We start from the raw sequence: 140,299 nt of genomic DNA, 5'->3' as shown, positions 1-140,299 counted from the left end.
AGGCTGTGGCCAATAGGAAACCAGAAGGCCTATTCGACGAAGGGAGGGACGAAGGGATGTGGCGAAAGAACAACTGACGTGACAGATGGCCAATCAGCGATCATGCAGCCTCCTCAGGAAACCCCGTACGGGAGAGGCTTAGAGAGCATGGAACGAAGTCGTGATTGACGTGCAATTTGACCAATCGTCCATTAGGCGGGCTTCTAAGACGCTAGCTATGTAGGGAAGGCGGGACTAAAATTTAATTGACGCGAGACAACACCAATGAGCTATCAATAATGTGAAAGACCAGGGAAGGTGGGATTAGAGTCTGACATGTAGAGCGGCCAATCAGCGATCGGGCGGGATGCCAGGAAAGGGATCAGAACCAATGAGGAAGGCTAGCAGACCGAAATCGACCTATGGGAACTGCGTGCGGGCGGCTGTAAAGGGTTCGGTTGAACCCCTGGAGGGAGGGTTGGGTTGGCCGGCGCTGGGGAATGTGACTGAAAAGCCGCCATTTTATGTTGAGCTCCGAGCGCCTGTCCCCGCCCCCATTTAGTAGAGGAGCCGCCTTCTCGTCCGCACGTTTGCACAGCCACACAGCCCGCCCCGGCCCCGCTCACAACAGCACGTGCCCCACAGACCCTGTCCCCACAACACCCCGCCGAGCCCCGGAGACGTGTTATCAGCGCGTCCCCCAGCCCAGTCACGACAGCACATGCCTCCGAGCCCGGCGCAACAGACTCGTGCCCTGGCAGCAGCCTCTTCCCCTCCGGCTCCGTCACGATAGCACGTCCCGCCCCCTCCCTCCGGAGGCCCTGTCGTGTCAGCACGTTCCTCCGCTGGGACCCCATCAGAGCAACACGTGTCACCCCGAGATCCTGTCATGTCAGCGCCTCCCCCACCACAGCCTGTCACGTGTCCCCACGAGTCCCTGTCATGATAACAGCCTTCTTGACCCTGTCGTGACAGCGTGTTCCCCTAGTGGGACCCCATCAGAACAACATGTGTCACCCCCAGATTCTTGTCATGTCAGCACCTCCCGCGTAACACTCAACAACACGTCTCCCTGAGTTCCTGGCCTGACAGCACGTGCTTCCATCACGTCAGTATATCCATCCCCAGGATACAGAGACATCACCCCAGAACACAGTCTTGTCACAGTCTGTCCCGCAGAGACACAGCCTTGTCACCCGCAAATATCACAGCATCCCATGAGTGGGTACCCCTCCATATCCCACTGGGACTACTACACACGTCTCCTCAGGACTTACACATGTCATCCCAAGACATTATTACTGGACATTGTAGTTAGGGTGACCAGATAGCAAGGGTGAAAAATGAGGACGGGGGTGGGGGGTAATAGGCACCCAGGGCCGGCGCAACCCATTAGGTGACCTAGGCGGTCGCCTAGGGTGCTACAATTTGGGGGGTGGCGACCGCGGTGGTATTTCAGCAGCAGGACCGTCCGCCGCCTCTGTGGGGGGCGGCATTTTGGGGCGGGACCTTCCGCCGCCTAGGGCGGCAGAAAAGCTGGCAGCACTCCTGTAGGCACCTATATAAGAAAAAGCTCCAAATATCGGGACTGTCCCTATAAAATCGGGACATCTGGTCACCCTAATTGTAGTGTCCTTGAGAGCCCTTCCATGTCTCCCCAGGACGTAGACATGTTATTCTTAGATGTCACATCGCACGCCTCCCATCAAGATATTGACACAACACGCTGAGACCCTGTCATGTCAGCATGAACGTCTGAGACACAGACGTCCCCCCAAGACATCCGCTCCATGTTCTCTCAAGATGCTAATGTAGGGTTACCATATTTTGTGCCTCCTAATGGAGGACACTCCCGGGGGCCCCGACCCCGCCCCCAGCCCCGCCCACGCCCCCGCCCCAACTCCGCCCCCTCCCAAAGTCTCCGCCCCCTCCCCTGCTTAAAGCCTGAAGCAGGTAAGGGGGGGGAGGCGCGGCCCAGGCTGGCCCCCGGCGGCTCCAGCCTGGGTCAGCTCGGGCCCTGGCCGACCACCCCCGGCGCACCCCCCGGCTCCCAGCCCCGCGGGCCCGGCTCCCCGACCCCGGCCCGGCCCGGCTCCCAGCCCCGCGGGCCGGCTCCCCAACCCCGACCCCGGCCCGGCTCCCAGCCCCGCGGGCCCGGCTCCCCGGCCCGGCCCGGCTCCCAGCCCCGCGGGCCCGGCTCCCCGACCCCGACCCCGGCCCGGCTCCCAGCCCCGCGGGCCCGGCTCCCCGACCCCGGCCCGGCCCGGCTCCCAGCCCCGCGGGCCCGGCTCCCCGACCCTGACCCCGGCCCGGCTCCCAGCCCCGCGGGCCCGGCTCCCCGACCCCGGCCCGGCCCGGCTCCCCGACCCCGGCCCGGCTCCCCGACCCCGGCTCCGGCCCGGCTCCCAGCCCCGCGGGCCCGGCCCGGCTCCCAGCCGTATTGGCCGTATTGGCGAACCGGGAAGTGGGCGGGCTCCCAGCCCCGCGGGCCCGGTTCGGCTCCCGGCTCCCCGACCCGGGCCCGGCCCCGCGGGCCCGGCTCCCCGGCCCCGCGGGCCCGGACCGGCCCGGCACTGCGACCCTGGCCCGGCCTGGCCCCCGGCCCGGCTCCCGGCCGGGCACCATGCCCCCGGCCCCGCACAAAGAGGCCCCAGCCGAGCCTCCCGATTTTCCCGGACATGCCCGGCTTTGGGGGATTTCCCCCCGGACAGGGATTTGAGCCCCCAAAAGCCGGACATGTCCGGGAAAATCCGGACGTATGGTAACCCTATGCTAATGTGTTTACCCTAGATGCCTGCACATCCCCGTAAAATTCTCCCCGCACCACTCCCTGCCGCCCCAAAACACCGTGGTGTTTCCTGAGTTGTTTTCACATCTCCTGTGTCCCCTAAAACGCTGCCACCAAGAGTTCTCTGAGGGTCTGAGCCCACCTTAGTGTGGACAATGTTCTCCCTGCCAGGCCTCACTGGAAGGCCAGGCCCAGCGCTATGCGAGAATGGAAGCCATGTTCTTTCCCACCAACCTGCCCATGAGCCATTCAAAAATCATGACACAGGCTCCCCAAAATCATGAGATGGCTTCAAAATAATAAAAGTCGTCTGCTTTTTCTTTGCCTTTGTCGCTCATTCCCAGCTTCTGGCAAACAGAGGCTAGGGACACCATTCCTGCCCATCCTGGCTAATAGTCATTGATGGATCTATCCTCCATGAACTTATCTAGTTCTTTTTTGAACCCTGTTATGGTCTTGGACTTCACAACATCCTCTGGCAAGGAGTTCCATAGGTTGATTGTGCGTTGCGTGAAGAAATACTTTCTTTTATTTGTTTTAAACCTGCTGCCTATTAATTTCATTTGGTGACCCGTAGTTCTTGTGTTCTGAGAAGTAGCAAACAACACTTCCTTATCTACTTTCTCTACACCAGTCATGATTTTGTAGACCTCAATCATATCTCCCCTTAGCCGTCTCTTTTCCAAGCTGAAAAGTCCCAGTCTTATTAATCTCTCCTCATACAGATGCCATTCCATATCCCTAATCATTTTTGTTGCCCTTTTCTGAACCTTTTCCAATTCCAATATATCTTTTTTGAGATGGGGCGACCACATCTGCACACAGTATTCAAGATGTGAGCATACCATGGATTTATATAGAGGCAACATGATACTTTCTGTGCTATTACCTATCCCTTTCTTAATTATTCCCAGCATTCTGTTCGCTTTTTTGACTGCCGCTGCACATTGAGTGGATGTTTTCAGAGAACTCTCCACAATGACTCCAAGATCTCTTTCTTGAATGGTAACAGCTAATTTAGACCCCCATCATTTTATATGTGTAGTTGGGATTATGCTTTGCAATGTGCATTACTTTGCACTTATCAAATTTAATTTCATCTGCCATTTTGTTGCCCAGTCACCCAGTTTTGAGACATCCTTTTGTAGCTCTTCGCAGTCTGCCTAGGTCTTAACTATCTTTAGTAATTTTGCCACCTCACTGTTTACCCTTTTTCCAGATCATTTATCAATATGTTGAATAGTACTGGTCCCAGAACAGACCCCTGGGGGACATCACTATATACCTCTCTCCATTCTGAAAACTGATAATTTATACCTACCCTTTCATGGTGTCAAGTATCAGGGGGTAGCCGTGTTAGTCTGTATCTACAAAAACAACAAGGAGTCTGGAGGCACCTTAAAGACTAACAGATTTATTTGGGCATAAGCTTTCGTGGGTAAAAACCTCACTTCTTCAGATGCATAGAGTGAAAGTTACAGATGCAGGCATTATATATTGGCACATGGAGAGCAGGGAGTTACTTCGCAAGTGGAGAACCAGTGTTGACAGGGTCAATTCAATCAGGGTGGATGTAGTCCACTCACAATAATAGCTGTGAGTGGACTACAATGAGGAGGTGTCAATTCCAGAAGAGGAAAAGCTGCTTCTGTAATGAGCCAGCCACTCCCAGTCCCTATTCAAGCCCAGATTAATGGTGTTAAATTTGCAAATGAATTTTAGTTCTGCTGTTTCTCTTTGAAGTCTGTTTCTGAAGTTTTTTTGTTCAATGATAGTGACTTTTAAATCTGTAATAGAATGACCAGGGAGATTGAAGTGTTCACTTACTGTATGTTACCATTCCTGATGTCCGATTTGTGTCCATTTATTCTTTTGCGGAGGGACTGTCCGGTTTGACCAATGTACATGGCAGAGGGGCATTGCTGGCACATGATGGCATATATAACATGCTTATGCCCAAATAAATCTGTTAGTCTTTAAGGTGCCACCAGACTCCTTGTTGTTTTTGTACCTACCCTTTGTTTCCTATTTTTTAACCAGTTACCAATCCATGAGAGCACCTTCCCTCTTATCCCATGGCAGCTACTTTGCATAAGAGCCTTTGTTTAGGGACCTTGTCAAAGGCTTTCTGAAAATCTAAGTACACTATATCCACTGGATCCCCTTGGTCCATATGCTTGTTGACCTCCTCAAATAATTCTAGTAGATTGGTGAGGCATGATTTCCCTTTACTAAAACCATGTTGACGCTTTCTCAACAAATTATGTTCATCTGTATGTCTGACAATATTGTTCTTTATTATAGTTTCAACCAGTTTGCCCGGTACTGAAGTCAGGTTTACTGGCCTGTAATTGCCAGGATCATTTCTGGAGCCCTTTTTAAAAATTGGCATCTCATTAGCTATCCTCCAGTCATCTGGCACAGAAGCTGATTTAAATGATAGGTTACAGACTAGTTAGTGGTTCTGCAATTTCACATTTGAGTTCCTTCAAAACTCTTAGGTGAATACCATCTGGTCCTGGTAACTTATTGCTGTTTAATTTATCAATTTGTTCCAAAACCTCCTCTAATGATACCTACATCTGGGACAGTTCCTCAGATTTGTCACCTAAAAAGAATGGCTCAGGTTTGGGAATCTCCCTCACATCCAACAATGAAGCTGGAGTTCCACCAGGGATGAATTACTGCACTGCCTTCCCGATTGTATGTTGTTTCTTGATTTATCCTAATATTGTGGCAATCAATGGGGTCAACTAAGGTGAAATTGACACCTTTTTGAAGGAATGAGGAGCTGAATGGGTAGAGTTCACACCTAGCTGAGATGAATGGGCCTGAGGTAGGGGCATAAAGACACTTTTGCTTGGCTGGCAGCAGTTTTCTGCAGTTGTTCTCAATGCTTTCACAATTCTTCTTATTTTGTACTGCCTACAGAGACCAATCATAAATCAGAAAGCTGCTGCACTTGTGTATAGTGGAAATGCAATACACCAACATAAAAAGTGGAGGTGACTGAAAATGGCAAGGTTTGCAGACAATTTGATGTCTTTTATTGTTTGTGCCATGATGACAAATACAAACAAATCTGGTGCACTCGGTCAGTGGCCACAGCGTGAGTACAATCCCTTTAAGTGAGCAGAACAGTTCTGCAGCAGTTCATGATAGGCTTTCCTGACGCTGATGAGATGAAGTGAAACATTCACTTCTTGTTGATTTTGGAGGTTTCATTGAGACCAAAGGGTCAGAGGTCAAAATCCTGGTCTGATCCCTCTCAGTGTTCCTCGACTGACTCTCTTAAGAGCGACTGCTGTTTGCCTTTTTTTTCTTTCTCTCAGCAGCTGGAAAATTCTGCTGTCACTAAATATGACCTCACTCTACCTCCAACAGAACTGTTTTTTGTTTTTTTCACTCCCGGAGATCAGAGAGCAGCAAAAGACCAATAACAGTGTGTCCCAGCCAACAGATTGCAACAGCTTTAGTGATTAAAATAAGGCCGACGGGTTTTTAAAGCACAAGGATCCAGTGTAAGCAAAAAGTCAAACTGGTTCTTATTATTTGTATTACTGGGGTGGCAAGAGGCCCCAGTCAGGGATCAGGCCTCTGTTGTGCTAGGCACTGTACATACCCCTAACAAAAACATGGTGCCTGCCCCAAAGAGCTTACAATATAAGATGAGAGACAACAGGTGGATCCAACAAACAGGTGGGAAGTGCTCAATGCAACTGAAAGGATGATGGTAATTTTAATAAGCAGTGGTCAGAGCACACCGGACATCTAGCTGTTGTGTTCTGGAGGGTTCACAATAGAGGGAAGTTTTAAGGAAAGATTTGAACGTATTAAGGGAGACTGCCAGGCTGGAGAAGACGCTTAAGGAAATGGAGGCTCAGGTGATCTTCAGTGGGATTCCTCCTGTCCCTACAAGACAAGAACAAAGGGAAGACAAGATTATGATGATCAACAGATACCCCAGGCAATGGTCCTCTAAGGAGGGCTTTGGCGGGATGTTGGATCACTGGGAGGCATTCATGAACAGAGGACTGTTCTCATGAGATGGACTCCACTTGAAGGAAATAGGCTTCTGGGATTGAAGCCGGCACAACTTATTAAAAGAGCTTTAAACTAGAAATTCTGGGAAGATGGTTGGGAGATGCTCAGGTAATCTCTACACTGGATTTTAACATTGAGAAGGAGGAAAATCTAGTAAGAAAGGAAACAGCAATGCCAAAAGAAACAGCAGTGGTCAATGCAAATGGACATTAAGAGGAAGGATAGTGCTGATACCAGTCAGATAGGCAGTAGAATGACTGTACCCAATTAGGCGAGGAATGTGGGTGAAGCCAAGCAGCAACAATTAAGATGTTTTTACACCAATGCAAGGAGCCTGGGTAACAAAATGGAGGAACTAGAACGACTGGTGCAGGAAGTGAAACCAGATATTATAGGGATAACAGAAACCTGGTGGAATAATAGTCATGACTGTAGTACAGGTATTGAAGGGTCTGACCCGTTCAGGAAAGACAGAAATAAAGGCAAAGGTGATGGAGTAGCATTGTATATTAATGATGAGGAAGACTGTAAAGAAATTAGAAGTGATGGAATGGATAAGACAGAGTCGGTTTGGGCCAAAATCACTTTGGGGGAAGAAAGCTACGAGAGCCTCCCCTGGGGTAGTGCTTGGGGTGTGCTACAGACCGCCAGCAGGATCCGATCTGGATATGGATAGAAACCTCTTTAACATTGTTAATTAAATAAATACTACTGGGAATTGTGTGATTATGGGAGACTTTAATTTCACAGCTATAGATTGGAGGACAAGTGCTACTAATAATAGTAGGGCCCAGATTTTCCTGGATATGATATCTGACAGATTTCTTCATCAAATAGTTGCTGAATCAACAAGAGATGATGCCATTTTAGATTTCGTAGTGGTGAGTAGGGAGGACCTCATAGAAGAGCTGGTTGTACAGGACAACCTTGGTTTGAGTGTTCATGAGCTAATTTAGTTTAAACTACATGGAAAATTCAGCACATGGATAATGAAGGTTGGCATCATTGGCAGAGCAAGGCCATGGGTCAATGGCTCTATAACAGATGATAGGGAAGGAAGGCCATGCTGGGCTTTCAACTTAGAATGGTGCATTTCATGTTCCCTTTGCCCATTAAGGCTGAAATCGAGAAAGCTGCAGGACAGGGTGAAATTGCAGAAAGGTCAGGCGCACATTTTTCTAAAATCTGTTTTCACCTGTTTTACTTCCCATATTGCTTGAAGTTTGACTGCAAAAGTTAATGTGTGTTTCGTTAAACCCATTTTGCTTGAGCATGGCTTCCCTTTTCAAGCAAACATTGTGAAAACAAGACAGATTTCACAATGCCAAAACAATCCAATTTTGAGTGTTGTAAATTCTGCTTTGGATATTACACACACACACACACACATACACGCCAGGCCTTAATACATATCTAATTCTCCATAGCCTCCACATTAGCAAGAGAGAGAAAATAAGCAATAAAACGTGGGATGGGGCTTCCCCTTCTAGGCATCTGGTTCAAATCTTCAGCTGCAGAGCCTGCTAGTGGCTATCATCTTTTTAGAGAATCTGGATTAGTAGATTAGGAGAAGCTCTCCTGCCGACATAGTGCTGTGCACATGACCGCTTATGTCGGTGTAATTTATGTTGCTCGGGGGCAGGGGGGCCTACTCTGTCCACTTTTTGCTGGGGAGGACCCTTCCCCCTTCCCTCCCCCCAAGACCTTACCCCATGGCCAGGCCAGTGTGAAGCCAGGGGGGGAAGCCAGCCCCCAGCTCCCCACTTTTGGGAAGGCTCCGATGCCCTTGTCAGCGGGGTTGTTTTTTTCTCAACCCTGAGCAACATATTATGCCGACATAGGCTGTAGTGTAGACATAGCCTCAGTCCTTCTAACCACTAGACAATATTGCCTTCCAAACAAAAGCCCGAGGCTCTGACATCGCTGCATGGCCTCAACCCACCAGGCTTTTATTTAGTAGCCAAACACAATGGCCTATAGCACCAGAGAGGCCCAGATTTAGAGTCTGGATTCCTACCTTGGATTGCCTCGAAGCAGTTTTATTTTCCCAGTCTGCAGCCCAGGAGCCATTGAGATGACTAGCTATTTATTACAACGCAGCTTCGTTCTGCAGAGCATCTGTCGTACCAATCATATCCCAAGAGGGCTTGCAGAGTTAACTGGGAGTCAGGAAACCCACATCCTCTCCGCAGCTCCACCATTGACTTGCTGGGTAAGTCTATGCCTCAGTTTCCCCCCTCTGTAGAACAGAGAGACAATTTGCTGCCAGGCAGCAAGGGCTAGGTGGCTTTATTTATTAAGACTGAGATTTTCAAAGCTGCCTGCGGTCCTACTGCTATAGCTATACCAGCAGACTCTCCTGATGGAGAGACAGTTTATACCAGCAAAAAGGGCTTTTGCCAGTATAGCGTATACTGGTTCAGTGAGCAAAATAAGCTATGCCAGCAAAAGCACTTTTATGCAGGAATAACCACGTCTACACTAGGGCTCTTGCCAGTATGGCAATGTAGCAAAAAACCCATACCCCTAACCAACATGGTTATACTGGCAAAAGTTTCTAGTGTAGCCCTGGCCTAAGGGATTTGGGCACTCTTTTCACATGGCCTCACATTTTTAAAGTACATTGGAGTGTCTTGGTGAAAGCTACTGATGTGTTTGTGGATGTGCGTACATCTTACATACAACACCTCCGTGAAAACTTGAAGAAGAACTCTATGAAGCTTGTCTCTTTTAGCAACAGATGTTGGTCCAATAAAAGATATTACCTCACCCACCTTGTCTCATACAACAACAACAACAACAAACTTGTTCAAAAACATTATTAAGTTTGCAAAGTGAAACACTCAATAATTAGCAAATGCCAAAATTAAGGTTGTCCCTCCAACCTTAACTCTGCCCCCTTTGTGCATATGAATTAGAAGACAGCCTTCTGTCTGATCACTTTTTTTTCCCCCCAGGGAGGTTTGGTAGATTGTTTTGGTGCGGCTAAGTGGGTGAGTTTTGATTCACCATATTAGAGGCATAGGTTCTACTCCCAGCTCTTCTATGGTGGACAAATATGGCCACTTAATTTAAGTGCCTAAACAGGAGCTGAGATCTTTTGAAAATATGGTCCCTAATCTCTCTGGGCCTAAATTCCCCAATTGTGAAATAGGGATAATAATACGTCTTTGAAGAATGCAACCAAAAGAAGCTAATGGAGATTCAGGAGACCTGGGTTCTTTTCCTAGCTGTACCACTGACCTGCTGTATGACCCCTCTCTGTGCCTTAATTCCTCCCTCCCCCGCCCCCTCCTCCCCCCGCTCTTTGGCCCTGTACACATACAAAAGTTGTACCACTTGAACGAGATCAGCCTCTGGTTGAACAAAGAACTGAATGCAAGTCTCCTGAATCCCAGCCCAGTCTCCCATCCTGCCATCCTTCTGCATCCAGTAGAAGGCATCCCTGCAGACATGCTAGCCAACATAGTATGGGAGGCAGTGTTTACTAATGGATAGCACACTTGACTGGGAATCAGAAAACCTGGATTTTGCTACTGGCCTGCTGGCTCACTTTGCCGCTCTCTGCCTCAGTTTCCCCTCCTGTAAAATGGGAATAATAATACCACCCTCCTTTGTAAAGCACTTTGAGAACAGAAGAAAAGCAATAGACAAAAGCTAGGTGTTATTGTATATTATATTACAGTTATATGAGTACAAGCCATGCTTTCAATCAAGATTGGATTTTTTTTTTTTTTAAAGATCTGCCTTAAGAATTTTCTGGGGAGGTTCTATGGCCTGTGTTATACAGGTCAGACTAGATGACCACAATGGAACCTTCCAAACTTGGAATCTATGAGGAATCTATGTTCCTAACAACCATGACCCAGGGAGCTGAACTGTAGCAATCCTTCACTGTGGTTTGAAAAGACGGCCTGTCTCTTTAAAACCCGGTTCAATGGGTTGATCCTACTAAAGCCACAAAAGAAAGACAACAAAGCCATGTGAAGCTGCCAGTTCTCATCCTCTTTCCCCTCCCTGTGGGGCCTGGGCCAGCCCTTGGGGCCGGGCTGGCAAGCAGGGGGATGGCCCAGTGTTGGATTCAATGCCCGAAACCTCAGCCAGCCGGGGTGTGACGTCTAGCCTGAGCTGCTCTGACTTGCCCTCAGAGACTCTGCACAGACAGACACCCAGCTGCTGGGTGGCCCCAGCTATTCTGAGCAGCTGCTAGTTAATAGTCTTTTTTCCGCAAGAAGTGGTGGGGTTTTTTGCAACCCCTCCTGCTGCTCCCACCGCCACCACCAAAATCCAGACAGGGAATGTTCTTGGGCAGCAAACCACAGTGGCTGGCCTTGTGTTTTGCTGAGTTGAGCCCCGGCCATTCGCAGGTCTGATCTCCAGCCTCACAGAAAACAGGCTCCATGATAATTCTGCTCTAGTGACTCTCATCTGAGGGTACTCTGAGCACATGACAGCCAAGATTTTGTCAAGCATCACACTCGCCTTTTAAGTATTATTTGCCCTGAGGGGAAACTGAGGCACACAGCAGGGTCACAATTTCCCACTCCAACCATTAGCCACCTCTTCCCTCCCACAGATGGGCTCAGAATCCAGGAGTTTTGATTCCCAGTCCCCTCTTATAATCATTAGCCCAGCCCCCACTCCCTTCCCTGAGCCGCCTCACCACACCCACACACACTGTGTGCAGTGGATGGTGACTCACCCAGCTAGTCATCTGGATTAGCACACAGCAGGGAGGGGTTAGACAGAAGCACCAGCCCTCCACACAGCCTTATCTCCTCCCCGCAGGGAGTGGGTGTGGGGGATGGTATCTCCCCAGCCTCTAACTGAGCATTCCTCCCATTGCCTTAGACAGGGTAGGGGGCGGATCAGAGAGCAACATCCCCCCACCCACTCAGGTCACCCTCTTTCCAAGCTGGCTTTGCCACTCGGGAAGCAGTGAGCTTTGCTAAATCCGTTTGTCCCATTCTCCGCAGGCTTCCAGATAGCAACTGTGAAAAAACTGCACGGGAGTGGGGGGTAATAGGTGCCTATATAAGAAAAAGTCCCCCAAAACAGGACATCTGGTCACCCTACTCCTTTCTCCCCCACCCCAACTGTCCCTCTCTCCCTTTGCCCACCTTGAAAGAAAGGCGCACCTCCCCCCGCCCAGCCTTTGTGCCCTGAGTCAGCAACAGGAGGGCAGATCCGGTGCCGTGTCTCTTAGGAGGCACAGCACGGGAGTGGGGCCAAAGGTAGCTCTCAGCAAGGCAGCGGCAGAGCCAGGAATCAAACCCAGGAGTCCTGATGCCTTGTCCCAGCTAGTACTAGATCTCAGTCCCCATTCCAGAACTGGGAATAGAATCCAAGAATCCTGATGTCCATCCACCTTCCTCTAACCAGTCAGTGTAGCCTAGCGGAGGATAGAGCACTAGTCTGGGGCTCGGGAACTGTGGGTTCTGTTTGTTGCTCTGTGGGGTCACCATAAGCAAGTCACTTCTAGGCCTCAACAACGAGGAGTCCTTGTGGCACCTTAGAGATTAACACATTTATTTGGGCATAAGCTTTCGTGGGCTAGAACCCACTTCATCAGATGCATAGAGTGGAAAATACAGGCGCAGGTATAAATACAGGAAAGGATGGGAGTTGCCTTACCAAGTGTGAGGTCAGTCTAACGAGACAATTCAATTAACAGTAGGATACCAAGGGAGGAAATACAATTTTTGTAGTGGTAATGAGAGTGGCCCATTTCAAACAGTTGACAAGAAGGTGTGAGTAACAGAAGGGGGAAATTAGTATGGGGGAAATTAGGTTTAGGTTTTGTAATGACTCAACCACTCCCAGTCTTTATTCAGGCCTAATGTGATGGTGTCCAGTTTGCAAATTAATTCCAGTTCTGCAGTGTCACGTTGGAGTCTGTTTTTGAAGTTTTGTTGTTGTTGTTGTTGAATTGCCACTCAGTTGGCCTCGGTTTCCTGGTTTCTGTAAAATGGGGCAAATGTGGTAACGTGCTTTTATTTTTTTAGCTCTGTGGATGAAAAGTGGTATATAAGAGCTAGGTATCATTAAACACTCGACCCATTTTCCCTCCCACAATTGGGACTGGAACCCAAGAGTCCTGATCTGCAGCCACCTCACCAAACACTAGATCCCACTCCCCAGGAACAGAACCCAGGCGTCCTGCTGCTTACAGCCCCCTCTAGACAATAGACCCCATTTGAGAACTGGGAATAGAGCCAAGAAGTCTGCCCGGCCACTCCCCTGCTCTAAGCATCAGGCAATACTTTCACACTAACATCTATTTCTTTGCCTGTATTTTTAAGTGCACGTCACACTTGTGAAAAGTGCTGGTTTGACATCATTGGAGTCATCGCTCCAGCCACACTGCAGGTTCAGTCTGGGCGCTGCAAGTTCCCCACCTCCGACAGCCCTCCCCCCACAACCACAGGTGATCCCCTCTAGACATGGGGAGAGAGTCTCTCTGGGCCTTGGCTTCTCTGCTGACTGTGATGCAGATACCCGGCCTGGGGAGCTGGACCGAGCCCCGAGCCACCAGACTCCTGTCAGCTGGTACAAGTCATTTTAAACCAGGGCTGGGTTCAAATGAGCAACTTAAGCATGAGGCACCCTAGATCATGCGGCCACCAGGGGCTTTTCTTGGGGCCAGAGCCTCCTGGGCTCTGATTTTGGGGGAGGGGAGCAGAGGAGCAAAGCAACGACTCCTCCCCGTCCCTGGTGCTCCTGGATGCACCACCTTGGTGTTGGTTGCTGAGGCTGCCAGCAGGGGTTGGATCCTGCCCACCACTGGAGATACCAGGGGCACAACGCTGGAGGAGCAGGCAGCCACTGCGTTCCCGCCTTCCCGTGGGCAATGGGGCTTTGGACTTCAGCCCTGGGGCGGCGGGGCGGCAGGCTCTGGCCGCGGGGCTTCAGGCTCCAGCCCCGGGCTCCGGCTGCGCGGAGCTGGGACCTGGGCTCCAGCCGCATGGCTTCGGCTCTGTCCTCCAGCCACAGGGCTTCAGGCTCCAGCCTCCTACTGCCTCCCCCGGCCACTCACCCACATCACCTTTGGCCCCCGCCGGCTCCCCCGACCCCGCCATCCAGGGCTTAACTTGTCCCCAGACTTGCCAGGGCTGAGTAATTCTGCTGTGAAAAATATCACTTTTCACAACAGACTTACTAACGCAAATAATAAATGACAATGATTTGGACATGTGTATGTGCATATTCATTTGTTTTTCCTAAAGCTAGTTCAATATTTTAGGGGAAAGCGTGAGAGCAGCCACCAGCAAGAGTTGGTGGCCGCACTTGAGGCCACCAAATAATTCGACTTGAGAACCCCTGCCCTAGACCACTTTGCAGCCACTGAGCCATTCAGCACCTCAGAAAGGGGCTTCTATGAACGTTATAGTCCCGCGCCTCCCTTTTGGTGCCTTTAAAATGCAGGCACAGATCATTGCAGGCGCTTCTGCACTTAGGCTGTTTGGACATCTAAGCATCTAGCTGCATCCACAGCTGCAGCAACTAGACACTGAAATGGACTCAACGGAGCCTGTGATGCTGTGAATTAAACAGCTGAGAGGCAGTGTACTCGGGAGGAGTGCGCCCTTGGCTGGGGAATCAGGAAATCTTGGTGCTCTTCCTTGCTTATTTCCCCTCCTCCTCCCACCCTTTATTTGTCTTACCTCCAAGGTCTTTGGGGGCAGGGAGTATCACTGGGCAGCCCCCCGCACAATGGGGTGCCTACTGTGTTGGGGGATGCTAGAGGGGACCATAATCAAAATCCTAACAGTAGCTTGTGGGGGCAGAAAAAGGAGGCCAATTTCTGGCGAGGGTGTGAACGAGAAGCGCAATCTGCTCAGGAGAGTTTGTCTCTGAAGCTTTTCAGTTCCACTCCTAAAATCCTGTGTCTATTCTGAGTGGATTTGAATATGGTTTTGCATTGCCCCTTTAAACCAGAGACAACATCCCCTTGGGCCTTCCTTGAGCCTCTCTCCGGATTTTAGGCTGCTATCTCTCCATCCTTTGATCTCTAGAGATGTCTATTTCATCTCCCTCTTGCCCCAGCCCCCTTTGGCCTTATCTTAGGATCAGACAGTGCACTTCAAAGCTGGAGCATCCCGGAGCTCCCATCTGACACTCCCTAGAGGTGGAATCGATGGTGGCGCCTGGCCTCTGCTAGATAGATACAGACACTCGTGTGTCACGGCTGAAACAGAGATTCTTAATTTATAGTTCACATGCTGAGAATACAATGGCGCCAAGGGCCGGATCCTCCTCCAGACCAGGACTTCATGCCAATATTTAACAAGGGGAGGGGGAACCCCAATCTGCCTTATGTTTTTAAAATGAATTTAGCACTGGTGCAACGTGCCAGATGGGAGAGCAAAAGGCATCTGATTCCGCCAGTGTGGGCAGATGTCCCACAAACTTCCTTCCCACCACCAGACACACGCCTCCTCCTGTCTGTAAACTTTGTCCCTGACCTAACGGAGTCCAGTCTCCATGATCCATTCAGTTCTTGGCCTGGCTGCTGAGATCATTCAACAGAGGGTTACGTAGCGATCACTGGGCTAGTGGCTAATGCAATATGGATATCAGTGCCTCTAGCAAATGAGAATCCCCCTGCTATACACACACAAATTTCTTTCTCATAAGCTATCTGACAGTCTTCAGATGGCAACAACCTTCAGTCATTCTAGACCTGAGCTAGATGTCAATGAACAGCCTAGCGATGGAACCCAGTGATTTGAGGGGCCCAACATGAGTCTCCTAAAAGAGGCCTGACTTTCGGAGGGCGGGTGCCCAGCACTTCCTGAGAATCATCCCCTTCAAGTTGGGCCCCGCTGAAAACCAGCCCGTCTCCCGCAATTCCAAAAAAACAGCCCCTCTCCCGCAATTACCAGAAGATTTATCCCATTTCCAACCCCCTAAACCATCCAATTCTTATCTGCATCCTTAAGCAACCCCTTGTGCTATTGTTGAACAGAATGGTCTTCAGTAATAATTTCTGTAGACCTTAGACCAGGCCAAGAGAGCTGGGGGCAGGGCGGGGCGGAGACAAACAATATGGGAACAATCTGCACAGGTTGCAAGATTTTTGGAACAAGGTTCATAGATTCATAAATTCCAAGCCCAGAAGGGACCATTGCGATCACCTAGTCTGACCTCCTGTATAACCCAGGCCAGAGACCTGCCCCAAAATAATTCCTAGAGCAGATCTTTTAGAAAAACATCCAATCTTGATTTTAAAATTGCCAGTGCTGGAGGATCTACAACCCTTGGTAAATTATTCCATGGGTTAATTACCGTCATTGTTAAAAACGTGTGTCTTATTTCAATATGAATTTGTCTCGCTCCAACTTCCAGCCACTGGATCTTGTTAGACCTTTGTCTCATAGATTGCGGACTCCATTATCAAATATTTGTTACTCATGTAAGTATCCCTTAATCTTCTCTCTGTTAAACTAAATAAACGGAGCTCTTTGAGTCTATCACTATAAGGCAGGTTTTCTAATCCTTTAGTCATTCCAGTGGCTATTCTCTGAACCCCCTCCAATATATCAACATCCTTCTTGAATAGTGGACACAGGATTTCAGCAGTGGCTGCACAAGTCCCAAATACTGAGGTAAAATAACCTTTCTACTCCTTCCTGTTCAAGATGCCCCTATTTATGCATCCCAGGATTGCATTAGCCCTTTTGGCCAACAGTATCACGCTGAGAACACATGTTCATCACCTTAGCCACCATGACCTCCAAATCTCTTTCAATCACCGCTTCCCAGGATAGAGTCCCCATCCTCTAAGCAAGGACTACATTCTTTGATCCGAGATGGATAACTTTACAATTAGCTGTATTAAAACGAATATTGTTTGCTTGTGTCCAGCTTACCAAATGATCCAGTTGGCTCTGTATCAGTGACCTGTCCTCTTCGTTATTTATCCCTCCCCCAGTTTTTGTGGCAGCTGCGAACTTTATCAGCGATGATTTTATGTTTTCTTCCAGGTCATTGTTAAAAATGTTTAAATAGCACAGGGTCCAAAAGCAATCCCCACGGGACCCCACTAGAAACACAACCACTCAATGAAAATTCCCTCTTTATGATTACATGTTGAGACCTGTCTGTTAGCCACTTTGGAATCCATTTAATGTGTGCCGTGTTAATTTTGTAGTGGTAATGTTTGGTACCCAGTCAAATGCCTTACAGAAAACTAGGTGATTATGGAAGTTATAGGATGAAGTGATCAAAGGTCTAACCTCCATAAGCCCAACCCATGCGCTCGTCTATATGGGAAGTTAGAGCAGTTTGTATTGGTATACTGGTATAGTTAAACCACTATAGTTATACTGGTATAACTTCCCATGTGGACACCCTTATTCCAAAATAATGCAACATAAACTAACCAAGACAATGGCCCTCTTTGGCCTGGTGTATTCTACATGGTTAGGTTGACGTAAGCTGCCTTGCATCAACCTAGCTGTGGAAGTGCCTTCACTTAAATTTGTCTCCAGCTGACGTAAGTGCCTCTCTATGCTGATTTAGTAACACCACCTCCCTGATTGGTATAGAGTCACAGTCGATGTAATTAGGTCGACGCAGTGTCAGTGTCAACACTGTGTTGCTAACATCGACTGTTCCTGGCTTTCAGGAGCTGTCCCACAATGCCCCGTACTGACAATACCATCAATACAAGCGCTCCTGATGAGGATGCGCACAGCCGACACCAGGAGCCCAGTGTGCATACACACGCGATTTAATAACTGTGCTGGCTGGATGCCGGCATAAGTTAGGATGACATAATTTTGTAGTGTAGACATGACCTTATACTGAAATAAGAGTGTCCATAAGGGGAGTTATATCAGTATAATGATAGTACTTAAAATTCACACCCTACCTTATAGTTGGATAACTTTCTGTGTAGACAAGCCCTTTAAGGCCATGTCTTTACCAAGGGGGAAAAAAGGTGTGATCTTAATGTAAACCACACAGTTCTGGGTGTGGTGTTCTGTCCCATCTAGTGGCACCAAGACCACTTAGAGAGAGTTAAAGTCTTCTCTACAGCCTTAGCTAACAGCTAACAGGCTTTTAGCTCATGTGATAGAGGCTCATGCACTAAGCTCCAGAGGTCCCACGTTCGATCCTGCTCATGTTACATTAACTCAAGGTAAAACCCTAGTGACGACACGGCAGTTTGTAGTTGTCACAAGTTAGCAGGCTAAGGTAAAGATTAGGCTCCCCCATAATCTTTAACTTGTGTGATTGATAGATAGAGGAGGTGTTAGATAGATAGATAGTGAATCAGGGCCATCAGGTATTGTAATAACACTTTAGATTATTGCCACTCAAAGAATAGCTGCACTTCACCTATTCTGAGAGAGCAAAACAGGCTAGTCAGTTTCATTTCCTCCAGCATTTCAAGTCAGTTTCACTTCCTCTTTCTCAGGCCTGGTACCAGACTATGGCTATGGTGTTCGAAGTGACCACTCATGGCAGCATGAAACTTGGGCGGAGAGTAACTAGGGAGGAGCCGGGGTGGAACTCAACCAGCAAGGCATAAAACTGCATCTACACAAGGGCCTGGTCTACACCTAAAACGTAGCTCGACCAAGTTACATCGCTCAGAGGTGTGAAAAGTTCACGCCCCTGAGGGTATGTCTACACTTACAGGTGCTGTAGTGGCTGTAGTGCCATAGAGTATTGTAGACACTTGCTACAATGATAGAAAGTTTTCTTTCACACCCTAGGGTAATATAGCTAAGTCAACCTAAGTTTTAGGTGTAGACGAGGCCAGACAGACATAGTTAAGCCCATATAAGCCCCGATACAGACACCATCATGTTGATGGAAGAATTCTTCCATCAACCTAGTTACTACCTCTTGAGGATGCAGCTTTATTACAGCGATGAAAACATCCCTTCCATCGCTGTAGCAAGTGTCTGCATTCAGTGGCATAGCCCCAGCGCTGCAGCTGTGCGCTTTATGCTTGTAGCAGACACTGCCTAAGGTTGGTATAACTATGTCGCTCAGGGGTGTGAAAGAGCCACACCTCTGAGCAAAGCAGTTCAACCGACCTAAGCCCTGGTGTAGACAGCGCTAGGTTGGCAGGAGAATCTCCTGTTGACCTAGCTACCGCCTCTCCGGGAGGTGGATTATCTACACAGACAGGAGAACCCCTCCTGTTGGCATAGGTCGTGTCTACATTGAAGCACTACAGCGGGGCAGCTGCGCCGCTGCAGCATTTTGGTGTAGACAAGCCTGAAGTGGTAAGTGGTATTGCAGACAGAATTAGCTAACAGGGAGCAACTAACAGGATTAGAACAAAAACAACGAGGAGTCCTTGTGGCACCTTAGAGACTAACACATTTATTTGGGCATAAGCTTTCGTGGGCTAGAACCCACTTCATCAGATGCATGAAGTGAAAAATACAGGAGCAGGTATAAATACAGGAAAGGATGGGGGTTGTTTTACCAAGTGTGAACAGTGAACAGTGTCTTTGAAAAGGCCTTGGTGAATTCAGTGGTCAGAGGGCTCAGCACCTTTAAGGTGATATCTAGGGCTTGTCTACACTACCCGCTGGATTGGCGGGCAGCGATCGATCCAGCAGGGGTTGATTTATCACGTCTAGTACAGATGTGATAAATCGACCGCTGAGCGCTCTCCTGTCGACTCCGGTACGCCACCAGACCGAGAAGTGGAAGTGGAGTCAACGGGAGAGCGTCAGCTGTCGACTTACTGGAGTGAAGACACCGTGGTAAGTAGATCTAAGTACATCGACTTCAGCTACGCTATTCATGTAGCTGAAGTTGCGTATCTTAGATCAACCCCGCGCAGTGATGTAGACAAGCCCCTAGACTATGGTAAACAGTGTGTTTTTAAAATATTAGTGTGGGTGGAGCAAGACAGTGCTGCCAATTCACATGATTTTATTATGAGACTTGGAATATTTGGTATTTCTTTTAAAGGGAAACAGCATGGCCTAGTGGTGGGAGCAGTGCCCTGGGCCTAAAAAGACCCAAAAAGTTCTGATCCCAGCTCTGCTGCTCCTTAGGGAAATCACTTCTCTGTGCCCTGGTTTTCCTATCTGTAAAATGGGAATGATGATACTGTTACCCCTTTTTGACCTGAGCGGGTAGCCAATCCTGCCCATTGTTTCCATGAGGAAGAGAAATGGATGATGGTGCCCGGTGTCTTTTGATGCTTTACAGAGAACGTACAACGTCAGTTTCCCTGAACCACAGAGGAGGAATCAAACAACAAGAGACAGTTTCTGTGTTCACAATTCCGAGCCCCTTTCAGCCAGCACCTAGCCCAAAAGGCTCTCTCTCTAGGCTTTTCTCAGGCCACACTCCCAGTGTTTGCTCATGCTGTGGACTTGGCTTCCTGCTCCTTCTCTGTGGCTGCGGTGTTTTCTTGCTGCTTCTCTTTTACACACACCCCTGTACGAAAATGATACTCAGCGAAACCCCTCCAGCCACATCTGCCTTACATGTGCCTGTGATTTGGGTGGAGGCTGCTCTTGTTTCAGCTTTCTGGTTCCATAAAGGAGCTTAATTGTTTCTTACATGTTTCCCTAATAAAGGGCAGCTGTTACACCCACCGGTTTAATGGCATTTAACCCAACCCATAACAATACTGGCCTCCTTAGTAAAGGACTTAGAGAGCCATGGATAGAAGGTGCTTATATAAGAGCTAGATGATGAGGATTAAAGCCCCAGCTTCTGGAGTCATGTGATTACATAAGACTTTCAGCTTTCATTAAAAACTATATAACAAGTTAGTTTCTAGCCCTCTTGGCTGTGTAGCAAAGCTTGAAAACATAACACCCCCGCCCCCCCCGGCTCAAAATCCAGAAGACCAACAGAAAGAACCCCAAATATATTTGTATTTAAACTATCACTCTTTTTAAGACAATCTCATAATTTTTGGGGGGCCTGACTCACGTTTTTTGAATACCTGGGGTCGGCCAAGCTGCTAACCCATGTTAAACTACCACTTGCCATGCCTGCCCTGAGATTTTCAAACATCTGTATTTTAAAGCCACACTTTTTATCCCCATCTAGGCATTCTCCAAAAGAATTAGGCCCCGACTCACCCTCGTGCCGATCATTGGTGCTAGTGCGAAAGTGGCTGTTGAATGCTATCGAATCAGGTTAGTAGCGGTTTCACCCCGGTGTAACAGACACACAGGGTGCAGGGCCTTGTACTCCGGAGTGTTGAATTTCGGACGTAGAACAAACCTTAGTGCTCAGAGCTAAGAGTCACCGGAACCTGCCAACTTTGCATGGTGCAAAATGGGATACGTAGGAGAGAGAGCGTTCTTGGGAGACTGTGGAATGAACTCCCTGAGGAACTAAAGAGCATCCCAAACCTCCCCACCTTCCACCCCGTCCGTCTATGCTGCAAGCGAGCATGTGTGATTGTAGCACAGGTTAGTATGCCTGGACTAGCTTTAATCTAGCTCACGTTGGTAATGGTAGTAGTGTAGACATGATGGTTTGGGCTTCAGCATGTGCTGGCCACCTAGGGTGACCAGATGACCCGGTTTTATAGGGACAGTCCCGATTTTTGGCTCTTTTTCTTATATAGGCTCCTATTACCCCCGTCCCGATTTTTCACACTTGCTGCCTAGTCACCCTATCGCCACCTGAGTACAAACCTGCCAGGGATGCTGCGTTTGTATCCAGGTCACTACCTGTGCTGGAGCCAATACACATATATTCTCTGCTCTTGTTACCTGTGCCGGTTAGATTAAAGGGAACAAACACATGACAGCTGTCAATCCTGTTGCTTAATGCAGCACTGGAAGGTGCTCAGATACTCCGACGATGAGCGCGGTATAAACATCTGTAGAGAATAGACTAGTGTTCTCTGGAATCTGTTAGCCAGAGAACCAAGGGCCAGGCCCAGCCATGAACATAAACCCTCCGAGCTCCCCAGAAATACAGGCCTGGGCTTGATCGAAACCTGCAGGGCCTCAGGAGCGCTTGAAATGCAGGCCAAATTTGCTGGAAAGTTGGTTAATTGCAGCATGCTCCCGAAATAGCTCTGGGCCAAGCCCAGAATGTAGGTGAGTTTGGAGTGCCGGATCACTGCAATGGGACATCTTCAAGATCCTGTTTGCATTCATGGATTTAAAAAAGGGAGAACATTTTTCCTGACGCTGCAGTCTGCAGGGGCCTCTCTGCCTTAATAATAGGACAGGAAAAGAGCTTCCACATGCACGCTGTGGAGGAACGACACCTGCAGGTGGAGAGAGCTGAACAGCATTTGGAGATTGGCCTAGATCTGGGGTTGCTGCGTCCCGGTGGCGCATAGTTACCAAAGCCCTCAATCTTTTCTATGTGACTTAGGTGACGGAGAAGGAAATTACAGCGAAAAAGGCTTCCCCTGGTGCAGGGGCTGGCAGAAAACGGGCCATTGCTGCCATCCTGTGGACGACGTCTGCAAAACCATGTTCTTTACCCATCTAACCACGCTTACTGCTGCAAATCCATTTGCTCCATCTAATCACAAGGTCCGGGACATTAATAAGTAATAATACTCTGTCCTTCAGCGGCACCTTTGTTCACAATATCTAGGGCAGTTTCATTATGGGGAAACCGAGGCACGGGGAGGGGCTGTAACTCAGCCAAAGTCACGCAGTGAGTCAGGGACAGAATAGAACCCAGGTGTCCTGACTTCCTGTCCTGTCCTCTAATGATCACCAAAACTTAGCTACAACAATGATAGGTGTCTTAGAAATACCAGATAGACAGATCATTTCTGTGTTGAACCATTAGTGCATCTTTTCTGTTCCCCCATGTCCCAGCTGGAGGTTTCCGAACCCTGAAGCCGCCACAAGAGCAAGAACCGGGTCCAAAGAGATGTCGGGGGCCAGATCCTGAAATCCAATAATGCACTTTGCACAGCGTCTTCTCCCATGTGGCAGCAGGGTGCAGGGGGGCTGGAACAATTTGTACAGTGGAGGGGCTGAGAGCCATTGAACCAAACTGTAAACCCTGTGTATAATGGAAACCACTTCAAGCCAGGGGGTGTGGCAGCACCCCCAGTTCCATCACCTAGGGCAGGGTGAAGACAAGCTATGGCAGAGGGAGACATGGAGATGTCTGCTGGGCTGGAGAGCTGAGGGGGCAGAGGGATTTGGAGAGGTGGCTCCAAAGAGGGAGAGCAGCAGAGGGGAAGGATCTCACCCCTGGGGCAGGGAGGGGGCCAGTGGGAGGGAAGAGGGAAGTAGAGCGTGATCCAGGGAGGCTGTGCCGGATGGCAGGAACTGCTCTGGCGGCTGCATTGGGCTGTTTCATGGGTCAGGCCTCAAAGCCCTCAATCTGAAGCCTTTGGCAAAGCCCAGATGTGGACGTGGACAGGCCCAGCTGGTGAGAGGACACAGGAGTTTGCCCTCCAAGCTTTAGCGAGCTGTTACGACACAACACTCATTGCTCATTCCCACACAAGCTGTAGCTCGTGCCCTCCAAGCTGTAGCGAGCTGTTACGACACAACACTCATTGGCTGGTCCCAAGTGGTGTGAGGCTCCAGACTGTGCTGGTAGAGGGCAGGGGCTGAGGTTTGCTGAGGAAGCAGAGAAGACCTAAAGAAAACCACCAGCACCGTGGGGCTGTGTCACTGCGGAAAAATGGCAGAAATGCCTGTCCTGAGCCAGGGCCCAGGCTGGGGGAGTTGGGGGGAAGCCGCTGGCCAAGAAAAGACCCGACCGAGCAGCAGCCGGTCGGCAAAGAACTGCCCTCAGAGCGGAAAATGTGACTCCAAAGGAGGAATATGAGTGATACCGTGATACCGTCCCTGGGCCCAGCAGAGAGAGAGAGAGAGAGAGAGAGAGAGAGAGAGAGAGAGAGAGAGTGTGTGTGTGTGTGTGTGTGTGTGTGTGTGTGTGTGTGTGTGTGTACAGCCCCTAGTCCAGTGGGGCCCAGAGGGTTTGGGGCCTCTGGGTGCTACCACAATAATAAAATATTATTATGCCCCTTTGGCCAGATCAGCTGCTTAACAGACCCCAGGCCCCAGCAGCATAAGACAGGACGTGAAGAAGGATGCGTCCAGCTGAAAGCCCCAGGAGGATTTAGGGAGGCAGAAATTAGCCATGTATGAATTACGCTAGGACTTCTGGCCACGCACCCGGATTTTTGCCGGCAGAGTTGTGGGATCTTTAATGGCCAGGACCTTGGTGTGAGATCTCATCTGAAAGACAGAGCCCTCTAGTGCCAGGCTGGGGCATTAGGTCTGCACTCCGCAGAGAGGAGAGCACCCCCTAGTGAATCACCCACCCCACTCCCTATTATAGCGCCCTCTAGCACCAGCCTGGAGTATTAGCTCAGCACCCGACTGATTCACCCACTGGTCCCTACAACACAGCGCCCCCTAGCATCCCACTGGGGCATTAGCACGGGACTGACTCAGAGGAGACAGGATCCCCCCACTGATCCATGCTGCAGCACTTGGCTGCTCTCTTGCAGTCTCCCATCGAAGAATAGAACAAGGCCTCCTGCTGCTTAGACGTCCCCAAGGTTGCAGCCCAGTACGTGCCCCACCCCGAGGATGGGGGAGTCTCAGAGACCTCGCCACAGGGCTGCTGCCCTCTACATCTCGGGCTGAGAGTGTTTTGCTGGAGATCAGGCAGCCCGAGCAATCACAGGCTGAGGTCTGAGCGGCCTGCAGACCACCCACAGCAGCCAGCTGCCAGGCCAGCATGGGCTGCGAAAACTGCTGATAGACACAGGTTTGCTTGGCACAGCCTCCACCCAACGGGAGCCTGTCTGATTCCTTCGCCTAGTGCCATGGCCACACCCAGCACTGCAGGGTATGTCCCAGGGAGCAGTCCCTGCAGTACCCTCTAGCACAGCCCCATCCCCTCGTGGGGAGTAGCACTGTGGTGAGCTAGTCTGCTGCCCGGGGCCTCTCTGAGACCATCAGGGTCTGCACCATTTTCTCAGAAACTGCACCAGGGCAGCCCCAGGAAGCAATGCAAATTCAGAAATGACCTGCAGCCTCAGGTCCCTGGCAGGTGGGTGTCATCACCCACTTTCTGCATGTGACTTGCTCAAGGCAACGTAGCAAATCACTGACAAAGGCAAGGATATAGCCCAGGAATCCCGACTCCCATTTGACTTGGACCACTAGATCCATCCCCCCTGACTGTGCTGGGAAGAGAACCCAGGAGTCCTGACTCCCAGTCTTTCCTGCTTTAACCCAATAGACCTCCCCATCCTTTCCCAGAGCTGAGAACAGAACCCAGGAGTCTTGACTCCCAACCCACCCCTGCTCTAACCACTAGTCCCTTCTCCCCTCCCAGAATTGAGAACAGAACCCAGTAGTCTTGATTCCAGTTCCCCTGCTCTAACCACTAGAATCAGAGCTGTGCAATTGTGTGTCATAGGCTCTATACTGCTAACTCCTAATGGGGATTCTCCACTGGCCCAGGAGGAAGAAGCCCATGAAGCGGAACGGTTGATATCTGAGTTGTAGCCCTACTGTTGCAGTGAAGCTCCACATGGCCAATGGTTGCAGCACAGAAACACTGAGAAGTCCCATGTGGACATGAATCAAACGGGCCTATTGCCATAGGAACAGCCATCTAGGATGCCTCCTGGCACCAGCCATTCACATTACTGGGAAGCACAGAACGAGGCAAAAGGCATGAATTCCTGGGGGTACAACAAATCTCACCGAGGAGCTGGAGGGCCTGGTCTGGGGGGCGGGATTCTCTCTTTCCTCTGTTTCAGATTGGCCTGGGTTAGTGCATGGGAAGAGGAAAGTGAAAGTGACTGTGTGTGTGTCTGTCTGTGTCTGTCTCTGGATTCACACCAGGCTGGCTCCAGCGAAGTCTGTGGGAGTTTTGCCGTGACTTCAACGGAGGGGAGCCAAGGATCGGCACCTTAGTTTATACTGTGTAAGAGCAGAAGCAGGACCCAGGAGTGAAACTGACTAGGCTGGTTTGTTTCACCATCTCCCCTCTCCCTCCCCACCCAGAACCTCCTCCTGCCCCAGTAAGAGGCAAAACCTAGAACAAATTGTGTCCACAGCAAGAGACGCCAATGATGGGCCAGATCCTCCATGTGTCGGATCATTGTCCATGTGCACCACCACGTGTGAATGTGCGCGACAGACTCTGTGTGTGTGTGTTTGCTAGAAGAGGGGAAACGTATCTCTCTTTGTGTGTATGTGGCTGGATATGAGCATGTGGGAGTGTCTGCACATGGGTTTCTCTGTTTGTATGTGTGAGTGTGTGTGTGTGCATGTGAACGCCTGTGATGTAGGGGAGGGGGGGTATATGTGTGCATGCCTCTGGGAGTGGGGTGAGTGGGTGTGTAGTTCCCTCCTCCCCGCCCCGGTCCCCATCTGGGTTTGATCACACTCTCGCTCCCTTTGGCGACGGGGTCCCTCTCCTGTGGTTTCGGATACAGGAGAACGTTCCAGGAAGTGGCCACTCTTGGTGGATTTACTCAAGCAACCCAATCGGAAATTGTTCCAGGAGCGAGGGGCGCGGCCGGGGCCCGGCCTGCTCTGGAGCCCCGAGCACCACACGCTGCCGTCAGCCTGCGGCCTGGGAACCCTGGCCTTCCCCGCTCGCTGGGGGACCGCAGTGCTGGAAAAAGCCGAGCCTCCGGCGTCAGCACAAGAGCAGCGACAACCAAAAGAGGAGGAGGCCGGGCGAGGGTTTGGCTGATGTTCCCAAGCCAAGCACGGGACGGATGAGCCGGGGAGCCGGCAGCCCGCACGGAGCCAAGCTCTGGGCGTTTCAGAACTTCCTTGGCCTTGTGCTGACTCTGAGCCCGCCCAGAACTGACATCGTGGGTCGTCTTTGTCTCTCTACCCCGCAATCAGGAGGTGGGATGGCAGCACATGTAGCCCATAACGCTAACCTGGGACCTTGGGTGCAGACTCGAGCAGGCACCAACTGGGCTGCAGCTTCACCGCTATTGTTACAGGAGGCGGCTTGGATCAAAGCTAGCTGGGGTACATCTCCGCACAGGCTGCAATCATGCCGCTGATCACACTGTACCTCGAGGGAGACCCCTGGACGTCAGTCAGGCTGCAGGATGCAAACAGCAGCAGCATCTGCATTGCTAAATGGCAGGGCGGGGTGTCCCCAAGGGGAGGATGTTGAGCACCACATCTCCTTCTTGGGAGAAAGAGAAGTGGAGACACACCCCAGCTAGCTACTGTCCCCTGACCCCTCTTGACTCTGACTGACTTTCATTCATAGAATATCAAGGTTAGAAGGGACCTCAGGAGGTCATCTAGTCTAACCCCCTGCTCAAAGCAGGACCAATCGCCGACTAAATCCCCCAATGGCCCCCTCAAGGATTGAGCTCATAACCCTGGGTTTAGCAGGCCAATACTCAAAGCACTGAGCTATCCCTCCCCCACACCCTGGTATCACTGTGAACTGGCCTTAGCACAGTAGTGGGGAGATCTTACAACCTCACCAGCTAGGGTGACCAGAAAGCAAGTGTAAAAAATCAGGACGGGGTTATAGGAAAAAGCCCCCAAAACCGGGACTGTCTCTATAAAATCGGGACATCTGGTCACCCTACCACCAGCTGAAGACCCAGCGTCAGAGCGGAGCAATATCCTACTGTAAGGGAGACTTTGGGCCGCTATTTATTTAGCATTTGCAATAGCGACCTTAGTGGCCAAGTGTTGCTGTAGGAGCCCACCGCTGAATTTGGTTAGTGGTGTGGGCCCATCTCGACAACATGGATCATTGTTGGATCAGCGCCGCAGCTGCTTGGACTGTCTGGTTTTAAGATTAAGTTAGATAAGTTTATGGAGGGAATGGTTTAATGGTAAAACATATTAGCTGAGGAATACCGAGCAATGGCAGGTAAATAGTATAATGGCTAACAAGGGTCAGGCTGGAGACTCTTGCCTACATGCTCGGGGTCTTACTGATCGCCATATTTGGGGTCGGGAAGGAATTTTCCTCCAGGGTAGATTGGCTGAGGCCCTGGAGGTTTTTTGCCTTCCTCCGCAGCATGGGGCAGGGATCGCTAGCAGGAGGATTCTCTGCCAATTGAAGTCACTAGAACACAGGATTTGGGGACTTCATCAGCAGAGTCAAGGAAGGGTAGGGACGGTTTTGTGGCCTGCAGCATGCAGGGGGTCAGGCCAGATGATCATAATGGTCCCTTCTGACCTTAAAGTCTATGAGTCTATGACTGTCTCGAAGACCCCGATACTGCAGGTTGGCCACACAGAGACCTGGCCCACTCCGGAATCGGTTAAGAAGAGCCCACTGATGACAAGGCAGGTCGAAGCCGGGCGGGCGGGAGGGTCTGTGACGAGGAACTGGTTGGTGGTTGGGGTTAAGCCCCAGATTTCCCGCCACAGGGACTCCACGGCCACGTCCTGGAATGGCAGCCCCAGTGAGAGTGGGTGTCATGATGAAAGACATGTGGCTGGTGGGCTAAAAACCAGGTGGTTGAACCAGGGGAAGCCTGGGTTGGCACGTCCCTCCGCAAGCGGCTTGCCAGCTGCCATCGGCGTCCTGCGGGAAGGGGGAGCAATGTGGCTCAGAACTGGAAGGCCTGGCAGACGAGTCGGGTCGATCAGGCCTCTATACACAGATGTCAGACAGCCACAACAGGGCCGGCTGATCCCCAGAGGCAGCGGGCACGGCCGGAGCGCCAGCACCACTCTGCCCCCAGGCAGGCTCCTGAAGATCCGGCCCGTCTCCAGCAGGACTCGGTGCGCCGGTCTCCGGTCTCACACTGGAGCTGACTGGGAGGAACTCCGTTATAGGAATCACATGGCGTAAAGGCAGCGGGAGGGAGCCCCGAGTCGCACTCCCACAGAGCCCCCTTCATTGCTGGGGGTCCCCTATGCCAGGCCCAGAGCCAGCTCCCGGCCCCAGATGGCTACATCTAGGGCCTGTTTGGGGGCCCCAGGGGCGGCTGGTGGAGTGTATGGGGTGGGAGGGGCGAGACACCTCTCTCAGGCCGCCGGATCCCAAACCATTCAGGGGGGTTTACAGAGGAATCAGCGCCAGAGAGTCATAGCCATTGGGGGAGCAGCCGACGCCAAGGAAATAGGAGAGAGACATGGACAGACTGATAGCCCCAGCCCTGCCTAGAGGGCACAAAGCCATGGTGACAGGCTGCTCCCAAGCCTAGAGAAGCACAAACCCATCCCCCAACCCTGGCACTGGCCCCGACCATACCAGCCCAAACCTCTCTCCCAGACTTCCTCTCTCTCCTCCCTTCCCTCCCTGCCCCTCCACACAATCCCCCTGCTCCCACCTCAGCACAGGGGTCGTCTCCTCTGCAGCCTGCCCGAATCTCTCCAATCTCTGTCCTCCTTTTGCCCTTTAACTTCCCTTCCCTTCTCCTGCTGCTCATCACCTGATGTGCAGTCAGGGTCTCTAAAGGCTCCTTCGATATCTCAGCAGGGCGCCAGCAGCAGAGTTTATCCCCGGGCTCCCCGGGTGCCCAGCCTCAGGGGCCAAGCCGGCAGTGCTCACAACCCTGATGAACCAGGGGGCAAAGGGCCAGCACTGGGGGCAGAGTCTCCAGGGAGATCTAGGAGAGGGGAGCAGCGTCCAGTGGCAGAACTGGACGGGGACTCAGGGGATCTGATTCTACTTTGGGATCTGCCCCAGGGCAAGTCACGTCTCCTCCCACCCGGTGCCGGCTCAGGCTGTGACCTCTCTGGGGCAGGGCCGGTCTGGGTCTGTGCAGCGCCTGGCACACTTGGGGCCCCGCACTCAGCTGGGGCCGCTAGGTGACAATGTGACCGAGTCCCTACGTGGCAGGGAGGAGTGTACAGGCCTGAGCGCCCTAAGGGCCAGGAAGGGAAGGAGCTTTTATCTCCAAAGTGAGTCAGTTGCCAGCCGGGCGGACGAGGGGAGAGCCGGTACAAATTACCGGGGCCCAGCGGTCCGGAAGGGAGCCTGGGGCCCGGCTTCCCCCTCTTCTTGTTGGCCCTGTTTAGCCAGTCCGCCCTTGCTGGGGGGCCCGAAAATTTTTTTTCACTGGTTGCCAGGGCTGATGGCCAGCAAAGCAGGGGCAGTGAGGGACCATTAGTCTCAGGGCTCATTCAGCCCTCGGCTTCTCTGCTGAGGCTGCCAGCCGGGGCAGTGGCGGGGGGTTGCTAGGAGGTGGATGTCCGGACATGCCCTCCACTCCACAAGTCATCGCATACACACCCCCTCCCCCCCCGGCCCACCAGCACCATGGAATCTGGTCTGTGTGTACTGCCTCCCCACTCTCTGCCTCAGTTTCCTCCTCCATCTCCCCCACCCCACTCTTTTCCTTTAACCGCTTCTCACACATGGACTGGCCCTGTCTAACTGCTTGGGAGCAGACTGGGCTCCCCGGTGTGTGTGTGTGTTGGAGACCTGCTTCTTATGGGGTGAATCTGCAGGCAGGAAGTGGGGAGCTAGGGGCCTACATGCACCCCAAAGCTAAGATCTTAGGCTCATCAGGGTCAGGGCGGCGAGGGGAGGGCTGCTGCTTGGCTGGGAATCTCCCAAAAAACAGGAAGGTGCTGCAGGGAGCTCAGTAGGGGGCGCTCTCCCCTCTGTCAGTGCCAGCTTCAGGGCAACACTAGGGGGTGCTGTGGGGAGGGGAGGCAGCAGGGGGTGCTCTCCTCTCTGAGTCCGGACTATGCCCAAGGCACAATGTGGAGGTTCAGGCCAGTGGGCACCTTCTGCAAGGACAGGGCAGGAGATCCGGGGCCCAGACCCAGTGCCAGCCTGGGCAATGCCTTCCTGCTCCATAGTAGAGAGCGGGCCTAAGTCACTGTTGCCCTAGAGAAAGGATGGTGGGGCCGGGGGGACCTGTGCCCCTGCAAAGCATCCCGGGGGCTGCTCTCCCAGGTGGGGCCCCACCAGCCCCTGAGTACCAGTCTGAACGGCTTCCCAGTCGCCCCACCGCACAGGGAGGACTCGGCCCCTGGAGTCTTCGTCACCTCCTGCCCAAAGCTCTTGCGTATGTCGGTGTGAAACAGCTGCTGTGCCCCATCCCAGAGGTGGTGGCATGTCAGTGGTGGGGGCAGTCCAGTGGCCCCGTATGTGCGGTCTGGAAAGCAGCTCAGAGTCGGCCGGGACCCTGCCAGGCGGGGGTTTTATCTCCACCCCCTCCCAGCTCCCTGCTTCCCATTTGCTGCTCATCTTGGGCCCCTGTGCTCCCTTCTGCCACTCTGCCAGAGCAGGCACTGCCAACCCCTACCGGATCCCATAATGCAGGGCCACTGCCCACCTGGGACCTCAGTGCTGTGAGCTTCCCACCAGCAGTGCCCTGTTACTCCTCACCTGGGACCTCAGTGCTGTGAGCTTCCCCTCAGCAGTGCTCCGTTACTCCTCACCTGGGACCTCAGTGCTGTGAGCTTCTGCCCAGCAGTGCCCTGCCAGTGCCCACCTGGGACCTCAGTGCTGTGAGCTTCCCCTCAGCAGTGCCCTGTTACTCCTCACCTGGGACCTCAGTGCTGTGAGCTTCCCCTCAGCAGTGCTCCGTTACTCCTCACCTGGGACCTCAGTGCTGTGAGCTTCCCATCAGCAGTTCCCATTTTTCTCAGTGGGGTGGGCGTAGGGAGTCTCCATCGCTCCCCAGGGTGCTGCTAGGTGCTGGGTGTTTAGCACCCCGCCCAGTGAGAGTGTCTGGCTGCCATGGGCTAACAGGGACAAGGGCTTAGCCCGGGGGCAGCCGAGCCAGGGGTGGCGAGTTGCTGCCCCGGATCTGTGCTGCCCAGGCCAAAGGAGCCGGTCACACTGGAATAGCAGCGGGCAGAGCGAGCGCCGCCGGGCTGCCCACGGGGCTCTCTGCCATGGCGGTTGGGAACCACAGAAATGCAGCTCCAGGGTGTGCCAGAGCCACCCCCGCCCCGTGTGGAGAAACAGCCCTCCCAGCCCCTGCATCCCCCCGCCCAACACAACACACACCCTGCAACACGACACAACTCACTGCCTGCAACCCCCCAGTCCCTGCATCCCCCCGCCCAACACAACACACTGCCTGCAACACACACCCTGCAACACGACACAACTCACTGCCTGCAACCCCCAGCCCCTGCATCACCCCCAACACAACACACTGCCTGCAACACACACCCTGCAACATGACACAACTCACTGCCTGCATCACACACCCTGCAACACCACACAACTCACTGCTTGCAACCCCTACATCACCCCCAACACCTATATCACACACACAACACACAAAACATCAAAACCCTGCATCACACACTCCACAACCTCCACTTCACACACACACCAAAGCACCCAACAACCCCTGCAACACACTTGCCACACAAGCACCCCACAACCTCTGCATCACACACACAATACACAGCATATCATAATCCCTGCAAACACCACAACTCCTGCAACACACTTCCCCACCCTCTACAACTCCTGCATCATACAAACACCACATACCATAACCCCCCATCACCTTCCCACACACCTCAACGCACAACACACCATAACCCCTGGATCACACACCTTACACCTCTCCCCACATCCCCTGTGTCATACACACACAACACACCATAACCCCGGCATCATACCCCCCACAACCCCTGCATCACACAAACATACCACAACACACACATATCCCACAACACCTGCAACATACACACAGCCCCCCCAGCACAGCCCCATGTGGCCCCACACACGCTCCCACCAACAGCACTGATGCCAATTCACTTACACAAACTCTACCAGACACGCACGTATACACAGAGTGGCACACGGCCCCCACAATCCGTACACGTCCCCGCCTGCACAAACGCCCGACGCTGGGGTGGGGATTCTGCAAGGGGAGCGACAGAGGGGGCCGAACCCTGAGGAATACCCGGGGCCTCCAGCCAGGCTGATGCAGCCATCTCTGGGGCGGAACAGGGCAGCCGTCCATGGAGACGCTGAGCAATAGCTGGAAGTCAGCTAGAAGCGAAGGGGAAGCCCGTCTCCAGCTGCCACTGCCGGGACAGGGCAAGATACTTGGGGTTTATCCGCCAGTTCATCCCAGAGCTGGGGTGAGGTCCAGGCCCCAGAACAGGGCTTGCCTCGCCTGTCCCCACAGCCTGGGCTAGATCCACCAACAGCACAAGTTGGGGGCAGTCCTGGAGGCAGCCAGTGGGCCATGCAGCAGCCATGGAATGGGGGGGCTGTAGCACCCCCAAAATGCCCCCTGTGCTGTGGGCTGGGAGGCCATGGATCAGGCCTGTGGGCAGCTCAGGAAAGGCGGGAGCACAGAATCATAGAAGATTAGGGTTGGAAGGGACCTCAGGATGTCATCTAGTCCAACCCCCTGCTCAGAGCAGGACCAACCCCAACAGAGCTCACCTGTAGCCTCCAGTTTTTAACCCCTGATGTGCCCTGGCCCAGGAAATCCAGATCCAGCCCCTGGAAGAGGAGGGATTGGGGTATTTCTAGCCCCCCACACCTCTGGGGCAGCACTTTCAGACTCGAGACGAGGGGACCTGAAAGCCACAGTGCTCTGCCCCCACCCCCATCTGCCCCACAGTGACTTTCTGGGGCGGGGAGGGGGGCATCCAGGTGTGGAGCTGATCACTGCTGAATTCCCTGAAAATTCTCCCTTCCCCTGGGTGGCTGGGTCTCTGCCCCGCTGACACTGCTGTCCCTTGGTGAGGCACTGACACCTAGTGGTCCATCTGGGGCCGTGTATTAGTCAAGGCCCTCACTGTGCTTGGAGCTGTACGTACAGACAGGCCCTGCCTTAAAGAGCTCCTGGTCTAGCTAGGCAAAGGGTGGGAGGGGAGAGAGGGCGAGGGAGAGGAAGGGACTTGCCCAAAGTCACCCAGAGCTGGGAATCGAGCCCAGAGGTCCTGAACTGCCCCCTTCCCTGACAGGATCGTATTTCCACTGGCACCAAAGGGGCAGGGGTTTTATTGGTGACCTGTTTGGTTCTCTCTCCTCTACCCGCCTCTGAGTCCGACCTTCTGGCTTCCCGGCTGAGTCCCCCTCAGCATCGTCATCCCAGGGCTGGTGTGAGAGGCTGACAGCTCCCAGCTGCTCTCCCACATCCCCGGGGGGTTCTGTGGAACCAGGTATTAGGAAATCATCTTGGGACTCATGTAAACTGTGAAGATTTCATTTGATGCTCCCTGCCTTGGTACTGGCAGGGTGTTGCTGCAGAGATACTCACAGTGCAGGCATCCCACCTGGACACCTGCAGGGAGGACACTGCTGCAGGAAAGCTCACAGCACTGAAGTGCTTGCTGGGCACTATCAGGGCACTGCTGTGAGGAAGCTCGCAGCACTGGGATCCCAGCTGTCACTGCCAGGGCACTGCTGTGAGGAAGCTCGCAGCACTGGGATCCCAGCTGTCACTGCCAGGGCACTGCTGTGAGGAAGCTCGCAGCGCTGGGATCCCAGCTGTCACTGCCAGGGCACTGCTGTGAGGAAGCTCGCAGCACTGGGATCCCAGCTGTCACTGCCAGGACACTGCTGAGAGGAAGCTCACAGCAGCTGGGCACTGCTACAAGGAAGCTCACAGCAGCTAGGCACTGCTGAGAGGGCGCTCCCGGAGCCAATCAGAGGCGGGGCAAAATGCCAAGGGGCGACATCCGAAATGGAAACTTGCTAATGAGGAATTAACGCCCAAGTGAGACGCAAGCCAGAGTTACTGCCCGTCTTCCCCCGCCTCCCACAGTAGCTTCGATATCAGCAAAGCCCGTCAAACCCAGAGACCCGCTGGCACGTGCTGAACACCAACACCCCCTGGGCCGAGCGGGAAGAGGGGAGGCTGCTGGCCGGGGGGTGGAGTGACTCACAGTAGGCTCTGGAGGGGGGGTGTCCAGTGACATAAGCAGACCCCTGGGGAGGCTGCTCTGATATATGGGGAAATCTCCATTAATCCCTGGCTAGCAAGTGTGCACTGCTGCCCTCTACTGGGCAGGGATCAGACCTGCCCAACTGTGTGTCAAGCCCCAGCGGGCCTGCAAATGGGCAGTCGTCTCTTGCTCAGACTGCAGGAGGAGCCGGAGGGGCTAAACTCTGTCCAGTGATGGCCCAGCCCAATGGCATGGGGAGCAGCCCCGGGATGGCCACAAGGCCACGGGTCTGTGTATTGCACAGAGAGGGTCCGGCGTGGGGAGCAGCAGGGAGGGCTGGACACCCACAGCCACATGTGACAGTGTCAGTTTCTGCGAGTGAGGCGCAGGGCCGGCCCCGCAGCGGGTGAAAATCTCAGGAGCTGTGTGGCCGTCAATGGAGCTACGTCCATTTCCACCGGCTGAGCCGCAGGCTCCCAGGGCACATGAGCGCTCGCCCGTGTGTCTGTATATGTGTGTGGGTGTGCATGCATGGTCTGGGCACATGTGTGTGTGTGCGCATGGTACGTGTGTGTAGTGCGTGCATGTGCATGCATGGTCTGGGCACGTGTGTGTGTGTGTGCGTGCGCACAGTACGTATATGTAGTGCGTGCGTGGTCTGGGTGTGTGCACGGTACATGTGTGTAGTGTGTGGGTGTGCATGCATGGTCTGGGCATGTGTGTGTGTGCACGGTACATGTGTGTAGTGTGTGCGTATGCATGGTCTGGGCGTGTGTATGTATGTGTGCATGGTACCTGAGTGTAGTGTGTGCGTGTGCATGCACGGTCTGGGCGTGTGTGTGTGTGTGCATGGTACCTGAGTGTAGTGTGTGCGTGTGCATGCACGGTCTGGGCGTGTGTGTGTGTGTGCATGGTACCTGAGTGTAGTGTGTGCGTGTGCATGCACGGTCTGGGCGTGTGTGTGTGTGTGTGCATGGTACCTGAGTGTAGTGTGTGGGTGTGCATGCACGGTCTGGGCGTGTGTGTGTGTGTGTGCATGGTACCTGAGTGTAGTGTGTGCGTGTGCATGCACGGTCTGGGCATGTGTGTGTGTGTGCATGGTACCTGAGTGTAGTGTGTGCGTGTGCATGCACGGTCTGGGCGTGTGTGTGTGTGTGTGCATGGTACCTGAGTGTAGTGTGTGCGTGTGCATGCACGGTCTGGGCGTGTGTGTGTGTGTGCATGGTACCTGAGTGTAGTGTGTGGGTGTGCATGCACGGTCTGGGCGTGTGTGTGTGTGTGTGCATGGTACCTGAGTGTAGTGTGTGCGTGTGCATGCACGGTCTGGGCGTGTGTGTGTGTGTGCATGGTACCTGAGTGTAGTGTGTGCGTGTGCATGCACGGTCTGGGCGTGTGTGTGTGTGTGCATGGTACCTGAGTGTAGTGCGTGCGTGTGCATGCACGGTCGGGGCGTGTGTGTGTGTGTGTGTGTGTGTGTGTGTGCATGGTACCTGAGTGTAGTGCGTGCGTGTGCATGCACGGTCTGGGCGTGTGTGTGTGTGTGCATGTGCAGCGTGTGTGCGTGTCTGCAGGGGGAGCAGTGTGCTGTGTGCTCACGTGTGTGCAGTGTGCGTGTGGGCCCAGTGTGCAAACTGCACGTTGTCTCACCTCCCTTCCCGCTGCCTCACGCCTCGTGAGCCAGGGCACCGGCAGGCAGCAGGGCCGGGGCTGGCGAAGCCCAGCCGCCAACTCACAGCAGTAGGCCGATTCCTGCTTTGAGGCCTGTCCTCAGCTCCTTCTGCTCCCCTGGCCAGGGAAGCCCCTCGGCTGAGTTGCCTTCACCCCCAGCCCCCAACTGGAGCGACAGGGCCGCTGATGGGGAGCAGGGGCAGCATTTCCCAAGGGGGGATGCAGATGGACGAGGGGGGATGAGGTGCTGTGGTGGAGTTGGGGAGGGAGGACTGGGTGCTGGGGATAGAGGACGCGGAGCGGGTGCTGGTGTGGGGGGGACCGGTACTGGGGGTGGGGTCACAGTGTGCGGGGGAGACCCCCTCGGGTTGATTCCCAGCACGGCTCCCTCTCCGACTACACCACACTGAATCCAGGACCCACGGCGAAACCGATGGCGCCCCAGCCGACTGTCTGCAGGGGCCAGGCTTTTCCTCTCCCCACCCCCTAATAGCTTTGGGGGCTGGCGGATCCCCATCCGGGGCCCCCACCCTCTGACAGGCAGGGTGGGGGGTTCAGGAGACCTTGGGGCCGGCTGAACCCCTGGCCCCGTTCAGAGCCAGCTCCCGGGCAGTCACCCTGTGCTGGGCCCGCCCGGGGTGCCTGTGGCCTGCCCCCCACTGGGAGCCGTGGGCCCTTGGACGCCCGGGGCCAGGCAGACGCCTGCCCCTCGCAGCCCGGGGCCCCGCGAGTGCAGCCAGGCCTCCTGCGGCCTGTGCGCTGCTAGCCAAGACTTTGATGAGGGCTCCCACCACAAACTCAATCGCTGCCACATGACGGCTGCGACGGGCTGGGGGGGGGCTGGCCCAGCCCAGCCTCTTTGAGCGGCCACGGAGCCTCCGCGAAGCCTGGGGCCGTCTCTCATGTGGCTTTCGGCAGCCTGGCCCGATGGGAGCCTGCAATTAGGGGAGCAATTCCCAGCGTGCGGTCGGGTCGGGACGGGGCAGGAGGAATGCGACGCGGAGCCGTTCTGGGGGGGGGGGGGAACGAGGGTTGTTGGCCCTTGACCGCCCCCCAACCTCCACACCGCGAACAGAGAAACCCCCTGTTTCCCTGGGAATGTGGGGGATCCGTCTGGAGAACCCCCTGTCCCTGCCCCCGTCCTGGGGTTCAGGAGATGCCAGGCTGAAGAATGCCCCCATCCCCTCCTGCCCTGCGGGGTGAAGGGACACCAGGCTGGAGAACCCGCCCCCATCCACTCCCTCTGTCCTCTAATTCTCCACTCCCTCCTTCCCCCCACTCCTATCTCTCCAGCCTCTCTTTCCCTGGGCCGATTTCCACCCCCTTTCATCCCCCTCGCTGCCCAGCCTGGTCCCTGGTGCCTGGGAGCCGAGTGGCTCTTCTCTCGCTCCCCAGACTAGCTCTCACTCGGGGGATGGAAGCTCTGATGCTAACGGGGAGAGCGGCTGGCAGTGGGAAAAACAGGCTCGGATCGCCTGTCCTGTATGGTCCACTCCCCCCACATCCCGGCCCAGTGAGCCCCTCCAGCCGGGCATCCCCTCTCGCTTCTATTTCAGATCTGACCCATGCGGCCCAAGTAGCCCCACATGCCTGCTTTCTTGCCACACTGGATCAGAACCTTCTAGCCCATTCATGGGCTGTCAGCTCAGAGGTAGCGTCTGGGAGCAGCAGATGGTGCCATTTGCTTCTCCCTGTGATGCACCCAATAGTAAAGTCACACGCAGCCTCCCTCCTACGTGTTGGAGTCTAGGGGGGAAGGGGGTTGCTTGGCTCCGGTTTGGCATGTGAACTGGGGCTGGGCACATGTCAAAAAGCTACAGCCTCCACAGAGCCAAAAGGGCCTCCCGTTCCATCGCAGAACAACCTGTCTGTGTTTGACCGCTGGGGCAAGTCACTTCCCAGCCTCAGTTTACCCATCTGGAAAGTGGGGATAATGATGCTGACCTCTGTGGGAAAGTGCTTTGAGATCTATTGAGGAAAATGGCTAGATAAGACCAAGGTATTATTAGTATTTATTATTAATTATCTACTATAACTGTGTGTCAGTTCATAGATTTACGGATTTGAAGGCCAGAAGTGACCATTAGCTCCTCTACGCAGGCCAGAAAATTTCACTCGGCTACCAGGGATCCCAATAACTTGTGTTTGAATGAAGCGTCTTCTGCAAAGGCAGCCAGTCTGGATTTGACGCCTCCAAGTGATGGAGGATCCACCACTTGCCTCGGGAGCTTGTTCCAAGGGTTAATCGCCCTCCCTGTTTAAAATTGGGGCCTGTTTTCTAACTGGAGTTTATCTGGCTTTAGTACCTGATCTCCGGTCATTTGTCCGAGTCCTTTGAATAAAGACCAGGGGGATCTATGGAACTGTTCCCTGGAACCCCCAACCCCCCAGTGCAAATAAAAGCTGCGTGTCCGGCCTAACAGAGCTAGGACATTCCCAGTGACAGCTGTGACCCCCACCCACCCTGGGACTGATACTCAGATGCCCTAACCTTTTTGCTGTTAAACTGGTGCAAAGTGCAACTGAGCCTTGGGTCACTTTTGTTAGACATGAGTTTAATCAATGGTTAATAGATACATGGTCAATCCGTTTGTTATAGGGGCCAACCTAGCCACGTACAGCACCTTCTGCAGCTGTCCTAAGAGCCACCACTGGCACAGGGTCTCTCGAAGAGAGGAAGGATGGGCCAGTGGTTAGCACACTCGTGGGAGTCAAGATACCTGACTGCACTGCCACAGACCTTCGGAGTGACCTTAGGCAGGTCCTTTAGGGCACAGTTTTCAAAAGTACCTAAGCAATGTAGGGGTCCAAGTCCCACCAGAGAGAACAAGTCTCTCTGGGCCTCAGTTTCCCCATCTGTACAAGGGATAATAGCCCTGTCCTGCCTCCCCGAGAGTTTGGAAGGGTAAATCCATGTAGGGTTGGACGCTCTCAGTTACTAAGGTGATGGGGATACCTAGAATAGATCTAGGAATCATATATTAACCCTTTCTGAACTATTTATAAACAGCCTGGGACTCTCTGGGCTGCAAGGGCATTCACATGTTTTCCAGGTGATCTGTCCATCAAGTGAATTGAGGTCTGAGCATAGCGGGGGTTGGGGGGTAGAGAAATGTTTCTTACTAACTTTGACGTTGTAATAGCTTCTTTACAGAGGCAAAACTTCCAGGATCAATGCTCATGTCTGGGTTTTGTCCATTCACAATCAAGTTTCTCTCTCTTCTGAGTTCATAAACTAAAGTCCTCTGCCACTGAGGCAGGGCTATGGCCTTCTAATGGCCTCGTGTATATACCCAAATTGTACTGCTTTATACTGAGATAGCAAAAGTGGCACAAACTCCCTGGATACACTTATACGAGTATAAATGTACTTATACCAGTATAGCTATTCCCCTACAGGAAGATGACTTAGGGCTGGTCTACACTGGGGTGTGTGTGTCGATCTAAGATACGCAACTTCAGCTACGCTATTTGCATAGCTGAAGTTGAAGTATCTTAGTTCGTCTTACCTGGCCGTCCTCACAGTGGCAAGTTGACCGCCCCGGCTCCCCCGTCGACTCTACTTACTCCTCCTGCCGAGGTGGAGTACGGGCGTCGGTTCGGGGATTGATTTATCGCGTCTAGATGAGACGCGATAAATCAATCCCCGATAGATCGATTACTACCCGCCGATCCGGCAGGTAGTGTAGACGTGGCCTAAGCTATATTGGTGAAAGGCGCCTTTAAATCGGTATAACTGCGTCCACATGGGGTTATACTGGCATAACTCTATTGGTAAAAAAATCCCACCCCTCACTGACATAGTTTTGCTGATAGAAACACTGTGTAGAGGTTTGCCAAGTGTAGGGGAAACGGTGGAGTTTTGCTTATCTAAGCCTGATCTAAACTCAACCTTGTTCCTAGTCAAGACGAGACCCAAGGGCGCCTCCACACACAGAAGCCACCCTGGTTTAATTTAAATCGGTTTAGTTAAACTGGTGCAATTTTAGACTCTCCCATATTGGTTTCAACCTGGTGATATTGGTTTAGCCTGGGCCTGTAATTGATGTACTTCAGCTAAACGGATCTAAAGTAGATTGAAAGCAGTTTAACTGTCCACACATGTAAAGCTGAAGAGGTTTCGTTGTCAAACCTTTCGCTATATGGGCACCACTGGAGGGCCACGTTTACACCAGCGAAATTCAGTGGCACAGTGCTACCAATGCACCTGCGCCGCTGTAAAATCACTCGTGTAGCCACTCTATGCAGACGGGAGAGAGCTCTCCTCTCCACATAATAAAACCACCTAAACCAGCGGCAGTAGGTATGTCGGCTCTCCTGCTGACATTGGGCTGTGCACACAAGCACTTATGCCAGTAAAACTTATGTCGCTCGGGGGTGTTTTTTTTACACCCCAGACACAGCCTAGGTCTAAGAAGGCACTCTGAATCTGAAACAAGGGCTTGTCTACATTTGAAAGTAAATTTGGATTAAGGTCGGGTGTGAATTTAAAGCCCAATAGCTATTCAGGAATATCTCCATGTGTGGATTCACTCTTGTTCCAGAATAAGAGTGTCTTGTTCCAGTGTCGCTTAGTCCCTCCTGAAGTGAAATACCAAAATGGTGCGAATTAAACCCAGCGTGGTGATGTCAGTGCCGGACTGCATGTAGACTAGCCCTGCTCCAAGATCAGTTGCATTCCCGTTGAAAGGCAAGACGTTCGCAAATATCTTCACCAAAGCATCGCTCGCTTTCATGGCTCCGGTGCTGCCATCTGAAAATCCCCAAACTCTTTCCACACCTTGTCCTAGCTCGCTAGGATCGGGCCTCTGCACCTCTGGGTAGACGCATGTATTGTCCCTCAGATGGCAGTGTGCCCATCAAGCGTGGTATCCCCCCACCTTTGGCTGTGCTGGGTCAATTTAACCCGACAGCCTCGTTTCAGGGTGGCGGGCCCCTTTAAATGAAGCGGGCCCAGCACCCCGGTTGAGCAAGCGGGTGCGCCCAGTAGGGGGCGGGATGACGCCTGACTTTGAGAGGAAAGGAAGGTGACAGCAAGGCAGTTCAGGGTGCACTGGGAAGGCAGCCTGCGTGGAAATCCTGCAGGGAGAAGGTAGGCCCGGCCGGGAGGACCGTGATAGCAACTCTAAAAAACAGGGAGGTCCATCTATTAGCCAGGATGGGCAGGGATGGTGTCCCTAGCCTCTGTTTGCCAGAAGCTGGGAATTTGGCGACAGGGGATGGATCACTTGATGATTCCCTGTTCTGGTCATTCCCTCTGGGGCACCTGGCACTGGCCACGGTCGGAAGACAGGATACTGGGCTAGATGGACCTTTGGTCTGACCCAGTCTGGCCATTCTTATGTTCTTATGATGTTAATTTGGGTTGCCTGCGGGGTGGAGCTGGGGACTGCACCAGGAGGCGTGAAGAGCCTGGGGTAGTGGAAAGGGATTGATAAACAAAACCCCAGCAATCGACCTGCATAAAATGTGGGAAGTGCCAGTGAGGTTATGATTAAGGAATCAGCAGGGGGCGTCATTCCTGACAGGGGCAGGCGATCCGTACATTGGCGGGCAGAGAGCGTACTTGGACGGCCGCAGTGCCCCCAATTTTCCTGATGTATCTGAGCAACCTGGGGATTGCCCACTGCGGTATCCCTGCCTCCCTGCAGGGGCGGACCAGACCCATGCCCCTCCGCCCCCAGCCACGGGGCTCCAGGGAAGGATCATGCAGGGTGCCGAGCAGTGCTGTGAGTCTGGCCAGGTGTGATTAGAACTGGAGGGGGGGGGGGCCCTTGGTCGTAATCCCAGCTTTACAACTGATGCCAGGCGGTTGATTGTCTCTCTGTGACTCGGTTTTCCCATCCGTAGCATGGGGAGAAGGAGAGTGGGCTGGAGCTGCAGGGGTGAGTTCATGAGTCTCTGCAAAGGGAGGGGACACGGCATTTCCAGCTGCCTGAACCGCTCCTGACGGGGACTTTGTTCTTGCATCACCCGCCATCCCATTGTGTTAACGGCACCATGACGCCACAGACAGCGGCCACGTGACAGGCCCATTGCAGGGGCGAGATGGCGTCACTGCGGCGCGGCCTTGTTTCGCCAGAGACCATGACACCAGCTCAGAACGCGGACACTGCCTGGGTCTCTAGTAGCCTGACACCGCCCTGGACATGGCCTGGGTTGGTCTCAGGGTTAATCACTCGACGCTGCTCTTCCCCCTGCGTGGCTGGGTTCCCACAGGGGGAGAATTGCCACCTCGCAGGCTGTCCGTTCTCTGTGGCACCCTCAGGACAGGGCTGGGAGATGAGTTGTCTTGTCTATCTCGCTAAGAGCGACGTTCCGACCATCCCCTCCTCCCCCCCGGACACACAATGGCTTTGCAGAGCGATTCCCCCCCCCCTGCTCCCCACCTCCAGGCCTCCACAACCCATAAATCTCCCTGGGCTTTATTTAAATAACTGGAATGTGAGGCTCTTTGTTCAGAAAATAGCTCTGCGGAGCTGCCCGGGCGCAGATAATGAGCCGGGAAGCTATATCGGTCGGTAACATTAGCGTAACTTTCCATATTTATATTCCAAACCTAATTATGGTTTGTGTGCTCACTTGAAATGATGATTCATCTAAACCAAGCCCGGGCCACAGAGTGGTGGCAGGGCCAGCGTGGTGGGGGCTGGCCCAGCTGCTCCACTGAAACAGCAACGTGCCCCTGGTAGGCCGGCCCAGCCCTCCGCTCCCTGCTGCGCAGGCTCCTAGCAGCTGGGGGAACTGATGGACGGCTCCTGTCGGCCTTGGTGGGCATTGAGTCAGGCCCAGAGGTACCAGGGTGATGGGCACGTTGTAAATGGAGGGAGATTGGTTCACTAGAGAGAGAGATGGAGGGTGTGTATGGACATAGATAGATTGTATGGAGAGAGAGAGAGATGGATGGATGGAGGGAGGGAGGGAGGAAGGGTGTGTATGGACATAGAGGGTGTGGAGAGAGAGAGAACATGTACGAAGATAGATACATAGAAAAGCCGGGCATTTCTGTTCTGATCTCTGAGCTCAGCATGAACTTCAATCTTTAGAGACGCCCACAGCTCCCCGTCTGCAGTTGAGGTCCCTGCTGAAAATTAGGGTTCCACTTTCAAAATGCTCCACACCCGGCACCTCCCAATTGCTCTCAGTGGCCTGGGGAGTCTCCATTGTTCCCAGCTGGGGGGCGATTCTCCTATTCCCAATGGCTGTTGAGCTCCGTGGCCGACCCAGCCGTGTGCCCAGCGCTCTCCAGGACAGTGCCGGTGGAGCAGGGGCAACAGGGAGGGCTGCCCCAGCACAGGGGCAGCGAGCCCAGCTCGCAGGGGCAGAAATAGCCCCGTGAGGCCTCTCCCTTGGGTTCGCATGGCACGACCAGGCGGGCTTTGCCCATTCCACGTGGTAACCGCACAGCCTGAAAAACAAGACAGGGCTGGAGAGGCGCCCTGCCCTGCGCTTTTAGCCAAAGGCCCGGGGTAATGAGGTAATTAGACAGTCGGTCAGAGGGGAGCAGGGGTGGCCTGGCCAGGGAGGCTGCCTCCAAAGCAAAGTCTGCCAGGACTCAGTGGGCACTAGCCAGGCTACCAATGGGCAGGCTGAATAGCCTGGCAGGAGGATCGGTGAGCCAAGAAACCCCAAAGCCAGCTGCCCACAGGCCTGTGTTGATGCCTGCAGCTAAGAAGGAGCATGGCAGCGCCCAGCATGTGGTAGTGCCCGTAAGCTGCGTGTGACCGGCGCCCGGCAGATGGCAGCACCCGTGAGCCTGGCTTGCGGCAGGGGTGTGTACGTGCGCCGGTCTGCCTGGCTGGCCGGCAAGCGTCTCTCTGCGCACTGCAGCATGGTCGCATGTTGCTGTACATGCGTGCGCTTTCGGCCACGCGTCTCTGTGCATGTCGGTACCCGGCTGCCTCTGCATGGAGGCCAAGACTCTCAGTCACCTGGGCCTTCTGCCTGGGGTTGCTGTGGCATTCCACCGAGCTTCCCCAGTCAGGAGGTGCCTGGGTGGGGGGTGGGGAGTTTTCTGATAGAAAACCAGAGTGGCCCAAAGGGCAGGGCACTAGATGGGGCTCAGGACACCTGGGTTCTATGCCTGGCTCTGCCACTGAACTGCTGGCTGACCTTGGGCAAGTCTTCCTCTGTTTCTGCTCCCACCCTTTGTCTATTTGGACTGTGAGCTCTTCGGGGCAGGGACTGTGTGTCTGGGCAGTGCCCGGCACAACAGGGCCCTGATCTCAGCTGGGGCAGGGCCTGTCTCTCACTGTCTGTGCAGCACCTGGCACCACGGGGCCCCGATCTCAGCTGGGGCAGGGCTTGTCTCTCACTGTGTCTGTGCAGCGCCTGGCACCACGGGGCCCCGATCTCAGCTGGGTCTGGGACTGTCTCTCACTGTGTGTCTGTGCAGCACGTGGCGTGATGGGGACTCAAAGCATCACTCTGCTACTCATATCCCCCAGCTCTCTCCTCCCGTGCTCCCTTGGGCCCTGCTGTTACCTTCCCGTGTGAATTCCCCCTAATCCCAAGCTCACTGTCTCAGGCTCGGAACTGCAACCTCCTGCCTCCTTTGCCTGCAGCAGGAGTTGGGGATTCCCAGGGCCCAATCCATTATCTGCCCTGCAAAGGGATGTCTCTGTGCTGGGCATGTTGGTACCGATGTAGGGCCCCCCAGTGCGGATGCCCTGTCCTGGTGCCACATGAAGCTTTCAGCTTACCCCAGTGAACTGTGAGTTCCACTGGCGCATCGGCTTCAAAATCCCATTCGTTCCCCACCCAGGTGACTGCAGGCCCCTCGCTCAGCAAGGACCGGGACCCCAGCTGAGTCAGTTTCACATTCCAGTCTCTCCAGCTGCTGATCTGAGTCTCTCCAGGAGACGTGATCCCTGCCCCACCATCCCATCTCCCCCGGTGCTAGGAGCAGGCTCACAAAGGAGCTGATGCACTTTCCCTCCATGTTGAATGTGGCAACCAGGATCTTCGTTGAGAATAATCCTGGCTGGCGTGGGCTGCCAAAGGTAGCAGTTGTGATTCGTTGGTCATGTCTCCTGTCCCTACCGCCCAGCTGGACCCACCGCGAACACCCCCAATTCCATGTAGGAAATTCCAGTATTGGGTGACAGGCCAGTGCCCCCAATGCTCCTCTTACCCCATTTCTCACCCACGCCAGCCTGGCCCATCCAGCTGTTACGCCTGGTCTTTTAGATTGTACGTCCCTTTAGGGCATGGACTGTATGTTTGTACAGCGCCTAGCGTGGTATTAGCAATAAAAATGGTACTTTGCCCTTCTCAACCAATTATTGCAAGTACTCATTGAGGAAGCATGGTCCACTGGGTAGAGCAGCCTCCTAGCACTAAGGAGACACGTGTGCTATCCCTGGCTCTGCCACTGACCTGCTGGGTGACCTTGGGCAAGTCTCTGCCCCACTCTGTGCCTCAGTTTCCCCTCCCACCCTTTGTTTATTTAGCCTGTCTCTCACTCTGGGTCTGTGCAGCGCCTGGTGCCCTGATCTCGCTTGGGGCCTCTATGCACTACAAATCATTGTAATTTACTAGATAAATCACGCGCACCCCTAGGGTGCTGGGATCCGATTCTTTGCCTCTTCGCCCCACAAACATAATTCCCCGCCCCTTGAGCCAAAGGGCAGTTGCAAAGAGCACGGGCGAGTTGTAGCGCTTGTGTCTTCGCCTCTGAGTGCCCAGCCACTAGGGGGCAACAGTCCTGCATACAAAGACGCTCCTGGGGCCTGTTCAGAGCAGGGGGCACTCGTATCTCAGGGAGGCACTGGTGGTATTTCGGGGAGGAGTCTCGGGGGGAGGTGACGTCTCTGCTGCTCATATTTTTAGCATTTGCATGGATGAAGGGAAGAAAAAAATCCAAAAAACTAGCACAGCTAAAAAAAAATGTAGCTGTCTCTGTCTCCTAATGAAAGAGCGGAAGGGAGGCAGCTGGGCCAGAGGTTTTAGAACAGGAGCTGAGCCAGGCTGGCTAAAGTGTCCTTGAATGGGCCAGAAAGCGCATAGGCCAGCAGAAAGGGCTAGTGGTGAGGGCTCTGGCCCATGCTTTGGGAGAGGCAGGTTCTGTTCCTATCTTCACTGCTGGCCTTGCACACAATGGTTTAGAGTAGGGACTGTCCCTCTTCATGGGTATGTACAGCAGCTAGCGCAGTGGGGACCTGATGCACCTGAGGAAAGGGGAGGGCGAGAGAGCTTGTAATGCATTTATCCTCACCACACCCCTGAGAGATGAGGAAGCTTCATTATACCCATTTTACAGATAGGGTACTCAGACACAGAGAGGGCAAGTGACTTGTCCCAAGGAAGCCCATGGGAGAGCAGGGAATTGAATGTGGTTCTCCCATGGCCTATGCTAGTGCCCCAAATCACTGGGCTATCCTTCTCCTCCGGTCTGGGTCCCATCCCCAAAGGGCAGCTAGAGCCTTGACTTTTATTTCACATCGAGGTGAAAGGGCTTGAGGAGAGAGCATGGTGTGTGCATCTCCTCTAGGATAGGCGGCTTCCCCCTGCAGGCCGGCAGGGCTCTTGGAAATGGAAAAGCACAGGGCTCAGAGAAGCCAGAAAGGATCACAGTCCTGGCATGACACGGTGAATGTTTCTGGGCAGGCCGAGAGAGGCTGGGGGCTCTGGAAAGATTTGCCAGTGAAAGGAGGGACGGGGGGCCCAGATATGAGGGTGATGGGCATGTCCTATCAGGAGTCACCAGGTGGTGCCGTCACACAAATCCTTTTTCTTAGCAACGTTCAATCTTAGAAGAAATGCTGTCATTGTTTGTGATGGTGTTTCTTTATGAGACGCTCTAGCAAGTAGCAGGAGAGTTTGCTCCCTGCCTTAGTTGTAGCAACCTGCCTGGAACTCGGAGGGAGGAGCCCAGGTTGCAGGAGGGAAGGGTTTAGAGGCGGCACCCGGAAGCCAGTCTGTGTACACATGGCTGGAATGCACCCCCTGTACATTGCTCTGTTAATAAAGAGCTGGTTTAGTTTTAGAAACACGGAGTCCTCTCCTGTTCAGGAGCGCCGCCAGCTTTTCTGCCGTGCGCAGAAGGTCCCGCTCCGAAATGCCGCCCCCCCCCCCCCCAGAGGCGGCGGAAGGTCCCACCACTGAAATACCGCCGCGGTCGCCGCCCCCCAATTCGTAGCGCCCTAGGCGACCGCCTAGGTCACCTAATGGGTTGTGCCGGCCCTGCTCCTGTTATGATGCAGCACACAGTGCATGAAACAAGAGCCAATTTGGGGGACTGAGATGCTCGCTAGGACCCGGGCACTAGTGTTTGGGCCAAGATGTCTGGCAGAAGGAGGTTGCTGCATGCCATTTGTAACCACCTCTGCTCCAGGACTGGTGGAGAGAGTATCAATAAACCCGTTGCAGTAGGAAAACATCCAGACTCTGTGCCACTTTCTCCTCCAGCGGGCAGCAGATCTGCAGGACACCAGCATCGGCAGAGCATGCCCTAGATACACCATCTGGCAGAGCAGCCCAGATGAGATTTTAGATTAAAAGATCAATATACCCAAGGCCTCTAAAATAGCAAGGGTATAGGAACACCCCCTTCTGCCTCTGGGGTGTCTGGAGGGGAACCCCACTGCACCCTGATATTCCCTGGGAGGGGGCCCTTTACGCTGACTGCATATCCATGAATCCCTCCCCCCAGGGTGAAGGGAGGGTGGCTCACACATTCCCCCCTCCCCCCCCAGCATGCTTGTGGTGTCCCCTCCGCTGCTCGCCGCTGAGCTGTCTGGAGCCCCGTGGCAGCTGGCACGGGTCGAGACGGGCTCCGGGAGGAGCTAGCAAGAGCCGCAGTGCCGCACCCACACACCCATTAAGGGAGGGTTATTTCAGTCCCTCTGACCACAAAGGAAGCATCCGGGGCCGAGGCTTGAGACGGGCGGTGGGCGGGGGAGGGGAGAGAGCAACAAGCGGGGTCTGTGAGAGAAAGGAAGGAGGCAAGAAAGGGAGGAAAAAGATCAAGCCGGATTCTCCCAGGATCTCCCCCCCCTTGACAGGCCATTTTCTGGGCGCAATATACCAGGCATTGGGCAGGCAACCAGCCAAGCGCCCGGCAACAGAGATTAAAACAAGGCCCCAGTGCATCCAGTTGCAGAGCCAGGAGCCCCCAGCAGCGTTCCTTGGGGGGCAGCGGGGTAGTCACAGTGGTGTTTGCCACCCAGCATGCCCCCCGCCCTGGGGCAGCCTTGTGCTGTGCCTCCCGCAGAGGGGAGCTGCTCCCCTGGGTCCTTGCTGCACAGATCTGACCCTGGGAGTGGGTCGGGGGGAGGGAACCAGGCCGTCCCTCTGTAGGGCCTTGCGCTGGGAAATGCATCCAGTTAGGAAAGGTGTTAGCCAGCCCCACCTTAAACACACCTCTGCCCCAAGCAGGGCCTGGACCAGTCAGGGTTAACACGCTGCCTAGGGGCAGATCCAGGTTAACCTGGCAGTGGAGGGAGGGGGTTTCCTTCCCCAAGGGAAGAGAAAGGGGAGCAGAGAGGGTTAATGCTGGGGGCTCTGTGCTGGGCGAGGGGCCCTGGGGAGCAGAGTGGGTTAGTCTGAGTCATGGTGGTTGGCGAACTATTAATAACAGGGGAAAGTTTAGCAGGAAAAGCTTTCGGAAGCCGACATGGGGGACGGGGGATGGGGGGGAGGGATGGAGGTTACAGGATAAGGATGGGGGGGCGCTGTTAATCCCCATTGTGGGGGCAGGGGGACCAGGGAGGGGGGGTTGTCTCAGGCTAAATTGCCTCTGCACATCCTTCCTGGAATTGGATGCTGACAGCAGTTCAGGCCGTGGGGGCCTGATCCCAGCGGGGTTTGGGCGGGGATGGCGCCCCTGTAATGGGGGGGGGGGGAGGCCGGTGCCGGGAGCAGGGGGAGGGGGAGTGCAGAGAATCGCTGCCATCACCATTTCTGGCCTGTGGTTTAGTGGATGATGAGTCAAAAGGATCCCTGGGAGAGGTGGCTTTCCTGTGCAACACGGCTCCCTCCTCCCACGCTGGAGAGCCAGGGGGAGCCGCTGGAGCAGAGCAGACATTGCCCCCCCACCCCCACCCCCGTCGGGGCCTGTTTACAGAGAAAGAGGGAAGGGCATTGAGGGGTATAGCTCAGGACACTGCTGTGGGGAAGCTCGCAGTGCTGCCATCCAGCCGGGGCACTGCTGCAGGGAAGCTCGCAGCGCTGCCGTCCTGCCGGGGCACTGCTGCAGGGAAGCTCGCAGCGCTGCCGTCCTACCAGGGCACTGCTGCAGGGACACTCACTCTGATGGAGTCTGAAATGGCATTCGCAGGGCACAAACGTCTCTGCCGTGGCAGAGAGAAGGAGGCGAAGCGTCTCCTCCATGCTGCGAGGAAACACACTCATTAGCAGAGCGGGCGGGAAACAGTTCCCCCATCCTGTGAAAACCTGGGAGATTTCAAACCTTGTTCCTGTTCTGCATCCGGAGGGACAAACCAGAGAGAGAGAGAGACAGCGAGAGACCCCCAAATGGCCATGCGGGCTGGGGGAGACCCAGTTCAAGACTCTCCGAGTTGGGCCAAGCTGGGATTCCCTGGCTGTGCAGTCTCTTCTGGTCCCTGGGACTGCATGGCAGCTCTGAGCATAAAGTGGGACTTTGCTGCAAGAAAAGACATGTAGCCCAACCCCCTCTAACACACACCAGACCCTCTCCCCCACAGATCCTGCAGCCCCTACAAACCTTCCAGCCCCCCCCAGATCCTGCACCCCCTACAAACCTTCCAGCCCCCACAGATCCTGCAGTGCCCTACAAACCTTCCAGCCCGCCACAGGTACTGCAGCCGCTACAAACCTTCCAGCCCACCACAGATCCTGCAGTGCCCTACAAACCTTCCAGCCCGCCACAGGTACTGCAGCCGCTACAAACCCTCCAGCCCCCACAGATCCTGCAGTGCCCTACAAATCCTCCAGCCCCACAGATCCTGCAGTGCCTGAGAATCTTCCAGCCCGCCCCCATATCCTGCATCCTCTACGAACCCTCCACTCCAGCCCCACCCACAGATCCTGCAGCCCCTGCAAACCCTCCAGCCCCCACAGATCCTGCAGCCCCCTGCAAACCCTCCACTCCAGCCCCACCCCACAGAGCCTGCAGGCTCTACAAACCCTACAGCCCCCCACAGATCCTGCAGCCTCCTGCATGCCCTGCACCGCCTCTCCCTCAGATCAAGCAGCCCCCAACAAACCCTACAGCCCCCACAGACCCTGCACAGCTCCCCTCCACAGATCCTGCAGCCCCCTTTCAACCCCACAGCCCCTGCCAATCCTGATCAGCACCTTCCTCCACCACAGAACTTGCAGCCCCCTACAGGCAACCCCCACCCCCCAGCACTGGATTCTTCATTGCACTTTCTGTTTTCCTTTCCCGTTTTTCTCTCCATGCTGTAACCTCCCCTGGTCCCTGGGCGAGATGTTCCCTGTCAGACCCATCACATCTTCAATGCTCCCCCCCCAGCCCCGCTATGCTAAACTCACAGCGACTGTCCAACCAGTCCCGCCCTGCGCAGAGCCCAGCTCCTACACATGGAAGTGATTCCACGGTTTATTTTATTTTCCCCTTTGAAGGGGAAGAGCGTGTGCCGGCAAGAAGATCTGTCAGATCTTCATTCCCCCAAGGGGGGTAGTGGTCTGGGGGTTACACCCCAGGGAGTACGGGGTGGGGGTGGGAACCCTGTGGCTGCCTTAAATTAGATTTTCTAGATTTCACAGGAGTCCTGGGGTCTGTTCCTGGCTCTTGGTGGGTGTGTGGTCTAATGGCCAGGGATGGTGCGCCAGGACTCCTGGGTTCCATTCCCAGATTTAGGAGGGTGTGTGCTCTAGTGGTTAGAGCAGGACATGGTGCGCCAGGACTCCTGGGTTCTATTCCCAGATTTAGGAGGGTGTGTCGTCTAGTGGTTAGAGCAGGAGATGGTGCGCCAGGACTCCTGGGTTCCATTCCCAGATTTAGGAGGGTGTGTGGTCTAGTGATTAGAGCAGGAGATGGTGCGCCAGGACTCCTGGGTTCCATTCCCAGATTTAGGAGGGTGTGTCGTCTAGTGGTTAGAGCAGGAGATGGTGCGCCAGGACTCCTGGGTTCCATTCCCAGATTTAGGAGGGTATGTCGTCTAGTGGTTAGAGCAGGACATGGTGCACCAGGATTCCTGGGTTCTATCCCCAGCTCTTAGAGGGGAGTGGTGGGGACTAATGAGTTAAAGCTGAGAGCCAGGACGCTGAGGCTCTATTCCAAACTCAAGGAGGGGAGTATGGCCTAGCGATTAGAACAACAGCTATTCCGGGCCCTATCACTGAGTGCTATCTCAGCGGCCCCAGCGCTAGACAGCGGCCATTCCTCTGCCCTCATGTGAGTTTTTGGTCATTAATTCTTGTGATGAGCCGCCTGGACTGGTGGCCTCTGTACCTGGATCCCTGACATCAGCCTGGGGCTATAAAAACAGGCCATTCCTGGACAGGGAACCAGGTCTCATCCAGGTCCAGGAAACCCACAGCATGAGGAGCAGAGCGGCTCACAGCTCGGCACGGCCCTTCCGCAGCAAAGCCGATGGTGCACGAATCCCGTTGGTCCCAAAGTTGAAATTTCAAAACCCTCCATGCGAAGAACAGGCCGAAAATGTTGCATCAGAAACCTCACAAGGGCCTTAGTGAGATGTTTCGGTTTGGTAAGGTTGGAGCACTTTGTGCCGCCGTATTCTAGTCATGATATTATTTTAAGTTGGCCATGATATGGAAGCCAGACGGATGCGCTTTGATCTTGTCCGAACGATAACTTGCCATCGAAACCATGGACCTTCCCAGGGAATGTCTGGATTTATCTGAATCAGCATTTTCCAATGGCACTGAGACGGCTGGCGTGCGGGCCTCCTCCTTCCCCGTCACATCTACGTATCCCGCTCCTCAGGACGGCGAGTCTCCTTGAGCTCATAGGTGGTTGGAGGGACTGAGATGCAGCCTGGCTGGTCAGTTTGGAGCAGATGTATTGTGCAGCACAGTAATACGGAGGAGAATTTTGTGGGGAAGACACTGAGAGGGGAAACTGAAGCAGGAGAGTGGGAGAGCCATATGTACACTCTATTAAAGAGACTAGAATTCACCCAGCTGTCACTTCTTGACTATCCAGCACCAGGTATAGAACCCAGGAGTGCCGGTGTCCCTCCCGCTACCATACGCCATGGCAACACAGAAGGCCTAGATGCTACAGCTGGATCTGTGGGGCTCTGGGCAGGTTTAGCTCTCTGCAAGAATCAGCCCGGGGATCTAATGGTCGCTCCTGGCTCCCCCTGAGTCTATGGAAGTGTCACCCCAGCTACGTGTGTTGTGTGAGGTGAATAAACAACCCCAAAGCGAACAGCCTCCAGTTTGGCAGGGGGAGCGGGGGCCTGATCCGTCTCGTCTCGGGAAATGGAGGGAAGGCAGGCGGGGTGGAAAAGGAAGCGAAAGAGAAAAATTCACACACACACACACCCTTATTTCAGAAGCACAGGCCCCTGCGATTGGTTAATTACAGGCTCAGGGTTGGGGGAAGCCACCAACATTTCAGTAAGTGGCAAAGAAATTGTAATAAAGCAAACGAAAAAATGTGATCGGTAAATCAGATTTATCTAGAGGGGAAAGGCCCCATATCCCATTCCCCCCGCCCCGAGCCAGCCAGTCCCCTTGCCCTGGGGCTGGATCTGAATCAACACCCCCTAGAGGGGAAAGGTCCCATATCCCTGTCCGCCCCCCCCCCCCTCCTCCCCCTGAGCCAGCCAGTCCCCTTGCCCTGGGGCCGGATCAGATCTGGTGCTTGCTAGAGAGGAAAGGCCCCATATCCCATTCCCGAAGGGGCCCGTGCCCAGGGGCCCTGGCCAATTGGGAGGCCCCCAAAAAAAATCCGCCTGGAGCCCTGGCAGAAACACCAGGCAGTGGGGGAACCCCCAGCACCTGGCGCTCTTGCTCCCCGCTGCGGCCCCAGCGGAATTGGGCAGGACTGAAGGAGGAAGGGGTGGGGAAGGCCCCACACTTGCTCTGGCCCAGGACCCCAAGAAATCTTAATACACCTCTGCTTGAGCCACTGGGGCCAGATCGGAGCCAGTTCTCCCTGGAGGGGAAAGGCCCCATGTCCCATTCCCTGCCCCCCCGAACCAGCCAGTCCCTGCGATTTGGGGCTACATCGGACCCAAGTGCCCACTAGAGGGGAAAAGCCCAAATCCCAGCCTGCCCTGCCACTGAACTAGCCAGTCCCCCAGACTCACATACACCATCTGGGCTCATTTTTTTCATCCTTAGAAAGCCCAGGTTCTTTGCAGACTCGCAAGAGGGGCCGAGTCAGCACGTCCTGCCGCCAAAGGCTACAGCGCTCCGGCCCTCGCGGCCTGCGTGTGGTCACGGGTCCCGGCTCTGTGGGTGCTCCAGATGGGGCACCCAGAGCGCTGTGTGGGTCGATGAGATCCAGATGTCCTGCTGAACCCACAGCATCCTCCTCACTCCCCGCCCGTCCCCCATCAGGCTTCAAACAGCTCCCCGAGAAATCCCTAAACCTGGGCTGCCTTGGCTCTTGACTGGGCAGAGTGGAACGTGGGACGGGGGTATTTGGGTGACAGGCAGAGGAGTTGCCTTCAAGAAAAAGCTATGGGATTCCACGTAGATGTGGAGAATGGAGGGGGGTGCGTGTCCCTCTCTCCCTGCCTGGGGCGAGGTACCCGCAGCTCACCCAGCCCCCAGGCCCTTTCTTTCATATGAATTGGTGGGGTGAGACAGTCTATAGCTTCTATAGCTGCCCAGACTGGTCCAGCCACCTGTCCGCTAACTCGTCAATGTCAGGTTCCGCTGCACCTTCCCATGCTCGCCAAGGGGATAGGCAATCTGGCGCTTTGCATCCCAGGAGCACCAGCTGAGACCCCGTTGTGCCAGGCGCTGCACACGTATACACAGTAACAGTCCCTGTCCCACAGAGCTCACGCTCTAAACAGACAAGAGTTGGTGGGGAAACTGAGGCACGGGGCAGGGAAGTGACCCACCTAAGGTCACCCAGCAGGTGAGTGGTAGGGCCAGGAAGAGAACCCAGCTCTTAAGATGATGTGCATTTCTTTCTGATGGCTTCCTATTTGCCTTTCCTTTGTGTTCACCTTGCTGGGGTGAGGAATGTATCCTCAGTTGTCCCCTGCAAAGAACCATGGTTAGTAGCAGAGGCAGGAATAGAACCCAGGAGTCCTGGCTCCCCAATAGGGTGACCAGACAGCAAGTGTGAAAAATCAGAACAGGAGGTGGGAGGTAATAGGAGCCTATATAAGAAAAAGCCCCAAATATCGGGACTGTCCCTATAAAATTGGGACATCTGGTCACCCTACTACCCAATCCCTGGCTGTCTATGTAGGTAAGATACTTATCTGGCCCGCATCACTGCAGTATCCGAATGCCTCACAATCATTCATGGATTTACCCTCATAACCCTGTGAGACAGGGCAGGGCAATAATCCTCATTGTACAGGTGGGAAACAGCCACAGAGCGGCTAAGTGACTTGCCCAAGGTCACACAGGGAGTCTGTGATGGGTCAGGGAAATGAACCCCAATATCCTGAGTCCACGGCTAGCACCCTAACCATTGGGCCAGCCCAACTGCTGGCTGGTGTCATAGTGGGACAACCAACATGTTTAGTGACTCTTCAACGCACTGCCCCCATCCCAGCTGACACTTTTGATTGACAAAGACAGGAGCCAATCACAGCCCCGGCACAGGAAAAGGCCTTGGTTAGGCTGAATCACCATGAGACAGGGCCATGGTGAGCCGGCGAGCAGCCAGCTGAGGTGCGTAGCTAAATGAAATCCATACGCCTGGAAGGAAGGCCAAGCAGCCAAGGCTGGGCTGTCCCGTGGGGACTCCCCGAGATGCACACTGGAACGTGCAGGTAATCATGGCCCTGTCTGGCTGCTCCAAATTGGATTACACGAGAAATCTAATTTACCAAATATACCCGGTGCAGTGCTCTCCATCCAATTATGCCCCTCGGGGCCGCGCCCTCCTCAGCTCCTACCCCCCACCTCCCAGCCAGGCAGGCGGATGGGGCCACTGGCAAGTTGGGAAGAAATTCACGAGGGACAGAAGGTTCCTCCTTTTGTTTTGTAACTTTTAAAGCTACAGACACACTGTAAGAGAGAGACAATGGGAGGAACTGGGAGCCGCCGGGTCACAGCAGCAAAGTTTAAGGAGACTATCTCTCGATCCTCTTGCACATCTATCTATCTATCTATCTATCTATCTATCTATTAATGGTATTATCCAATCCAAGCATCAATTGTTCCAGCTATTTTATTTGCCCATCAATGTCATTTCTCCCATGACCTATCCCCCAAGTATTTAGCTTTCAATCATGGTTGACCAACAACCAATACTAGCTCTGTGTAGCATGAAAGCTCGTCTCTTTCATCAGCAGATACTGCCTCATGGAACCAACAAGTCATCTTCATTGCAGGGCAAACATAACTGAGCAGCTGGTGATGCCCTGGGTGTTTATAATATCTACACTGGAGGGTCCACCACAGCCCATCAGCGTCACAGATTTGAGAAGCTCCCAATTCCAGAGCCAAAAACAAACAAAGGTGCATCCCATAATGCACCTGGCCATGCGGGGCAGGACCAGCTGTCCGCCGACGCCGGCCCCCTGGCTCAGCGTGCGCATGCCATTGCAGCGGGTTGATGGGTTTCCAAATTCTGACCCCATTGCGATGGTTTTAAATTTCAAAATGTGGAAGAAAAATTCTTGGGAGGGGGGAGGGGGAAACCTGATGACAAAATCCTCCCCCTCCCCCACCCCAACCAACTCCAGAACGGGTCCAAATTTGAAAAGTGGGGGGAAAACAGGGTGTGTGTAAAATTTTTCCATCTTTTTTTTCAAGCAACCTCTAGTGCTTGGCCCCAGTAAGTGCTACCGAGCTAGCAAACGGTGTTAACTTAGCTCCGCAGCATGGGGCTTTTGTGGGGGGGTGTTAAACTCTGGGGGTTTGATCCTCTGCTGGTGCCTTAGGAGATTGGCTGATGTCCCTAAGCAACACTGGCCTCTTCCCTAATATTGTTGCAAAGGCTTCACCTCCCCATATCAGCTCCTGTCCTCTTTCTGTACCGGTTTGCCTCGGTGACATTCGGTGGCAGGCAGTTCGGTGCTCCATGCCATGGTATTTCCACTGATCAGTAGCAGTGGTGTTTACTAGGTGGCTGCACACCGTGTTGCTTCTGTCGATTGCACCCACCACCTTGCCTCCCTCCATTTCTGCCCCGCCCCCAAATCCCTGGGTGCCACCGTCCCATGGGTGTGTTGTGCTGGAAGGATTTAACGGCTGCCATCACCCAGTTCTTTGATCTGCAGCTGATTGCCTGGAGCTGATGGCTGTGTGAATCCCATACCAGGGGCTCCACTCCACTGCCACGACTCATCCTTCCATAGAGCCCCCCATGACTCAGCCCTCAGGCACCCTGCAGCAGGTGACAGGGAAATGCCATACACAGGCATTTCACTGATCTCGCCAGCACGGTAAATCCATCTGGGCAACAGCACTACCTGTCTAGGAACCCCTCTGCTGCCCTGTAGTGTAACAGATCTCCAGGCTTCCAGCCTGATCCGGTTCCTGTGCCCGCCCCAGCCTTGCTCCAGCCTGGTCCATGCCATGCTCTGATCTCGCTCCAGCCCCGCATCCACCTCTTGACCCCCAGCCCCTCTGACCATCCAGCCCCAACCCTTGGCCTGCATCCAGGAGCGCTGCCAGCTTTTTTGCCATCCTACGTGGCAGAAGGTCCCACCCCTGAAATACCAACGACGACCAGGGCAGCCGAAGATCCGGCCGCTGCGGTCGCCGCCCCCCAAATGTTAGCGCCCTAGGCGACCGCCTATGTCGCCTAATGGGTTGCGCCGGAACTACCTGCATCTAGACTGCGATCCTGACTTGACTTACCGGTGGATTCTGTCCTTGGTTCCGACCCAGAGCCCGTCCCCAGCCCGCTCCCGACCCTACATCTGGCCTTGACCACGGCTCCAACCATCGGGCCCGACTGCCCAGAACCAGAGCCTGACACCATTTTATCCCCCTCTGGTTTCCTGATTCCCACCTCCACCCATCAACAGGGTTCTGCCAGGCGATGCCTAGAACCTCCCCAGAAATTCTGGAATTGATCAGATGTGGCATCAAAGAGTTGCCCCGTTACAGGCAGGTGGACAAATACATGCCACCAAGCGGAGTGTCTGTTTGTTGAGGGGGCCGTGCCTGGTAGTGCCAGTGCCGACCAAGCCCCCACAGTGCCAGGCGCTGTACAAACACAGACCAAAAAGACAGTCCCTGCCCCAAAGAGCTCACCAATTGCTGCCAATTGCTTTAAAGCGAATCTCCCAGGTTGAATGTGACCCACCGTTTAAAACAAGCTTTGAGCTCCTGTCATGTAGCTCCCGAAGGGACATGCGCATTGGGGATCCCTGTGCTAGAACCCGCCAGGCAAGGGGATCAAAGGATTTTATGAATGAAATCTCACAAGCCCCCCTTGGAAGCAGCGGGATGGGACTAACCCTATTACATCTCAGGGAGTGACTTGTCCATAGAACCCAGGTGTCCTGGCTCTCAGTACCCCACTCCGCCACCAGCTACACCCCTCTCTGAGTGCTCCAGGCCCCAGGCACCCAGACTCCTTCGCTAACCACGCTTCTTTCTCCGTAGTCAATTCAGGTTCTGCCAGGGGTGTGGGGGAGGACGAATCTCTCAGGCATATCTGGCAGCAAAACTGCCTGTGCTTTTCAACCAGGGCCACGGCGGTGCATCAGCTCCCCGGGCCAGTTCAGCAGCTTCATTCCCAAAAGCTGGCAAACCAGGAAATGCAGAGCTAAGACAAACCATCCCGCCCAGTGCAGCCACACAGCCTTAGCTCTGCCCCCATCAGGAGGCCTGGTGGATCTGGGAACGGCACAGCCTCCTACCTATCCCTAATACAAGCTGCCATGTAACGTGTGCCCACACCAGGAGTCCGAGTCATCGCTCTGCACCGACCTGCACCCACTCATTTGCTGCTGGTTGGCAGAGATCACACTGGACACGCTGCAGAATTCGTTGCCGGGGATGTTGTGCAGGCCAAAACGATAACGGGGTTCAAAAAAGAGTGAGATAAGTTGATGGAGGACAGCTCTGGATGTCCTTAAACCTCCAATTGCCAGAAGCCGGGAGCGGAGGACAGGGAGCAGATCACTCAATGATTGCCCTGTTCTGTTCATTCCTTCTGAAGCACCTGGCATTGCCCATTGTCAGAAGCCAGGCTACCGGGTTGATGGACCATTGGTCTGACCCACTATGGCCATCCTTAAGGACCGAGGGAGGGATGAGGTGCTGTGATCTCCCAAAGGGCAGCGCTCAAAGGAGCAGAGTTAAGGTTATGCGGCTAATGTCCCCTTAATGCTGCATTTTCAACCCTTGATCGTGGGAATTAAACTCTCCTGTTCTGGAAGGACCCGAGTTGCATTTGCGTCTTCCACAAACAGGTCACAGAGCCTAGCACAACAACGCCCTGGCCTCTGAGAGCCGCGCGTGCCACAGACACTGATTAAAGAACCCCTACAGCCCTGCAGGGAGGCAAGTCCAGGGCTCTGGGGGAGGAATTCGCCCTCTCTGATGCGCCCAGGGTCACCTCGCTAATCAGAGGCAGGGAACAGAACCCAGGGGCCCCTAGCTCACTGCCTAGCAAGATGGGCCACAGATCTAGGGGCAGGTGGCTGGATGCCCCAGGCTGAGCAGGCTGTCTGGGCTCGCCGGGTCTCTGTCGCTTCCTTTGCCCTTTCACCCTCAGTTTCATCAGCTTCAAAGCCCCCCCCCCTCCGAGCCCCGCCCTTTGCAACGCAATATAAATACACCAATAATTGTGTTCGGCTTCAATCGTGGCCCGGCAGCCGGGTCACCCAGAACGCAAGCTACTAAAATAAGAGAACGAGTTTCCTGCGCAGCCAGCCTCCGGCTCTGCCCTGTAATCAGCCGAGGCCTAAATGGCGTGTTTATTTATAACCCTTTCATTTCTCCCTCGCGCGCTGTCTTTGGTCGGGCGACCACAAAGCCTTTGAATGGGCCAAAGGGTCCGGCAGCGAGGCGCTGCCCTCGGACCCGGAATCCGGGTGGCCTCCCGGGTTAACCCTTTGGAGTGTGTGACAGTGACGAGAGACGCTACCAAGCAAGTGAGTGGCCCCCCGGCTGCCCGGGATGTGGGCAGCAGCGGGGCTGCCCCCTGCTGATTCTTCTGCACTGAGCCGCATGACTGCCTCCCCAGTCAGTGTGCACGGAGCTGCACGGCTGCCCCTTGCCCCCCAGAATTTTCCTTCTCGGGGGACTCTACCAACTAACGACCCCCAGATCTCACTGCTCCCAGCAATCCAAAGCGGTCTGCACATAGCTGCCCCGTGCCAAGCCCCTGCCTTAGGAGGGGAGGCAACCCTGGGGAAAGCAGCCGGCAAACAGCAGCCGGGTCACCGTGGCGACCAGGTGGTTGATTGTACAAAGCCTAGGGGTGTAGCGTGGCCGTGGTTACCCAGCCAGGGGATGAGGCAGGTGCCTCCAGCTGTGTAATGGGACACTGGGTCTCTCATAAGCTAAGTAGGACTGGCCCGTGGCAGGTCTTGGATGGGAGACCCGTAAGGATCAACGTACCTTGTGCGCCCACAAATTACCTCCCACTGCTCTTACCTGGCCTGAGTCCCAGCTGAGGCGTAACGGCAGCAGGAGTCCAATCCGTCCAACAGCCACGGGGCTGTGTCCTGCCGCTGATTGGCAGGGCCGGCTTTAGGACGTGCGGGGCCCGATTCGAAAGAGCTGCCGCCGAAACGCCGCCAAAGACAGCGGCAGTGACTGAGCTGCCGCCGAAGATAGCCGTGGCAATTTGGCGGCAGCTCAAACAGTTGCCGCTGTTTCTGGCGGCACTTCGGTGGAGAGTCCTTCCTCGGCAGCAGTTGTCTTCCGGGGCCTTACCTTGCTCCGGACACTGCGGGGCCCTCTGAGGCGCGGGGCCCAATTCACGGGAATTGGGGGAATCGGCCTAAAGCGGGCCCTGCTGATTGGACTACAGCAGAAGGCACTGCTTCAGTGCTGGACCCCCCCCCACCTCAGCCTCATAAGCTTAGGTGCTGTCTCGTAGATAGAAGACCCTGTGGCCAAATCCCATGGCACTTTCTGCTGTAGCTGTCCCAGGTATCCTGAAAAAAATTGCCCTTTGGTGAATCATATTCTGCCTCCCTATGAGTCTTGCTCACTTCCTTTCCTAAACTCAGGGTAGTGTGGCTTATGTGCTGCTGTTCAACACTTGCCCCGCCCCAGAGGTGGCTGCATTTCAGAGGTGGGGGGGGAGGGGAGATGCCGCTATAAATTCAGCACTGTGAGACAAATGGTCCCCAGCCCACCTCTGCAAAGGCTGCTTGCCTTGTTGGCAGGTCCATGCCCTCCTTGATGGGAGTGTCTCTACCTGGGGAGTAGAAGCATCCAAACATTTATGAGCCTGTCAGGCAGGGTCCAGCTGCTCCCAGATCCTCCCCCTCATTACGCAGGAATGCATTCTTTTCAGGCCCCTTCTGTCCTGGCCTGTCTCACCTGCAGAGCCTTTGTCTTCACCCTAAACAATAGCAGCGGGAGGATGCAGGATTCTCCCATCCTGTCCTCAGGGGTGGGTTGTTGGACCTTCCAGAACAGCATGGGGCATCGCTGTGGAGACAGGGCAGGCCATGCCTCTGGAAAGCCATGTGACATGTTGATCTGTCCCTATGATGCTACTCAGCTCTTAACTAGGGCTTTTCAGGCAAGCACTGGGTAAATACCCTTCTTCGGAGGGGGAAAGTGAGGCACGGAGAGAGGGGAATTGCCCACGTTCACACAGCAACTCAGAACATCTGGGCACATTGGCTTCCCCAGAGCCCAACGTCATGGGTGAGCAATCACCGCCATTCTGGTAGCACCTCCAGGCAGCTAACCAGTATCAGGGCCCCATTGTGCCAGGTGCTGCACAGACACAGAGCGAGAGACAGCCCCTGCCTAAAAGCTTACAATGGAGGGAAGGCCCAGAGTCATGTGGCTGGCCAGTGACAAAACCAGGACTAGAACCCAGGTGTCCTGATCAGAGCTGGGTGAAATTTTCTTGATGGAAAAGAGATTTTGTGGGCTCCGAAATTATTGGCAAATTCAGGTCAAATTTGATAACTAGTTGTGGTCGAAAAAGAAAAACTGTATTTTTTCCCAAAAATAATGGAGCTGTTTTATTTCCACTTTTCACTTCCAAACGGCATTTCGTTGTCTAACTTGGTCAGTCTAAAAACACACCCTCCCCCAAAAAGGGGGCAAAACATCCCCAACCTGCCAAATCAAAACGAAACACTTGAAAAAAAAGTTTCATTTAAACATCTCGGTTGACTGGAAACAAACTGAAAAAACGAAAAAAATGTCATGTCGAGTTGCCCCGAACCATTCCAGCTGATTCAGAACAAAATGGTTTTGAGTTTTTCGATTCGACAAAAAACTGTTGAAAAACCTTGTTTGGGTTTGAATCATCAAACTGATTTCTTTTTCAATTTTTTCATTTTGGCTCCTGATCTGAAAAAGCCATTATTTTCCCACCTGACTCTCAAGCCACCGGCCCACACCACCTGTGCTTGCATCTGCGACACATATTGCAAATGTAACCCTTTATGCCGCACTCCTTTGCACTGAAGTGAAAGGGCCTTCATGCACTGCAGACAAATCAGTTCTCAGCGGCTTGCTCACCCCAAGCAACCGCCTTCATATTCTCTGCATTTTCAGTTCGATGGGCATTTGCATTCTGCTCTTTCCCTGCTCGCTAGCACTTTCATATGGGAGGGGCCATTTTCACTAGCCCTGAAAATGGCCCCTTTTCTTTGCAAAACAGTCTTGTTTCTCTCCACGACCTTGCTTTGACTTGATTCTCAGTTCTGCTGCAAATAATTTGGTCTATAATGAATTCATCTACCGGTTCATATCAATAGATTTTAAGGTCAGATCCTTACCAGTGCTTAAGTCCTAAAAAAAAAAAGAAGTGCCGGAATGCTTGATTTCAACAAAAATAATACTTTAAAAGGACTCTTATGAAAATCCCAATTATCACTGTTCCAGCCCCCCCGTCCCCAAATAACACTGTTCCACCGCCCCCCAAAAGTGCCCCAAAGGAAAAGTGCTGAATCAAGCATCCAATCCGACTCTCTTCTACAACACAGGCCATAGAATTTCACTCAGCGATCCCTGCATCTACCCCAGTAGTCTGTGGCTGTACCGACACTTTTAAAAAGACAGCCTGTCCTGATTTAAAAACGCCAGCTGATGGGGAACCCACCGTATCCCTCAGGAAGCTCTGCCCTCCCTGTTAACAATTTGCAGCTGATTTCCAGTGTGAATTTTTCTAGCTTCATGTATACCCTTATCTTCTACATGCTTGGGGTTTGCTATACCCGAAGGTTTGGATTGCTTTAGATCAGCCTAGTTCAAGTGGGACTGCCCCTCCAGTGTAGACAGTTATAGCAGTATAAATGTGCTCATACCAGTACAGGAATTCCTGGAAGGGGAATAAGCTATACCAGTATAAGACATCTTTATACCAGTATAGCTGTGTCCACTATAGGGGTTGTACTGGTAAAACCATATTGGTAACAATCATGCCCCTAGCTGACATAGCTGCAGCAGAACACAACCAGACATCTGTGAAATCAGCCCGTCGATCTGATTCCAGGGCCAGCAGCTCCAACATCCTGTTGCAGGTACAATCGCTTTGCAAATCTCCCAACCAGAAAAGCTGGGCTAACGCTGAGTGGATCTGGATGACAGGAACCAGAGCAGCAACAGGCGTAGGGGCCTGACTGGGGTACGCACCCAGAAGGGGATGGGGTCGTGACCCCACCGGCTGCACAAGGAGGAAGGAAGGTGCGTGGTAAATTGGTAAATCGAGTTCAGCGCTCATGCCCTGCCCTGCCCCTCCCCCAGGGCTGCCTCTGGGAGCCAGGAGAGGGAGGATCAAATTGTTTAGCAGATAAGCCCTCAGAGGAACCTGTTTGCTGGGTATCCTGCCATCAGCAGGTGGGGAAGGAGGAGGAGAGTGGAAAGATCCTGCTACCTGCTTTGTCCTTTGTTTACAAGTTGACGCTTGACCCTTGCCCAGCATCTTGCCAATGGGACAGATCTGGGGAGAATCTCAGTCCAGTTTGGATCCAGACTTGCCCATGGTGCATTATCCAGGGGCCAGGCAAGGGGCTGGCTTAAGGCATACCCACGGGATCCTGGCCTCTTATCATTTTTTAGGTATATTACAGTAGTTTTTAGGTACCCTGATCATGGATCAGGACCCCATTGCACAGCCTGTAAATTATGTATTAGGTGTCTTACGGTAGCACCTAGGAACCCATAGCGCTAGGTGCTGTACATTATTTATTAGGCATATTACGATGCTGCCTAGGCACCCCATTGTGCTAGGCGCTGTATGTTATTTATTAGGCATATTACGGTGGTGCCTAGGCGCCCCATTGTGCTAGGTGCTGCACGTTATTTATTAGGTGTATTACGGTAGCACCTGGGAGCCCCACTGTGCAGCACGCGCACACAACAAAAAGGTGGTTCCTGCTCCAAAAAGCTTCCAATCTCAGGGCATGTCTACATTTAAAATGCCTTGGTGTAGACATTCACTGCAGCAGTGGGAGTGTAGTTAATCCCCCTCCCCAGAAGATGGTAGCTGCATTGACAGAAGAATTCTTCCATTGACCCAGGACTGTCCACACCGGGGGTTAGGTCGCCTTAGCGATGTCTCGCAGGGGGGGGTGGATTTTCCACAGTCCTGAGAGAAGTATTGATGCCGATGTAAGCACTGCTGAGGTCAGTGGAGTTGCTCCAGAAATGCAGTGGTGTTGGGGCGATCAGAATCCAGACCCCGGTTCACCCACAGCCGAAGGTGGGGAGTGTTTGGATCTGGGGCAATCTGAGAGAGGGGGATCAGCTAGGAAGTGTGTCATTTGGTGGACTCCGATTCTGCGTCTGTTTCACGATAGGACCAACCCCAAATGTTCAAAAACGATGAGTCAGGCCCCCCAAAAGTCATGAGATTGCCTTAAAAATCATGAGATCAGCTTCAAATTCATGAGATTTTTTTAACCATAATAAATGTGAAGGGGTTTTTCGTTTGCCTGCTGCAGAGCCGTAACTAGGGATTTTTGCACCCGAGGCAAGGGACAGGGCGGCACGTCCGGCTCTTCAGCAGCAATTTGGCGGCAGGTTCTTCCCTCTGAGAGGGACTGAGGGACCCGCCACCGAATTGCCGCCGAAGAGCCGGACGTGCCGCCCCTTCCCCTTGCCGACGACCGGTGGCAATTCGGCGGCGGGTCCCTCGGTCCCTCTCAGAGGGAAGGACTTGCTGCTGAAGGAGAGACTTTCTGCGTCCCTCACCTTCCGCGCCCGAGGCAAGTGCCTCACTCGCCTCGCCCTTGTTACGGCACTGGCCTGCTGGCTCTTTGCACTGTCTGGTATCATATTTTCCAGTTTTCCTCTGCAGCCACGAGGGCTAAAAACATCCATTTTCTTTAAAACGCAAGCTGAGATTCTCACATAGTCACAAGACTCCAGGAGCTGGGTCTTTCAGGCAAACACCAAATAGTGTGAGCGTCAGGCAGTGTTGATTTTAACATGCTATTGTGTTTCCACTGCCACATCAGGCAGAGAGGGAGAGGTTTTGATGGCAAAGCCAGAGAAAGCCGTATTACGGTGAAGCTTGTTTCCACGTTTCCCAGCAGGCATCAGTGTGGCATGGGGTAGGCTATCCCACAGCGACAAAGGGACCAAATTGTTACCCTTTGCAGGTCTGGCTGGGCTGCATGGTGCATCAACAAGAGAACGGCTTCAACTATTTCATTCAAAAACATTTCCCAGCTGTTTTCCCGACGGCATCAATGTTCGTTCTGTTCAAAATGTTCCCATTGGTTTTGTCAAAGAACCAAAAATCAAAAACATTCTCCTTTCCCCATTTTGCTGCTGGAAAAGAGAGGGGGGACCCCAAATGGTGACTTTTTGGAGGGGGTCAAAAATGTAAAAATGTTAGGTAGAAAATTTCATTTTGTTCTGAAAAACAGTGACCGTTTTCCAACTGTCTCTAATCAGAACCATGGGGCCTTAAGAAACATCCCGGAACCCGCCAGAGTTGGCAACACCATTGTTTGCAAGCTCAGAAAATGAGGAAGTCTCCCTCAGAATCCCAGAAGCACTGATATGGTCTAGGGGGAGGTTTTAGCAGGAGCCTTTCCATAGTTGGGTACCAGGGCCCTTAGAATCCTAGAATATCAGGGACCTCAGAAAGTCATCAAGTCGCTCAAAACAGGACCAATCCCCAGACAGATTTTTGCCCCAGATCCCTAAATGGCCCCCTCAAGGATTGAACTCACAACCCTGGGTTTAGGAGGCCAATGCTCAAACCACTGAGCTATCCCTCCAATACATGGAAACCTCCTTTGAGCTGGAAGTGTAAGAGTTGGAGCTTCCCAGCTGTTATCTTGGTTGTTACACACATAGGGGTTTGAACCAGGGACCTCCAAGCCTGACGGTGCAAGCTTGAGCTAACGAGCCAGGGTGTAATTTCAGAAAGATTGGGGGAGGCAGGGTCGGGGCAAGGTTTTGTCAGCATAGAGACCATTGTATGTTATATCCAGCAAAGTTGGGGGAGAACAAGTGGAGTGCATAGACCTATGCAAAGTCTGGGGGGCAAACCCAAGTCTGGGGGGCAAACCTAGGACATATCCCCCGGCTGTAGGCGACATACCCTCTGTGAACTGGGCAGAGAGAGGGCTCTGTAATACATTTTCCCCAGTGGGTTAGACATGCTCTTTCCCTCACTCCTTTGGGCTGCACAAGGGTCCGCTCTGTTGCATTTTTCTTCCTTAGGGCCATGCAAAACCGTCCCCCGCCCCCCGCCCCCGATTCCAGGCCGAAGCTCACTTCAACCCATCGGCTTTTATGTGATTAGGGTTTTTTTGTTTTTTTAAAGCTTAAATACAAGCTTCACTTGGTTTCAATGCAAAGCACTAAATCAGCCCTAGGCGGGCTCCAAACATTGACACCTGGTGCTTCCTTACTGCCTTTCATCTTAGACATTCAAAGGCAGGCTCGCCACCCCCTTTTGTAGGGATGGGGAAACTGAGGCACAGGGTGGGGCAGAGACTCCACCCAAGTTCACACAGCACATCAGTGTCAGAAACAGGCACAGAACCCAGCAGGCCTGACTCCCAGTCCCAGACACCCCCCTGCTCTGGCGTCTAGATCACACGTTGTCCGTCTGGAGTGGGCAGTAGAACCCAGGACCCCTGACTGCCTCTCCGCTCCCAGAGCTGGGAATAGAACCCAGGAATCCCTGCAGCCCAGTCCTCTTCTCTAATCAAAAGACCAGGCTGCCTGCCGTAGCAGGCCCATCTCAGTTTCTAACATGCCATATAACAGTCCCTCTTGTGAGCTCCTCGCACAGCCCAACCTCCCAGCGGATGCGCCAGGATCTCTGAGCGCTGACCCTCTGTCACACACTTGCAAGAAGCGAAGGCTGGAAACAGGGGAGAATACTTTATTTCCTCCCCGGCCGCTGGCGTCTCTGTTGACGAGTTCCCCCGGCTCTGCCATTCTGGCTACGTTCCTTTTAAAAAGATCTTTAATGTCATGTTGGAAAATCAGTCTGAGGTCAGGAGCGCATGCCACTGCAGTCTTTGATTCCCCCCTCCCCTTTCCACCAATTGCTGATTCCGTCTCCCCTCCACCCCACACCCGTTGACTTCAGATGTACAAAAAATAAATACTTCCAAATGTGGCCTCCAAATGGGCAGCGAGCTGCTGTATCTTTAATTAGTGGCTTCCCCCCTGCTAACTAAAAAGGAAAATCCAGTCAAAGAAAGGTCTGAACAGACCCAATGCAAGGCCTGTCCTTGTAGGGAGGAGGGTAGGAAGGGGACTCAGCGGATGAAAGACTGTCTGATTTTATTAGTGAAACGGTTGTGATACTTGCATTGCACCATTGCAGGGCCTCTGTGAATGTAGTGCAGGGACAGGGCGCTAGGCTGGGGCCCTGGTTTTTAATTCCTGGCTCTGCCACTGGCTTGCTGGGTGTCCATGTGCAAATCACACCCCTGCTGTGTGCCTCAGTTTCCCCTCCCACCCTTTGTCCGTTTAAACTGCAAGCTCTCCAGGGCAGGGCCTGTGGCTCACGCTGTGTTCGTTCAGCACCCGGCACGATGGGATCTTAAGTGCTACTGGAGTGTGAAGCATAATCAACAGTCTGAAAGTCTCCAACCTTTCAAAAGCAAGTGCAAGGAGTTGTGGGGTATCGCTGGAGACGGAGTGGAGCCCGTCGGTGCTGAGCATTGTATTTGCTAGAAGCAGGTAAATTACTATCGAATCCTATGTTCCCAATGCCACACAGAGCGAACGCTGGTCCATCTGATCAGGCTAGATTCTGCTCTCATTTATATCTGAGTAAAAGCACATCAAGGCTGCTCGCTCCAGATTCACCCCAGTGTCAATGCACGGCAGTGCCGCTTAGTCCAGATTTACGCCTGTTTAAATGCAGAGCAAGGCTGCCGACTCCATATTTCCCACATGAGAGTAAATCGGCGCAATGTACACCTCCCCTCGGCCTGTCAGTTAGAGCCACCCCCAGCGCCTCTGTCCCGGACCCACTCGCTGTCTCGCTCTTTCACATTCTCTCCTTCTCCTTCATGACTTTTCTCTTTGCTGACCTGGCCTGTCTGCCCTTCTCTTTTCTTTTGTACAGTCATTGCTTTCTCTCTCCTCTCAGTTCTCTCCCTTCCTATCCCCTTTTCTTCCCCGCTTCTCTCACTCCTTGATCCTCTGGCTGACAGCCAGACAGATAGCCGGACTCTCATACCCCTTGTCCTTGTCCCACCTGCACTCAGGGGCCCTCAGCACCTTGGCCCTGCGGCTTGTGCCCCCAGTGCAAAACGTGGGGGCGAACTGGCCACCGCATTGATCCTGGTAGCGCTTTGGGCCTGTGTAAACGTCTGCCCAGAGGGCGGCAGGAGGCTGGATCGGGCCTCCCCACCCCATAGGAACCGGATCAGCCCTCGGGCGAGCGTGTTCTGGAAGAGGAGTGGGAGTGAATCTGAGCTGGGATCCTGCTCTTTTTGACGTCGACGGCAAAACTCCTAGGGACTTAAATAGGGTCAGGATCAGTGTTGAAGCATTTGGGCCTGATCCTTCAGTCCGTTTACAGACTACCCCACCCCCACCTTCTCGGCCTGAGCGGGAACGGAGAGGGTGTGAGGACTGCAGGGTTAGCCTTCATCCATCCCGCAGCCGCAGCCTCCCCCAAGCCCCCCGGCATTGCCTTGTGCCCTGGCGGAGAGACCCAGCCCCAACCTCCCAAGGGGCCAGGGAGCGGAATGTCGCCCGGCGCCCTATTCCTGGCTTCCCCCCTTTCCATTGCTTGACTGGGAGCGAAGGAGGCTGCTCCAGGGCCCCCGAAAACCCTGGGAAAGCAAAGCGGCAGCTGAATCACAGCAAACCCCAAGCAGCCAGCACCAGGGATGTGGGGAGCAGGTGGGCTGCAGCCCCTAGAGTCCTTCTCCTCTCCTCCTTCTCTTTCCTGTCGTCCCTTCTTCCTCTCCTGACTTCCTCCTTCGTTTCATTCTTTCCTCCTCCACTTGCTTCTTTTCTCCCTCCTTCTTTTCTTTCCCTCTTTTCCTCCGTTCTTCTTCTCCCTTTATTTCTTGGGCGCCTTCCGTTTCTCTTCTCTTTCCTTTTCTTCCAGCCTTTCTCCCTCTGTTCCTTTTCTTCCATTCTTTTCCTTCCTTTATTTCGTTGTCTTCTCTCTCTCTCTCTTTTCCTTCCATCCTTTTTTCCTTCCTCTGTTTCTTTTCTTTCCCTTCGACCAGTTCCCTCTCCCACTACTTGTTTCCCCCTTTTCCGTTCTTTTCTTTCCCCATCCTTTCCCCCTCCCTCTGTTTCTCTCTTTTCTTTCCCTCTCCCTTTCCCCCTCCATTTGTTCTTTTCCATTCTTTTTCCCCCTTTTCTTTCCCTCCTCCGTTCCCCTCTTTCGATTTCCTTTCCTCTTTTCCATTCTTTTCTCCTCTTTTCTTTCCCTCCATCCTCCCCACCCCCCATTTCTTTCTTTTCTAACCTCTGAGGAAACAAGGATCAATCCGAAAATGTTGACTTCTTCCCCCCACTCCACCCCCTTTCCTCCTCCTTTATTGGATACTAGCGGGTGCTCAAAGGCTCCTAGGCTGTAATTAGAGGGTGGATCCTAGTGCAAAGGGAAGGAGTCCCCCCCCCCCCCCCCCCGAGTCCTTTCTAACTACGGATCAACTAGTTCCCTCTCCCTGTCTCTCCTCCAAATCTGCCGCAATCCTCCCAGGCTGGGACACACAGAGAGATGGCATCTCCAGCGCTCGAGGTAATCTCCCCACTGCATGTATTCAGGGGCCTTAGGGAATCCTGACTTAGCAGCAATTGGGTTTTCTCAAGCCAGGTGGAAACTAAACCCCAAGGAGCTGAAAAAAGTAAGAAGCTCTTTTTTTTTTCTCCTCTCCTCTTCTTTCTTTCTTTGCATTTTCTTTTTATTTTGAGGGAGGGGGGGGTGCCCTAAAATCAAACCCATTGTGAAGCTATAAGGACTGGGGAAAGGGGGTGCTGGGCAGCCAATCTTAAGAGGGGGTGAAATATACCAAGAGGAAGGAGAAGCGATAGAGATCAAGGATGTTTCCTCTAAACTCTGGAGTGGGAGCGCCTGGGTACTGATTGTGGGTGCCCTGGATTTCAGTGTGATCTGTGTTTAGTTTGCCTGAGTGTGCGTGCGTGTGTGTGTGTGTGTGTATAGACTTTTGCAAAACCAACCCAGGACTGTGCCCCATTTAACAGAATATGTTTTTTAAATCTGAAGGGGTGTTTTCCTTGTTTAGATGAAAGGCAAAACTTGGAAGAGGGGAATCAAGTTAAAGAAAAAACTTTTTCTAGCCTCGCCACCCTTCACAAGCAGCGATTGCCTTCAGAGCAAAGGTTGGGAAAGATTCAGAAACCCAACTGGCCAGCTGCTATAGTCACAAATATTTAGGTTTCGGTTGAGGACAAACTCCCAGTTCAGGGCTATTTTCAGATTTTATTGGCTACAGAAATTTCACCGGCTGGAGTTGCTATTTAAAGGGTTGTTTTTAAGATTTTTTTTTTTTTTTTAGAAAAATCCTTTTTCATGATCCTACGTGATCGTGCAGCAAAAAAGTGTCTGACAGTCTTTTTTTTTTTTAAAGAGGGGGATCGGGTAGGTTTCAAAGTTGGCTTTTTATTTTTTGAATAAGGGGGAAGAAGATAACGAGGGGGTTTTAATTAAAAGAAAAGGAAATAATGATCGGAGATGGAAAATAAAAGCCGCCCGAAGCTTGAACATTTCAAAAAACCCACAACCCAACAAGGCGTTTGAAGTTGAAATTTCAGCAGTGGCGAGAGATTCGAAGCTGGCGATAGGTGTATTAATAAGGTCATGTTCCACATTAAAACTCCCCAGTGCCCCGCTAGCCCCCCTTCCATTCTCCGCTTCGCAGTCTCGGAAAAAAACAAGAAAGTGGGGGGAGTGGATCTTGTTAAAGCAATGGTGCTTTCAGCTTCCTGGAACCCGGCTACTGGCATCGGGCGCTTGGCACTTCAGGCAGCTGGCTTAGCTAAGAGTAGGATCAATCGGTCCTTTGAGGCCCTGAGGGCCCTCAGTTAGCAACACTAAGGGCAGGCACCTGGGTTGGTTTAAATCAGAGTCGATCTGTTGAGGGCAATGGGGCAAACACTCCCCAACGGCTCCCTTGGAGTCAATGGGGCCAGACCCCCAGTTGGCATCATTCCATTGGCGTCGATGTCTCTATGCAGAGCGACGCCGATTGACTCCCCCCCGGGGATGTGGCGATGCAGATGCACGGCACCGTCTGAGAGGGTGCTCACAGCTTCCCAGGATTGGGCCCATGGTGCGTTGATGGGACTATCGCAAACCCAGTTATGGTCTCTCCCAAGAGGCTAGCTGGGGGCAGTGAGGGGGTCATCCCAGCTAGTGGCCTACAGACAAATGTCTTTGCCCAGATGGCCCCTGTTTCCAAGGAGATACAAGCCGCCCAGTCTCCCTCTGCGCCCGATCTCTGCGGTACCGCTTGCCCGTAGCTGTCTCGGCTTTGCTGCAAGTTGAGGGCACTTGGGGACAGTTTTGAAAGGTATTTAGTGCCTAACCCCCAAGAAATCTGGCCCTTGGTCTCTAAGCTCGGTCCATGGCTGGGCCCGGAGCTGGTTCAAAGGGGGTTGCCACACTCCTGAGTCTTCTGTCTGATGTTTTGCTGACTGTTTTGTCTGTTCTGTCTGTGGCCAATCCTGTGTCTGTCCGCCTGGGGCTGGTTAACCCGGCTGCCCCCTGCTCCGTCTCCTATGGAGAGGAGGGATTCAGTCAGGATGGACTCACCGGGGCAAGAGGGGGAGGAAACAGTCGACCAAAGGGGCTGCCTCTAATTTGGCCCAGTCAATTCCCCCCCCCACCCCTCATCAGTTTCACGCCCCCCCCAAAACAGCTCTGGGCTGAGGAAAGTTACAGCTGGAAAAAAACAAGAGCCGTCTTCCCATACCATGGCATGTGCTGGTCCCCTAGCCCGACTCGGCTGCCATCCATGCACGGGGAGCCAGGGGTGGCAGGGGAAGGGGGTGCACGGGAAAGGCTCGCTCCTAGATCCTGGCACAGGTGGGCTTGGGATTGCAGCTCTGCAGTGGGCAGTAGGAGCCAGGACTCCTGGGTTCTATTCGGGGAGGGAGTTGAGTGGTTAGCGCAGGGGCCTGGGTCCCCTGGGTTCTGTTCCAGCACTGGGAGGGAATTGAATGGTTCGACTGGGATGCCTGCGTTCTATTCCTCGGGAGTGGTCAAGTCAGGGGAGTGAGACTTCCCAGGGAAGTATTGCCTAGTGCTTAGTGGACGGGGCTAGGTTCCGCCATTGACCTGCTGGGTGACCTTGGGCATATCCCGTCCTCTCCCCCTGCCTCCATTTACCCACCTGTAGAACAGAGTTAATCACCCTTTCACACCTCCCCGCAGCGCCCGGCGGGGAGGTTAAACAAGGCCCCTAAAAGGCAGAGGCACGGCAGGCATTGCTGCCAACCTCGCCGAGGCATGCCGGGCTGGGAGGGAGCGGAGCATGTGTGTGCCAGGGGCCAAGACGTGGCGTCGCCGCTTGCAGCAGGTCCCACCTGGGCCAGCTGCACATTGGATGCTGATGGAGCAGATCTGGATGGGCGCTGGGGTGAGGGTGGAACTGACCCTTCTAGGAACACAGCTCGAACCATCTGAGATTCCGGGGGGGGGCGTAAATCTGCTCCCGTTTTAGGGAGCAGGGATTAATTTCGAGCACGTCGGACCAATTAAAGAAATTCCTTATCCCTCGTATTAAAGACCCTTCGGGCCAAGCTCCTTTGGGCACAGCTGCAGCAGCTCTGCACCAGGTTACGGCAGGGGCAGACTGTCCCATTTAGGGTCCGATTTCCGAGTGCTCAGCACCCGCACTCAGGGCTGGATTTCCCAATGGCTTCAGCCCCTCAGCAGGAGCTGTCGTGACACCAAGTTTTCAGAAGAGCCCAGCAGCCAACTAAGCACCTTTGCCGCCTGACCTCCCCGCACCAGGCTCTTTTCCATCTTGCACCTCTATTAGTCCCTTGCCGCATCCGCTGTGGGATTCACTCGTGATCCTGTAGAACATTGTTGTTTCTGCTGATATGAGTTTTACCCGTTATCAGCCACGTCCCCCCCCTCCCCTTCCCCACCTCCTTCACACTAATTATTTTTGACCTGTGGAATTTTTAGGGTTCCTTGAGGATTAGAGGGCAAAACACAGGTCTGATGCATCCCACACCCACCCTCCTTCCTTTGTCATGTAGAAAACGATCCTCCTCTCCTATCATCCTCATGAATTTCTCAACACCCACATTCCTCTCTTGCTCTAATGAAACAGGAAATCCCCAAAGGAGCAGATTTTCAAAGCCGTCAAGAGGGATTATCTTATCATCACATGACTCCAGGAGCTGGTGCTTTAATTAAAATGCCAAATATCATGAGTCTTGGCCAGCTGTATATGTCATTAACCTGCCAGAGGCCCGAGCTGAGATCAGGACTTTATCATGCCAAAGATCTCACCGTCTATATAGACAAAGGATGGGAGGGGAAACTGAGGCATGCAGGGTCACCCACCAGAAGCCGGGAATAGAACCAAGATGTTCTGAGTCCCCATCCAGTGCCTGTTCCACTTAGACACGTAACTCCCATTGAAATGAATCCCCTAGACAGCTTGAAAAATCTCCACCTTTGTGTGAAGAATAATAATAGTTTTGCCAATATGAATGACCCCTCACCCTGTCCCATATGAGGCCAAGGTAACATCATTATCCCCAGTTGGGTGGGGAAACTGAGGCACATGAGGCCATAATGTAGTAGCTCACCCATTAAGTAGCTCTAATTTTGCTCCCGAACAGCCAGTGCAAGGTCTGTAAGTTTCTTTCCATGGTATCATCCTTAAATTCTCAGTATCCTCAGAGCTAGCAAGTCTCCCACTTATTTGGAGCTTAGGGTCTAGGAAAGGTGAATTGTGGCATTGCGCATACACTGCACTGAGGTCAGAGGGGATCTGAGGTCTAGTCACAGCTTGGCCTGCTGGGGGAAACCTCTCTGGGCCTCAGTTTCCCCATCTGTAGAATGACGATAATACAGACTTGGAGATCTACTGACGAAAAGCACTCTTTAAGACAAGACATTTCTATTATTATTAGGGGTGCAGGCTAAACCAATCTGAAACTGATCGAAAGGTGTCCACACAAGGGTTTAACCACATGGTTTGTTAAACTGGTGTGACTCTGTGTTCGGCAAGCCCCGAGTGTGTCCCCAGGAGTGCTTTGCATTGTGCATTTTTAAATCTGTGTCATTAAACTGGGGCACTTTGCTGGCCCAGACAAGGCCAAAGAGAAGGCGAAAAGGAGGGGACTGAATGACTGGGGATCGCTGTTAGCATCAGGCCAGAACCCTGGCTCCTTCTTTGACTGGGCAGAGGCCTGGTCCAGCTAGTGGATCAGAGACATAGTCTATTGTTGGATGAAATTCCCTCTGCCAGTATCAGGCACCAACAGAGGATCGGGCAGAGCCCAGAGCTGAGAAGAATCCAGCCCAAGGTCTGGTGAGTTCCCCCCCGGTTCAGCCCAGAACTCAGAGCAGGGACTAAAGAAAAAAGCACAGACACTGAGCATATAAACGCAGGCCCCATTCCTCTGCCTCTGATTCTTCCCCACCTGTGGCAAACTCCCCGTCCACCCCGTAGGCTCCAGTAGTCTTCCTATTGGAGCACACTGAGAGTGGCCCAAAGCGCCTTGACATGAAGACCGGCCTCCCGAACAAAGTCCACCAGGGCTCCCAGCATGCACCGGGGCTCCCTTAGCATCTCTTTGGTTCGGTGGTTTCGAAGGCCTTTCCCAGGAGGTCCTGGGTCCCTCATGCAGAGGCCCGAAAGCTGCGTTGGCCCCTCTCCTGGAGGTTGGGTCACGTTGGTCAGTCCCGTTGTCACAACAGTGACCTGCTGGAGGACGGGCGGAGTCAGTGGCAGAGTCCAGAATGGAATCAGGGCTCGGGGGGGATTCACTCATTCTATCTGCACCATCCCGGGTGCAGCCGTCGGTTCAGGGGTGCCGAAGAGCCCCTGGGCAAGGCAATAATGAATGAGAATCCAGGCGTTCTGGCTCCCCATCCCCTGCCCTAATTCCCAGAGCCAGGAATAGAACCCAGGCGTCCTGACCCCAGATTTCCTGCCTTCACCAAAGGACTGGAGGCTGTGAAGGGTGGAAGGAGAGGCAGGAGGGAGAACCCATTAAGGATTTTTTTTTTCCTGGAAGGGAAGGACATCAAAGCTGCCCTCCCCCCCGCCCTCCTCCCCGCACTACTAGCAAGCGTGATAGTGGTTTCCTAGTGGTGGGTCCTTGGATCACATTTGTCCGCTCCCTAGGTTTCACGTATCCCGCTCGCTGGATTTCACGCGTCTTGTTCTTGCCGGGCCAGCCGGCTTTATTTAATTTTCAGGAGGGCATTGGTGGGTGCAATCCAGTGGCACAGATCAGGTTTCCATCATAGAGCTTGTCCAGACTAGGGAGAATTGCACCTGTAGAAGGATAGCGGTGACACTACGCTGATGCAAACCCCAGGTGTGGAGCACACGGGTCTGTCTACCTGGCCTCCGCTGTGAGGACATGGATCTGTTACAGCTCCTAGCTGTGCAGCCTAGAGCTTTAGCTCATGCTGTAGGAGGGTGGGCTTGGGAGATCATCACAACTGCATAGGTGCATAGGCGTTGCTGCAATTTACATGTTTGCGCTGCTGCAGTGTATCCACATCGGTGTGTGCAACACCTTCTCCCCAGGGCCAGGGCCTTAGCTCTGCCAGCAGAGATCGATTCCAGCTGTGACTCCAGGAAAAGCCCAGGGAGCACCCGGGCGGTGATCAGGGGCAGAAATTTGGGCTGAATAGTTTCTTTCTCCCAAAACTGGAAGGGGAACCGTCTGTCTGTGATGGCTGAGCTGACCGACTTGGCGGGCAGAGAGAGGGTACTTCATCGGTGTGGGCAGCAGAGCCCTGCACTGGTGCCGCCACAGTCTTTCTCACGTCAGCGTTTCCGTTACAGCCCACGCTGCACCCCAGAGGTAGGGATAGAGACCAGAAGTTCAGGTCCCCTGCTCTAACCACGATTCTTTCCTGGAGCTTGAATAAAACCCCAGATCCCAACTCCCTGCCACAGCCTTCTTTCCATCGGAACCCAATTTCATTCCCAAACCATCTCCCTCCAAACCAATTAATCCCCCCCAGCCCCCTAATTTCATTCTGGGAATAAAACACATAACCCCCCTCAACAAAGAACCTGGTTTGAATTCTTAAGAAAAACATACGGACTCCCCCACAACAGGCAGCTTTTAAAGCACTCAACCCCCGCCCCCCCATTCATGACTTCAGAACCCCAACTTTCAGATAATGCCCTAAAAATCATATTTAAAGAGCACTCCCCCAAATGCCCCAGTTCCATTCTTTAAAACACGCTCCCCCTAAAAGCCAACTTCATTCTTCAAAAGCAGACACCCCTCCCCGCCCCATTTAATTATTTTTGACACTCTCCTTTCTCCCCCAACCCACTCCTTTATAAGCCCTAGGTCAGGGGTTCTCAAACTGGGGGTTGGGATCCCTCAGGGGGTTACGAGGTTATTACATGGGGGCAGGACCGGCTTTAGGATTTTTGCCGCCCCAATCAGAAACAATTTTGGCCGCCCCCCCCCCCCCCTCCGTTTTTTTCTTACCCCGCCCTCGGCCCCACCTCAGCTCCGCCCCTTCCCCAAATCCCCAGCCCTGCCTCCTCCCCCCAGGCTCTCAAGTCTAGGAGGGAGGGGGAGAAGCGGCGCGCGAATCAGCTGTTTCCTGTGCCGTGGCGTGCGAGCGGCAGCAGCGGAGGTGAGCTAGGTCGGCCGGGGCACGTTTTTAGGGGCGGCATTCTGGTGCCGGCCATGCCGCCCCTAAAAATGTGCCGCCCCAAGCACCAGCTTGTTTTGCTGGTGCTTAGAGCCAGTCCTGCATGGGGGGGTCGTGAGCTGTCAGCCTCCACCCCAAACCCTGCTTCACCTCCAGCATTTATAATGGTGTTAAATACATAAAAAGGTGTTTTTAATATATAACGGGGGGTCGCCCTCAGAGACTTGCTTTGTGAAAGGGGTCACCAGTACAAAAGTCTGAGACCCCCTGCCCTAGATCATGCCACAAAAAACAACAACTCCACAACCCAAAACCAGTTCATTCATTCTCGCTCCCACACCCAGCCTGGGGTGCGGTGGGGTGAGCGGGCAGCACGGGAAGAATCTAAAGTCCTTGTTCTCCTCTGTAAATCAGAACGAATTCCACTGAAGTGGTTGGAATTACAGCCATTTAAAATGAGTGTAAATAGGATTACAATCAGGCCCTCATTTCTTGCCGATGCTACTGAGCAGAGCCCCATCCGGCTCTGATTTAAGCCAATGGAAAAGTGTGACTGTTTAAAGAGACCTTAGTGTACATGAGAATCCCAGTGTTGCGATTTTACCATGAGTCTCGCGAGCTGTGGTTTATCGGGAAGTCCCAGAGCTGGGAGTCACGGGGTTAGGTCAGAATATCTGGTCTCATTGTTTTAGACAAGGAAATAAGTCTCTAACTCTCATAATTGTGAGGAAAAGCTCGAAATGCGACTGACCGGAGTGTAACCCGAAATGCTCAAAACCCAGAAAAACAACAATACAGGTAGACAGTGAGGGCCACAGTGCTGGGCGTGCATGCCCACGTTGTATGGCTTTATTCCAGGCGTCTAAAAGCTCCAAAGGGTTATTACTGAGTCAGTGCACCAGGTTAATCATAGGTTAGCCACCAGTCCAGAGCTGGCAAAGTCCCTTCCTGATCTCACGTCTGATCTTCAGGGCATGATGTGCGAGGATTTTATCTCCAAGGCAGGCTATCTGACCAAAAAGTGCCAGCTGGCGATGACATGGTGACTTCAGTCCGCCCGAGGCTAGTTCTCAATAATACATCCCTATTACTGATGTAATCTAAGCGTTTTACCAGAAGCCAGAATACACGTAAAAAACCCCCCCAACATTTATTATTTAATTGTAAAAGCTTATGAGTTTTTTAAGCCAATCTCAGGCATTATTCAAAGCTTGACTGATGGTTTTTGAACACTCCAAGTTGGTAATGCTAGAATCAGGCCTATTCTAGTTTCATGGGAGCCAGGTTGGAGCCTTATTATTGGCCCTAAAGACGTGTAAAATGTGCTAGATCTTGAGAGGTCAGATCTTGAAGTCTTTAAATCATGATTTGAGAACGTCAGTAACTCAGCCAGAGGTTCTGAGTCTGTTACGGGAGTGGGTGGGGGAGGTTCTGTGGCCTGCGACGTGCAGGAGGTCAGACTAGATGATCAGGACAGTCCCTTCTGGCCTTACAGTCTATGAGTCTAAGGGCCTCGTTGGTGCCCATGGAAACTGTTTCACAAATAAGCCGAAATACGCGAGGATCCATCCAAAGGCAGGCGGGCACTCTGCCAGTTCCTTGTGTAAAATAAGAAGAGAAAGAATTCGGAACCAACAAAAATCAGCCTGGAGATATTTAGCTGCAAGAGCAGAGTGGCCGATTTGGGGAGAGTTTTATAAAAATGAGGGGGATGCTTTGTTTGTTTAAAAAAAAAACCCAAAGAAGAATCAACAAAGAAATAAATAGATAAATAAAACGTTTGGTGCTTCAGGAAACGTCTCGCTGGCTTGAGGAAGTTCTAACGGGCCATGAAATATTTTTAGATTTTCTTTTTTAATACTTTTCCCTCCTCCCAAAAGTAAAAATCCCCCCTTTTGCCTCATCCTCTAGCCCTGTGCTTGGCTACTTGCACAAACGTAACTGCTTGGGACTGAACCTGGAGCAGTTTCTAGTGAAGAGTATGAATGGGTTCTGCTTCAGCTAAAGCAGCGGCTCTCTGAACTTGGTGACAGTAGTTGATGCTCTGGTTTTGGCACGGACATTTTTTATAAATTTCACGGCAAATGGGGCAGGAAAAAAAAGGATACATCACCAAACGGTCACAAAACCATGTAGTTGGCACTGAAAGGTCAGGCCCAGGGTATGTGGTGGGGGTGGAGAGGAAGCCCACCCTGCATTCGCCTCACACTGGTGACTCCTGTCCCATGGGGCTGGACTTGATGTCCTGCTCCAGGCATTGCAACCTGGCACACGGAGTTCCTGCACCACTCAGGTTTGGCCCGCCCACCTCTCCATCTACAGACGGGCCAAACCTCAGTGGTGTTGCGACCGAGCGCGTGGGGTTTCAGTGCCAAAGGGGGTCTAATCAAATGAGGGTTGCCAGTTTTGATGGGACGTATTCCTAGAGGTTTCATCGCAGGACGTAATCTTTAAAGATAAATTCCTGGAGACTTCAGGACAGTCCTGGAGGGTTGGCAACCCTACATCAGATGTGGTTTTTCCACGATTTCAGGGACTTTATTCAAACTCACGATTTCCATGATCATTATGACCTTCCATGACAAAAATGCAGCCCTACCCATAAACCCCTTGTTGTGGTCCGGCCTCCGTTGAGGGCTAATCTAACCTATAGGCACTGACAGAGGGGGTTGAAACTGCCGGGTCTGCCAACCAGATGGCAAGGGCTCCACCTGCCCCCCACTTCCTGCTTTTGTTTTGTTCTGAGTTTCACCCAAATCAATAGGGTTCTCCCCACGGCTGCCTAGAACATTGCCATGGGATTGATCAGCTGTAGCATGCAAAAGTGATCGCGATACACAGACAGAGACACGTCACTAGTCGCATGTAAAAGGCCTCAGAAGCTTGGGGCCAATGGTATTTACCCAGAGCTCTCAGGGCAGATGCAAGCCTGCGAAGGGGTTGTAATGGCTTAACCCTAATTCATCTTGCTAGGGTAATCATGACAATCACTCCTGGACCCCGCTGGCTCCCTACCCTCCCACCCCCATCGCTCCTGGCTCCCTCTGGCTCCCTCAATCCCCCACCCATTGCCCCAGCCCCTGCTGCCTGCCCATCCATCCCTCCACCCCCCCTGGCCTCTGCTGCTTTTCTGGGCTTCCCACCCACCCGCATTGCCCCTGGGCTTCGCTGCCTCCCACCACCCCCCTGCCCTGAGCTCCCTTCCATGGCCTCACACCCCAGGCCTGCCACGCTTCATGCCTCTTGACCACAGCGCCCTGGGCGGTCGCCCACCCGTAAGGCTGGCCCTGGCTAGAAGGGACCATTCTGATCAACTAGTTAAACCTCTTGCCTAACACAGCCCAGAGAAACTGACACCTAGTCAGTCCTGCATGAAGCCCATGTCTTGTAGCGGAGCTAGAACACAGTTTGGATGCAGAATCCATCCCCTGGTAAGTTGTTCCAATAGTTAATTGCCTTTCCTGTCAAAAAATTGCACCTTATTTCTCAGCTGATTATGTTTAGTAGCCACTGAATCTCATTCGCTTTTCCCTGCTGGGTTAAAAAGCTCTCTGTCGTCTGGCACCTTTTCTTGAAATGTCCCGATTCAAGCTGGGCAAAAATCCCCCACAGATTCGGTTCGACTGAAACATTTTGTGAATGTATGTCGATTTCTGCAAATCGTTTTGGTCAGAAAAACAGCTCTAAAAACAATTCAGAAGATGTCGGAACCTTTTGTTTCTATGCTTTCGAAAGGAAACCTCTGACTTTTTGGTTCGATATTAGGTTGAATATGATTTTTTTTTAATTGAAAAAGGGCGGGGGGAGCGCAAAATGAAACATCGCATTTGGGGTCGGGGACAAGGCTTCATTCGACCCAAAATGAAATGTTTTGCAACTTTCCAATTTGCTAAAAAGTTTGAAAATTTGGGTCAATGAAACTAATCCCGCCCCCTCCCCCCCTGTTTTTTTGGAATTGCCGCGAACCAAAAAATCCATTGTTCGCCCATCTCTAGACCCAAATGATGGTGCTTCCACTACCTCCATTGAGAAAAGATTCCCCAGCCGAACAGACTCAATCATCAGAAAGAATTTCCTGATATTCAGCCTAAAGGTTCCCCTTTGTAATATTCTCCCGTTACTCCTCCTGTGGCTACAGGCCCTTGCAATGCACCCATGCGGGGCCTTCCTTAGATGTGGGTGGCAGGTTCTTTCTGACAACTCCAACCAGACCAACTGGCTGCAAATAAAAGCACTGGGCAATGCCTGGGGAACAAAGGAATTATCACTCGCAAGTGCTGGGGTGGGGAGGGGGCCAATAAGTGTGAGTCAAACTTGAGAAAATATTCAATGCTTGCTGGCTGTGTGCATAGGGCAGGGGGCAAGCGCAAGGGTATGAGCCAGGATACCTGGGTTCTGTTTCTAACATTGCTGTTGAATGGCTGTGTAACCTGGTCGTTTCCTGCTCTCTGCCTCAGTTTCCCTATCTGTGAAACAAGGATAAGGGAGGGTCAAATGCTTCATTGCTGCTGTTGGCCGAATTCGTTGCATGCCCCAGGGGGCTTCTCCATTCCCCCACAAGTCCCTTGTATGTCATCCTGAAACTCCACTTCCCACAGGCCTAGGGTGACCAGATGTCCCGTTTTTATAGGGACAGTCCCGTTTTGGGGACTTTTTCTTATATAGGTGCCTATTACCCCCCACCCCTTGTGCCGTTTTTTCACAGTTGCTATATGGTCACCCTACAGAGGCCAGGGGCTCTGTGTGTGACCCCCCCTTCCCTCCCATGCCAGGATCTCTGTGTGCTCCCCCAGTTCTTTCTTTCTTTCTTTCTTTGGATGTCAGCATTTTAAGCTCAATTGGGAAATGGACAGAGCTGAAAGGAGGGGTGTTGCTGTCATGCTGGAAGGGGTTAATTTCTGACATCAGCCAGTTCCTTGATCTATAGAGAATTAGAGGTGACTGATGCTGATGGCTTTGCCCACCTGATGCCACGGGCCCCCCTTTGCCCCTTTTGTTTTCTCCAAATTTCCCCCAACCCAGTAGGGTTCTGTCCATGGACGCCTGGAATATTCCCTGAAATTTGTGGAATGGGCAGGCTGCGGCAATCAGAAGCTATTGCATTGCAGACCGACAAGCAGTGAAACGCCATCAAGCTGCATGGAAGAGCCCCATAAGCCAGTGATATTTACGCAGAGCTCGGATCCGGCTCAAAGGGTACCAGGGACTGTAATGGTGTAACAAAAAGTCAGGTGAAGACAAAAGGACAATTCCTGCTCTCGCAGTTATCTCTTAATAGCCTGTTAGTGCTGGGATATGGTGCTAGATGTGGTATAAACCCCTCAGCGGAGAGCTGGAGCCTGCATCTCAAAGGCCATATCTCCATGCCAGACTTCTGCCGGCATAACGGCGTCAGTCATAGGTGTGAAATTGTGTGACCCGAACGACACAGCTGCGCTGCAGAAACCCCAAGTGCAGATGCAGTTACTCTGACAGAGCTGTGCTTTTATTGCTATCGCTTGCTTCGGTTCACGGACCAGAGGGAATAAGTTCTACCCGTGAGATTGCAGCTTTGCTGGTATAAACTGTGTCCACACTAGGAGCGCTTTGTATAGTCTAGCAGTATTCCTGTAATAATAGAGGCCTGACCTTAGTTATAGGTAGGTTAGTTGACAGGCTGGGGTAGCCGGAAGGCACAAGGGGTGGATTTAGGGTGTATTTGACGGCTAGGTCACCAGTTCAAACCTGGCCTAGATCCCTAGGCACTGGGAAGGGAGCCCCTGCGTGGAATGAGTTTGGAGGGTCTCAGCTTAACTCCTAAGGAACAAGGATCAATGTTGCAAAACCCACTGGCACAGCTGAGTCCCGTGACTGGCAGGGCCAGGCCTATTGATGCTGAAGTCCCAGGCTTGTCTCTCCTGGCAGGGGGGCTGGAAGCCATTGAACCAAACTGTAAACCCTGTGTATAATGGAAGCCAGTTCCAGCACCTGGGGATGCTGGGGACATTGCCATGGCCTATGCTGGGTCTAAAACCTCTGGTGATTAGAGTCTGCAGGATTTTTTTCCCCGGCCCAGGGCTTAGGTTGGTCAGTACATCTACAGCAGCTGTTCCAATGGGGAAGTGTCTAAGGGCAAAAGCTAGTGGGTTTCCAGGAGACACTGTGGTCTAGTGGCAAGGGGCACTGGCCTAGCTGGATTCTATTCCTGGTTCTGCCATTAAACTTGGGCAAGTCACCGCTGCGCTCTGTGCCTCAGTTTCCCCTCCTGCCTTTGACTGTTTAGAATGTGAGCTGGGGCAGGGACTGTCTCTCCCTGTGTGTGCAGCGCCCGGTACCATGGGACTCTGTTGTGGGCTTTATCCTACTGAAATACAAATAACAATGATAATCATTCTGATTTGGTCACAATTCACACCCGGCTCACGCTTGTGCCTGGAGCCGGTTTTCCATAACCGCTCAGCAGCTCCCATTGAGGACTCTCTCTCCCAGAGATCTGTCTCCTCTGGCCTCAGCCCGGCTAGCAGCTCCCTCAGCTGCTGGTACCAACTGGCTGCCGATACCTCGCTGGTCTCCTGGTTTCACATTGTCCCTGACAGCGGCCGGGGCATGGCAGGGGGGTGGGTAGTTGGGCTGGGACCCTTGGCCTGGGCTGATTCAAGCCGCGGGTCTATCTCAGCCACGGCCGGCATATTCTGTTCCCTCTACCTGCCCCCACCACCGTGTTTCCTCAGACTCTGAGGCGGCAGCAACCCTGGGGTCTGGCACTTCCCACGGAGCAGCCCGGCCGCATCTGAGTCCCTGGGTGTTTTGTGTGAATAGCTGAGGCTCTGGTCTGGATGTTTCCATCTGGCCATGCCTGTTGCCAGCCAGAAGTGGGGAGGGGAGGGGGGATCTCAGACAGCTCCCTGTCCTCTCGCCTCGCCCGAGGGGCAGCACGACGCGGTGTCGACAGCCAGACTCATCCCCGGGCCAGCTCCTTGGACTGCATTGCTCCACAGTGCCTGGCACTGCCATGCTGTGGTTGCACTGCAAAGCCAGCAGGACCCTCCCAGGCTGCTGAAAGAGACACTCTCAGGCCAGATTTGGCTTGACGTTAGGTGCTGCTGGGAAGGGGCGAGTTCCTCTAATGCCCAGTCAAAAATGTTCGCCTGGAATCTATGTCACAACGGCCAACAGCAAATCCCCGTTGTCCTGGCAGCGGGTCGCCACTCAGGTACTGCAGCGGTGGGTTGGCATGGAATGGAAGCATGCTGGAAACCCATGCCCCGGTCTGCCCCTCGAATCAAAGCCCCGAGACCACAATGAGGGGCATTGCTACGAGATTTATCCAGCCTGTCTACGCTACATGGGCAATCCACTCTAAGCACCCACTGTCCTGTCCCAGCACACCTTGGGATGGATCCTCGGGGAGGCAGGCTCCTCTTGGGTAGTTTCCAAGCCCTGAGATAGCTCTAGGGGCTTGTCTATGTGCAGCATCGCTCCAGTTTAATTTAAGGTGTGATTTGCAAGTGACTGAACGAAATCAGAGCCAAAGCCCCTTTTGCCACGTTTATTTCAGTTTAAACCAGACTCATGTTAGGAAATGGTTTAAGTGAAACCAAAATAAAATGCTCTTAATCTGAAATAAGATCATCCACACAGGATTTTGCACTGGTTTAACTGAACCAGTTCAATGAATCTGGTACAACACATACTATGTGTAGACAAGTCCAGGATGTTACAAAACTGGTTGACTGATCAGCTGAAACTGACTAACTGCAACGGATTAGAACAGGAGGGGCGCCAGGGTTTTTGGCACTCTAGGCAGGGGTCCTTCCGCGCTCCTACGGCAATTCTGCGGCGGGGGGGAGGGGTGTCCTTCTGCTCTCCCGGTCTTCCAGGCACTTGGGCGGCGGGTCCCGGAGCGAGTGAAGGACTCGCCGCAGAATTGCCGCCGAAGACCCGGAGCGCGGAAGGACCCCCCCGCCACCGAATTGCCGCCGAGGGCAGTAAAATTCCGCCCCCCAAATCCTGGTGCCCTAGGCGACTGCCTAGGTCCCCTAAATGGAAGTGCCGGCCCTGGATTAGAAACAAAGTGACAGATGAAACTTAGATCGATTTTTTTCATGGATTCATAGATGAAGGACCACTGTGATCATCGAGCGGACCCTCCTGTATAACACAGGCCACAGGACTTCCCTGAAATAATTCCTGTTTGAACTAGAGCATATATTTTAGAAAAACATCCCGTCTTGATTTTAAAGCCACCTATTTGAATCAATGCAAACTGCTAGTATAGACACACTTAATTCGGTTTTCCCCTTGCATCAATTGACTCAATCTAAATCAAAGCTAAACTGATTTACGTGAGGCTGTCTGCATTAGGCGTTTGCATTGCCTTAACTAAACTGGCTTTTTGTTAAGTTTGTGCAGCTCTTTTAGTATGCAAGGCCTGTGTTTTGTTATGTTTGGAAAGCAAGTAGCAGATTGTGGGTGACACCAGAATCCTAATAAAAATAGTCTTAGTTCAGGGAAATAATAATAATATTTTTTTTAAAAAAGCCACAAATAGTGAAAAATAAAGTGCTTAAAAATATGATTCCTGAGCTGACAATCTTCCTGTAATAACAGAAAAATCTAAGGCCCTCTAAAAATTCTTAGGAACAGTAGAGCCAGAACTCAGACTCTTCTGCTTCGAAAGTGCTACTACCTGCGTTCAAGGAGAATCTCCATCAGCAGTTTGCAGTAGAGGGTTTAGGACACATAGCCGAACAGTTGTGATTCTCTCCAGCAGAGGGCAGTGGCACGTGTACAAAACTAGGCAAAACTATTACAAACATCTACAGAGTCGTTCAGCTCTTCCTCACCCCAATACAAATCAGCAGGGGGGCTGGTGGGGTGGGGGTGGGGGTGGGGGGATAGCCGTGATGTTAAAGAAGGAAATGCCAGTTTTTACACTCCAAATTCCAATGACAATATAGATAGATGCTTAGCATGTGGGTCAAAGCCTCTGAGTGATGAGCTGGAAATACGCTATGTTTTTTTACGCATTGCATGTTGGAATTGGCAAAGCCCCAAGCTCCCAGAGCAGCAGATTAAAAACATAAAGGGAGCAAATAAAGAGGAAGTCATTTAAGGAAGGGAAAGAGGAGGATTTAAAATGCCACAACGTAATTCAATTAAAAGGCCATAAAAAAAAGAGAGAAAGAGAGGGAGGCGAGATTGGAAACAGGAGGCTCTCGGAAGCCATGAGCTCCTGCGTGGAGAGGATCAGCCATTCGGAGAAACAAAATAATGAGACAAGCAAGGGGGGGGGAAAGCCAAGGGGCTGACGGCACGGATTTAGTGCAGCAAAGCTGGATTTATATCCTCGCTTCTGCATGTTAGGAAGGACGAGAGTTTTACTGAATGAGTTTTAACGATTCCAACAGAGTCTCTGTCCCTCCCCCAAATCGGCACTGGGCCCCAATTCAGGAAACCACTTAAGCACATGACGAGACATTTTATCATGAGCCTGGCAGTGCCTGGTGTTTAATGTCAAGTCCTAGCTCCCGGAGTCATGGGGCAGTGCGAGAATCTCACTAAGAACATAAGAACGGCCATACTGGGTCAGACCAATGGATCATCTAGCCCAGTGTCCTGTCTTCTGACAGTGGCTGATACCAGATGCTTCAGAGGGAATGAACAGAACAGGGCAATTATCGAGTGATCCACCCCCTGTTGTCCAGTCCCAGCTTCCAGCAATCAGAGGCTTAGGGACACCTGGAGCATGAGGCGGCGTCCCTGACCATCTGGCTAATAGCCACAGAGGTGGCTAGCCCTTGTGGTTGCAGAGCAAAGCTGAAAAAAGGTGACCCTCCCCCCGAAATCCCCCCCCAGAGAGCCAATAAAAAGAACATCAATCAGAGTTCTTTTTGCCTAAATATGATGATCTTTGGGGGCCTGACTCAGGATTTTTTTGAATGCTGGATGAGTTAAGCACGTGCTTAAATGCTTTCCTGAATCGGGGCCTGAGTTCTCAAGCCTCCAGCCCTGGCCTACGCTAGGTCACACCACAAGGGCTTAGAAGAAGGGTGGTTTTGTGGCTAAGCTGGAACTCGAGAGTAGAGGCCTCTCAGGCCTAATTTTTAAGCCCAGCCTGGACTCAAACCCTCCTAACCCAACCCTGGCATGCCCACCGGCCGCCCCACCTTGCTGGGTTGTGTGTGTTGCGGAGCGAGAGAAGCTGGGACTCCCGGCACATTCACTCTGCAGCACACGCAGCACAGCGAGGTGGCAGTGGCCGGGGGAGCGGGGCACACAGCTGCCACCGTGCTGACTCCGCAGGCAGGAGGAGGAGCGCTGATCCGAGCCCCAGAGGGTTTAGTTGTTCGCCCATGCTTGTGGTCAGGTCCCATCCAGGTCGGGTTGCAGGGCTCTACTCAAGAGACCTAGGTTCAGTTCCAGGCTCTGGCGCAGACTGTGTGTGACCTTGGGCAAGTCACTTGGACTTTCTGGCCCAGATCCTCAAAGATATTCAGACACCTAACGCCCACAATGGGTGTGTGCCTCAGTTTCCCACCTGTAAAATGGGCATAATAATCCTGCCTTTTTCTGTCTCGCCCATTATTGAGCTCAAGGCCCCGTTGTGCAAGGTATGTACATGTAGCATGATGCGGCCTTGATCTCCACTGAAATCTCTAGGTGCTACCTTAATGCAAATATCAACGTGAAGGAAATTCCCCAGATTTCATGCAGGTTGCAGTCTTTCTGTGACAGTGCAGCTTTATGACATGCATGGCAATGCCGAGTCCTGCAGGAAGATGTCGCACAGATCCATCAGGGGCAACCAGATGCTTTAAGGATAAAGTGATGTATCTTTAGATTAAGGGGGGGGGGGAATGCAACAAGAAAAGTTAAAGAGTAAAGTTGCTTGGAGAGAACACTGTGTGTATAGTTCCTCTATGATAGGCTGCGGCAATGCTGAGAACAAAATGGCTGAACAAGCAGGCAGAATTCTCTCCTCAGACTATTTAATTTTTTCTCGTTAGGTTCTGTTAATGACAAGAAAGATAGAAATTAGGGCTGGTCAAAAATGTCCTATTGAAACTGTTTTAAGGTAGAAAATTGGGGGGTTGATTAAACAAACATTTTCACTAAACATGTCTGCTTTCTGCAGAGATTTTCAAAGGTTCGTTGAAAAAAACCTCCAACTCCCAAAATGTATATTTGGAAGTGACGTAATGGTGCTTTATGGGAGTTGTAGTTTGGGTGCCGCGTGCCGTCACCAGCAAGACTACATCTCCCATGTTACACCATGGCTATGCTGCACCCATGATGCATTGTGGCAGCTCAGCAAGAGGGAGAACATAGTGTATCATGGGAGATGTAGTCCAGCCAGGGAGCCCAGTCCAGAGGGTAGAAGGTATTGAAACTACAACTCCCGTGAGGCACCACAGCAACGTTTCTGAATAGAAATTTTTGGGTTTTGGATGAAAACTTTTGAATTTTTGTTTTTCACCCACAATGTTGAAATTTTCCATGAAACCCTCCATTTTCCAGCCAACTCTAGTAGAAACATAAAGGGACAGGGCAGAGAAACCAAAAAGTTTCCAGAGTTTCAGAGCAGGCCACTCTTTTGGAGTCATACATGCAACTGGCAATGAAATCCTCCCAGACCATGAGGGGTGGCAGGTGGGACTGTATGTTACCATATGTCATGGGAAAGGTAATTTCCCTTGCAGTTGCAGTAGATTTGGATTTCACCTCTAGCCACAGTGCTATAAGCAGTGGTTTGCGAAATATCTGGAACAAAAATGCAATGCTTCTTGAATTTCAAGTCTTTTCACATTTCGTTCTGAACTCCAGAATAGGGACTGTTTCCATGGCAAATTTTGGTCAGGTGCATTAATTTTTCCAGTAAAAAAAAAAGAAAAGAAAAGAACCCATCTTCTCTTACAGCCCCATCCCCCATGCAAAACACATTGCCACCTGTTATTATTTATTATTTGTTATATTTAGGGTGACCAGACAGCAAGTGTGAAAAATTGGGACGGGGGTGAGGAGTAATAGGAGCTTATATAAGAAAAAGACCCCAAAATCGGGACATCTGGTCACCCTAGTTATATCATAGTATCTGGGAATGCCCGCCACGGACCAGGACCCCCTTGTGCTTGGAGCTGTACGAACACCAGACAAAAAGTCCCTCTCCCAAAGAGCTTCCAAGGCGAGCTATAAGACACATGGTTTTATAAATGTGAAAATAGTCCTTTTCCCAAAAAAGTCACACATAGAATATCAGGGTTGGAAGGGACCTCAGGAGGTCATCTAGTCCAACTCCCTGCTCAAAGCAGGACTAATCCCCAGACAGATTTTTGCCCCAATCCCTAAATGGCCCCCTCAAGGATTGAACTCACAACCCTAGGTTTAGCAGGCCAATGTTCAACTGAATATTCCAAAATGGTGCATGGTCCACTCATGAGTATTAGTGACCCTTCCATGAGTAATATGTAAACCAAACCACACATCCCTTCTGATTCAGATTACACATGAGACATCCGAGAGCGATCCTGACTGCGGGTGGCCATGAAGACTGATTCTGACAAGACTTAAGAACTTTTCGAACGCCAGGCACGGGAATAACCCCACTGAGGGCTTAAAATTAACTCTTTGCGTGGTCAGAGCACATCGCTGTCTGTAAGTCTGAGATGTTACTCTAATGTCCTGCCCAGATTCCAATGTTGGGGTCAGATCCTCAGGTCAATATTAATAATAATTCTATTTAATTGATCATTTACATCGCGACAGCTGTTGTGATAGCTGTTTGCTAGTTCCTGCCCTAACTTCCGCCTGCAGTTTCAAATGGACACAGTGTTTTTCACTTCCTGCCCCAAATCACTGCGCGTGTTTCTGCCCGTAGGTAAACAGCTGGCACATCCCACCCCAGAGGTGGCTGCATTTTAATGGGGGGGTAAAGTCAGCCATAGGTATACACAGTAGTTAGGCAGCAGTAAAGTGGGTCAAGTGATTTGGAATCTTTTGGGAGTCAAAGACACGATAGAAACTCAACATACATTGGCTAGAATGTTATTCATTTACAAGGATAACGTCAATTCGTAGAACTTACTAATGGCTGAAATGGCTTGGACAGAGGCCTGAGATTGGCTGAGTAAGGACACAGGAGTGAAACGACAGCTCTGGTTTGTTTACTAACTTCTGAGCTATCTCAGGATCAGGACCGGACTAAGCAGTGAGGTGTACCAGCAGCGCGGGGGTCTAGGGTGGTCCCAGGTTTGGAAGAACAGTGGGGAGAAGAAAGCCAGGACTAAGGAGCATGTGTGCAGGAGGCCCCATGGCAAACCATGGGGCTCGAGGGGCATCAGCAGAGCTGTGCACAGGGAGGGTAATCCAGGGCTGCAATAGCAGAGGGGCTGCGTTCCAGACTGGGGGCAGAGCCACAGCCTCTTGTGCTGCTGCTCAGATCAGCTCCTTTGGCCGAGCCCCTCTCTGCGAGAAGCAATTTTTTAAGATCAGAAGGACCGCGCCACCCAGTGCGAGAACAGGGGCTGGATGCGAGGCGCGGTGATGCCAATTAGTCAAGCTACTCAGTGAGACCCAGATCTGAAGAAACTGACAAGCAGATCCCCCCCATTCAGTTAGGCTCCAGTTCCCAATTAACCCCTACTCATCCTGCCATACTCTCTAGACCAGATTTCCAAGACATCTCAGCTCCCATTTAGGTACCAAAGGTCTCAGCCGCTCAGGTGCAAATTGAGGGCTGAGCTCTATGGGAAATCTGGTCCTGATTGTGGAGTCACTTAGATTCACACCTCTGGTGAGCCCTTGAATATGTGACCCCACATCCAGTGGCTACATGAGAATAAGAGAAAAATTGGTGGGCGTCTTCCAAGTTCCACCCCCATGATAGGCTTGGCCCACACCTCTCAGAACTATTATTCAGAGAGTTCACACCTCACTCAGCTATTGTTTCAGGCTCTCTGCAGATTCAGGCAGACGTCGCTGTGTCAATTACACATGGTAACTGCGCTGAAAACGTGAGATTCTTGCAAGCAGGAAGGCAATTTGGGATAGCTACGAGTATGCTGAATTGCCACATACTAGCCCTGTCCACATCTCACTTCTTCTGTTTTCACTAGCGCTGATTGGGAACATTTTTTCATCAGAAAATGCTGATTTGTCAAAACCAAATCTGCTCATGGGAAAGGATTGATTATGACAAATCTTTCAAATTAAAAAAACAATTGAAAAAAGAAGCGTTGACATTTTTGAAAAGAAAAGTTTTGTTTTTCAGTTTGAAACAACTTTTCATTTCAGAATTTTGGTGCATTTATACTTTAAAAAAAGTCAAAGGTTAATAAAAGGTCAAAATCAACCTGCAATGTTTTGAACTTACCAAAATGAAATGTTTCAGTTGACCTGATCTGAAATTTTTTCAGGTTATCGTTTTGCAAAAATATTTGAGATTTCAACTTTTCATCCTGATTCAGAATAGGAAAACATTTGGAAATCTCAGAAACTCTCGTGATATGGGAAAACCTGCCTGGCTCTAGTTCTCAGTCCCTCTGCTCAGTTAGCGTTTGCCTCCTGTCCCACATTCTCCTTATGCCATTGGTGTGAGAACGTTTTGCTCCTGCTGCTTGGAGAAGTCTCCTTGTGTCTGTCCTCATCACAGACTCTCCTTGGTTTCTACCCCTTCATTTTTTCTCTGCTTCTGTTGGATTGTGCTTTAGTCAAATGCAAGTCATTGTGCTCAATACGAACGTGAATGGGTGAAATTCTCTGGCCTGTGACATACAGGAGGTTAGAGATGATCTAATGACACATGTTGGCCTTAAAATGTATGAATCTATGAGTCACACTATATATTTTCTAAGGTTGGGATTTTCAAAGGAGGGTAAGGGATTTAGATGTATCTGAGATTCCTACCTAATCACATGATTCCAGGAGCTGGGGCTTTAGGATAAACAGCAAATATCTTGCGATTTGTGATTAAAATCATAAGAGTTGGTAACACTGTAACTGCCCAAATCCCATTGAAATTCAGTGGGAATTGAGTGCTTAACTAAATTCCCATTGAAAACCCCAATCGACTTTGTGAGCTGCTAGGGTGCATTCTGGGAATCCCATGACCACTGTGCAGCATGGGAAGTTAGTTCAGCTGAGGAGCCCAGTCCATAGAGAGGAGAATGGGGGCGTCAGACACCCGAATTACAACTCCCACAAGGCACCACTTTGGGGAAGGGGGGAGAATCCAATTACTATGAAACAATGAAGCCGGTTGGGAATTTTCCATTGAAATGTATCTTTGATGGAAAATGTGGTTTCTGCAAAATGGAAATTTTGTGTGGGAAAATGTTGACTTAGCCAATTTTTTTTTTAAGCTGTTGGAAAAATCAAAAGAAAATGTTTAGTTTGGGGTCAGTTTGACATTAATCTGCATCTGCCCAAACCACTGCAGTGCCTTCTGGGTGCCTCATGCCCTTTTTCTCCTGCTTGGGCAAGGCTTGCTGGCTGAACTACATCTCCCATGATGCACCACAGTCTCCCCTCTGGCTGGCCTTGGTGCATCATGGGAATCCCATGACCTCAAGGCATCATGGGAAATGTAGTGTCTCTGTGGAGCGCAGTCCATAACAGAGAATGGAGGCAGGAGGCACCGAACTACAACTCCCACGTGGCACCGCAGTGGCTCAGGTGAATGCAGATCTTGGGGATGCAGGGTGATTCTCTATTGTTCTCAATGGGGTGGGGGAGACTCTCCATTGTTCCCAGTGGGAGCTTATCTCTATCGTGCTGCATTTGTGTTGCCCCATGTCCTGGCCCCCTGCTCTTAGGATGCCCCTGAATCAGCGTGGCCCTGTACAAACCCAGCTGCTGGAGGCCTCACTGAGCCCATGCCAACGCACATGATCAGCCAGTCCTGTCTCCCTTTGCTGATGCCTTGCCCTCCTTTCTCCCTTCCTGCAGGAAGAAGCTCGCTATGGCTCCAGCCCCCTGGCTATGCTAACGGCCACCTGCAATAAATTTGGAGGCTCCAGTCCAATCCGGGATTCGGCCACGCCTGGGAAAGCGGGGAACCCTTTGGGGAAGAAGCTGTACCAGCTGGGAGCCGAGCAGTCCAGCCCCAAGCTCCGCAGCTCCGAGGCCATGGGAGATTCCTACACGGCTGCCTTCCCCAGTGGGAATGGGCTGATGTCCCCCTCGGCCAGCCCGCAAGCCTCCACCACCTACGGCAACGACTACAGCCCCTTCTCTCACTCCTTTCCAGCTTCCTCCGGCTCTCAGGACCCCTCATCCCTCTTGGTGTCCAAGGGCCACCCCTCGGCCGAGTGCCTTCCCAGCGTCTACACCTCTTTGGATATGGCGCACCCTTACGGCTCCTGGTACAAAGCCGGGATCCATCCTGGGATCTCCAGTAGCTCCAGCAATGCCACAGCCTCCTGGTGGGATGTGCACTCCAATACCAACTGGCTGAGTGCCCAGCCCCAGTCGGACGGCCTCCAGGGCTCCCTTCAGCCTGTGCCAGCCCAGACATCCCTGAGCCCTCAGCTGCCAAGCTACAGCTCCGACTTCACCACCTTGAACCCTGCCCCATACCCGGCCGTGGGCATCACCTCCTCCTCTCATCTCCTCCCTTCCGGCCAACACATGCTGTCCCAGGAGATGTACAAGCCCAAGCCTGTGGCCAACAACTCCCTGATGGAAGGCGGGATCGGACTGAAGGCCCCGCGTGGCGGCACCTTCAGCAGCACCACCGGCCGCTCTACGTGTGATTGCCCCAACTGCCAGGAGCTGGAGCGGCTCGGGGCCTCAGCCGCCAGCCTGCGGAAGAAACCCATCCACAGCTGCCACATCCCGGGCTGCGGGAAGGTCTACGGCAAGGCCTCCCACCTCAAGGCTCACCTGCGGTGGCACACGGGCGAGCGCCCCTTTGTCTGCAACTGGCTCTTCTGTGGCAAGCGCTTCACCCGCTCAGACGAGCTGGAGCGTCACGTCCGCACCCACACCCGGGAGAAGAAGTTCACCTGCCTGCTCTGCAACAAGAGGTTCACCCGCAGCGACCACCTCAGCAAGCACCAGAAGACCCACACCGAGATGGGGGCAGCCAAGCCCGCTGAGGGCGAAGCCGAAAGGGAGGAGACGGCCACTGGCGGTGGCTCTCCAGGAGCGGCCTTGCAGGACGGGCTTGCCAACGACGACAAAGACACCACCAGCCCTGAGCAAAGCAGCTTGCTGGAGATCTAAGCTAGGGGTGGAGCTTCTCCTCCAGCCTCCTCTTCTTCCTCCTCCTATTTAGTTCCACCTCTCCCTGAGATAATTTATTTCCTGGGGGAAGTGGTGGCTCAGATGCAGACACCTATTGGGTTCTTGGACCGGGATTCTCTTGGGACCCTTGCTTTCTGCTCCACCCAGGCATGGGAAAGTTAAATGACCTTGATGCAAAGTCACATGGAGCAGGGGCTGGGATTTGAACCCAGTCCCTAGGTCGTGTTATTTTCTTTGCCGTGAATAGGCCTACTGAGCCTTTTGTCCTACCTGGCCGGGATCGCTCGCAAAGCCACTGGCACCGTCTTCCTAAGGAGTTACTCAAGATTGACCAAGGTGTGTGTGGGAGAAATCATCGCCTAGTGAGGGCTTGATCCTGGGCGCTGGGAACCTGATCCTGCAAAGACAATAGGACTACTCGTGAGTTTGGTGTTCAGCGGGTGCATGGATGGATTGGGGCCCTGGAACTCAGCCCCTACCAGGATCGGGTCCTGAATGGTGCATCAGAACCTTTGCCCTCAGGTCAGAGGGGGCAGGGGAGGATACAAATAACCCATGTCGTCCTCCACCCACTTTACAAAGGAGGGCCACCAGTCACTATGTGGAGATACCAAGAGGAGCTTCCACCTTCCCCTCCCCCCGTGTATTTAATCTAGAAATGTAAGAATTATATTTATGTCTTAAGTTATGATGATGAGTTAAGGGAGCGGGATGGAGGGGTTTCAAGAGACCGTTGTGTTTAAAACACAGGAGGGGTCGTCTTTTAACGAGGGGCTCCCTGTTAATTGGTCGTCTCTCTTGACAGGGCCTCTGTGATAAAGTTGACCTGCATTTAGCCTTGGGCCCTTTTTGGTTTTTGCTTCTTTATGATGGAGGGAAAAAACAACAACCCTGAACATTCTCCCCTCCCCCACTTAAACACCTTTTAAAAAAAAATCTTCTTAGTTTTTTACCTTATTAATATCAGGAATTTTAAAAATAGCTCAGGGACAGATTTCCAGTTCTTCAGCACGCACAATCCGGGCCAGCATCCATACAGGGATAGGCACATAAGTAAAGTCCTCAGCAACCAACCTGCCCCATATATTTAGGTGCCTAAATAAGAATTGAGCTCTTTTGTAAATTTCAGTCATAAAGTCTGATCTTCTGTGGTGTTATTTTTTTGCTAGGTGACCTTTGGGAGGTCTCAGGGATGTGTACTGTGAGCAGGAATAACTTAAAGGGGTGGTTTATTAACAATGGATTCCTTTCTCCAGAATGTTAGTTAGGCATCAGGGTCAAACAGGTGCTGACAAAGACAAGAGTTTTAACAGTCTGTCTAAAAAAGTCCCTACCTGTTTCATTGCTCAGCTCTTGTGATGTCACTGTTTCACTAGATCTCTGGTCACCATAGAGTCTTCCAGCCCAGACAGGACCTGAATTAGGGATGTAGGACTGAAACGGACCTCCCAGGTCATCAAGTCCAGTCCCCTATTTTCACAGGCAACCCTGGCAGATAATCCCCTTCATACACGTATTAAGCACCATCTTAAAACTAGTTAGGGTGTTTGCTCCCACTGCCTCACCTGACAACTCCAGGCTGTAAACTCGTTAGGACAGGGATTAGCTTTTGGTTTGTAGCTGGGCAGCACCCTGTACAATGGGGCTGCAGTTCTGCCTGGGGCCTATGGGTGCTACCTCATACCAGTAATAGTAATGATGATGCTGATGATTTTTTTTTTTAATGTAAAAAACAAGCAGAAAACATTTCTTCTTTTTTTTTTTAAAGCTTTTCTGGCCTCATCCATCATAAAGGGGCAGGAGCCCATTTTTCCCCCTTGCAGGTCTCCCTAAAGGAAGGGCGCCTCTGCTAATGGTGGGGTCGTCTCTGTGTGCTAATGGAGGAGGCGTTTAATTAACGAGCGTCGCTTCATTTGAAGGGGGTTCTCTGTCAAAAGCCTGGGGGGCTCTCAACAGGGATTGCTTCGTCATTGGGGCTCGCAGGTAGTGGAGAGGGCTCCATATGTGTGACTGTTAATTGGGGAGCGGTGTGAGATGTGCATCTCTCTTCCTATCCCCCCAGGAAACATGGGAGCCAGAGGGAACCGGCTATCGGGGCATGAAAATGATGTGCCCCTTTTCAGCCAAGTAACACTCACCATGCCCACGTACGCACACTTGCTCAGACTCACACTTACGCGCTTGTGCATGCGCGCGTCCACACACACACACACACAGGGGTGGAGGGCACCAGGTAGCTGACAGAAGCATTCAACTGAACACTCCAAGCATCTATTAATTCTCTCCACGTAGGGTAACATGGTGGACCAAAGACTTAGCTGGTGTCAGTTGCGGTAGCTTCCCTGATTTCAACCCCCTTCAACTTTTAACACACTGCCCCCACGCCTGCCCCCAAGCAAAAAATATATGGGGCAAAAATCAGCTTTGCTCTAAATGTAACCGACTGGGGAGGGTATATCACAGATGCCCAGCCGTGCCCACTCCACAGAGCCCCAGCTAAGGATGCTGATGCTTTTTGGTCCCCGGTTCTATCCCTGGTGCCTCCACACAAGGTGGGGGCCATCACATAAGCAGATGTCGACGCCACCGGCATCAGAGGGAACAAGATGGTGTTTTTAAACGTCACCCCTCACCTCTCGCAACGCTCCTCACCGCCATCTGATTCGGAATTGAATTGTTTGGATTTTGGTTTTGTTGGTTTTAATTTAAGTAATAAAAGATGAGCTACGTTGGACCCGCGCGAACGTGACTTTGTTAAAAGATCCAGCGTCTCTGGCGGGCGGGGAAGAGCGAGCTAGAGAAGACCGTGTCTGAAATGAGCTTCTAGGATTCATTAGCCAATAATCAGGAGGGCCGCTTTGTGTGGGGAGCGGTACAAACACATTGGGAGGGACAGACTCGGTCGTGGAGACACGGCAGACAAAAAGGAGGGTGGGAGAAGAAAGGAAGTCATTCCAATTGAACAGATGGGGATCTGAGGCCCAGATGCTCAAAGGCATGTAAGCACCTAACTCTCATGGGCACACAGGGAGTCTGTAGTAGATTTCTCCTGACTCCCACTCCAGTGCCTTATCCATATCTTTGAGGCTAGGGAGGGTGCGCTAGTGTGGTGTATCTCACGAAACTGGGAGGGGGTGGGGCGCGTGTGTGGGATGGGTCACCAGGCATTGAAAATCTCCCTGCAATCCAAGAGAGAGAAGGTGGGTGAGATAATCTCTTTTATTGGACCGATTTCTGCCCATGAGAGAGACGCGCTTTCGAGTTCCACTGAGCTGCAAAATGCAACAGAAAGCGAAGAAAACCTCCCTCTCCTATTCCCCTGCCCTTAAAGGTAACGTGTCCTCTGCCTCTCAAACACACAGCGGCGTCACTGACACATTTTTCACTGTCAACATAAGGGCTGTTTGTGAACATTTTTTAGTTTGACTAAAGGTGCTGCCCTGCTGAGAGGTTTCGCTCCAGGGCAGCTGAGCGGGACTCGGCGGACCTGGCCTCCATTCCCAGCTCTGCCACTGATCCTGGGCGCATCACTTCATGATAGTGCCTAGCTCTCATCCAGCGCTTGGCACCTTTAGATCCCAAAATTCTTAGTGCCGGTGCCATTTTACAGATGGGGAAACTGAGGCAGGAGGCTGGCCGTGACTTGCAAGCTCACCCAGCAGGCCATTGGCAGGAGTAAGAATAGAACCCAGGTCTCCTGAGTCCCAATGCAGTGCAGTACAGTACAGTATCCAGTAGACCATGCTGCCTCCATTTTTCTTTTCTCTAACGGGGCTAACACTTTCCTCCTTCACAAAGAGCTGTGAAATGCATGAGACGCTCAGATACTACAAGTATCAGAGGGGTAGCCGTGTTAGTCTGAATCTGTAAAAAGCAACAGAGGGTCCTGTGGCACCTTTTAAGACTAACAGAAGTATTGGGAGCATAAGCTTTCGTGGGTAAGAACCTCACTTCTTCAGATGCACTTGCATCTGAAGTGAGGTTCTTACCCACGAAAGCTTATGCTCCCAATACTTCTGTTAGTCTTAAAAGGTGCCACAGGACCCTCAGATACTACAGTGACAAGGTCCACGTAGGCACCAAGATAGATCCCCCAGGCTGCCCGTCCTCTCCTTTGCAGGCTAGCAATATTTCAGCACGGTCTGTGTGCTACCTAACAGCCCCGTAGCACGGGCTGCAAATGAGAAACAAGATTACATCTCCGACCACTGTCGCCAATAGCACATGTCTTTGAGACGCGTTCCGTCCCGGCTTGATACACCTGACATCATTCACTGACTCATCGATTTCAAGGGCAGAAGGATTCATTAGGTCCTCTAGTCTGACTTCGTAACACCAGCCAGAGAATTTATCTCACTTCCTCCTGTACTGAGCCATTAATGTGTCTCTGACTAAGCATCTTCCAGAAAGACGTCCAGGCAGGACCCCCCCTCCCAGCACCACAGGGCACCAGGTGGGTAAATAAATAAAGCAAATAGAATATTTTCCTCCTCTCCAAGAAGGAAAGTAAGGAATGGGGAGACTATAGAATCATAGAAGATTAGGGTTGGAAGGGACCTCAGGAGGTATCTAGTCCAACCCCCTGCTCAAAGCAGGACCAATCCACAACTAAATCATCCCAGCCAAGGCTTTGTCAAGCCTGACCTTAAAAACGTCTAAGGATGGAATGAGAGCAAAAGGGAGTGAGAAAGAGGGAGGAGGCGGAGGAGAGCGAGAGACCTGCCCACCCATGAGATGCTAACCGCTCTGAATTTGCTGAGCGGCTCCTGGTAGTGCAGGAAGCTGGGGTGTCTGCCCGGCACCAGGCAGCCAAGAACCCGGCTAAAACCAAAGCGGTGAAGCCCAAGGCGGCCAAGCCCAAGCCGATGAAACCCCAAACAGTGAAGGTGAAGAGCCTAAAGAAGAAGTGAAATGATGGGAGATACTTACCAGTTCCTGTGGAGCCCAACTGGAGGCGGCTGCAGGCCTGATTAGGCACCACACAGTACCTAAATCGTCAGATGCCCGGCAGCTGGGTCTGAGTCGGGGGGGAAGGGTACGTGCTGGGGGTAACATCAGCCCTTAATGGGGCTGGGCTCCTACATCCGCAGGGAGCTGAGATTTGCATGGGCTCAAAGCAAACCCAGCAAGACCTTTGGAGCTAGGTGAGAGCTGCTAGGGGTGTACAGATATTGGGATTCTGGGGTCCCCAACGCCCTCAGCTAGTTGTCTTCTGACTTTAGTAACCCCTGGAGCCCCCAGCCAAGCTCAGGGCCCCATTGTGTCAGGTGCTGCACAGACACGGAGTGAGACAGTCCCCACCCTAAAGAACTCACAGTCTGAATAGACAAGGAGTGGGGAGGGGAAACTGAGTCATGAGGAGGAGACGTGACTTGCCCAAGGTCACCCAGCAGATCAGTAGCAGAGCCAGGAATACAACCTGCATGTCCAGAGCCAGCCAGTACTCTACCCACTACCCCACACTGCCCCCTAGCTTGTGGAGCTGCTCTGTACACCATAGAACTTGCCACATGCTAGAGCACTCTGTATTCCACTCCAGGCCCTGCTGTCCCACGCTATCTCATACACGAGGTGAGTGCCAAACCGCCTCTTTGTGCCTCGGTTTCCCCTCCCACCCCTTGTCTATTCAGACTGTGAGCTTTTTGGGGCAGGGACTGTCTCTCGCTCTGTGTCTGTGCAGCACCTGACACAATGGGCCCCTGACACGAGATGGGTGTCAAACCCGGCTGGGACGAGCCGGGCACCTCAGGCCCAGCGGAGTGCACAGCTCACAGACCCGGAAAAAGAGGCAAGGCGCATCTCAAGGGCAGTGGCCCTTCTGCCTCCCTTGTGCCAGGGTCTTAATGTGGCATCGCTGGGTCTCCCCCATGCCAAGCTCTGCCTGCTGGTGAACTTCAAGTGGAGTGGAGCCGGCTCCAGAGGTCAGCGAGAGGCCAAGCGGGCGTGGTGGTGGGGCGGGCGAAGGGAGGGAATCGCCCCCCACCCTCCCCAGGACCGCAGTAATAATCACAAAGCCCCCGAGTTGTTGTTAGGGAAATCATCACCAGCGAAGCTCCCAGCCCCCACGGAACAAAAGGGCTTCTGTGCGGCCCATAAGCGCACAATGGGGCTTTGTAGGGAGACGGGTTCCCGTCGGCAGGGATGGCAATTACCACCAACACTGCGGCCACGCCAGACGGCCCCGGTGTTAACTCCTTGGCTCACAAGATGCCGGCCGGACCGAGCCCAAAGGAGCCCCGAGGAAGGGACTCGAGAGCCCTCGCTGAGTCGTCCCCTGTCCTGACGGAGCGCTGCTGCCCTGGGTCCCAAACCCACATTGCAATGCTAGGGCAAACTCAACCCTGGTGTAACAGAGCCGCCTGCTGGGAGAGGTCGGGACTGGAGTAGTCGGGAGCTCCCTTTATAGTCAGAGCTCCTGCCCTACTGCCCACACAGCGCCCCCTGCTGGGAGAGGCCAGGACTGGAGTAGCCGGCAGCTCCCCCCACTGCCAGAACTCCTGCCCCGTTCTCCAGAGCACCCCCTGCTGGGAGAAGCTGGGGCTGTTGTCAACCCACAGCTAAAACCGCTTTTGAGGGAGGTGAAAGCTGGTTTCTGGTGGCTGTGTTTCCCACTGTTGCACTAGCCCTGGTGCACCTCCTCTTGCGGGCAGCAGAGCACTAGTATAGACAAGAAGCTGGTGTTTCTACCGCCATCGTGTCTGACAGCGGGCCTGGGGACATGGTGGTGAAACGTAAGTGTGCCGTTGTGTATGTCCATATGTATATGTGTGTGTGCGTGCATAGCCATTTGTATGTGTGTGCATTTGTATACAGTCATGTGTGTGAGCATGTGCATGCATTTGTGTGTGTGGGGGGTGTTCATTTTCATATGTGCATGTATGTCCATGTGTGTGCATTTGTACATTTGCATGTGCGTGTGCTTGTGTGTCTGTGCCCATTTGTGTGTGTACATGTCAATGCGTGTGTACCTGTGAGTGTGAGTGTGCCTGCACACGTGTGTGCATGGAGATCTGTATGTTGACTTCCATGGGACCACTTATGTGCTGAAGTGCTTGGCTGGATCGGGCCCCGAGTGCACCAGGGTGCGGCATCAGGGAGAGATTTTCCCCCAAAGTACTGCTGGGTCCCCATAGCACCACAGTTACAGGAGCATCCACAACTAACCTCCCCCACTGCTCTGGGGGGACCTCCCCCACTGTCCTCTCCACCACTGCTCTGGGGAGCCCTCCCCCACTGTCCTCTTCACCACTGCTCTGGGGGGACCTCCCCCACTGTCCCCTCCACCCTGCTCTGGGGGGACTTCCCCCACCCTACCCCACACCCCAGCTCTAGGGAGACCTCCCCCAACCTACCCCTCCACCCCGGGACGACTCTGTTTTTTGCCCCCCAAGCACGGCAGTCAGACGGCTTCCGCTGGTCACGTGGATTTGGTGGCGTTTCTGCGGGTGATCTGCCGGTCCTGCGGCTTCGGCATACCCGCCGCCGAATTGCCACGGAAGCCGCGGGACCGGCGGACCTTCCACAGGCATGCTGCCGAAGGCTGCCTGACTGCCGCCTCACGGCGACTGGCACGCCGCCCCCCGCGGCTTCCCGCCCCAGGGATGCACTTGCTGCGCTGGTGCCTGAAGCCGCCCCTGCCTCCACTTCTGCCCTGGGGAGATCTCCCCCACTGTTCCCTCCACCACTGCTCTGGGGGGACCTCCCCCACTGTCCCCTCCACCACGCTCTGGGGAGACCTCCCCCACTCCTGCTCTTGGGAGACTTTCCCTACCCCCCACTCCAGCTTTGGGGGGACCTTCCTCACCCCTCCACCTCTGCTCTGGGGAGACCTCCCCAACCCTACCCCCCACTCCAGCTCTGGGGGGACCTCCCTAATCTTCCCCTCCACTCCTGCTCTGGGGAGACCTCCTCCAACCTACCCCCTCAAGCAAGCTCTGAGGAGACCTCCCCAACCCTACCCTTCTCCCCCTGCTCTGGGGGGACTTCCCTCCACTCCTGCCCTGAGGAGACCTCCCCCCACCTCTTCCTGGGGGGGGGAGACCCCCACCCTACCCCTCCACCTCTGCCCTGGGGGGACCTCCCCAACCTTGCCCCGAACCCTGCTCTGGGGGGACCTGCCCTACCCTATGCCTGCCTCTGCTCTCTCCCAAAGCAGCAGGAGACACAAACAACCTTGGGATTCCTTCCAGCACCAACAACGCGGTCGCCTGCGCCCAGCAAAGCCCCCGGCCCCAACTGCCCTAGAGCTGGGGAGCTGCTGGGCTCACTTCCTCACAGGCTCCTCGGGCTCGTCGCTGTAAGGACTGACGCCTGGAAGCTGCCCAGCTACGTCGCTAACGGTCTCTCCCACTCCTCCAGGAAAGGAAGCCCCAGAGTGGGGCATCTGGCGGGGGGCGAGGGGGGGAAGGAACTGCCCCCCACCCAGGAAAGGCTCTCACCGAGTTAGTCTCTCCAGCCTGGGGCACGCGAAGGCCCTCGACGGACCACACACCGTGAGGCGCACAGTAGCTGCACAGCTGGGAAGCACATCTGCTCTCCTTCTGGCCTACGCCGACCCACATGCCCGGCGCGGCCCCGAAGCCCAGAGTGTCTGTGGTGCCCGAGCCCCTCCCCATCTTCCTCTCCCTTCCCTGGGGGGGGGGGGGGAGTGTCAACTTCCAGCAGCCTCATCCTGCAGTTTGCATGAGGGGACGGATTTCCAAAGGGGGTGTGTGGGGCGGGGGACTGCATCTTGCAATGAACTTCCATGATCTTCAGGTGAGCTGTGACTGAAAAACGCTGCCCCTTTGCTGGCAGGGGGGCCACGGGCACGATGAGCCAGCCCCCCCTTCCCCCGCACCTTCCAGGGCTTACCCACCCAGCAGGAAGCAGGCTGGCTGGTGCCCGGGTGATCTGGAGTGATCTGAAGCGGGGGTTGGCCCCAGCAGTGGAGATGCCGAGGAATTTCCGCCATTGCTTTGTGACAGGCCAGGAACTGGAGCAGGAACCAGCAGGGCCCTGCTGGATCACGGGCGTGCAAGGATTGGTGGGTGTGCGCAGATGCATGGGGTGTGTGTGTGCACGTGTGTCAATGCATGTGCCTGCCTTATGTTTGTGCATAGACGTGTGTCAACTCCACCAGGACACCTCCCCCCCCAGGGGTCACCCAAGCAGCCCCGGAGCCTTGTTCCCTTCTTCTATCTTGCCTGGTGCTCAGTCCTGGCCCAACCAAATCGGATTGATTTTCTGTAGCACCCCCATTATTATTACTACTCTGAGTTTTGCTCTGGTGGCGCTGTCCGGCCCCATCTGAGATCAGGGTCCCGCTGTGTCAGGTGCTGCACAGACAGCTCCGGCTCCAGAGAGCTCACAGTCAGAACAGACAAAGGGTGGGAGGGGAAACAGAGGCACAGAATGGGGCAGTAACTTGCTCAAGGTCACCCAGACTGAGAATGGAATCCCGGTGTCCTACCTCCCAGTCCCGGGCTCCACCCTCTTCACCATACTGCCTCTCCTCCCCCACATCACCTTAAATGCTTTCCAGACAGAGCAGAAGGGGCGCTCCCGGCCCTGAAGAGCTACCAGGCAAAGAGCCCCACACTGTGATCACACGGGGGGGTGCGGAGTCCTGCTGTCATTCCCTCCCCAGCCCAGCTTTTGTAGCTCAAAGTGCTCATGGGTTCGGGGCCCCTTGGCCATGCCTGAAAAGGGTTAATAGGGCGTCAGGATTGTCCCTAGCCTAGCTGAGAGCAGGCGCAGGGTGTCTTCCAGCGGGGAGGAAATTACACCTAATCCCTTGGCAGGCTGAGCTGCTAATCCCCCCCACACACACACGCCCCTTCCCTAAACACCCCCACACCCTTCCCCTCCCAGCAATCCACTGGCCTCCCCTTTAGCACTCACCCTGAGCCGACAGAGGAATAGAGCTGCACGCAGAAGAGGCCCTGGCCAGAGTCTCTGGGGTTCCCTTAGCCTCCCCCAACCCAGTAGCAGGGGGCCTCCGGAGCTGAGCTGGTGGCACTGGGTGGTTGCATGGCGCTGGGGGTGCCAGGCGTAGCCAGCTCTTCCCAGCGCCTTGGGCTCCAGCCAGGCCTTTCATCTCTGGGCGTCTCAGTTTGGGGCTTTTTTGGTTTGCTGAAAGATAAAAAAAGGCCTCCCATCCATTGGCATCCCTCTGCCAGGACAAACAGAGGGGAGGGAGCTCAAAGCCACTGCTTTGGACATGTGCAGATGGTTACTGTGCCGGGGGAGGGGGTCCCAGTTATCTGCTCCCCAGAAGATGCACTGGGAGAGAGAGCGACATCAGCACGAATTAAAGAGACAGGGGAAGAGGGTGGGAAAGGAGAAAGGGGGTGTATTTTGTGAACTTCCCCACCCAGCAGTGCCCAGAGAATGTCCACTGGGCAGGGATCTTGGAGCATGAGCTGTGTGTTTGCTGACAGTAGTGCCCATCCGGGGACCCCAGTGCTGTGAGCTTCCCCTCAGCAGTGCCTGAGGCTGAAACCCCACTCGGGTTATGAATTGTGACAGTGTGGATGGGCGGAGGCTGGATATGCAGCAGTCTTTGCTTGATGCACTGTGACCTAGTGGCTAGTGCTGGGGACTCAGGAGACCTGGGTTCTATTCCCCATTCTGCCACTGGCCTGCTGGGCAACTTTGGGCAAGTGACGGTCGTGCTCTGTGCCTCAGTTTCCCCACTCTCTGTCTATTTAGCTCTGTGCCTGTGCAGTGCCCAGCCCTGATCACGGTTGGGCCCTCCGGGAGCTACTGCATCCAGAAAGCGGCCTGTCTTCCCTACTAAGTGGCTGCACATTGTAGCTCCGTTGTTGCTGTTAACACACCCCCCCCCCGCCCGTGGTGCTAGTCACATGAGCTGGCCTGCACAAGCAGGGGTATAGGCTAGAGCTCGAGTGAGTGGCCCTCATCAGGGGCTAACATGACCTCTGGGAAGTGTGGATGCAGGGTAGGCCACAAAACCACACTGGAGGGCTGCTGTCCCTTTGCACAATTCCCCCCTGGCCATCCCCAAACACACACACACTCTATAAGGAGCGGACTAAGGCCAAAGAAACCTGGGACTGGGCTCATGACTGGAGCTCCGAGCCGGTAAGCCGAGGTGAGCCGGTTTTTCCCAGAAGCCAGTGAGTTCCAATGAGGCTGGGCTCTACGTTCAGGTCTCCGGAGCCTGTTAAATTCTCTAAGCAAGGCCGCCCGTTTCATGGGGACGGTGCCGAGTGCTTTCAGGGAGGTCGCAGCCGCCATCAGCTTCGGTGCGTTTCATGGTCCTGACACAAACCACAGACGGGCCTGAACAGCCGCCGGGATGTGGTGGGGTGGGAGTGGGGAGGTCCCTACAAGTCCAAGCGGCTTCCTGTGAAGTGGTTTTCCCTTGTGGGTCAAGGCAGGGAACTGCTCCGGTTGGTCTGTGAATGAGGCAGGCCGGGTGGCTGGAATTCCTCTGCTCTCAATGGGGACTGTGTGTGTGTTGGGGGGGAGTGGGGACAGGCAGGCTGGGCAGGGGGAGCTGTTTGCAATAGCCACAGGGGCTTTGGAAGGCTGAGATCCTCCCTGTATGGGCCCTGCCAGGCTGCCCTGCTGACCACCCTTGGGAAACTGCTAGCAGAGGGGGCAAGGGAACAAGCGTGGGTCTCTCCCTGAGAAGGCCCTTTGCAGGGGCAGGGGCAGCAGAGGGGGGAGCAGCCCCAGGGTGACCACTTGATGCATGTTTTCCAGGAGAGGTTGATTTTGGTGGGATGGCCCCAGGACCCATCAGCCTGACTAGCAGGATGCGCTCGGGGCTAGGAACGAACTCCAGACCCGGCTGTGTCACAGCGCAAGGGCGTCATGTGATACTGACCCAGCAGTGTGATGCTGTGACACCGCAGCCGAGATGCCACGGTTGAGATGTCGCAATGTTGTGCAGCGACAGTAACAAATCCCTCGTCGCCAGGACGCTGTGTGGCCAATTTGCTGCCCTCTGCAGCCACTCCAACTTCACTGCAGGGTTCGCTCTCTGATTCCCCAGCTCTCAAAGCTCGAGTCCCTTCCTTCCTGAGCTAGAGGAGAATCTCCATCAAGCTGTTGGCAGTATAGGGGCCGTGACACACAGATGGGCTGTGTTTGTTCCATCCAGTAGAGGGCAATGACATGCTCATCCACATACACAAGAGGTGGATTGCTAGTGCAGGGGACTTACAGTGCGTGGGGTTCTTCGTGGCTGGCCGTTGAGCCAGCTCTGCTCCGCCAACCTAGCTCCTGGCCTTAGGGGCTGAACAGGGGCATGACAAAAGCACACAGTGCTCCGACATACGCCACTTCCACCCCCACCCCAGAACGGGCTGCACCTCCTCTGAGAGACAGATCAGAATCTGGCCCTCACAGTCCAGCTCACATACGCACGCTCTCAGGCCAGATCCAGAGTTGCAGATGCCGGAGCAAAGGGGCTGTCGGGGAGGGCATTAACCCCAGAACCCTTGGTACAGGAGGCCTCTCTGCTAGGGGCAGAGCAGGCCCCACCAGCTCTATGCCCCAATGCAGTCCCAGCATGGGACATCCTGGCCACATATCATGAGCAGCACGAGGATGGGCTGGAGGAGGAGGGGGCGGGGGGTATTACCTGGGGACCCCCAACAAGCCCACAGGAAACAGTGGGGTAGCACAAGACTGGGTAGCCCTGAGGGTAGCACTATGGGTCACACTGGACCCCTGAGCCTGGAATCGGGGAGGAACCAGCCTAGAACCGGTGGCTGGATTGGACTCTCTCTCATGCAGAGGGCTGCCCATGGCAAACGCTGTGATGACCAGGCCTTGCCCCTCTTCCTGTTACCTTGTCCGCACTGAGCGTGTCATGGGACAGATAGCTGCAGGGGCAGCTGTGATACCTAGCCACCCCTTCCATCGCAGCTGGCCTTACTTGGGACAGTGGCCATGGTGCTGCTCTTGGGGATGGAGGTCAGAGGAGGCGAGGCGTGAGCACCACCTGCAGGCAGCACCGGAATACGTTTCCCGAGCGAATTTGGCTCTGGAGAATGGCGCCTGCTTATTCTATCCAGAACAGGCCGATCTTGCATGGGGGCAGGGACAGGGCATGTTCTGGATTGCCCCATGGCGCCCTGGAGGGGGCCCTCTGGGAATGCAGGAGAGGGGGCTGCAGCCCCTGTGACAATGGCTTATGTGATGCGGGTATCACAAGCTAGGGAGTGATGCACAGAGCTGCTGCGTGTGGCCATTTATTGCATCAATACAAGCCTGCCCTCTAGTGATTGGCGTGGGTAGATGCACTGGGAATGCTGCTGGGGAGAGGAAGGTGGAGAGTACAGGGCAAGGCCTGCCCCACCATGGTCAATCAGTCTCGCCTAGCGCTTTTCATCCATTGAAGGCACTTACACAGAGCCCATCACTGTAGTATCTGGGCACCTCACAATCTTTAATGCAATTGTCCTCCCAACACCCCTGCGAGGCAGGGCAGAGCTATTATCTTCACTAGGGAACGGAGGTATGTAGAAACTAAGGCCTGGATCCTCAACGGTATTTGGGCTCCAAACTTCTGTTGAAATCAATGGGCGTTTGATCGCAATGGAAATCTAACACGCACAGATGCTCCACACATAAAGACTGTGGAGGAGCAGGCAGGGCCGGTGCAAGGAAGTTTCGCGCCCTAGGCGAAACTTCCACCTTCGGCCCCCCGCCCCAGCCCTGCGGCAGCTCCCTGCTTCCCCCTCCGCCCTGAGGCGCGCCTCCCGCCCGCGGCACCCCTCCCCCCCCGCGGCAGTTCTCCCCCCCCGGGGAGCCGTGCGGCAGCTCCCCACCCCAGCTCACCTCTGCTCCGTCTCCTCCCCAAGCACGCCGACCCCGCTCTAATTCTCCTCCCCTCCCAGGCTTGTGGTGCCAAACAGCTGATTGGCGCCACAAGCCTGGGAGGCGGGAGAAGCAGAGCGGCGACCGCGCGCTCGGGGAGGGGGCCTAGGAACGCTGTAAAAAAAAATTGGGGGCATCGCTTTTTGGCGCCCCCAAATCTTGGCGCCCTAGGCAACCGCCTAGTTTGCCTAAATGGTAGCAACGGCCCTGGGAGCAGGGATGCGAACCCAGCGCTTCTAAGTCCTAGGATAGTGCCCCAACCACTGGTCAATAAGGATGTTAACCCTGGTAGCCTGGCTAAATCCCTGTTCAGATAATATCCTGCTTCCCTAATCTTTATCCTGCAGGCAGATGAGGAATTCTCTGCCTGTCCTAAACTATTGTGTGCTGCATGCTGGTAAATAACTGTTGTGGGTTTATCTCAGAAGCATCCACATCTCAGTGGCAGGCAAAACAACCCATGTGTACTGTTTGTAGATTAGTTGGTAAGCACTGAGTGGTGGTTAGGGGATGAGAACCATAGATATTATAGGCAGAGCTGATAGCACAACCTAGAGCTAAGGTTACCTAACACGTTTCCATTATAAGCCCCTGGCTTCAGGTATAATTTTGCCAGACTTAAACAATTTGGGCTGAATTATCCCCTGGTTGCTCTCAACCTCAGGATGAATTTTTTGTTTCTGGGAGATTTTCAGCAAACAATGGTCCATCTGAGAATGAGGTTAAGGAAAATAATAGGCCGTTTTACCAATGTTAAGCAATTTTTCCTACTGTTTCTTTGAAGAGCGCTAGCACCACCCTGGTTTGAATCAGGATGTTGAAATTTCGGAGGAGTATAGCCCTGGAGTCAGAGAGGTGCCTTTTGTTGTCCACAGGAAAATACTGCTAGATTTGGCCGAGTTATAATCCTCTGAAAATCACCATTTGCCCATACTCAGAGCTTGCTCCTAAAAATCTCTGAACATTCCCTTTGCACTGAGCAGACTCCCAGGCACAGAGCTCGAGCATCGTATGCTGCTGCTGCTGCTACTCCTTTGAGCTAGGGAAGTAGATCGTGAGTTCTAGTCTCAGCTTTTTCCACTTACTGATGCTAACAATTGCCTCCAAGGTCGTTGGGTTGGGACCCAGCTAGCCATGTAAGAGACACTCCTCGTATGTTGCCCTTGAGAGATGATTTGTATTTATTTTTTAATCTGGAGAATGTCTCTTTTAATGAACCTCTTTCTTTGCCGAGCCCAAGCCGATCGCTGGGGTTACCAAAGCCGATGCTGTAGTGTCACATGCTGTGGATGGGCCCAGGCCAATGGCCCACTGAACTCAATGGAAAGACTCCAGCTGACTTCACAGGCTCCAAGGGGTACAGTGAAGAGATGACACTAGTGTGGCAGAAACCCAAGGGGAATGCTTGGGTCCTTGGCGGGGAACTTCCCAATCTGGGGGCTCTGTTGGTGCGAGCAGATTTTTATCACCCCATAAGGCTGACCTGGGGACCCCTTGGCAGAGGGAAGTGGGCACCTCAGGCGTTGCCTGTTTCCCTTCCCCACATGCAACTCCAAGCAGGATTTCGCCTGTGAGTCTGTGTCCAAGGTGGGGGGAAGCCATCAGGACCGAGCCAGGCCTGTGGTGGTTCTGATGTCTTCCAGCAAGAGGCGCCGTCCAAATCGCCGGCTCCTATCAAACCATCTTCTCTGTGTAATGGATCAGGAATGCAGGCCCCCTCCCGCAGCCCCCTCCGCCAGAGCGTTTATTTAATATCCTGAAAAAATTAAAATAACTTCTGTGGCCACTAACTCCCCCCGCCCCCAAAGATAAATAGAATAAAAGTGAGCTGAAAATGGGAGGGAAAGAAAATAGAACCCCAAAGAAGGGCTGGGATCCTTCCAAACCGGAGAGGCTGGGATTCGGGAGGGAATGTGAGCATGAAGGAGACACACAGACGGACACACACGCACAGAATGACACACACACACACACACATACACACACACAGGGACAGGCAGACACAGGCGCACGGACAGACGGAGCTAGGCAGCAGGATATATGCACAGAAAGACAGAGGGACACACAGAGAGATACAGACAGACACAAATGGCGACGATGGATGCCTACACACACACATACGCGTGCACGCGCACACACACACACACAGAGGCTGATGGATTTGCATATACAGAGAGATGGACACACCCAGAGAAAGACACACACAGGCACATACCTGTGCATATATATAGACAGGTACAGGCACACACACACAGACATAGCAGGACACACACAGCTAGATGGACACGCTCATCAGACAGACAGACACACACGTCTTACAGCCCCATGGCAGGAATGTGCCAGTTGGGGAAGAAATGAAACAAATCTGCTGAAAAGAGAAAGGCTGGGGGGAGTCGTGTGTGTGTGTGAGAGAGAGCATAGAGCCATGTGGGGGTGCCTGTGTCTCGCAGGGACTGGTGTGTGTATGCGCGGGTGTGGAAGGGAATAGGAGGCGTGCATGTATAGGAGGATACATGGGGATTTGATGGGTGTGTGTTTACGAGGGGATGCGGGGCTTGGCTGGAGGTGGTTGTATAGAAAGGTGTCTCTCTGCGTGTGGCCTTGTGTGAACAATCCTTCTAGCCAGCTGCCTACAAGCTCCCCTATTATCCCCTTGCCCCCCCATGGAGCTGGATGCACCCACACACTCCTGTACATCCTCCCCCTCCATCAGAGACACACCCCCCCATGTGCAGATCACTCTGCACACACACACACAACAATGCCACGCGCCCACCGACACGGTTGTCTTCCTCATGCACCGTCGGCCTCCCTCATAGCATTGCTGGGCTCGCAGTTAGACAAGCCCTTGCAAAAAGCCTGGCTATTGGGGTGTCACGGCTGCAGGCGCTCAGCAGTGGCCTGTGCCCTTGCAAGGGTGGAGAGATTCCTCCCCGCACATGGGCAAACTAGGAAGTGCCCAGCTAAAGTGACACGTCCCACCCAGCACAGCCTTAACTCTGACCCCATCACAGTGGACCTGGGAACAGCCTGGTATTAAGGAAACCTGCCATTTAACCTCTGCCCACCCCAATATCAAGGCAGGACTTCCAGCTACCCCTCCCGCGTGGTCTGCACAGCACTTGCTGCTGGTTGGTTGGCAGAGATCACAGTGGACTCTCTATGCTAGGGATTTGTAAGGCCCTCCATTACCATAGTGACTCAGTGCACCACAGCCTTAGTGTATTTCTCTTCACAACTCCCCTGTGAGGCAGGCCGGTGCTATTATTCCCATTGTACAGATGGGGAAACCGAGGCACACAGTGGCTAAGTGACTTTCCCAAGACCACACAAGAAGTCTGTGGCGGAGCAGGGAACTGACCCTAGTGCTCCCACATCTGAAGCTAGTGCCTGGAACTGCTAGAGCATGTCAAGGAGAGGTAGGGTGATGCAATCACCCAAAGGGTTAGGCTCAAATGGGGAAGACTTAAGGTACTTGGCTAATGTCCCCTTAAGGCGGCTGTGCTCCTGCTTTTCCAGCATTTGAGTTTGGCCAGTTAAACGCATGCTCTAGAAGGGCAACCATTAACAGAGAGATTGCAAATGCTTTGGGGCAGGGACTGACTCTTCGCTCTATGCCTGTACAGCGCCTCGCCCTGGCCGTAACACTGCGTCTTCCCTGGTTTCACAGCATTTGAGAATTAAGGCCGGGATTTCCAAAACCGCATAGTGGGAATCAGGCATCCGGATCCGCCAAGCAGCTCTGAAAATCTCAGCCTAAGCGCCTCTGCTCCAGCAAGGTGTGAAGAGCACAGGGTGGAGCTGAGAGTGAGACCCTACAGCCCCGGCTGCCCCATGCAGGGGTGGGGGTGGGGGTGTTTGCATGCTCACGGCCTGGCCCTTATGTCGTTTTCTAAAAGTGGGTGGTAAGGGGGGCATGATTGAGGGGCACCTGGGGGAGTGAATAACTGGGAGCCATGGGAGGAATGTCCTGGGAACCCCTCTCAGAGCCCCCCAGCTATCCACTCCCCCCTACTCCTGCCCCGCACGCCGCCTTTGGGGGGCCAGAGGAGGAGGGGAGTTAGAGAGAGATGGAGCAGGGGGTGGAGGGGGAGAGGGAAGGAGGGAGGGGGGAAATGGAGGGAGGAGGAGGAGGGGGGAAATGAAGGGGATGGAGGAAGAGGCAGGAAGGCCACAGAGCTGCTTAGGGGCGGGGAGGGGCGGGCTGGGGGCCAGACACCGAGCTGGGGGGAGGGCCCGGGGCAGCAGCGGGGAGCTGGAGGCTCAGGCCGAAATGCGGTCGCGGCCCCTTTAATTGCCGGGCCGCTGCTCTCCCGCGTGCTTCTCCCCCTCCCACCCGGCACCAGCGAGCTGCCGGGAGGGGGCGAGCGCGGGCCGAGCGGCGTGTCCTGAGCGGGCTTCCGTCGGGTTCTGAACCGGGCCCGGGAAAAGCAGGGGCTGGTGCCTGGTAACGGCGGAGGGGCCGGCGGCGGCCCCCCCCAGGGTCTGGGTGGAGGCGGAGCCGTGGGGCAGGAATGGGGGTGGCGGGGGCACGTGTCCCTCTCTGCTGGGGCGGGGCGGGGGGTCCTGCGGGGGGACGGGGGGGCGAAGGGGCCCCTTGGGGCACGTGTCCCCTGACCTTGTCTCCGGGCCCCGTGCGGGGTGGGGAGAGACGAGGCGATGAGTGTGGGGCGCTGGGCGCTGGGCTCCCCGGGCCTGCGGTGGGCAGGGGACCCTGGGGCAGGGCGGAGGTGATGGGCTTGAATGGCCCCCCCCCGACGGGGGCTGCACTCCCCTCTCTGACCCGGCCCGGCCCGGCCCTGCCTTCTCCCCAGGCCCTGCCGCGGGATGTGCTCCCTGGCGCTGTTCCCGCCCCCGCCTGCCCCCGGAGATGTCACCCTGTACGAGTTTAACAACGCGCTGGTCTCCGGCCACATCTACGAGAAGCTGCCGCTCGCTTTCCAAGACCAGGCGAGTGCTGCCCTCCCGAGGGGCCAGCTGGGGCCGCCTCAAGCACATGTTCCACCAGCTGCTTCTTGGAGACTCTGCCCCGCTGGGATGGGCCTGCTCTCCCCAGGGGCAGGCGAACCAGAAGGAGATCAGGGGACTGAACCCATCTGCTGCTCCAGGCCAATGGACCAGGACAGCTTGTGGCTGTTTTCTGGTGGAGCAGGACTATAACCCCGCAGAGCTTTGGAGCTCCATGCAGAGCTGGGGTTTAAGTAGATGGGAACAGCAGGGAGCACTCACCACACCAGTCAAGAAGACAGGGAGCAGCCTAGGGAAGTGCTGCTTATTCAAGCCGTGGAGGGATGTGGAGGGACGGGGCCTGCCCCACTGGTTGTAGCAGAGGGGTCGTTGTCCCTGAAGGATTTTAATGCCTGGAAGAGGGAACTGCCAATCTTAAACCCTCAGAACCGTATTATGTCACTATTTCCTTGTACTCCCACGTCCATCTTTTTGTGTCCACCTTTGTCTCTTTCCTTATCCTTAGATTTTAAGCTTTTGGGGACAGGGACTGTCTCTTTGTTCTCTGTTCACAAGTTATCTAGCAGAGTGGGGTCCTTGTCCCTAAGTGCGGATCCTCAACCTGCTTTCTTCGTACTTGAAGATGAGGGAGACTTTGGCTTCTGGCAGTTTCCATCCAGCACCCAATTCACAAATTGGAAAAAAAAAAAACAACCCACCAAAACGTCAAAACCTTTTTAAATTAATCAACATTTTGACAATTTGTAGAAGCCGCTGTGCTTCCTGGCCCAGTTTTTTTCTGTTTCCTTTCCTATGTGACCTTCTCCTTTTCAGGAATCCTAGTCACTTATTTCCCCACCTGTAGCTATAATTATGGTGTCTGCTTAGCTGGCAATGGAAGCTGGTTTCTGATGAATGAGTTGTGATCAACTAGCACTCACATTGTTAATATGTTGTCCTAGCATATTGCTTACATCAAGTTGAGAACATACCCTTTAGCTCAGGTTGTTCATTACTTAAAGGATAAGCTCCATCTTTTTGATCTGTATTTGTATAGCGCTGAATGCACTGGGGTCTTGGTTAATGACTGGGGTTCCAATACAAGTAGGATTCAACCTCCTTCCTCAGATACAGGTGCATTTAAAATGGCTGGCACGTGCCACTCTGCCAGTCCTGGAGACTGACTCCTTTGTTTATGCACAGAGCAAATACAGTTGGGCACAACATGGCAAGCGTTCCCTATATGCCGCCCCTGCCAATGTGCCTCAACCCTGATCTGGTCATTGAACCAGCCTCTTATTTCTATCAGCCCTTGGCGTCTTTGCTGAGGTTGCCCACAAGAGGGGTCACTTGGCTGGTGGTTTTTGTGATTATAAATATTTATTCTTTTGTATAATGGCCACAATGTGCCAAATGCCTTGCAGACTTGTGAGAAGGCATATTCCCTGGAGCTTACAGATCCTTGAACTGCACTGACATCTGCCTGCTTGTTACATGCAAGTTGTCCAATGATTGGAGAGTGGTAGCAGCTTTCAGATGCTCTTTGGAAATGGTGTCTTGGAAGTGATTGGTTCTGTGTCCTGTTCTCAAACCCCTCAACCATTGGTCCAACCATTTCACTAGAGTCTGTTTGATTGATTGTTGGTTTTTGTACTTGCAGTTGGCTGATCTGCCTGTCCTAACCATCCCCAAGGAAACCCTGAAAGCTCACAGCCGGCTGGAGCATAGCACAAAACCTGCCTTCATCCACCACCAGGAGACCCTCTGGAAGAGATGTCTCAATGCATGGTGAGCGATTGTGTGCAACAGAAAGCAAGGAGGCAGCTGTCACTTACTAAGATTGCAAGCTTTTGGGGGCAGGAACCATCTCTTTAAGTGTTTGCACAAGGAGTCCCTGATCTTTGACTGGGTCCCCCTAGGCACGACCATAACACAAATGATAATAATTAATAATCCGGGGTTGGAGACTGAGAGGTGACTGTTCCTCAGATAACTCTGATTGTGCTGGCTGCCATTCAGAATTAAAATTGTGTCTCATTTCAGTTCCCTATGCTGGCCTTTTATAGCAAAGCCCATGCTGAAATTCTCCTTTCATCTCTCGTTTGCAATCAGTGGACGAAAAGCCTGTGCTGTCCTAAGGGCAGGTACAGTGTTGCTTGAGATGGGAAGGGGTTCTGAACCCTAGACTTTTCTGCAATTTCCAAGGGTGGGCGCATGTCACTTGGAAACTGGGAAATGAGGTTGGTCATTTTTTTTTTTTTGTCCTGAGGTTAACAGGCAGGTCCATGCAGCTGGAAAGCAGGTCATAAGCAAGTCAGGTAGCAGGTTTGCCTGGTATAAACTGACAATTTCCAACAGCTGGGAGGCAAAGGGGTTGGGGGTATTGGATATTGGACCAGGTTGGTGGGAGAGAACCAGCAGTCGAAAGGAGGAAGTCAGAGTTGGTGACTTTTGCTGAGGGAGGAGTTGCAGTAAGGTGAAGCAGAGCGAACAAGGTTGGGTTGCAGGGAGATTGCGAAACAACTTGAGGCCCTGTTTAGAGTCTGGCTCCTGTATACTGTGTCCAGTATTTTCATGCCAGAACGTCTTGCTTACCTACACATGTGGCTACAGAGAGGGTATCTCAGTAGGGATGGGCTGTTTATATAAGGTATGTCACAGTAGTATCTGAGTGCCTTACAATTTTTAAAGGATTTATCTCGTTTTTTTCTCTCTTCCCCTCTACTGAGGCCGGGCAGTGCTGTGATCCCCATTGCACAGATGAGGCACGCAGAGACTAAGTGATTTGCCCATAGCCACGTGGGAAGTATGGGGTGTAGCAGGGAATTGAACCTGAATCTCCCAAGTCCCATGCTAGCGACCTGCATCGCTGGGGGAAGGGCTACTCCCCACCCCTGCTGTCTAGCTTAAACCTGTAGCCTTGTGATATGTAGGAGACTCGTATCGTTTTCTGTCCACAGGCGCGATGTGGGAATGTGTGGGGTGCTTAACGAGATAGCGAATGCGGAGGAGGCAGGTGAGTCTGATTGTGGCATAGGGGAGCAGCCCTGGCTACGTGTTGGGAAGGAGTTAAGTAGCTGTCTCCTAAACCTTTTCATGCCTTGATCCCTCCATTCCCTTTAGTCCCTGTCTCCTGGGACTCTGTTGCTTCCCCCTGTCTCATACTCTGGCCCCCTTTCTATGTCCCTGCTCTCCCCACCTCCCTGTGGCTCCTCTCTCTGTTACGTGAGTTAGTGAGGAAGGGGTTCTAGCACTGAGCGGATCAGCTGGAGTTTGTGGGGAAAAGGAAGTGGGGACAGGGTTGACTTCTTCTGAAACAGCTGAAGCTTGATACGAGATTTAAAGCTGCCACTCCGTCCTTTCCTCTCTCAGTGCCTAGAGTCACTGTAGGACATAGAGGGAGCTGCTGCTGCCACAGCAACAAAAGCTTAAAGCAAAACCCATCTGTTCATTTCACAGAGGGGAAATAAAACCCAACCAGTATCATCCACTGCACGGAACCTGAAATAACAACCCGACCCGTAATGAGAGAGCAGCGGGAGACTTGTACAGACACGTCCTGTCTGATGCTGTCTCTGGGGGGGAGCTGTTGGATCGTGCTAGCTCAGTGCTGCTCCCAGGGACAGTAGGCTAATGATGTCTGGTTATTGTTGTGCTTAAAATCCCATTTTCAGAGTTACATGCTGAGCCTGTAAACTGCTTTCAAATGAACATCCACAGCCACACAACACCATAGTGTCTCCCACCCTGAAGGATCCCAAATAAGCTCTATGTAGGAATTGCTCCCCTGCCATCCCCTGGAATAGCTGAGTAAATGACCTAGAGGTTGCCTTGCTGGTTAGTCCAGTGGTGGTCCTGGTTCTGTATCTTGTTCCCAACAGTGCCCAGGACCAGATGCTTCAGACAGAGGTGCAAGAAATCCTCTAGGGGATACCTTGTCCCCCCAGGGAATGTTTCTTCCTGACTCCTACTAGGTAGAAGTTGGCTTAATCCCTGAAGCAGGAGGGTTTAGATCCCTGTCAAAACACCTGGGCTTTGGTGGTGCTGTTTTCAGTCCTTACTGTTGTAACTCTGGTGGTTATTTGTAGAAATCTCTAATCCGTCTTTGAATCTTGCCAGCTCTCTGCTTCAGTGACGTATTGTGGCAGAGAGTTCCACATGCTTTTCCCCACACACACAGTTAGCATCTCCTTTCTGATTCCGCGTGTCAGTTTTAAATTTGCCGTCTTTCACTTTTGTTAAATCAATAAATCCCTCTCCGTGCACCTCACTCTCCACAATTCCCTTCTGATTTCAGCGGACTCATAGCACTTCACTGGGGTTTCCCGCGCTGTCCGTTGCCAAGTTTGGCCTGTACCCCCTCACTGCTGGGTGCTGCCTTTCACCCCGAGGTGTCTGCGTTTCCATGGCACTTTGGGATTCTTTGGGCAAGGCCAGAGCCACAGAAATAGATGAGATTATTTATTAAATCCGATAATGGTCCATGAGATGCAGACAATACTTGTGACAGTCCTTAAGTTTCTGGGTTAACTCTAGTCTGTGCATCCTTTTTCAGTCCTGGCTTGGAAAATCACGATTCCAGAAGGATTGACGACCCTCTTCGCTTTTCCTTCCCATTCTTATATCCCTCTCTTTCTTCCTAGATCTCCAGTGGATGAAAACAGGATCACGCTGGGCTTTGGCTCTGTGCCACTGGGTCTCCTCTCTCCACGGCTCCCTGTTTCCCCATTTGTCAGTGAGTGCTGTGAAGAATGAATCTGTCCCTAACTATTACTGGGGCCTGGACTGCACTAGGAAATTACCTTGGTATAACTATGTTGCTCAGCGGTGTGAAAAATCCACCCCCCTGAGCAATGCAGTTAAACTGACCTAACCCCTGGTGTAGATCCTGTCAACCTAGTTACCTCCTCTTGGGAAGGTGGTGTACCTATGCAGACAGGAGAACCCCTCCCATTGGTGTAGGTAGTGTATTGACTGCAGCAGCTGCATTGCTGCAGCGTTTTAAGTGTAGACAAGTCCTGAGTGTAATGGAAATGCTGGCAGATGTGGCACATCTTGTGATGTTTTGTGCACTGCATGGGGGTGGAGGGTCTGTACGTTTCCCTGACCCTGAAGCTCAATCTCTAACAGGGTGTAACATTGGACCAGCTGGGCAGGAATATAAATGATGTTCGCCCTGTTGTATTACAATTAAACTAGGTGGCCTCGTGCCCATTTGTGGGCTAGGTCCATCCCATTGCCTTCCAGCAGCATGAGAGGTACAATACAGGCATCAAGGAAGCTGGTCTCCTGGCCCAAATTAAAAATGATGCTTTGAACTTGCAGCGCTTTTCACCTGAAAGGGCTTTACTTAGGTGGGTTGGAATCATTATAGATGGGGGAAACTGAAGCAGAGAGAGGGCAAGTAACTTGTGCCTTTAAAGCTTAGTGAGTCAGCGGGAATAAGAACCCAGGTTGCCTGATTCTCAGCCCAGTCCACTAGGCCACAGCTGCCTCGCGGATCCCCTCAACACACAGAAAACTCAGACGTCCCCAGTCTCTGAATTCATTGCAAGGGGCCAATGATCATAACTGATCAAAGACCAATCAATGCAGACATCCTGCCACTCAGAGGGTGGCAAATACCTCCGGCAGAATCAGTCTGGTAACTGGCATTTTGGCCTACAGTGCGTGTGATTACAAAGGGTGTCACGTCCCAGTTCACGTGTCCAAATTCAGCACTGACTACAGACGTGGGGCAACCTCAGAGTAATTAAACTAGCAGGATCTGCAAGTTGAGAAGCAGAGTGATGCAGTGAACAGAGTACTGGACTGGGACTTGGCGAGCAGGGTTCTGATCCTGGCTCTCACTGACCTGCTTGGCCAAGTCACCGACCCACCCCGTGCCTCTGTTTCCCCCACCCCTTTGTCTATTTAGATTGCAAGTTATTTAGGGTAGGGACTGTGTAGCTGCGTAATGGAACCCCAAATTCAGCTGACTAACTGTAATAAAATAATAGTAAGTTACCATTTAAAACTCAAGATGGTTAAAAATCTCCTTTGTTTATAGTGAGTGGGATTTCCAAAAGGACCTAAGGGAGTTAGGCACTCGACCTTGTTGAAAATCAGTGGATGGCCCTCTGCAAATCCGAGCTATGATGTATTCCTCTAATGCTGGCTTGGCTGGGCACTCCTGGTCTCCCTACACTGCACTCAGGAGGTGTGACTGCAGCAAATATAGTGTGGTTAGCTAGTTCAGAACTAGCTTGAGTAACAATAGCAGTGACGTTGCAGCAGCAGGTGCGAGCCCCATGTCCTGCTGTTGTTTGTCTGCGCGCTGCAGTCGTACCTCCCAATTGCAGTGTAGACACAATCGCTGAATGTTCGTTTGGTCTGGAGAAGGAGAGCAACAGGGTACTGAAAAGCAAGGGTTAAATATGGCAGAATATTCCAGAGGAACGGTCGAGGGTGTGTATGAGGTGGGTGAAATGTGAAAACCACTTAACTGATAACTGTAACTCCCATCAACTTCTTGTGGCTCTGATACCCACTCCACAGGCAGCTGCTGCCTTCTCTATGTGGTTTGCCAGATCTGCCACTGACGTGTTACTTCTTTTTCCATCTGTCCTTAAGCTGTGCAGTGAAGACATGATTGCGGAGTTCTCCCAAGCGGTGGACTGGTAAGTTCTGCACGCTGGGGTTCTGCAATGTGTGCATACCTAGCTGGGCTTTTATAAGGGTGCCCAACGCGTTGGGGACTGAGTGCCTGCAGTGTTACAGAGAGGAGGACTAGTGCAGTGATGAGGGTGTTGGGTCTCCCAAGTCTGACTCCCTGCTTTGCCTTGGGCAGGTCACTTTCTCTGCCTCAGTTCTCCATCTGTAAAATGGGGTTAATGGCATTGCCTGAAAGATAGTGAGCTGCTTGGGTACTACAGCAATGAGGGCCTTAGATGATCACCTAACTCGTAGCTGTGCTTTTAACCCATAGAGCTCCAAGTGCTTCATGCACGAGGTCAGGATCATTAGCCCAATTTACAGATGGAAAAATCAAGGAGGAAATTACTTGCCCAAGGTTACTCAGCTCTGGCGGGACTAGAACCCAGGTCTCCTGAGTCCCAGCCCAATGGTCTGGCCACTGAGCCACAATGCCTGCATGGAATTACTGCCTCTTGCGATTGATCCTACTTCTGCACCTAACAGGCGTCTTGGTTGCTGTGCACCCCAGGAAATGTTAAATCTAACCTCCTGCCACCTGCGTGGTGTTATCCCTGTGGTATGTGTGTGGCCCAGAGGTGGAGTGACGTGCCCAAGGTCACACAGTCGGTGGCACAGTTCCAGCCTCTCTCCCTTAAACTAATAAATGTTTTCTGGGAACGGGAGGGATTTGATAATTGGAGAGAGTCCAGCAGAGTGCAGTGAAATTGATTAGCGGGCTGGGGCACATGATTTATGAAGAGAGGCTGAGGGAACTGGGCTTATTTAGTCTGCAGAAGAGAAGAGTGAGGGGGGATTTGATAGCAGCCTTCAGTTACCTGAAGGGGGGTTCCAGAGAGGATGGAGCTCGGCTGTTCTCAGTGGTGGCAGATGACAGAACAAGGAGCAATGGTCTCAAGTTGCAGTGGGGGAGGTCTAGAAGGGTGGTGAAGCACTGGAATGGGTTCCCTAGGGAGGTGGTGGAATCTCCATCCTTAGAGGTTTTTAAGGCTTGGTTTGACAAAGCCCTGGCTGGGATGATTTAGTTGGGGTTGGCCCTGCTTTAAGCACGGAGTTGGACTAGATGACCTCCTGGGATGTCTTCCAACCCTGATATTCTGATAGCAGAGGGCCAGGCAGGACCACAGACTCTGAAAAGTGCATGAATTAGACTGACCCTATAGTCCTGCGTTTACTCCCAAGGGCTTCTGGATCCACTTTACTCCCTTTACAAGTCAGGTAGCGAACTTCCTAATTGTCAGTGCTGCACACTCCACCTGGGCTCTTGGTATTGTCTTGGGTTTTCTCTGCTACCACTGATACAAGAAAGTGGGACTTGGCTCCAGCCCGCCCTCCTGTGGCTGTGTCACCCTTTGCGGGACTAAGGGGAATCAACAGCCGTCTTGTGTCCATGAAGCTAGTAGATCAGACTTGCAGCCTGTGGGAGTCCCTCTTCAGGCTTGTTCAATTTTGTGCACAGTCCAGTTGTACACATTGGGCACTGCTGGAGACAGGCCTTGATGTTCCAGCACTCAGATTTGGAAAGGCATTCTCCAGGATATTGCTATATTTGACACGGTGCTCTTCGTCCTGACATCTCTCAAGCTCTGAGTATGCTTTCGGTGGTACTTATCTGGCCCCACGACAGTAGTATCTGAGAATCTCACAATCTGCAATGTATTTATCCTTCCAGCAGCCCTATGAGGAAGGGCAGTGTTATTATCGATGGGGAACTGAGGAACAGGGAGACTAAGTGACTTGCCCAAGGTCACGTGTGGCAGAGCAAGAAAGTGAACCCAGGTTTTCCGAGTCCTAGGCTAGCACCCATCCTTCCTCCCTGATGCATATGTATAGAACTACTGAAATCCAGCTACTTCTGGGGCGGAACTGAGGGGGTTGCCCATTGCACTGCATAACAGTGAGGGAGTAGTGAGACTTTTTTATTTTATTTTATTTTTTTGCTAGGGACCATAGCGCCCCTTAGACCAACTGAATTCTCAAAGGTTACTCCTCTTGGTAAGGATGAAAGTTTGAGGAGACCTTGCTGGGGTTTGAACCTGATACTTCACCTTTTCTAATCCATCCCTTACTGTCTTTATTGGGCAATCCTGTTTTGCATCTCAGCCTTTCAGACCCTTGTGGCTATGTAACGCCGTGTGATCCCTTCTCTCTTGCTCATTGTTTTTCCAGGGCTGGCTGCTCCATCCGGGCTTTTGCCTGGCACCCTCACACCAGCAAGTTTGCGGTGGCCCTTTTGGACGACTCCATCCGAGTTTACAACACAAACAGGTGAGGAGTGTCAGGTTCCTCGTGCTGCCACTGGCAGCGTAAAGACCCACTGGGGCGGCAAAGCTTGTGTGATGGCGAGGGCTCATGCAGTGAGGTACGGACACCTCCACTGCTGCTACAAAGACCTCTGTGTATCCCCATTCTTGGGGTCTGGGAGCCTGAGCCACAAGCTACTGGAAATGGCACTCCTCAGAGGCCACCTGAGCAGTGCTTTGCTGGTCGAGCTTGGGAAAGGGAGGTGCCACCTCAGTTGTCTCCAGTCCTTCCTGCTGTACCTTGCAGGGACAGGAATCTGGCGCTGTGTCTGAGTCTGCCTTTGTCAGAGATCCCTTGGCAGGGTCACACCCCGAGCCCACGGGACCATGAGGCAAGGCTCTGAGCCTTCCTGCTGCAGGAGTCCCCGTGCACAAAGGCCGCAGCCCTAGGGGCTCCATGCAGGGTCCAGACAGGCTGTCGTCTGCTCCTGAACCCTTGATTCAGGGTTCTAAGCTGACACTCGTGCTCTGGCCAGTGCGCACGAAGACTGAGGTTGGTTTCAGGTTTGTTGTGGGCCCCATGGAAGCTGCAAACTGATGTCCTCCGCGAGATGGGAGTCTGTGTCCTATGTGGTGGACCTCTGTCGCAGCACAGTTGTTGTCAGACCCGTCTCTAGTTCAGCAGGTCAGGTTCCTAGAATTACGCTGTCGGTGCGAGGCCCTTCTGCTGTGAAACCTGTTAGAACCTTGGTGGCTGCAGCCAATGTCTTTGTTCTGAGCACGAGGCTGAGATTCCCTAGGAAGTTCCCTTCTTCCCCCTCAGTTGCCTTCAGACCTCCAGGCTCCTTACCCAGCCTACAGAGCCCTTATGCCCTGCCACGCAGGGAGAGAAGGTGGTGCCCTGGGGTAGTTCCTTGGCACCAAGACAATCAAGGCAGTTCCAGGGAAGGCAGCACTACAGCTCTGGGTCTTTTGGCCCCAAATGCCACCATTCCAAATGCTTCTCCAATATGTCCCAAAGACTCTGCATCCCCTCCCCCTCCTCCCCTCTGTAACCCACCTCTGATCCCTGAGCTAGCCAGTCCTTCCATCACACACACGTCTTCAGCTCTTAGCTGGTTCTTTGTGTTCCCAGAATTTCTCACTCCATAGCAGAAGTTCTTATCGGACGTTCAGTAAAATCTCCGGGTCCTGCGGCTAGCCAGTTTTCTCTCCGTTTCCCGCCTCTGTTGATCCAGGCCATCCCGTCGGAAGGAAAACAGCACTCGCTGTGCATAGTGAGGAAAGATGGAATGACACTGCAGCTGGGTGACGTCCGCTGTCAGCAAGGCCTGGCCCTTGAGTGTTAGTGACAGGAGCCAGAGTGTCAGATAAGTGGCTGAGCAGAAAACTCCCCAGCTTGGGGTTCAGACCAGTCCTGTAACTGAGGATGCCCCATGGGGGTCCTTCTCCCAGCTCCTCATACAAACCTTTCCTCTGAGCACCTGTGCAAGGGGCGTGTTGGGGCCCAGCACTGACCCCATGTTCCCTGGAGAGCAGGTATGTTCCTGCAGTCTCTTGAAGCCAGCATAGCTCCTCTGGCACGGAGGCCTCCTTCAGACCAAGGCCCAGAATTGTTAATAGCGCACCTACCGCTTCGCCAAACTAAGCAGCAGCTGTCAGTAAGGGCTGATCCATTCGTCTTCAGGTTAGCACCTAAGAAATCCATATTTCCCTATTCACATAAGAAGAACATAAGAATGGCCGTACCGGGTCAGACCAAAGGTCCATCTAGCCCAGTATCCTGTCTACCGACAGTGGCCAATGCCAGGTGCCCCAGAGGGAGTGAATCTAACAGGCAATGATCAAGTGATCTCTCTCCTGCCATCCATCTCCACCCTCTGACAGGCAGAGGCTAGGGACACCATTCCTTACCCGTCCTGGCTAATAGCCATTAATGGACTTAACTACCATGAATTTATCCAGTTCTCTTTTAAACGCTGTTACATCACTAGGTGGCTGGGCTAAGTAGTAGGAGAGCAGAGCTCGTCTCATGTGCAGCCTGGAATTTGTCCCTCTTCTCAGCAAGCAGAGCAGGTTCAGACTGTCTCCTGCTGGTCTGCGAGAGGCTTAGATAGGGGAGGTCTCTCGCGTTTCCCACTTGGGCATCCATTGAATTTCGTCTCTCCTGCAGGTCTCCCCACTCTCCAAGTGGGTCCCAGCTGGCAAGTAAAGGCATCCTTAAAAGAAGACTCTCCCAGCTCATTCTGAAATGCTGCCGGCTTTCCCCTTCGCAGGCTGCATCCCCCGGCTGGACTTTCATGCCAGCAAGTGCCAAATCACCCCCATTAACTGCTGGGACTAGGCTGCAGGCAGCACCGGGCACGCCGCTTAAACAAACTAGGTGCGCTGCCATCTCTCTGTCCTCTTGAGCCTCTGAACGTTGCAGCTCTGCCACCCTCGGTTGTGATCTTGTCAGGTTCCCCCAGGCTTAGCAGTGTCAGGGCCTGGTCATTACTTCAGGGGACTCCTCCAAAGAAAACCCAACACCTTGCTGCAAGTGGGATTGGCGATTCAGTACACCCGCGCTGCACTCAGTCAGTCGTGACCTGGCGTGGTGCTAGGGGGCGCTGTCTTTCAGATTAGGTATAAAACTGAACTCCTGGGGGATCTGTGAATTGGCCGCAGGTAGTTAGAACTTTTCCCAAGTATCAATGTGTTCTGGTCAAATTCGGCCGTGTCCCGCCTGGTTTAAATCCCCCTGGTATTCTTTACCTCCTGCACTGAGCTGGTGTGCAGTGCTATGATACAGCTGCTGCGTTCTTCCCACCCAGAGGGGGGCCATGTTCCAGGGGCATGTGTACGGGCCCTGGGATCATTTCTTTCTCTTTGGTTATACCATTACCGCAATGCCTGAGTGCCTCATAATCTACAACGTGTTTACCTTCAGAATCCTTCTGTGAGGCAGGGCAGTGCTATTATACCTAGTGACGGAGGCACCGAGACCAAGTGTCTTGCCCAAGATCCCACAGGAAGCCTATGTCAGAACAGGGAATCGAACCTATGTCTCTAGAGTCCAGGCTGGTGCCCTAACCCCAAGGCAATCCTTCCTCTTCATTTAGGACAAAAGGTGCTAAAGAAATAGAAGATTGTGTTAGGTCTCATAGAACTATGCTGTATGCACATCCCGGGCATCAACCCAGGCAGAGTATCTGGAGCTGGTGACTGGGCAGAGGCAGATACCAGAGGTGCCGGTTACCTTGCTGCTGCTGTGAATGCTGCCTTTGTCTCCCATGTCACACCCCTCTCTCCTCTCTTGCAGCGCGACGGTCCCCATCCTGAAACACCGCTTGCAGAGGAATGTGGCCTCGATGGCATGGAAGCCACTGTGTGCATCCATCCTCGCCGTGGCATGCCAGAGCTGTGTCTTGCTTTGGCACTTGGATCCTACTTCCCTTTCCACCAGGTAACCAGCCACCTGGAGACATGGCCGTGCCCCTGTGGTCTCTTCCCATGTTGCCAGCATCTCTCTGCCGGCAAAGAGGCTGCCTGGGCCAGAATCCCATGTGTCTAGTAGTTCTAGTACACCCATCACCTGGGCGAGCAGAGCAGCATGCTGTCATTAAGAGCCCAGTTCAACGGTGTTTGGATCAAAGCCACCTACCCATCAACAAGCCACCTGACACAGACAGATGTGGCTACATGTCCCCTAGAAATTAGCAGCCTCCCTGGAACATGTCAGAGCAGTTTGGTCCCTACTAGCAAGGTATCTCTCTCTTCTCTTCCAGGCCTTCCTCTGGCTGCGCCCAGGTGCTTGCCTACCCCGGTCACAGTCCCGTCACCAGCCTGGCATGGGCCCCCAGTGGAGAGATGCTGCTCTCGGCCTCGCCTGTTGATACTGCCATGCTTGTGAGTAAGGAGGGTCCTCCTACGTTTCTCTCTGCCTGTGTCCTGTAGCGCGGGCAGTGGCTGGGGTGTCTCTACCACTCAGTGCTGGATGGAACAGCAAGACCCGCTGAACTCTCAATCACATGCCCTAGGAGATGAGTGTGACTGTTTCAATGGAACAGAGGGTCCTGTTGCTTTTTACAGATTCAGACTAACACGGCTACCTCTCTGATACTGTTTCAATGGGTTTCCACTAGTAACTAGCACTAATAACTGTGTGTCTAGTCCAGGGGTGGCCAATCTGTGGCTCCGGAGCCGCATGTGGCTCTTCAGTAGTTAATATGCGGCTCCTTGCATAGGTGCTGACTCTGGACCTGGAGCTACAGGTGCCAACTTTCCACTGCTCAACCCCAGGCCTTGCTCCCACTCTGCCCCTTCCCGCCCCCTCCCCTGAGCCTGCTGCGCCCTTGTTCCTCCCCCCTCCATCACAGAGCCTCCTGTACACTGCAAAACAGCTGATCGCAGCAGGCAGGAGGCACGGGGAAGGAGGGGGAGGTGCTGATTGGCAGGGCTGCCAGCAGGCAGGAGGTGCTGGGGTGGGGGCTGCTGACGTATTACTGTGGCTCTTTGGCAATGTACATTGGTAAATTCTGGCTCCTTCTCAGGCTCAGGTTGGCCACCCCTGCTGTAGTTGGTCATCCCCAAGATTTGAACCTGTGATGTCTGGAGCTAAAAGCATGGGTTTCTACTGCCTGGCCTACAAATCCAACTCCGCTAAGTAAGAGGCAGTAGTGGGCTCACATCCCTGCGGCCCAGCCACTAGAGAGGGACAAGGATCTATATAGATACTAACGTAGGTCACGTTAGCATTATTCCGTAGACCAGTGGTGCTCAAGGTAGCTTCATACTGCTGGTGTGCTGCAGAGGACTGGAAGGAAGCTCCTGGGTCTTCAAGTCCAATCTCCTGCCATCACAGGCAACCCTTTACCAGAGGGCCGTTGAAAGCCTGCTGGCGACATCGCTGCCTTTTAGTTTCCAGCTGCCAAACTCTATTAAAACAGCTAAAAATACATTAAATTGGGTCCTGATCTTACTCTTCCATGTAGTTGCCCCAAGAATACTGTGTGATGGAGAACGGGATGGAAGGGGGCCTCTGCACTCACGCCTGGCCCAGAGGTGCCCGGGAGACAATCTCCGTATTAAGATTGAGAATCTGAGCTCCCCCGCTCTAGACTGGCCTCGGTTTATAGAGACCCTGAGATGGAGTCCAAGATTGCACAGATGGTGATAGTGTCGCTGCAGGCCTGGGTTCGATTCCACCCAGCTCAGTTTTGCAGCAGTCGGCCACCTCTATTCAGAAACCTCGCACTGCAGCAGCAGGGAGCTGCAGGTCAGGAATGAGGGGCAGTGGCAGTGCTGCTGCGAGGCATGGGGGGCAGGGAACCTGACGGGAATAGCAAGGACGGTGGGTCAGGGTTAAGGGCCGTTGGCAGCACTTTGTGTGGGAGGTGCTTGAATAGCAAAGGGGCTATGGGTCAGGATTGAGGTGCGTTGGGCAAAGAGTGTGTGTCTGGCTCAAGCTAGCCCTGTCTGTGAGTAATATCTGGACATCCTGATAGAATTTTAGGTCCAAAACCTCCTGGCCAGGGGGCAGCCTGTCTGCTGCTGTGAAGAAGCCCCAGGTTCAATTTCTAGATTCTGTGGCTTGCTTCCTGGGCCAGCAGGACCTGGGTGGTTTGGAGGCAGCGTGTTTGAGCTTAGGGATGGGGCGAGCTGTGTGCCTATGATCTTGTGCCACCAAAGTTCATTCCTGATGCTCAAATCCACTGTGTGCGATTCACAACTTCCAGCAAGGTTGTAGAGAGCTGCAGAGTGGGAATTGGTCTCTGACATGACCAAAGGGACTAAAATACTGCTCTGACCGGGGGAAAACCATTCCCTCCTTGATGTGCTGCAAGGCTGAGGCCTCTACTGACACTGTGACAGCTTAATACTGAAAAGCGTGGCTGGTGCCTGTCATGCTCTTCCTGGCATAGCAAGAACCTGCCTGGAAGACAGCGAGCAGAGGTGCACAGATCCTTTCCAACTCCCAGCTGTTTATGGGTTGGAGACAGACTTGTTTTTCCAGTATGTTGCCCTCATCTTCCCCCCCCACACAGACACTTCTCTCCTTCTGTAGGTGTGGGATGTGTCCACGGAAAACTGTGTCCCGCTGCAGTGGTTTGGAGGGGGTGGAGTCACTTACCTTGCTTGGTCACCCGATGGCAGCAAGGTGCTAGCAGCCACACCCTCAGCAGTGTTCAGGTGAGGATGAGGAGTGCTGGGACCTGTGAGAGCATGATCTAGTGGTTAGAGCATGGGACTGGGAGTCAGGAGTCATGGGTTCTGTTCCCACCTTTGGACTGGGACAAGTCACCTTCTGTGTCTGCACCTTGATCTGTAAAATGGAGAGGACCCATCTTAGAGGGGGTTGTCAGTCTTCATCTGCAAAGTCCCTTGAGATGTGGGGGTGAAAGATAACTGAGAAGTTCTTCACTCTTCTGCTGCAGGCAGGTGGTATCTGGGTGACAGCATCTCCAAGCCCTCCATCACTGCAGGTTTTCTGGCTTCAGAGTCCCATGGCTTTGCTGTATCTCTCTGTCCCTCCTCTCCTCCCCAACCAGTAACATCTTCCCCCCGCCTAGCTCCTGCCATCCAAGAGGCTCCAAAATGTTCTAACTTTAGCAAAGCCTCACACTCCTCAAGGAAGCCGTTGTTCTGTGGCTTAGTTCGAGGCAGTATCCAGGAGTTTGCACACCCCAAACGTCAGTGAAGACCATGTTGTCTGCCTGCTGATGGCAGTTGTTTGGTCTCTCTCAGAGAAGCAGAACTGGATTAACCCTTGTCTCTCAATGATCTTGGTCTAACACAAGAATTGAAATGGAGATGCTGGAAATACAGTGAGTCTGCGCTTTCATTCACCCCGACCTATGGTCTCTTCCAGGGTTTGGGAAGCTCAAATGTGGACGTGTGAGAGATGGCCCACCATCAAGGGGCGCTGCCAGGTATGCGAGGTGGAGGGTTGTTCCTGATTCCGCGCTAGTGAAGGGGAAAGCACCAAGTAGATTGCTCTTGTGAAGATTAAAGGACAAACAGCTGAACTGTGAGGTCCTTCCCCCCTCACTGCCCTGCTACGTACCAGGTACACAGGAGCAGATGCAGTGAGTCGCCCTGCCTTGACCATCACCCTCTTGCGGGGTGAGACTAGCTCTCTGCTTTGTTCTCCAGATGCGCCGGGCCCTTCCTGATGCAAAACTGGGAATTTGATCCAAAGTGGGTGGGTGTGTGTGTGTGCGCGCACTCCCATCCTCTAGGGTACGAACAGATAAGACGCTGTCACAGGCAACCCCTTGCCAGAGGTCTGTGGAAAGTCTGCTGGGGACGCGGCTGCCTCTCCTTGTTTCCAGGTGTCAAGCTCCATTAAGTCAGCTAAAAATGCATTCACAGAGAAAACCTTGAGCTAGATCACTGCGGCATAAGACCAGTGCTTCATCCCCAGCACCCCAGACTTTACCTCTATCACATGATGGAGTCGTCCCTTGTTCCTGTGTGGGGTGGAGAGACTTTTCCTTCCATCAGGGTCAAACGAAGGCCTCGATCTGCGCTCATTAAATACCCCAATTCTGATCCAAAGCACCCTGGGATATCCGCCCCAGGGTCCTGGCTGAATTCCACTCTCCCTACCTAAACTCCCCCGGCAGTGCGAGTTGGCTGCTGGATTCTCCTTCCCTCCCTGTCCTAAACTGCTGGGTTACAGCAGAGCTGTTCAGCAGCTGCTGAGTTAGCTACAGAGGTGGCTGCGTTACAGTGGTGGGCAAATGATGCCGTATGGGTTGAGCACTTAAAAGCTGAGTTAGCCACGTGACTTCCATGACTGTTAAGGGGAGGCTGAGCGGTTAGCTCCCTGGTTAGCTCTGAGGATAAAAGGTGCCCTGTTGTTGTTGCAAGTCATTCTCATGGTCTGGTTTTAAACGCGCGTCTTTCCTTCCCACAGACAGGGTGCTGGAGCCCGGACGGCAGCCGCTTGCTCTTTATGGTCCTGGGGGAGTCGGTCATTTACTCCTTGTCCTTCTCGGAGTACAGTGGTGAGTATGTTAAACTTTCCAAGAGGAGATAGCCGATTCCACCAAATTGATTCCTATAGCCACGCTGGCCTCCCGGACGCTTTCCAGCCAGAGCTTTGCCTTCCTCCTGTGTGCTCTTGTTAATTTCCTGCTGGTCTGGTGCTGACTACGAAACACACCAACCAAAGCCAGTGTTTGGGCTCATCTTTCATTCTGTTTCCTCTCCCCCTCCTTAATCCAGCCCATTGTGTCATAACATCCTGTAGTGCTACGTGTCCGAGGCACACTCTAGTGGGGGGACAGAACTTTGTGAATTTCACGATGCTTGTAGCTCTGAGTTACTGGTCATTAGCCCAGTGGGGGGGAGATTTTCAGAAGTACAAAGGGGAGTTAAGTGTCCAACTGCTATGGACTTTCAATGGGAATCGGGCACCTAATTCCTCTCTGAAACTGTGAAAATCTCCCCTTTGTAGTCTAAACCACAATGCAGGTGCTTCTGGGGTGGGGCAAGGATTCTTTGCATCTGTTGCTGTGCACTGTTGAAGTGGCTTAGGCCAGGAAACAGAGAAGAATCCTGCATCCAAGCCGAAGTGCAGGGGCAATTTAGGGAGGCAGAACGGAACAACCCGTCATGGGATTTGGTCAGGACCTGGGGGCCAACACAGCAGCCACAAGCGGATTCCACGGATCCACGTTGTTCCACACGACTCGGCAACTTTAGCTACTAGCTGAGTGGCAGAATTCACCTGTCTTGGTCTCTTCCATTCCAGGCGAGATGCAAGGCCAAGTAGGAGGATCAAAAACAGCTTCTATTGTGGCAGACCTGTCTGAGACCACCTTCGAGACGCTGTATGGGGAGGAGAGGTGAGAGCAGGGCAGCTGGCCCTGCTACAGGGCTGCGGTGGGCAGAGCGAGTGGGGGGATGGTGCCGGAGATTCAGGCCCTGAATGGAAGATGCAGGTGCCGATGCCTTAAAATAGTCCCTGTGTATGTTACTGGAGATACACCCCACACTCAGATCTGTGTGTGGGGTGTATGGGGCAACACTCAGTGCTTGCACGACATGTTTCTCTCCCAATCTCTTTTGTAGGTGATTTTCAACGGTAGATCGATATCATTGCCCAGAGCCTGGTGTAAAACAGGCAGGCCCTTTTCTCTCTCTTCCCAGGTTCTTATCTCTGCACCCGTCACGGCCTGCAGCAATCCTAGGTGACTGCAATTCTGGGTAATCCCTGAGGTGGGAGAACTAGGTATAGGTTGCATGTAGCAGACGAACAAAGCTGACGTGTGTCACTTGTGACTTCATCCGAAGGGGTCCCAAGCCAAGGCCAAGGGTGGAAGACTGGGGTGTATCCCAGTTATGCTTCTCTGTCCCCATAGAACAGAAATTCTGTGATGCAAAAGGCAGCTTGGAACAGAGCTCGCTTGGAAGGAAACGGTGTGTGTGGGGCCTGGGCTTCTTCCAAGCCCATCTAGCGAGCGAGGTTCCTGGCAGCTGAGCCTAGCTCACATTGCTGCTGCTGTCTAATGCCCGGTGCGTTGGTTTCAGGATCGGAGGGGAAGTGCACTCCATGGTCTGGGACCCCAGCGGCGAGAGGCTTGCGGCTCTCATCAGAGGTAAAACCTTAAGCCCTTCAATCCCCTCGCCCCCAAATGGGATTTTCCTAAGCGACCTTGGCTTGTGTAACTTGGTTCCCCCACCCCATGTGAGGTTAACCAGGGAGTGGGAGCTGCATCATGCAGAAGGGGAAGGGATAGCTCAGTGGTTTGAGCATTGGCCTGCTAAACCCAGGGTTGAGAGTTCAATTCTTGAGGGGGCCATTTAGGGATCTGGGGCAAAAATCTGTCTGGGTATTGGCCCTGCTTTGAGCAGGGGGTTGGACTAGATGACCTCCTGAGGTCCCTTCCAACCCTGAGATTCCATGATTCCAAGGGAGGTGCAGCTAGCTCCAGCTGAGAGAAGTGGGTGGTCTCCTCTCACTCCAGAGCTGATCCTCACCTGAATAGGCTCTTCCCCATCTGCGTTAAACAGCTGCTCCTGCCCCCCAAATCCTCTACTCACAGGCCAGGAATCGGGTGGGCTTCACCCTGCCACTGGGTCTCAGCCTTCATCTGCATTAGCTGCCTCCTTCAGATGAGTCTGTAAACTCTCTGGAGCAGGGACCTGCGTGTTCGTACAACGCCCAGATGGGGCCTCGGTTCTGATCTGCTATACCGGTAACCGGGGAATGCTCTGTTGCTGCCATTAGACCTACAACCTAGAGGCCATTTCCAACCCACTGAACCATCCAGTCCCCTGAGCTCATGCAGAGAAGTCCTGTGTGCTGCGTGGAAAGCTCAGTCCAAGAGAAGGGGAGTAGCTGCAAAACCAGGGCCGGTCAGGACGCATGGTACAGTGACAAGCCATGACTGGCGCCCTGTGCTATGCCACCCCCCCAGCTGGCCCAGGAGTGAGAGCAGGTGTGTCCTGCATGCATCCAAGCATATAAAATTGCATGCTTGAGAGACTTAAAATAATCTGCATTTTACAGCAGCAAGCGGGAGGCTGCTGGGATTCTCTTCAAAGGCTGGTTATAAATGAGCCTCCTTTGTAATTCAGAGAGCAGGAACCCAATGGGATAGCTCTGTACCAACCCCCTCAGAGAGCTCGTGCAACTCCAAAGGGGGCTGTCAGGAATGTGGACAAACTGTGGTGTCATTCCTGCCCAGGGCCTGGCCGGGGAGTTTACCCGCACCTTGGCCTGAGGGCACTTTTCATCCCTTCGAATGCCCCTTTATACCACTTGAGCAGTGTCAAGTGGCCTTAGTCATGAGAATCCGCCATCTTCTGTCTTAAAAACGCTTCTTTCCTCTATTGCCCTGTGAAAGACCCCACAAACGACGGGGAAATTGTCTGTCCAAGGGAAGCTGCCTCCCCCAGCTTGCTGTGTAAAGTCACTGATAAACTAGGAGGAACACGCATATTCTCCCCCCCCCCCCCCCCCCAAATCTTTCAGTTGTAGGTGTCTTAGGGTGGGATTTTCAAAAGTGGAGCGAGAGGATGGTGCAGTGGTTAGCGCCCCAGCCTGGGACTGAGGGAACCCAGGTTCAATTCCCTGCTCTGTGGACTCCCTTGGGGAACCTAGCATGTCGTGATTCCCCCTCTGTCCAGTGGGGATAAAGTCTCATGACAGGGAGCTTGGATAAATAGGTAAAGACTGTATCTGAGCGCCCCCACAATGGTAAAGAGGGCCAGATAAGTATCGTAGATTCCCCCCCTTACCATAGCATCTGAGCACCCCACAATTTTTACTGTATTTACCCTCACAACACCCCTGTGAAGAAGGGCATGGCTATTATTCCCATCTTATGGGCAGGGAACTGAGGCACAGAGACCAAGTGACTTGGCCGAGGTCACCCAGGAAGCTTGTGGCAGAGCAGGGCTTGAACCTGGGTCTCCCAAGTCCTAGGCTAGAATCACTCTTGGCTTTCTCTGATTCAGCACCTAACACAGAGTACAAGACCCACTGGCTTTTGATCACTTAAGTGCGGTTGAAAACTCCGCCCTAGGCATTGCTTGTCCCAGTCACTGGTCAATAACGTTCTGACGAAAGTGAGGCTCTCTGGCTCTGATCCAGTGCCGAGAAAGGGGATCTGATTCTTAATGAAGAATCACCCCAGATTCCTGCTGGGACCTGCTGACAAATAGCGATTTCCTGGGCACCGCTTGTCTGAAAAATAGCCAACGTCTTGTTCACTTGCTTTTTTCCTCTTTGCAGGGAATCCCGAAACCCCTGAAAGCAGGACGATCGTTGCTGTGTTTCGTACCCGCAACAGCCCCGTGTTCGAACTCCTGCCATGGTGCGTACTGGTGGCTTAAGGAGTAGCTCTCAATGCCATAGGATTAAAGGCAGCAGAGGGACCGTTCTGATCAGTTAGTCTGACCTCCTGCAGAACACAAGCCAGAGAATTTCACCCAGTAACTCCTGCGTCAAGCCCAGAGCTTCTGTTGGCGGGAGGTCATGTCCTTTAGAAAGATGCATCCAAGCTTGGAGTGATACTGAAGAGGGTGCTGGGTTCTTGGTGCCATTCCCTCTGAATGGGCACTGAACTACCACCCAGAGGTGGTCCTAGGGTGGACTGTGTCGCCACAGGGTGCTGTCTTTCAAGTGAGTCATAAAACAGGGATCCTGACTGGCTGGTCCTTAAAGATCCATGATGCTGGGGTGAGATCAGGGAGTGGCCTCTGGTGTCCTGGTCAAATTCGAGCTTGTGTAAGTCCATTCTGCCTCGTGGTGCTGAGTACCCTCCGTTGGCACTAATCACTGAGGACACATTGCAGGATCAAGCCCTAAATTTCCCCTCATTGGATGTTGCATTCTCTGGTTCCTGCCCTAAACTCTCAAGGAAATGTTAGCGTGCTGTGTTGTGCCCCAGAAGTGACTGCATCTCCGATGGAGCAATCCCTGCCATCCTGGTCCTTTTTCCTGCTGGCAGGGTGGCTTCCACTGAGTTCCTATTTTAAAATCAAAACAAAAAACCCTCCTTGCAAGGCAGGAAATAAGAGTAACAACCCCCTCTCCACAACACCAATCCATACAGGAGGCTAATGGCATTTTGGGCTGTGTAAGTAGGGGCATTGCCAGCAGATCGAGGGACGTGATCATTCCCCTCTATTCGGCATTGGTGAGGCCTCATCTGGAGTATTGTGTCCAGTTTTGGGCCCCACACTACAAGAAGGATGTGCAAAAATTGGAAAGAGTCCAGCGGAAGGCAACAAAAATGATTAGGGGGCTGGAGCACATGACTTATGAAGAGAGGCTGAGGGAACTGGGATTGTTTAGTCTGCAGAAGAGAAGAATGAGGGGGGATTTGATAGCAGCCTTCAACGACCTGAAAGGGGGTTCCAGAGAGGATGGATCTAGACTGTTCTCAGTGGTGGCAGATGACAGAACAAGGAGTAATGGTCTCAAGTTGCAGTGGGGGAGGTTTAGGTTGGATATTAGGAAAAACTTTTTTACTAGGAGGGTGGTGAAGCACTGGAATGGGTTACCTAGGGAGGTGGTGGAATCTCCTTCCTTAGAGGTTTTTAAGGTCAGGCTTGACAAAGCCCTGGCTGGGATGATTTAGTTGGGAATTGGTCCTGCTTTGAGCAGGGGGTTGGACTAGATGACCTCTTGAGGTCCCTTCCAACCCTGATATTCTATGATTAAGGCCCCAGAACACCATGACACGTGTGAAAGATCCACACCTGCACACAAGACCATCAAATCCCCAGATCCTGTCCGTGTCACATCAACGTTAAAGATCCCGTAGCACTGTACAAGGGTCGGGGTAAGGGGATTTACCCCAGGCCCTAAGGCCCAAATGTCCCTACTCCCTCTCTGTTTGCTCTCCACCCCAGAGGTGGCTGCACCTTGCTGGTGTGGTATGAATAGTTTGACGCGCTCTGGTGGCAGTGTAACGATGCCTCCCACAGCGTGAAGGGGTCGGGAAGGGATCCCAGGTCCTGTTGCTCGCAACCCGTCACTGGAGGAGTGAGGAGATCAATTGGCCACGAAGTCACCGTGTCCTCTCTCTCTCTCTCTTCCCTAGTGGCTTCCTGCAGGGGGAGCCAGGGGCTGAGCCGCAGCTGATCGCTTTCCATCCCTGCTTTAAGAAAGGGGCCCTCTTGACTGTGGTGAGTGCAGCCTTGTTTTTTGGGATCTCCTGGGGGGAGGGAGGTCCCAGCTGAGACACTCTGAAGCTGGAGGCTTTCTGAACAGTCATCCTCCCCCCAGCCACCCACCCTCACAGGCCCTTCATGACAGAGGAGCAGGAAAGATCTCCCCGAACCACACAGCTTCAGCGGAGGTGGGACAGCTCTGCGGTTGCTAGGAATGGGGCTTGAGGGTGCCATTACCCTAACCATGGATCTGTTAGCATTGAAACGGGGGGGAGGCATCATTACCAGCCCCCATGAGGGCCTCAGGGGCCTCGAGATCTGCTGGCACTGAGAATGGGAGGTGCTGTTATCCTGACAGCCCCATACACTGGGTGTCCCTAGGCCTCAAACTGCCAGAAGTTGGGACTGGATGACGGGATATATCCCTCAAATCGCCCCATTCTGTTCGTTCCCTCGGAAGCGCCTGGTACCAGCCACTGTCGGAAGACAGGACACTGGGCTAGATGGACCTGGGTCTGACCCAGTCTGGCCTTTCTTAACTCGGGTTCTGTTGGCACTGGGACGTGGGTCTAATTTCCAGCAGAACAGGGATCTAGTTGGCTGGGATTTGGGGTGTGTTGCGCAAGCCCTGTGCTCATGTTTCTCTCTCTCTCTCTCCCTCACCCCCTCAGTGCTGGTCTACAGGGCGGATCAGCCATGTCCCGTTTTTCTTTGTGAGCGCCCAGTTCCCCTGCTTCAGCCCCAGCCACAGTCCTGTTGTGGCCCTGAGCAGCAGCAGCGCCAGCGTGCGGGAGCAGCCCTTGTTTTCGGAGCTGTGAAGAGCGGAGCGGGGGACCCTTGGGCCGGGCTCCATTTGAACCCTGCTGGGCCTTTCCTTATTATGCTGCTTGTGCTGTTCTGCTGGGTAACCACGGTGCTCGCTCCCTCTAATGGTTACTCCGCCCTACCACATCCACTGGGATCATGCTGGGCACTGATGGATTTTATAATTTGTCAAGAGAGCCCCGAGTCTGGACGGGGAGCAGTTTTGTTTGCTGTATAAGGAGCCAGCCCAGGGCGCGAGGCCCTGCTTTGTAAAGCCGCTTGGTGCTGTCCGGATTAAAGATCCCACTTCCATTCTGGCTCCCGTTCTCTTGCACCTCCCAGTGTGACCTGAATGGCACTCGCTCTGCATCCACAGCAGCTCAAGGGCTGCACTTTGGTGTTTGCGCTGGGGTGGCTCAGAGCCATGTGACCCCAGGATATGCTCCAGGCAGGTTTTGAAAGAACTCGCTTCCACGTGCCTTTCGTCTACAGCCACCTGGCCTCAGTACTGCACTTGGTCACAAATGGGGCAAGTGTTTACAGCTTCTGTCTGTTGTGCTTTGTGGATGCAGGCATGCGGTGACCACTGGGAAAGGGCCTGCTTGGAGCTAGGGGGCCTGTTCCTATTAGGCACTGCTGGAGGGCTTTACAAACAAGGGACACCTCTGCACCAGATCAGTATTCTCCCATTCCCTATTGGGCTAAATGAAGCAGAGTGTGGCTCTCCAGCCCCCTCTAGTGTCTGGATTACATAGGGGTTTCTGTCACAGCCTGAGCACACTTGGGTCTTTCTGTACAGCGAGTGAACGCTCCTGGTTTGGGATCTAAAAGATCCTGGGTTAAATCCCTCACACTGACAGTTCTCCCATAGGTGTCATGTTACTTAGAGGTGGGCCAGTGTTGGTGTGGATTGGGGTCATGACGTGGGTGTGGAACCTACGAGTCCTGCCCTGTGACATTACTTCCTTTCTGTATGTTGGATTTGGATGCCCTGTTCCTGTTAATGGGAACTAGGTGTACAAATCTGCTAGGCAGCTCTGAAAAATCTCGGTCCATCTTACATAAAAGTAACAGAGCTTTTTCCATGAGATCAGAGAGAATTCTCAGCCCCCACGCCAGAGTCTTGCATGTCCAGGGCTAGTTCATAGGGGGTGGCAGGGAGAGGTGGTGTGTAGGGATAATTCTGAAATTGAAAGAATTAAAGTTTGGTTAAGAAAATGACACGTTTGCTTTAAAGTTCGTGGCTAGCAGGGAGAAGGCCGCACTCAGCAAGTAGAAGAAGGCTGTGAGAATGATGTAGTGTGGGAAGGATGTGTGGTTCCAAAAGTAACTAATGAAATAAAGAGCTGCAGTAAGGATCTTAAAAGAAACCAGCACAAACCTTCCCGTTGTTCTGCTGGTAAGCGAGGAGGGGAGCAGAGATAACAAGGGAAGACCTTGGAGAGAGGAAAGTCCCAAGGAAAACTGCTTCAAACTCCGTTTTTGCTAAAGCTAGTAAATTAGCTGAAGGGTATAAAGAGAGCCATGATCTGAAGGTTCTTTGTCAGACCCAACCTGATCACGCTGAAGCACACCAGGGTGAGATGGTTTTCCCTAGGTCTGGCCCATTTGTAAGTATACTGATCACATGCCGCTGAATGCTTTTACTGTATTGAGTGTAGGGATTGCTTGTTTTTTGACTGTTGGGCATGTTTAAAATACCATTTGGCCTTTGGAATTAATAAAGGAATTTATGGTTGAATTACTGTCTCGTGGCCTCCTGTACTAATTTCAAATATTAATCATTCCAATATGGTGGTTCATTTATTTCTATTGCTGTGGTGCCTCGGAGCCTCAGTCAGAGACTGACACCCCACTGTGCAAGGCGCTGTACTAACAGAACAAAAAGACAGTCCCTGCCCCAAAGAGCTTCCAGTGATGCAGGGGAAATTGGCTAGGAACAAAAGTGAAAGTGACTGGAGTTTTAATTTGAGTAGAGAGCAAGGCAAAAAGTTGTGACCAAGAGTCGTAAAGCATGAAAAACCTTTAATGGCCCCATTACTGTCATCTGAGCACCTCCCAATCTTTATGACTTTATCCTCATGCAGCCCTGGAGGCAAGGCAGTGCTGTTATCCCCACTGTATGGGCAAGGAACAGATCGGCTAAGGGACTCAGGCATGCCAACACCTCCCTTTTAGGCATCTTGCCATCCAGTGGAATTCATTGCACTGTATTAGCTACCCAGGCATGATGAGAGTTAGGCATGGCAGAGAAACCACCTAGGTTAGCCAATGGGGGGGGGGGGGGGGGGGAGGAGAGAGAATCTCACCATCTCTTTTGTTGAGCCTGTTCCATTTTGTATAAATAATTAGTCACTACCAGGACTTGAAGCTGGGTCTCCTGCATCCCAGGTGAGCTCCCGACCCAGCAGGGTATTGGGTGCTCTCCTTGATCTCTCCTGTTTGAAGCTGCTCCGCTTTGTATAAATAGTTCAACAGTCCTTGACGCAGGTTCAGGTCTCCACTGCTCCTTCACGCCAAGGCAAATGCCCTAAACACCAAACTATAGAGTCACTCTCGCTTGCTGTGTGGCCCAATGAATATTTAATACAAAGTGGAACGGCTTCAACATGGGAACTTCCCCATCCCAGGATACCCCAGGGCACAACCCTACCAGTTGGAAGACCTGGGTTCTAGTCCTTGCTTCAAATTGTGGTGATTTGAATACAGGCCTCTGACCACTCAGCTGAGTGCCCTAACCTCTGGGAGGTCCCACCCCAAGCTATCTTTTGTGGGGGTTAGGCACGTGTATCGCTGGCAGCCCAGATGCCAGCTCATGGTGAGGTACCCATGTCTCAGGAACACTGACAAACACATCGCTGGACTCAGGCTGGCTTACCTGTGGGTTAGTGTTGTTAAAACAGGTATTAAAGTTCCAAGCGTTTAGACTTTATTGAATGCTTGTGAGTGGCTGCCTGCATTAATCTCATTTACAACATCTGTGTCCCATATTGTAAGGTAATGTTCAAGCATTCGTATTGTGAGCCTCTGTGACAGTGTAAATCACTGGACGAGAGAGACATGAACTCGTGCAGTGGTTTTCAACATTTTTTCATTTGTGGACCCCTAAAAAAATGTCTAATGGAGGTGTGGACCCCTTTGGAAATCTTAGACATAGTCTAAGAAAACTGCTGAACTAGCGTAAAGTGCTGGTCTCTAACAGAAGCTGTTACCTCCTGGCCAACAGGGAAGGCCCATCAACCCCAGACAGACTATTGTGGAACATTAAAGAGGACAAAAGACTTTGTTGTTCTGCTCTTCCCTTCAGTGAAGATGAGTCATGCAAGGGGATTCTTCCCATCAGCTGAGTTCACAACTCAGAGTACAGGCGTTTTAATTCCCTCCTCCCATAACGAGAAGGAAGTGTATCTCGATGCTGCTTGGGCTCTGGGGGGCAAGGTTTTCTAGGCATAGGGAAGAGATCCCCAGTGCTTGGCCTGGGTTAGCCCTAAAGGACATCTCGAGCCTGCTGATGATAGAAATGTCTATTAATTTTTGAAACTTAAGATTGTAACTCATTTGTGTGGGTATGTTCACCTGCTTGAACCTTGTAAATAACTCTCTTGTTTCTTTTTCCTATATAATAAATCAATACTAAAAGTTTACCAAAGGACTGGCTACAAGCATTGGCTTTGGTGTCTAAAGTGCAATTGAGCTGGGATAAGTGACTGGTTTTTTGGGCCTGGGAGTAACCTGAATATTGCTGTGATTCTTGGTGTAAGGGACCAACTATCACAAAGGCCGGCTCACTTGGATGCGAGACAGACTGGGATACCCAAGGGGGCTCTGTAACTCCATGTTAAGGCTGTTATAGTGCCTTAGATGTTGACACTTAATAGCTGGGTGTTGAACCCTAAGTCTAGAGCTCATAGCTACTTTGGGGGTTGTGCCCTGGTTTGTAACAGTCTGTCCTTAGGTTGCGCTTGAGCAGCTACAGGTCATCAGAATGAGGTGGAAGACCTGAGTTCAAGGTCTTGCTTCAAATTGTGGTGCATGGAGATTTGAAAACAGGTCTCTGACCTCCCAGCTGAGAGCCCTGACCTCTGGGCTTTTGGGTGTAATGGTACATGTAGGTAGGTCCCACACCAAGCTATTGTTTGTGAGGGCTAGGCATGCACTAAGAATGCCTGCCCCCATCACGAGGAGGTAGACCAGGGGCCACCTAGTTTGAGAATCCTGC

General features: G+C 53.0%; 2 protein-coding genes across 6 annotated transcripts; both read left to right on the top strand.

Annotated features, from left to right (window-relative positions):
* The first annotated feature begins 69,537 nt into the window (after nucleotides 1-69,537).
* SP7 (Sp7 transcription factor) lies at nucleotides 69,538-96,661 on the top strand. Of its 4 annotated transcripts, none has more exons than XM_054012852.1 (2): nucleotides 69,538-69,619; nucleotides 92,645-96,661. In XM_054012852.1, the coding sequence occupies exons 1-2, from the start codon at nucleotides 69,599-69,601 to the stop codon at nucleotides 93,920-93,922; spliced, it is 1,299 nt and encodes a 432-aa protein (XP_053868827.1). In that variant the 5' UTR covers nucleotides 69,538-69,598; the 3' UTR covers nucleotides 93,923-96,661. The 4 variants fall into 4 exon arrangements, with proteins under 4 accessions (XP_053868827.1, XP_053868825.1, XP_053868826.1 ...); XM_054012850.1 differs by having other exon boundaries at nucleotides 69,556-69,725; XM_054012851.1 differs by lacking the exon at nucleotides 69,538-69,619 and adding an exon at nucleotides 80,071-80,151.
* Nucleotides 96,662-112,153: 15,492 nt separating this feature from the next.
* AAAS (aladin WD repeat nucleoporin) lies at nucleotides 112,154-137,821 on the top strand. Of its 2 annotated transcripts, XM_054013027.1 has the most exons (17): nucleotides 112,154-112,226; nucleotides 112,594-112,729; nucleotides 114,387-114,514; nucleotides 115,687-115,742; nucleotides 117,370-117,461; nucleotides 119,339-119,385; nucleotides 121,589-121,687; nucleotides 124,964-125,107; nucleotides 125,430-125,550; nucleotides 127,709-127,833; nucleotides 128,513-128,573; nucleotides 129,563-129,653; nucleotides 130,403-130,496; nucleotides 131,182-131,249; nucleotides 133,391-133,472; nucleotides 135,207-135,291; nucleotides 135,948-137,821. In XM_054013027.1, the coding sequence occupies exons 2-17, from the start codon at nucleotides 112,607-112,609 to the stop codon at nucleotides 136,092-136,094; spliced, it is 1,563 nt and encodes a 520-aa protein (XP_053869002.1). In that variant the 5' UTR covers nucleotides 112,154-112,226; nucleotides 112,594-112,606; the 3' UTR covers nucleotides 136,095-137,821. The 2 variants fall into 2 exon arrangements, with proteins under 2 accessions (XP_053869002.1, XP_053869003.1); XM_054013028.1 differs by lacking the exons at nucleotides 112,154-112,226; nucleotides 112,594-112,729 and having other exon boundaries at nucleotides 114,439-114,514; nucleotides 114,770-115,742.
* Nucleotides 137,822-140,299: the final 2,478 nt, after the last annotated feature.

Source organism: Malaclemys terrapin, chromosome 23 (genome assembly GCF_027887155.1).
Source record: "Malaclemys terrapin pileata isolate rMalTer1 chromosome 23, rMalTer1.hap1, whole genome shotgun sequence".
Taxonomy (NCBI): domain Eukaryota; kingdom Metazoa; phylum Chordata; order Testudines; family Emydidae; genus Malaclemys; species Malaclemys terrapin.
This window is presented reverse-complemented; position numbering and strand designations above follow the sequence as displayed.

What these genes read in the sequence shown, in the direction of transcription:
- SP7 (XM_054012850.1), top strand. Translation starts at nt 69,636, where the DNA reads ATGTATTCAGGGGCCTTAGGGAATCCTGACTTAGCAGCAATTGGGTTT. An exon ending in ACCCCAAGGAGCTGAAAAAA is followed by an intron (nt 69,726 to 92,644) that starts GTAAGAAGCTCT and finishes CCCTTCCTGCAG; the next exon opens with GAAGAAGCTCGCTATGGCTC.
- AAAS (XM_054013027.1), top strand. Translation starts at nt 112,607, where the DNA reads ATGTGCTCCCTGGCGCTGTTCCCGCCCCCGCCTGCCCCCGGAGATGTC. An exon ending in AGCGAATGCGGAGGAGGCAG is followed by an intron (nt 115,743 to 117,369) that starts GTGAGTCTGATT and finishes CTTTCTTCCTAG; the next exon opens with ATCTCCAGTGGATGAAAACA. An exon ending in TTCTCCCAAGCGGTGGACTG is followed by an intron (nt 119,386 to 121,588) that starts GTAAGTTCTGCA and finishes TTGTTTTTCCAG; the next exon opens with GGCTGGCTGCTCCATCCGGG.